Below are 144179 nucleotides of genomic sequence, written 5' to 3' on the forward strand. Positions count from 1 at the left end.
TTGCGGGGTAATGCTGCCACCCTGCCTGATTTTTTAAAATATCGCTCCTGCGCCCTGCTGTGCTCCCCCTGTAGTTTTCGCTCTCAGTATGCTAATACTGAGCATCGGTACAGGGGGGAGGAGACGCCAGGGTTTCTCATTTGGCGTCTCCTTCTCTCTGGCTGTGCCGTGATCCAATCACAGTGGAGAGCGTCACAGCCAGGGGAAAAAAACTCACCTTCTCCCTGGCTGTGACGCTCTCCGCTGTGATTGGATCACATTTTGTGGACCCATTGAAATGAATTTTTCCACAAAAAAAACGGAATGAAAATACGTTCATGTGCACATGAGCTCTAACACTGATCAGATTAGTTTGAAAGTAACAGTACTCAGAATCTGTTAGAAATCTTCAATTTACACACAATAGATGTTAAACTTTCAGGCCCATAGTTTCTGGGCTCACTTTTTAATTATCAGCACCACATATTCTATAGGTCAGTCCTTTGGATCAGATCCTGTTATTATACAGTCCTTCTACCCCGGAGATTTTTTTAGCCTTTGCGTCTTAGTTTTGCACTCCCCGCCTTCCCAGAGCCATAACTTTTTCTTTTTCCGTTCACATAGCCGTATGAGGGCTTGCTTTTTGCGGGACAAGTTGTACTTTTCAACGCCACCATTTAATATAGCATAGAATGTAGTAGGAAAAAAATTCCAAAGGTGGTAGGATTGTAAAAAAAAAACTAAATTTTGCCACAGTTTTATGTTTTTTTTTCTCCTTTACGGCGTTCACTATGCTGAGAGACTTGTGATCTTCATTCTCCAGGTCAGTATGAATCCCATGATACTACATATGTATAGTTTTTCTTGCGTTTTGATACTGAAAAAAATCTTTTTTGTAGTTATGTGCAGTGATGGCCAGTTCGCCGTGTTCGCCCGCGAACTCATGCGGGCTGCCATCTTAAATCACAAGTCCGGCGAGGCACAGGTAAGCCCTTACCTGTGCCTGCGCCGCGAGCCGGTCAGAAATCGAGGCCTTCATCGGGCTGTTCTCGGAACTGCCAGCTCCCGGTGACCGCATTTGTTTCAGACCGGCTCGCGGCGCAGGCACAGGTAAGGCTTACCTGTGCCTCGCCGGACTTGTGATTTAAGAAGGCAGCCCGCATGTGTTTGTGGGCGAACACGGCGAACTGGCCATCACTGGTTATGTGTGCGGAGCTGTATGAGAGCTGTTTTTTGCGGGGCAATCTGTACTTTTCATTGATACCATTCTGAGCTATGTACAACTTTTGGATCACTTTTTATAGAATTTTTGGTGGGAGGAGAAGCGACCAAAAATGGCGAATCGGCCATTTTGACACTTTTTTTTGGTTTGGTCTTTTTCTGTATGGGATTAATACGGTACTTTTATATTTTGATAGTATGGGCTATTTTCACATGTGGGGATACCCATGATGTGTACTTTTTATATTTTTTATTCTTATTTTGGGGAAAGGGGGGTGATTTGAATTTTTAAAAACTTTTTTTTTAGCACTGGAGTTTATGATGATTTTACTAGTTTTCTATGGAGTCCTGCTACAGACAGGGGCTCCATAGGAAACACTGTGCAGCAGCCTCCTGTCATTCACTACCTTAGGCCTCCGGCACACGAACGCGTGCGCCCCGTGGTAGTGCTGCGGCCCGCAAAAAGATAGGACATGTTCTATCTTTTTGCGGAATGGAAGTACGGGCCGAATCCCCACGGAAGCACTCCGTAGTGCTCCTGTAGGGTTCCGTTCCGCATCTCCGGATTTGCGGACCCATTGATGTGAATAGGTCCGCATCCTTGATGTGGAATGCACACGGAACGGTGCCCGTGTATTGCGGATCCGTTCGTGTGCGGGAGGCAGGCTCGGACTCGCCCACAGGGATACAGGTGAATCCCCCGGTGGGCCCCTAGTCTCCCACCCCCTGCACAAGTGGCACATAACACAGTAGACTTACATATATTCAATGTACAGCGCCTCAACCAGCCTATGTTCATATACAAAACTTGATAGATTATTAAAGAAACTCCCCAGTTCCTTATTATAGACACGATCAGAGCTGAGATGACTTCTAGGTATAGAGGAAAGCTGCCAATGTCCTCTTTTCCCCAGGACCTACCTTCTCAGAGTTGCTGCAGGGACCCCCATATTCTGAATCTGGTTGCATCTTGCTGCTGTGTGAGCAGGTAATATTTGAATGTATCTATACGGTGGGCCCTAACAACACCAGTCCGACACTGGCAGGAGGCCTAAGGGTACAGAGGGGTGTTAGCCAGTTGGGGTGTGTCCCTGCACAGTCTGACTCTATCCAGTCGATGCTGCCATTGTCAGACTGTGCAGGTACACCCCCCCACCCGGTTACCTCCCCTCTGTAGCCTTACTGCAGACTGCTAGCAATTATTCATAGCTTCTAGTAGAAATAATAAAGGCACAACCTACAGACATAAGAATTGTTATTACAGGGGGAAAGGTCCTTTTCAAGTGTGAACTTGACCTTAGAAACATATTATCATATCCTATATGATGTCTGATTTTCATTTTTTACATTAATCATAGTATAACCTATCAAGAAAGTCTTATTTTTGAATGAATTTGATTTGCCCAGCTGTAACGTTATTATGTCATTTATATTGCGCAGTAAACACCGTAAAAAGCTAATATTTTTTCATTCCACCTATTCCAGAAATATTTTGTAAGGTTTTTGAATACATATAGAACATTAACAGGTCCCATTAAAAATACAACTCGTCCTGCAACAAAAACATGGCCTCAAATGTCAAAGGAAAGATTAAAAAGTTGGGAATGGAAATACAAATGGCTGCGATGGGAAGAACTGAGTCACAGCATGGTGGCCTCCACAATAACACTATGGTTATTAATTTCCCACCATATATGTGGCGTCTAGAAATAAGTTGGCTACAGAGCCTCGTGCTGATGAGCGCCCCCTGCCAGTGTTCCTGTTCTTTACCTCACCTGTTGTGCGGACCATTCTTTTCAATAAAGTTTTATATTCCTTTAAAAAAAAAAAAGAAGGGGGAAAAACGGTGACGTGTACACAGAGGCGTGGTTACGCGCAGTGAGGGCGTGGTTACAGGTGGGCAGTGAAACTTCGAACTACGTGCTGACGTCACGTGCTCCCTGTCACTACCGGCGCTGACGTGCACTGTGCAACCATTGTGCGGTTGCCGCAACTGTGTTGAGTCAGCGGTGACCTGGAGCTCAGGGGGGTGGAGCAGTGAGCACCGACCCTGCTGCCTTTACAGCCCAGCGGGCCCCCTCCCTCGTCGTCTCACTTACCCACCCGGCCTGGTGGCGTTTTCTGCCGGGGCCCGCTCCATTACCTCAGACCGAGGGCCTTTTCCCGCATCTCCTCTCCTGTGCCCCAGCTGTGAGGTGCATGTGTGCCGCCGGAGGGGCCAACATGTCCAAGCACGAACAGATCCTGGTCCTCGACCCGCCACACGAGCTCAAATTCAAAGGTGAGGCTGTCCTGAGGCGTGATTGTATGTGGGGGGCACTGCAGAGGCAGCCGGCTGCTGTGTGGGAATGCTGGGGCAGCCTGGAGCTCTGCCCCGTCCTGACAGGAGTGCCCAGCATGGCACACAGCACTGGGCTGCAGGGAAACTTTCCATAGACTGACCCCGAATTGTGTGTGCCCATGTCAAGACGCGCTGGAGATTGGCACCTCCTGGGTATCTGTAGCGGTGCTGGTGCTCTGGGGCGCCCACAGTAAAAGATGTGCCAGGTGCAGTGACCCTGTGCCCATCACTGTATACAGCGGCACATGGTACTGTGGCCCAGAAACCTTACGTAGGACCTGTGGTGCCATGACTTGTGGCGGTGACATTTGACACAACTGAACAGATCTCAGGCTCCTACGTATTGGTGTCCAGCCAGGGAATACAAACCGCTCACTGGCCCATAAAGGGGACAGTACGGTGCCCATCGCTGTATGAGCAGCTTGGTATTGCTGGACCTCCTTCACCACCCGTGATCCAGCGGAACCTCCAAGGTATACTCCCCGGGTGTGCTGACGCTTAGTAATATGTATCGCTGAGTGTTTGTAGCCCCAAGGCTACTGGAATATTGCTGCCGCTGTGTATTTCACCCAGTGCCTCCTACTGCGCCTCCAGGTATACGGCTTCTTTGTTATTTATTTAGGATATTGATACTGACAGACGAAATCTCTTTTGAATTAAACACCAAGTATAGAAATCTATGCCTACCGTACCTACCTGCTCCCGTCTAGACATCTATGCCTACCTACCTGCTCCCGTCTAGACATCTATGCCTACCTACCTGCTCTGTGGCTCCTTGGCTGTCCTCCCTGCACCTCCATTGCACAGATGGTCACATGCGCTGCTGCAGCCAGTGACTGGCCTCAGCGATGACGTGTCCCCAAGAGGCATGTCACTGCCGGGTCCTGTGTCGCTTTGGCCCATGGCACTGTTGTGCTGACGCACATCACCCCATCCATACAGTAGTTGACAATCAGGGACCGGAAGTCCAGTGAAGACCGCCCAGGGACCACGGAGCCAGAACGGAGCGGCCAGGGAAAAGCAAGTATAGGACAGGTACTACTAGGTGGGGAGCATAAACACAAATCCCAAACAACCCCTTTAATCAGTCAGTTCTTAAATGGAATGAATTCCTGTGGCTTATATGGTGGCGCCCTGCCCTCAGTCCCATCGGGTTATTTGTATATAGTATACCAGTGCAAGATCAGGGTAAGTTCACACACGCCAGATATGCTGCTGATTTTGCAAGTGGAAATCGGAATCAAATCTGGAAATTGGTGTACTGCATAGGCTGAAATATATGGCAAATCTGCAGGTAGGTTTCGCCTCAAATCTGTTGATGTTTTAACTCACATCCCATAAAATCCAAGTCAACGTTGCCCTTTTTTTAAATTTGAACCCTGGACCCCATGATGACCAAGAAGGTGCCACGGAAGCAAACTACTAGAACATTAAAGGGGTTTTCCAAAATGTTTTTTATTGATGACCTCAGGAAGGGTCATCGAAATCAGATCGGTGGGGGTCCGAAACCCAGGACCCCCAGTGATCAACTGGTTGAAGAAATGGCTGCACTCCGAGTGAGCGCAGCCATCCCATCATTAGTTACTTGCGATGTCGGGAGTGGATCGACAGAGCTGGAACCCGGAGGCTCCAACAAAGTGAGTAGTGTTTTTTGTTCAGACACGCCTAACATTATTAGATCTCGGACAAACCCTTGAAAGCAACGCTCCAGTTCAGGAAGACATACATGGTGACCTGCTTTTTATCTGCTCTGACTATCTGATGCTTACTGTGCATTTGGTAGCCCAAGACGTTTCCTGCTCGCCAGTCCAAGAGTAAGACTGGACAAGTAAGAAGTGTCTTGGGCAACTCGCGCATCAGGCAGGCTGAGAAGCAGTGCGGCCATCTTGGACGGCAGAAGAAGAGCCCAAGAATTAGCAGATCTGTAACGAAAAAGATGAAACGGAGGCCCACATGTCAGTGATTTGTTTTTCCCCCAATTAATGGGAATTTTTTTTTTTTTCTTAAACCTGATGGTCCTTTTAAAGGGATTGTTCTCCCTGGGCACCCTTTTGGGCTTACCCCTCCATGCCTCATGGCACCTGACCTGCTCCCTGCCACTGGATTCCGGCTGCTCTGCTGCCCGAGCCTCCCATCCGATTCTGCACATTAACCTCCTGTTTCATGTGGATCACTTAGCCACGGAGGAGACGTGTCCCCCATGTGTCACGTCACAACGGATGAGCTGCTGGGGATGTGGCTCCAGGATCTGTATCTAATCATTCTATGGATTCCCTCATATCTGACACCAATCCTGGACAGAATAGCTCAGCCTCTTGAACCGCCCCATTATTATCATTGGGGTCCATTGAGTGCCATTGGTATCCTTCATGCTGGGGATTTGATGCTTGCCTTATTTTATTCTGCGCCTATACCAGTGCAGGAGGGGAACAGGTGAGAGCAAGACATGCACACTATGGAAGCCACAGTCAGTGATTGAGGCTACACAGATATAAGGTATGATGGGAAGATCTGTTCTCTGTTTTTTACCCGCACCTCGTTAGACCCCCAATCACTGATGGAAATTACTGACCAAGTCACTGAAGTGTGAGTGTGGTATCAAAATCCGCCTGTATTCCGGCTCCCAAATACCCACTGGTTGTGGATAACATACCATCCATGCTGTCATCAGTCTTGTTTCAGTAATTAATTTGGCCTTATTAGGGCTGCATGATATGGGAATTTTGTGCGATTGCGATTAGGGCCCTAAAAATTGCGATAACGATATGCGATGCAATATTTTAAGGGAATTGTGCTAGAGGTCTATTTGCTTGGATTTTCCCATATGAGCCGCTGACGCGGCTGGGTATGACATAGTTGTGGGGGACCTGTGGAGGGCGCTGTTATGTGGGGGACCTGTGGAGGGCGCTGTTATGTGGGGGACCTGTGGAGGGCGCTGTTATGTGGGGGACCTGTGGAGGGCGCTGTTATGTGGGGGACCTGTGGAGGGCGCTGTTATGTGGGGGACCTGTGGAGGGCGCTGTTATGTGGGGGACCTGTGCTATGACACATATAGCATCTTATGCTGGTCCCCCTCATGGCCCTATGTGTCCCCTCATGTGTCCTAAACTGCGCGCATAACTCTCCTATTGATAAAATGGCCAGCCTCTGTACTTTTACTATGAATGCACTGCAGCGAGCTGGCCGGCTGGCGCGTGACTGACGTCACTGTCACGCTCCTCCCACTTAATTCAGGAATCAGGAGTGTGACTAAGTGACGTCAGTCACGCGCCGGCCGCCTCGCTCGCTGCAGTGCATTCATCGTGAAAGTAAGTACAGAGGCTGGTCATTTTATCAATAGGAGAGAGGACATTTTATCAATAGGGGCCCCTTCATATATAATCGCTGCATTTTCGGGTCGGCCGAATCGCCATATCGCATTTGGCGATTAACGCGATTCGATTATTTTTGCGATATATCGTGCAGCCCTACCTTATATGCATATTCCTTCCTTTCTGCATTTTTGATGCGCCCATGTGAAATGCCCTATTCATTAACATCAGCAGCGGATTCCGGTACATAAAATCCAACCTATATATGGAGTGCAAATACGCCTCAGCCAGGGTTATGTGGGATGGACGGTTTGTAACGGTAAAGTTAGTAGCATCCGAGCTGTGTCTTGCTTGTAGAAGAGGTAGAACTTCCATTTACAAGGCTACCTGCAGTAGTCTGGAAAACTGCAGTGTAATACAGTACCAGCGAAGAGTACGAGATCACACACCAGGTGTACAAATTCACCTGTAGTCAATAGTTTTTACCTTTTTTTTTTTTTGTGTGTGCAGATTTCACCCTTTTCAATGGAAGCATGAGATCTGTGGAAAATCGGCATCAAAAAAGCACAAAAAAAGTGAGGATTTGTGTGTAGTCACCATAATACTTTTTTCTTCAGTTCAGTAAATGGGGTTTTAGCTTAACAGACCGTTCTTCTTTGCAGCAGAAGCCACCACTCCTGGTACGGACGGGGTGTAGCAGAATGGTTCCTGGGCACCAGGGAGGAGGTCAGTTTAAGGGCTCATTCAGACGGCCGTTTGCTGTCCGCAAAAGTGCAGATCTGTTTTTTTGCGGCTTAAATGCTGTCCCATTCACTTCTATGGGGCCCTTTTCTTCCATTGCACGGCTCGGCAAAAAAATGAACCATGTCCTATACTTGTCCGTGAAAATCAGGACATGGCCCTATTGGAGCCTACGGCAACAAAATGCAATCCTTTTTTTTTTTTTCGGACATGCTCAACTGTCCGCAAAAAAACGGATCCAAATTTCTGCGGACAGCATACGGCCATCTGCCCTAACATGGGCAGGTAGGTGGAGTATTGCTAGAGGGGGGCCTTTACTACAGAGCATTCTGCTAATGGCTTCATATTAAAATGTAGCCACAGCTTTGGAACCAGTCTTCACATGACTTTATCTGCGGGCGCAATTTGGTGCATGTTCGGTTTCTACACTTTTTCCAGACTTTTTTTTTTATAAGGCGAGCGGCCTAAAATGTGCCATTTGCACCAAAATTGTGCCACAATTCTGTGATTCACCATGGTAAAAGATCATGTGACGTAGCATGTGATGACCGGAGTGACGTCATCAAAGGTCCTTGACCTATAATTAATGCTCACCACAGGTCCTATTCAGTAAAGGGGACAGAAGCAGATGCCGGGCTACGCGATCAAGTGGATTAAGGTGAGTTAAATGATTTTTTAATTTTTATTTTAACCCCTCCAGCACTGTTTTACTATGCATTCTGTATTCAGAATGCTATTATTTTCCCTTATAACCATGTTATAAGGGAAAATAATACAATCTACAGAACACCGATCCCAAGCCCGAACTTCTGTGAAGAAGTTCGGGTACCAAACATGTGCGATTTTTCTCGCGCGAGTGCAAAACGCATTACAATGTTTTGCACTTGCGCGGAAAAATCGCGAGTGTTCCCGCAATGCACCCGCACATTTTCCCGCAACGCCCGTGTGAAAGAGGCCTAATGGTTTGTAATGTGCTCTTCACAAGCCTCATCCTCTTCATATGCTGCCGTCTTGGCGTGTTCTCTGCTGCTTCCTTCTACCACAACTTCTAGGAATCGGTCAACCTGCCTTCTCTAACCCTTTCCAGTCACGTAGTTCTCAACAGTGAATACCACCGCATTTAGCTTATACAGGGACATTTCAGAGCGAGGGGTTCTCCAAAACAGTCTGCTCCTTTAGGCTAGGGCTACACTACATTTGTTGCAACATATTTTATAATGCGAGTCTATGGTGCGCTACGACCAAGATGGATTTTTGCGCGACTGTTGAGTTGTGGTTGTTGCATGTTGCAGTGTGACACCTTAGGGCTCTTTCACACTTGCGTTCTTTTCTTCCGGCATAGAGTTCCGTCGTCGGGGCTCTATGCCGGAAGAATCCTGATCAGGATTATCCCCATGCAATCTGAATGGAGAGAAATCCGTTCAGGATGTCTTCAGTTCTGGAACGGAACGTTTTTTGGTCGGAGAAAATACCGCAGCATGCTGCGCTTTTTGCTCCGGCCAAAAATCCTGAACACTTGCCGCAAGGCCGTATCCGGAATTAATGCCCATTGAAAGGCATTAATCCGGATCCGGCCTTAAGCTAAACGTCGTTTCGGCGCGTTGCTGGATCCAACGTTCAGCTTTTTCTGAATGGTTACCATGGCTGCCGGGACGCTAAAGTCCTGTCAGCCATGGTAAAGTGTAGTGGGGAGCGGGGGAGCAGTATACTTACCGTCCGTGCGGCTCCCGGGGCGCTTCAGAGTGACGTCATGGCGCCCCACGCGCATGGATGACGTGATCGCATGGACTTGTCATCCATGCGCATGGGGCGCTCTGACGTCATTCTGGAGCGCCCCGGGAGCCGCACGGACTGTAAGTATACTGCTCCCCCGCTCCCCACTACTACTATGGCAGCCAGGACTTTAATAGCGTCCTGGGTGCCATAGTAACACTGAACGCATTTTGAAGACGGATCCGTCTTCAAATGCTTTCAGTTCACTTGCGTTTTTCCGGATCCGGCGTGTAATTCCGGCAAATGGAGTACACGCCGGATCTGGACAACGCAAGTGTGAAAGAGGCCTTAGACTAGCATTGTAAAATATGTTGCACGACATGTGCTACAGTGTAGTTGTACCCTATATGTTGTTGCCGTGTAGCCCCCTAGCCTTAATAAAGCTGTGCTCCTGTGTGAGACATCTTGGAAACTGGCGTGGTATCCCGGAGTACATTAGAATAAGCTCAGACGTTTTCACTATACGACATAATGAAAAATGGCTTGGGCATACAGAAACAGATCTGCGTTCAAGGTTTATATCGGGCAATTTTTTAAAACCTAAAAATCACACAAGCCTGACTGTTAACACATCCTTAGTTGTAATTACTGTAATTCCCAATTTGCTTTTTCTTTTGTGCCTCGTTTTACCCTTTAGTTTGAATGAAGATGTCACAGGATGGATTTTGAGTCCTATGTCTGTCTATCCTTATTAGTGGTTTTAATTATTCTGGAACGCTTTAATTGAAGTAATTACAATATGTCATGAGTTACTGTATTTGCTAAGCTGGCTTCGGTCCTGTAGAAGCTCTGCAATAGCAAGTGCATCTCAGCTTTACACATAGCCCTGCTGCAAACTGAGAAGGGGGCCTCGGGGCTAAAATTAGTTTCCCGCACAGAGCTTTCTTACACTTAGTTTGTGGCCAAAATTGGCCAAGAGATTCGCCTCCCTGTGTGTGTGTGGGGTTGCACTCCTTTTATGAGATGGGGATCTGGTGCAGTGCTTGGTCAGGGTTACATCACAGCCTGTATATGGTTCCCATCCATCCACGGCTTAAAGAGGGATGTGGTACTTCAATTTTTATTTTTTTATTTTTTACCTTGTATTGGAATTGTTAATACATTTTGGGCTACTTTCACACTCGCGTTTGGTGCAGATCCGTCATGGAAAATGGATCCGTCCCCATTGACTTACATTGTGTGTCAGGACGGATCCGTTTGGCTCAGTTTCGTCAGACGTACACCAAAACGCTGCAAGCAGTGTTTTGGGGTCCGCCTCCAAATCGGAATGGAGACTAAACGGGGGCAAACTGATGCATTCTGAGCGGATCCTTTTCCATTCAGAATGAATTAGGGCAAAACCGATATGTTTTGGACCGCTTGTGAGAGCCCTGAACGGATCTCACAAACGGAAAGCCAAAACGCCAGTGTGAAAGTAGACTTATCAAAAAAGTATAGTGATCAAGCATTTTGTTGGATAGTGTAGATGCAGGTTCAATGATAACCTTGTAGGCTGTTTTTTCTTCTCTGTGAAAAGGGGTTGTCCTTTTTCAAGAGGAACCTGGATGATCCATGGGATCCGCCTGAAGTAAAGATACTTACCTGACAGATCCCTCTGCAGGTTCCCTGTCGTCCTAACCAGCAGCACAAGTAGGGGATTCCTCCCCTGTGAAGCCGGTCAGGACAGGCAGAATTTTTGTTGAAAAGAAAATTACTGCCAAGTATCATCAATTAACTAATTAAACCGACCCCTATATAGGATTCCCTGCCAAAAACTATTGACTACAGAAGTCCACACTGCAGGTGAATTTCCGCACCTAACAAAAAAGGAAAGTGTACACCTGGTGTGTGATCTCGTACTCTTCGCTGGTACTGTATTACACTGCAGTTTTCCAGACTAAATCAACGTGGGGAAAAACGTGCGTAATTCGCACCGTGTGCAGGTAGCCTTGTAAATGGAAGTTCTACCTCTTCTAAAACCAAGACACAGCTTGGATGCTACTAACTTTACCGTTACAAACCGTCCATCCCACATAACCCTGGCTGAGGCGTATTTGCACTCCATATATAGGTTGGATTTTATGTACCGGAATCCGCTGCTGATGTTAATGAATAGGGCTATTCACATGGGCGCATCAAAAATGCAGAAAGGAAGGAATATGCATATAAGGCCAAATTAATTACTGAAACAAGACTGATGACAGCATGGATGGTATGTTATCCACAACCAGTGGGTATTTGGGAGCCGGAATACAGACGGATTTTGATACCACACTCGCACTTCAGTGACTTGGTCAGTAATTTCCATCAGTGATTGGGGGTCTAACGAGGTGCGGGTATAAAACACAGAACAGATCTTCCCATCATACCTTATATCTGTGTAGCCTCAATCACTGACCAATCACTGACTGTGGCTTCCATAGTGTGCAGGTCTTGCTCTCACCTGTTCCCCTCCTGCACTGGTATAGGCGCAGAACAACAAAATAAGGCAAGCATCAAATCCCCAGCATGAAGGATACCAATGGCACTCAATGGATCCCAATGATAATAATGGGGCGGTTCATGAGGCTGAGCTATTCTGTCCAGGATTGGTGTCAGATATGAGGGAATCCATAGAATGATTAGATACAGATCCTGGAGCCACATCCCCAGCAGCTCATCTGTTGTGACGTGACACATGGGGGACACGTCTCCTCCATGGCAAAGTGATCCACATGAAACAGGAGGTTAATGTGCAGAATCGGATGGGAGGCTCGGGCAGCAGAGCAGCCGGAATCCAGTGGCAGGGAGCAGGTCAGGTGACATGGGGGGGCGGGGGGGTTGTAAGCCCAAAAGGGTCCCCAGGGAGAACAATCCCTTTTAAAAGGTCCATCGGGTTCTTTATCAAGCAAAAGCGCTTCCGGATGGAGACCATATGCTCAGTAATCAATATTCTGAATCCCGGAGACATTATGGTCACCATAGATCTGAAAGACGTGTACCTTCATGTTCCTGTCCATCCTGCGCACAAGAAGTATCTGAGAGTTGCTGTATCCATTAAAGGTGTTGTGAGGCACTACCAGTTTGCTGTACTGCCTTTTGGCATCTCCGCCCCCCACACCTTCACCAAGGTTGTGGCTCCGGTTGTCGCCCAGCTTAAGCTACAGGGACTAGAGATCGTCCCATACTTAGACTGGCTTTTAAGTCGCCACTCTAGACGTCTTGCAATCTCATCTTCAGCTGGCTCTTTAAACTCTTCAACGCCTAGGTTGGCTTATAAATTGGGACAAGTCAGAAATTCTTCCTTCCACCACAAGGAAATTTCTGGGGTTTGTGATCAATTCCGATCACATGACTCATTCTCTTTCTCCGGAAAGGAAAGATTGTGTAATAAGAGCAGCAGAGTTCTGCTGGTACCCAGGCGAGTTTCCATCAGAACTGTTATGAAGATGTTGGGCCACATGTCAGCATCTGCAGAGGCAGTTCCTTGGGCCTTGTGGCATCTACGTCCCCTCCAAGAGGAAGTCTTAGCGGTTTGGAATCGCAATTCCAGGGGTTTGAACAAGAAGCACTCCCTGTCCACCGAAGTCCGTTCTTCACTCAGGTGGTGGAAGAACCTATCAGATGGGAGGTCCTTGATTCAACCTCGTTGGATCACGTTGACCACGGACGCCTCCCTTCTAGGTTGGGGAGCCCATTTGGAGGAGAATCCAGTACTAGGTACTTGGAGTCCTCAAGAGAAACTTCTTCTTATCCAATATGAGAGAGTTGAGAGCAATCCATCTAGCTCTCAATCACTTTGCTCCTCTTATCCGCAACAGGGCGGTGAGAGTTCGTACCGACAATATGACAGTAGTCGCCTACATCAACAGACAGGGAGGCACAAGATCCCAACTACTCCTCAGAGAAGTGAGTTTAATTCTTTCCTGGGCAGAGACCAACCTATCCCACCTAACGGCGGTTCATTCGTAGGAGATCTCAACATAGTTGCAGATCGCCTGAGTCCAGGCCTTCCTGTTCCAGGCGAGTGGTCGCTGAACAAGGACATCTTCACCAGGATAACCCAGCGCTGGGAAAGTCCAGAGATCGATTTGATGGTAACTCGACTAAACGCCAAGGTGAACAGGTTCTGCTCCCTTTACAAGAAAAACAATCCTGTAGCGATAGATGCTTTGTCCATAACATGGAGGTTCAGGCTGGCTTACGTATTCCCTCCAATTTCCATGATACCAAGGGTATTGTTGAAAATCAAGCAAGACCAGACCTCAGTGATTGCCATCATTCCATTCTGGCCAAAGAGGTCTTGGTTCACCCAGCTCATGCAGATGAGTCGCGGTGTATATTGGAGACTTCCCCTAATGCAGGGCCTAGTGTATCAGGACACAGGTTCCTGCCTAGATCTGAGGAGACTCAGTCTGACAGCCTGGAGATTGGCAGGTCCCTACTAGAATCTAGAGGGCTTTCAGCGGAGGTCTTGAGAACAATTTCACACTCCAGAGAAGAGTCTACAAATAAGTATTCCAGAATAAACAAGATCTTCCTTAAATGGTGTTCTGATAAAGAGGTAGTAACCTCAGTTCCTCCTCTTTCAGCTATTTTGCAGTTTCTTCAAGATCTGGACAAGGGTCTAAGCCCATCTACACTGAGTCCATATCTCTGCTTTATCTGCCTATCTTGGCAGATCTTTCTCAAGACCCCCTAATCAGGAAGTTCCTTAAAGGAGCTAAGAGACTTAAACCTAGCATCCTGAGACCAATCCCTGAGGATTTATCTGTTGTTCTAAAGGGGTTATGTTCTTCCCCATTTGAACCTTTGGAAAGTGTTGACCTTAGGTTTTTGTCCCTAAAGGTCACCTTTTTGTTGGCAGTTACCTCGGCCAAAAGGATTGGAGAACTCCAAGCCCTGGGGACCTCTGTGCCATATATATTGTTTCTACAGGACAAGGTCCTGCTAAGATTCCTTCCGACCTTTGTACCAAAAGTTCCATCTTTCAGGAGTACCAATCAGACAATATCCTTACCAGTTTTCTGTCCTTCCTCATCTCCAGAAGAAGAAATGTTGCATACCTTGGACATCCCTAGAGTCCTAAGAATTTATCTGGACAGAACTGTGGGCTTCAGAAGGTCCGAAAATCTCCTGTTATCATATACCGGTAAAAACAAAGGTCTGAAAGCCTCTAAACCTTCCTTGAGCAGGTGGACAAAAGAGGCTATCCGGGTAGCTTTCCTATCTCAGAATTTGGCTCCTGCATCCTTTTGTGACTGCTTATTCCACCAGGGCAGTCTCCACTTCCTATGCCGAAAAGAAGCTGATTCCACAAGACCAGATCTGTGCTGCCGCTTCCTGGAGCTCCAAGAGCACCTTTATTAGACATTATCGCCTAGATCAGGGGTGGCCAACCTGTGGCTCTTGAGCCGCATGCGGCTCTTTGCTTCTTCAAGTGCGGCTCTAGCTGTGGAGCCGGGAAGTAGTCAGGCGGCTCACTCTCCACCCCATGCTCAGATTTCTTTGCCTGTTCGGGCACTGTTGCTACTTTGCAGCTCCAGCTCACTCTCCACTACGTCCTGATGCACACAGTGTGAGAACGTAGTACTTGGAGACACGGTCTATGACCTGACCTTGTGCTCATCAGGTCACAGTGGAGAGAGTGTCAGACCTGCAGAGAACTGAGGTTCTGATCTGAGCATGGGGGGGAGGGGGGTCCTGATTTGAGCAGGGGGGGTTCAGATTTGAGCAGGGGGGGTTCAGATTTGAGCAGGGGGGGTTCAGATTTGAGCATGGGGGGTTCAGATTTGAGCATTGGGGGGTTCAGATTTGAGCATTGGGGGGTTCAGATTTGAGCATTGGGGGGTTCAGATTTGAGCATGGGGGGGTTCAGATTTGAGCATGGGGGGGTTCAGATTTGAGCATGGGGGGGTTCAGATTTGAGCATGGGGGGGTTCAGATTTGAGCATGGGGGGGTTCAGATTTGAGCATGGGGGGTTCAGATTTGAGCATGGGGGGGGGGGTCAGATATGAGAAGGGGGAGATCTGAGCATTGGAGGGGGGGGGGATCTGAGCACTGAGGGTCTAACACTGGGAGTCTGATTTGTGTTGTCTGATCTGAGCATTGGGGGTATGATTTGGAGGTCTGATGAGGCTTGGGGATCTTATTTTAGGTCCGATGAGGATTGGGGATCTGATTTAGGAGTCTGATCTGAGGTCTAATGAAAAATATATATTTTTTCTTTTTTTTTCTCTGCTAATGAAAAATCAGAAAAATATTTTTAGCAGACCTCCGATGAGATGAAAAATATATTTTTTCTCTTATTTTTCTTTTTTAAAACCTATGTGCATCTTGTAGGGCGAAAAATATGGTGACTCGTGTGTAAATGTATAGCTTGCGGCTCCTGGCAATCATATGTGGTTTTTTTTTTTGGCTCTTTGTGTTTGTAAGGTTGGCCACCCCTGGCCTAGATTCTAGGCGTTCTGGGGGAGTGGCCTTTGGACAGTCTATTCTAAGTGCCGTTGTCTCTTTAAAAAAAAAAAAAAAAGATAAAGGGGGTCCCTCCCAATTTGTGTTGTATTCCTTGCTAGGTCCCCACTTGTGCTGCTGGTTACGACGACAGGGAAACGTTTAATTTTTAATGTAAATTTGTTTTCCCTTAGTCCTAACAGCAGCACACAAATTTCCCACCCCATCTCGGTTATTTCTACTTGCTAAAAAGCACCTCCTGCCAGGGCGGGGAATCCTATCACCGGGATTTTGTGTATAGAGCGGAGGACATGGGTTGCTAGATGGCCGCTAGCACATCTGCGCAATACCCAGTCCCCATAGCTCTGTGTGCTTTTATTGTGTAAAAAAAACCTATTTGATAGATATGCAAATTAACCTGAGATATGTCCTGGCCCTGACTCATCTCACGGACAGGACTCGTCTCAGGTTAATTTGCATATGTATCCAATCGTTTTTTTTACACAATATAAGCACACGGATCTATGGGGACTAGGTATTGCGGATGTGCTAGCGTCCATCTAGTAACCCATGTCCTCAGCTCTATACACAAAATCCCCGTGACAGGTTCCCTTTAACCACCTCAGCCCCTATGGCTTAAACACCCTGAAAGACCAGGCCACTTTTTACACTTCTGACCTACACTACTTTCACCGTTTATTGCTCGGTCATGCAACTTACCACCCAAATGAATTTTTCCTCCTTTTCTTCTCACTAATAGAGCTTTCATTTGGTGGTATTTCATTGCTGCTGACATTTTTACTTTTTTTGTTATTAATCGAAATTTAACGATTTTTTAGCAAAAAAATGCCATTTTTCACTTTTAGTTGTAAAATTTTGCAAAAAAAACGAGATCCATATATAAATTTTGCTCTAAATTTATTGTTCTACATGTCTTTGATAAAAAAAAAATGTTTGGGTAAAAAAAATAAAATGGTTTGGGTAAAAGTTATAGCGTTTACAAACTATGGTACAAAAATGTGAATTTCCGCTTTTTGAAGCAGCTCTGACTTTCTGAGCACCTGTCATGTTTCCCGAGGTTCTACAATGGCCAGACAGTACAAACACCCCACAAATGACCCCATTTCGGAAAGTAGACACCCTAAGGTATTCACTGATGGGCATAGTGAGTTCATAGAACTTTTTGTTTTTTGTCACAAGTTAGCGGAAAATGATGATTTTTTTTTATTTTTTTCTTGCAAAGTCTCATATTCCACTAACTTGTGACAAAAAATAAAAAGTTCTATGAACTCACTATGCCCATCAGCGAATACCTTTGGGTGTCTTCTTTCCAAAATGGGGTCACTTGTGGGGTAGTTATACTGCCCTGGCATTCTAGGGGCCCAAATGTGTGGTAAGGAGTTTGAAATCAAATTCTGTAAAAAATGGCCAGTGAAATCCGAAAGGTGCTCGTTGGAATGTGGGCCCCTTTGCCCACCTAGGCTGCAAAAAAGTGTCACACATGTGGTATCTCCGTATTCAGGAGAAGTTGGGGAATGTGTTTTGGGTTGTCATTTTACATATACCCATGCTGGGTGAGAGAAATATCTTGGCAAAAGACAACTTTTCCTATTTTTTTTTTTATACAAAGTTGACATTTGACCAAGATATTTCTCTCACCCAGCATGGGTATATGTAAAATGACACCCCAAAACACATTCCCCAACTTCTCCTGAATACGGAGATACCACATGTGTGACACTTTTTTTTGCAGCCTAGGTGGGCAAAGGGCAAAGGGGCCCAAATTCCTTTTAGGAGGGCATCTTTAGACATTTGGATACCAGACTTCTTCTCACGCTTTGGGGCCCCTAAAATGCCAGGGCAGTATAAATACCCCACATGTGACCCCATTTTTTAAAGACACCCCAAGGTATTCAATGAGGGGCATGGCGAGTTCATAGAAAAAAAAAAAATATTTGGCACAAGTTAGCGGAAATAGATTTTTTTTATTTTTTTTATTTTTTTTTTTCTCACAAAGTCTCCTTTTCCGCTAACTTGGGACAAAAATTTTAATCTTTCATGGACTCAATATGCCCCTCAGCGAATACCTTGGGGTGTCTTCTTTCCAAAATGGTGTTATTTGTGGGGTGTTTGTACTGCCCGGGCATTTGAGGGTCTCCGCAATCATTACATGTATGCCCAGCATTAGGAGTTTCTGCTATTCTCCTTATATTGAGCATACGGGTAATGAGATTTTTTTTTTTCCGTTCAGCCTCTGGGCTGAAAGGAAAAAAATGAACGCCACAGATTTCTTCATTCGCATCGATCAATGTGGATGAAAAAATCTCTGCCAAAAAAAGAAAAAGGAGAGGAAAGGGCGTCTGCCAGGACATAGGAGCTCCGCCCAACATCCATACCCACTTAGCTCGTATGCCCTGGCAAACCAGATTTCTCCATTCACATCAATCGATGTGGATGAATAAATCATTGCCGGGATTTTTTTTATTTTTATATATATACAAAGTGTTTGCCAAAGTATATAAAAACCGCCACCTCCTCAGCTCATATACCTCGGCAAACGTATCTTTTACTGCAGAGGAGAAATCTCGTCTTGCAGCGCCGCATATACCGACTTGCGTGTAATCTGACAGCAGCGCAATGCTTCTGTCAGAATGCACATCAGTGCTGCAGCTAGTCGATCGGTTGGTCCACCTGGAAGGTAAAAAAAAACAAAACAAAAAAGAAAAAACCAGGCCGCAACGCAATAAATTTATTAACTTTAGAACAGAACATATTAACTTTTTTTAACTTTAACTTTTTTACTTACCGGTAATTTTTTTTTTTTTTTGTTTAGTTTTTTTTACCTTTATAGAACAAACCTCTCCTTCCCCATGGGACAATGTGCAAAGCGCAAATCGCCCAAAGATGTGGCGAAGTACGTTATGCACTTTATCCCAGGTGAAAGGAGAGGTTTGCAGCAGCTGTGAGTGAATGGGCCCTAATAGCCCTGTGTGCCTGTCCTGGTGAGATGTGATCCCTATGCTAGGTGTACCTGTGTGTGGTACTTCCGGAAACACTCTCCTAAGCATAGGGCAGGGTGGTCAGGACAGTCAGGACAGAAATAGCGGGTGTCACGCCTTATTCCACTCCTGCTACAGACACAAAAATTTTTTCGGGGTGGCAGTTGGGTTGAGGTACCAGCAACGACACTGGGGAAATGTCGCTCGTGTAGACGGCTAACTACACTGGTGGATGGGGCCACGGAACCTTCTGGATACAGGAGGTTCTCGATGATCTCTTCCTGGAATTTGAGGAAGGATCGTGTTCTCCCAGCCTTACTGTAGAGAACAACACTATTATACAGCGCCAATTGAATTAAATATACAGACACCTTCTTATACCAGCGTCTGGTTCTGCGGGAAACTAAATAGGGAGCCAACATCTGGTCATTGAAGTCCACCCCTCCCATGAGCGCATTATAGTCGTGGACTGAGAGGGGCTTTTCAATGACACGGGTTGCCCTTTCAATTTGGATTGTCGTGTCTGCGTGAATGGAGGAGAGCATGTAAACGTCACGCTTGTCTCTCCATTTCACCGCGAGCAGTTCTTCATTACACAAGGCAGCCCTCTCCCCCCTTGCAAGACGGGTGGTAACGAGCCGTTGGGGGAAGCCCACGCGACTAGTTCGCGCGGTGCCACAGGCGCAAATCCGTTCTAGAAACAAATGCCTAAAGAGGGCCACACTTGTGTAAAAATTGTCCACATAAAGGTGGTACCCCTTGCCGAATAAGGGTGACACCAAGTCCCAGACTGTCTTCCCACTGCTCCCCAGGTAGTCAGGGCAACCGACCGGCTCCAGGGTCTGATCTTTTCCCTCATAGATCCGAAATTTGTGGGTATAGCCTGTGGCCCTTTCACAGAGCTTATACAATTTGACCCCATACCGGGCACGCTTGCTTGGGATGTATTGTTTGAAGCCAAGGCGCCCGGTAAAATGTATTAGGGACTCGTCTACGCAGATGTTTTGCTCTGGGGTATTCAAATCTGCAAATTTCTGGTTGAAATGGTCTATGAGGGGCCGAATTTTGTGGAGCCGGTCAAAAGCAGGGTGGCCTCTGGGACGGGAGGTGGTGTTGTCGCTAAAATGCAGAAAACGCAGGATGGTCTCAAATCGTGTCCTGGACATAGCAGCAGAGAACATGGGCATGTGATGAATTGGGTTCGTGGACCAATATGACCGCAATTCATGCTTTTTAGTTAGACCCATGTTGAGGAGAAGGCCCAGAAAAATTTTAAGTTCGGAAACTTGGACTGGTTTCCACCGGAAAGGCTGGGCATAATAGCTTCCCGGGTTTGCGGTTATAAATTGTGTGGCATACCGGTTTGTCTCTGCCACGACTAAGTCCAAGAGCTCCGCAGTCAAGAACAGCTCAAAAAATCCCAGGGCCGAACCGATCTGAGCTGTCTCAACCCGAACTCCAGACTGGGCGGTGAAAGGGGGAACTACTGGTGCGGCTGAAGTTGGTGACTGCCAATCAGGGTTTGCCAGCACCTCAGGGATTCTAGGGGTTCTACGGGCCTGTCTGTGCGGTGGTTGCGACGGGTTAACTACTGCACGTGCCACCGTACGAGCTTCAACTGCCCTTCTGGTGCTCGCCACTTCACCATGTTGTACGGCAGTGCTGGTACTAGGTCCAGGAAGGGCTGCGCTGCTGGTGTATGCCTCACCACGTGATCCGGCAGCGACAGCCCTACTCTGCTGCTCTTGAAACGGATCCTGCGTAACCTGTGGTCTAGCGACACGGCGCCGGGTACGCCTGGTTCTATCAGGGACCTCCACCTCCTCGTCCGAACTTTGGGTCAGAGAGCCACTGCTTTCCACAGGTTCATATTCTGACCCGCTAGATTCGTCAGATGAGGGTTCCCATTCCTCATCCGACTGGGTCAGAATCCTGTAGGCCTCTTCAGAAGAATACTCCCTGTTTGACATTTTGGACTACTAAATTTAGGGGTATTCCCTGAGACTACCCAAGAAAAAAAGCAAGCCTGTCTTACAAAGGGGAGGCTAGCGAAGTACCGGAGGCCGCTGCGGTTGATAAAAAATATCAAAACTGATTTTTTTTATCGCCGCAGTGCGTGTAAAGTGAATGTGCAGTGATCAAAAAATAATAATTTTTTGTCACTGCAGTGGGGCGTGGGTGAACGCACGTGTGGGCGACCGATCAGGCCTGATCGGGCAAACACTGCGTTTTGGGTGGAGGGCGAGCTAAGGTGACACTAATACAATTATAGATCTGACCGTGATCAGTTTTGATCACTTACAGATACTATAAAAGTACAAATGCTGATTAGCGATACGCTAATCAGCGAATAAAAGTGACTGCGGTGCGGTGGGCTGGGCGCTAACTGACGCTAACTACCTAACCAAGGGGCCTAAACTATCCCTAAAACCTAACAGCCAATACTAGTGAAAAAAAAAGATACAGTTTACACTGATCACTTTTTGTCTTTCACTAGTGATTGACAGGGGCGATCAAAGGGGTGGTCAAAGGGTTAATTGGGGTGCAGGGGGGTGATCTGGGGCTACAGTGAAGTGTTTGGTGCTACTCACAGTTCAGTCTGCTTCTCTGCTGGATCCAACCGACAAAAAGGACCAGCAGAGAAGCAGAGAAGCCATATAACAGATCATATTTACTAATATGATCTGTTATATGGCTTGTGATTCGATTTTTTTAAAAATCAGCAACCTGGCAGCGACTATCATTGGCTGGCAGGTTGCTGATGCAATTCTCCTCGAACTTTTGCCGGCCCGCGATGCGCATGCGCGGGCCGGCTGTGACCGAAATCTAGCGCCTCGCGAGAGGACGCGCCATGAAACAACCACCGCCAGGACGCGTCGCTGCGTTCGGCGGTCCGGAGGTGGTTAATTAGTTAATTGATGATCCTTGGCAGTAATTTTCTTTTCAACAAAAACTCTGCCTGTCCTGATCGGCTTCACAGGGGAGGAATCCCCCACTTGTGCTGCTGTTAGGACTAGGGGAAAACAAATTTATGTTAAAAATTAATGTTTACCTAACAGATCCTGCTGAAGCCAATGACTAATTGGCCCCCCTCCCGACGAGACCAGAGCGAGGGCTTACAATCTGCAAGGGAAGGAGACAGTAGGCGAGGATCAGACCTGTAGCCGCTGACATGAATTTCTACGCATTTCCTACAAAAGATTACGCCTGGATACAAAATATCAGTTTTTCCCTAATATACTCGCACTATATCTTAGCCATTACTGTGTGTCAGTGTACCGTACATTTAAACTGTTCATTATAGCGAGCACCAGTTTTAGGTTGTCCTTGCTAAGGCTATCTGGTCCTGGGGTTCAAAACAGAATGGTTTTTCATGCATATTTCTGGGCGTTTACACGTTACATCTGCACCAAAAGCCGCATGTCTTACTTGCAGTTTTTGGTGCGGATTTGATGCGGAGCAGGTCTCCTTTTTCGGTGAAAAGGGTGAAATCCACAGCTAAAACTGCAAATATAATTGACATGCTGTAGATTTGGAAATCCGAAATGCAGGTCAATTTCCGCACGGTCACTCTGGGGGGTCTCATTCTGGCGATAGTTGTGGGTCGCAGGTATGCTACCAATGACTCAGGTGAGACAACCCGTTTAAAGGGTTTAGAGAGCTAGGAGTGGAATATTGATAACCTATGATAGATAATCAATATCTGATTGGTGGGGTCTCCCAGCTCTGACGCTGTTTGAAGAGGACTTGGCACTCCTCACAATTGGAACAGAACTCTGGTTTTTCACTGTAATATTCAATTACCGAAGTTATTCAACGAAGTCTTGCGCAGCTTTGTGAATAACTTACTTTGGCTCATCAGAGCACATACATTCTAATTCCGTGCATTATTTTAACAATTTTTTTAGCGAAGCCACTTTGGATGTAGCATCCGAAGTCTCTTCGCTCATCTGTACTCACAACACACTAAGCACAGCACCATACATTGGATAGTGGCTGTGCTTGGTATCACAGCTCAGCCCTACTTGAATGGGACTGAGTGGCACATAGCCCATGTGACCGATAAATGTCACGTCACTGGCCTAGGAAGAGGCCGAGCACTCACTGGAAGGCCATGGCCTCTGCAAACCTCAGATAGGTGGACCCCCACCCAGAATCCTATCCTGACAAAAGATCCTCAATATTCTACCCCCAGCAAACCTTTTTAATTCTATTAAAGAAGCATACTTGTAGTAATTTACATTTTTCTCTTTAAACCTGAATTCATTACGGTGGCCACCACAGACTTGTATTCGGCCTCTCTACTGATTTTGTTGCCAAGAAGCACGTTGTCGTCTTCTGTGTTACATTTGAGACGATGTGAAAAATGTACTTCGTTTCCTTTTGAGAACGTTCGAGGAACTACCTGCTGAGATTGTAACTGAACCTTTGTACAACCCTTTTTTTATTTTTTTATTTTTTTTATATCTGTGGTGTTTTGTTTTTTTAAAGGGAGTCTGTTATGTCATTTTCACCAATATTACTAACATACCGGTGTATACTTTGTCTATATTCCATATTCAAAAAAGGAAGCGGAACGGACACGGAAACAAACAACATTCGTGTGCATGTAGCCTTAGGCGTAATGCACACGACCGTTCCGTTTTTTTGGCGGTCTGCAAACCGCAGATCCTCAAAAAACGGAAGCCGTCCGTGTGCCTTCCGCAATTTGCGGAACGGGCGGCCATCAATATAAATGCCTATTCTTGTCCGCAAAGCGCGGACAAGAATAGGACAGGCTATATTTTTTTAGTGGGGCCGCGGAACGGAGCAACGGATGCGGACAGCACTCCGTGTGCTGTCCGCATCTTTTGCGGCCCCATTGAAGTGAATGGGATGCGGATCCAAACAACGGCCGTGTGCATGTAGCCTTAATCTGAGCTTTCTGGTAAAGGGTATAAATCCTCTTACTGCATACCACTGCACTAATATAACTATATTCGCAGACAATGAAAAAGTTATGCGGTCTCCTATTTTTCAGATCGGGTGCAGTGGATGTGATTGTAGACGCATGAACACGCCTGATATTAGGGTCTTGTACTTACCAGTATAAATGCTGCACAATCATGGAGTATCACCTTATCTCTTGCATTATATTAATACCGTTGTATTAGCTTCTAAATCGAAACCTGACTTTGCCTCCAAACAGTTCACATAGGCAACATTAGGCTGTGTTCACATGTTGCATTAATAATGTATATTTTTTTTCTTCTTTTTCCGCCTTGCTATCAGTGAAAGCCATGATATGAGTGCGACACAGGGAAGCTCTAGTACATTCTCTACCTTATTATTCTGAAAAGACACCTTAAACTACATATACACTTTACATTTCCAGAACTGATATGGCAGAGGGGGCTGATGCTTCTGAATGTACTGAAATGGGATGGTCTGTAGCTTGTACAAACAGTTCATCAAGTCACTTTTTCATGTTAATTCTCCTTTTGCTATACAGGGTTAGGTTTTTCATTCAGAATTCCTGTGCAATAACCCAGATCAGATCGCTGGGAGAAAAGTACTGCTCTATTCTTACTCACACAAGCATACCAAACAGGTATATATTTTTTTCCCACTGATTCGATTAAGGCCTCCTGCACAGGAACGTGTGCGAACCATGGTCATATTGCAGACCGCATTTGCGGGCGCCGTTCCGTGGGCATTCCGCATCACTGATGCGGACCCATTCACTTCAATGGGTCCACAAATCCGGAGATGCGGAACGGAAGCACGGAACGAAAACCCACAAAAGCACTACAGAGTGCTTCCGTGGGGTTTCGTCCCGTACTTCCATTCCACAAAAAGGTAGGACATGTTCTATCTTTTTGCGGAAAGGGCCGATCGCGGACCCATTAAAGTGAATGGGTCTGTGATCCGCTGCGGCTGCCCCACGGGCGGTGTTCGTGCATTGCGGCCCGCAATTTGCAGGCTGCAGCACGGCCACGGGGCGCACACGTTCGTGTGCAAGAGGCCTAACTGTGATAAGTGTCATGCGCTAGCCTATTTTTGCTCTACTTTTACTCTCCTACAATGGCCATGCAATTGTTTCTCTATGGAGAGTCATGTTAGCACTCCCCCCACCTCCACCATCACACACACACACACACACACACACAAAAATAGTATTTTGTGAACAAGGGTGTCCTCTGTACCGATTTAACCACTGTGCTCTTATACTTTTAGGTCCATTTACAGATGTTGTCACCACAAACCTCAAACTGCGGAATCCGTCTGACAAGAAAGTATGTTTCAAAGTTAAAACTACAGCACCACGACGCTATTGTGTAAGGCCAAACAGTGGCATCATTGATCCAGGAGCCACAGTAACAGTTTCAGGTATGTATTGTAATGTGGGTATAGATATGCACCGATCAGCCATAGCATTAAGACTGATGAAGTGAATGTCTTGGACTAACTTCTTACAATGGTGCGTGTTAAAGGAGGAAGATATATTAGGAGGAGGCTAAAGAACAGTGACTTCTTAGTTGGATGAAGATAAAACAGGCAAGAGTAAGGGTCTGTGTATCTATGACGAGGAACAATTTGTGATGTCTAGACAAACAGGTCATGCGGGGTGTTCCCGGTGTGCGGCATTAGTGCCTACCGAATGTTTCCAAAGAGGGATAACTGGTGATCCAACGTTAGGGTCATAGACACTCATAAGTCATTAATGTGCATGGGGAGCAAAGGTTAGCCCATCTGGTCTGATTTCAAAGAGGAGCTGCTGGGAAAGTGAATGCTACGTTTGAGAGGAAGGTGCGAGAATGCACAGAGTGTCGCCACTTATTGCATAGCCGCAGACCAGACTGCCCATGCTAACCACTGTCCACTGCTGTAAACTACATAAATGGCAGATGAGCCAAAGCTGAAGTCATATGGACGTCCCTTGTTCAGCCAGAATGGAGAGCTGACGTCCATCTCCCATTCTGGTGAACCAAAGCAGTCCTTGATATACATGGGCTCCTAGGAGTATATACATGGGAAAAAAATCTGACAGGTTGCGACTTCCACTGGCAAATTCTTGGCCCTGGGTTGTTGACAGCAGGCAGTAAAATGTGGTCTACATGATTTTGCAGATAGACGAATACTCTATGCCCATGTCACTTAGGCTGCGTTCACATCTTCGTAAAGATGTTGCGGTTGCCTCATCCAGCACAAATGCCAGCTGTTGACCGGAAAGCTAGCAATTATGCCAGAAAGCCTCCAGATCCCATTATAGTGAATGGGGAGCCAGCGGTGACCTGTTGAATCTGGCAATGCCGAATGAACTCCAGCAGGTTCTTTGCTGGAACCACCTGCCTGAAATGTTCATCGGAGATGTGAACATGACCTTAGGGTGCGGATATGAAGCTCGTCCCGTAGGCAGATTAATGTGCCTCTGAAGCAACATGTATATTTCCTGTAGACTAGCATCTGCTCGATGTTCTCGCTCAGTCCTTTCTGATGACAGATTGCCTTTAAGGGTACATGCACACGTCGAGGATTCATGTCCGCACTGAAATCCGCAGGTGTTCTCTGGCAAATCTGTGCGGTCAATCCGCATCAATTGGTGCAGGTTTCGTAAAGATTTGGTGCGGATTTTCCACACGTGGATTTTACTAAGTGAATGACGAAAATCCAGTCAGGAAAAAAATGGACATGCTGCGGATTTTAAAATCCTCGCGGAAAAAAAATTCTCATAGAATACAATGTACGTGACCATTCCGCACACACATCTGTGCGGAAAATCCGCAAGCAATCCTGATCGTGTGCATTTAGCCTAATGCTTTTTTTTAATTTCCAGACATTGTTTATTTGCTGTTTTTAAGTGTAATTCGTGGAGTCACATGAAACTCATGAGGAAGGAAGCGTAATTTATGCCATGAAATAAAATAACAGGCTGCTCTAATTTAAAGAGTGTCACGAGGACAGCTAATCTTATAATCAAATCCTTCTTTGGAGAACAGTTTTCACCTTGTGTTTAAATGAACGGACGGAATCCTTGCATCTGTATTAGGTTTTTTGTTTTCTTTCTTCATTGAGACTGCCTACAATGTGAGGCCAGAGTAATGCCCCCTTTGGTAGCTAGACAAAAAAATCAAAATTTTTCTAGTCATAGAGAGACAAAAAGATGTTTATAAGGAGTGAATTCACACATACACGGCTCTGTTTGTTTCACAGTTGGTTCCATGGGGTTAGCCTAGGCAGAATCTCATAACCAAAACTATTATTGCAGTGGAAATCTTGCAACATTCTGGCGGCTTTGTCTACTCTTAGGGCAGGCAAAGATATTCCAGGATTAGATTGCTCATGTTATCTGCAGCTGCAAAGGCACAAATTTTCTCTGACAACTTCTAATAAACAAAAAAAGAAAAAAAAAAAAAGCTTGGAAGAAACTTTTTTTTTTAGGCTTGGTTACTTCTGACTTCCACTAGTTGTTGCTCCCTGTTGTTATTCAGGAACCTGAGAAGGTAGCAGCCCAGTTCCTTTATGATGGATCTTTCCAGAGACTGCTGTCCAGACTTAGCCTCAAAGTCCAAAGCATGTCAAAGAAACAACAAAAGTAAAAAAAAATCTAAATCGGAGGTCCTTTTCATTAACAAAAGTTGCTCATTTTGTCTAGTGGTTTATCTATTCTAGTTTAATTATAATTACCACCATCCCGTTCCGGTCAGAAAGCCGTCCTAGATTATTAGGTTTAGCACTGAGGCAGATTGTGTGAGTGTTGAACTAGGGTTGTACCGGGTATCGAACTATCAATACTTTTTTGATACCTTTTTACATCCCGGGATTGTCATTTTTCAAATACTCGCCATTCTCCCATAAGCGACCACACAGTGGAGAAGGAAGGCGAGCACCACTGCCGGCTGCTGCCACCTATGATATAACAGTGGCCTGATGGGGGAGTGTTAGGAAAAATAGGAGGGCAGGAGGGAGTTAAACTTATTGTGGAGCTGGATGCTCATAGGTTAAAGGACCTTTGATGATGTAATCGCCATGTGACCAGTAACATCCACTTGGCAATGACATCATCGCAATTCCTTTATCCTTCAACATCCAGAAGGATCTTGCTGCAGGAGAAGATTCCTGTTTTCACACATGTGCTTCATGCTGTATGCCTGTATTAATGTGCCTCACATTCATGGTAACAGTGATCCCATTATGGACCTCATATAATGGGCAACTTGGGGTTAATTATGTCACTTACTATAAGGGCTCATTCAGACGGCCGTATGCTGTCCGCAAAAATACTGAATGCTATCCGTTTTTTTGCGGATCCGCAAAAAAACGGATCTGCAAAAAAACGGATAGCATTCAGTATTTTTGCGGACCCATAGACTTCAATGGGGCCATGTCCTGATTTTCACGGACAAGTATAGGACATGTTTCATTTTTTTTGCGGATCCGCAAAAAAAACGGATAGCATTCAGTATTTTTGCGGACAGCATACGGCCGTCTGAATGAGCCCTTAATATGAGGCACATGGAGGTTCAAAATTAATAACTCCTTTTGCCTCACATTAAAGGGGTATTCCGGTTAATTGTTGGGGTCCTAGATCAGTTGGGGTCCTACCGCTGGGACCCCCCACCAATCACAAGAACCGGTGCCCCGTACCCCCTGCAACACCTGAAATAGAACATGTGATATTGTGCGTTTTGCAGAGGACAGGCATTGTTACAATGGATCTGCAAAAAATGAAAAAATGGATGCAGCACAGATGTCATCCATTTTTTTTATTTATTTTGCGGATCAGTGTTTTTCAGGCCGCAAATACATACGGTCATGTGTATGAGCCCTTAATGCGAGGCACATGGAGATACAAACTGAGAAAACCATGTGCCTCACATTAAGGGCTTGTGCACATGACTGGCTGTTTTGTGCATTCCTCAGTTTGTTGAAAGGAACGTCCGGTCCCTAATAGAACAGTCCTATCCTTGTCCGTAATGCGGACAAGCATAGGACATGTTTTATAATTTTGCGGATGGCATGGACTGGACGTCAGGATGCGGACATCATGCTGTCTGCATCTTTTGTGGCCCCATTGAAGTAAATGGGTCTGCACCTGACCCACAAAAAAAGCAGATTGGATGTGTCCCAAAAATATGTTAGTGTGCATGAGCCCTAATATTAAGTAATCCCATCATGTACCTACTCGCGTAATGGACAACATAGGGTTAATGTGAGGTACATGATGGGGTTACTTACTTTTAAGTTGAGGCACATAGACATCCAAATTGATAAATCCATGCATGTGCCTCAGCTTAAGTCCTCTTGCACACGAACGTGCCGTGTTTTGCGGATCCGCAAAACACAGATGCCGCCCGTGTGCCTTCCGCAATTTGCGCAAAACGGACAAGAGTAGTACATGATCTATAATTTTTGCGGGGCCACGGAACGGAGCAACGGATGCTGACAGCACACCGTGTGCTGTCCGCATCTTTTGATGCCCCATTGAAGTGAATGTGGCTCGGATGCGGAACCAAACCACGGTCGTGTGCAAGAGGCCTAACTGTAAGTAACCCAATCATTTACCTCACATTTAACCCTATATTGTCCATTGTGTGATGATGTAGTTGACGGACTTGCTATAAACTTGAGGCATGTGGTTTTATCAATTTAGAGTTCCATGTGCCTCACATTATTAGTAAGTGGCCTCATATAATGGGCAATCGATACTTTGCAAAATAAAGAAATACTCGCACATTAGGCTACTTTCACACTGGCGTTTCTGGGTCCGCCTGTGAGCTCAGTTTCAGGGCTCTCACAAGCGGCCCCAAACGGATCAGTTTAGCCCCAATTCATTCTGAAAGGATAAGGATACGTTCAGAATGCATCAGTTTGGCTCCGTTCCGCCTCCATTCTGCTCTTGCAGCGTTTTGGTGTCCGCCTGGCGGTGCGGAGCCAAACGGATCCGTCCTGACTTACAATGTAAGTCAATGGGGATGGATCCGTTTACATTGACACAATATTGGTGCAATTGTAAACGGATCCGTCCCCCATTGACTTTCAATGTAAGTCAGGACGGATCCGTTTGACTTACACATAGACTTTTTTTTTTGACTTGGTTATGCAGACTGAACGGATACCAGCGTTTGCATTTATAGATGCGGATCAGTCTGTGCAGATACCAGACGGATCCGCACCTAACGCAGGTGTGAAAGTAGCCTTAACCTTATGTTGCTTTTTTTTCTTTTTTCTCTGTTTTCTGCTTTGTTGTCGAATGGAATTGAGTATCACAATACTTATTCTTGTGTCAAAAACCAATCAAATTTCTGGTATCTTGACAACACAACTTTAAACTCGGCCTGACAGGAGAGTTATAAAGGCTGTAAACCTATGACTGCCGATATGCTAGATCAGCGGGACAGCGGGCACCCAAACAGGTGAAGCTGTAAGAAGGAACATGACATCGGCTCTTGGGGATATAGTTTTATAACTGCTCACATACCAGTGCCCATACTAGTCTTTGAGCTGGTCGACCAGCCAGACTCTTGTACAGTCTCCTCATTTGTTTATTTTCCGAAGAACCCCTTTAACATCTGGTGCCCTTAATAATTTGATTACTGATAATTGCTTTGAGCTGGTTAATATGCTTTGCTGTTTATCTTAATTAGGGCGGAAACGATTAATCGATTAACCAACACACAAAAATCCTCAATGCAAATTTTTTGCATCGATGATTCGTTTGTGGCAAGTGACCAGAGTGAGTGAAGAGCTTGCTATTACTCGTGCTCCGTGGTCACCCGCCTGCCTGCACAGCGCTGCACTGGATCCTGATGTACACACATCGTCAGGACACAGTGCACATAAGAACGCACTATGACATGATGCTGTGTGACGTCAGGCCCCAGTGCAGCGCGTGAAGAAGAGGATGGAAGATCTCTGGAGTGTCAGCAGCACCCCTACAGGAAAGGTAAGTATTTTAGTTCACTGGCGCTGCGGCTGGGCACGGATGGCTAGGAGTGGCACTGGGAGGAGCTGGTGGCATTGGAGGGGGAACTGCTGGGGAGCAACTGATGGCACTGGAGGGGGAACTGATGGCAGCGGGGCTGACTAGTTTTTATAGAAAACGGTTAATTAGTTTTTTCTTATTAGAGTACTCGATTAATCGGTATTATACTTGATTAGTAAAATAATCAATAGCTGCAGCCCTAATCTTAATTCATTGATTTGTTTGATGGGCCCTTTACACTGGGCAAGAATACCGCACATGATCGCTAATGAGCGTTCATAAAAACACTTGTTAGCAATTATCTGGTGGTGTAAATGTGCCGCTGATTGCCCAATGAACCAGCCAAACGCTCGTTCATTGGGTAATAGATCATTTGTGCGGTCACAAAATTTATCTTGGCCGCAGCGGAGTGTGTTTACACAGCACGATCATTGCCGGCAAATAATGATTCTGTAAGGGGACGAGTGATGACATTGGTGATCACTCCCCATACGGTGGAGGAGATTGCTGCATGTAATAGCAGTGGTCTTCTCCACTGACCAGCAGGCAGTTGTTAGGAAGGAACGCTTCCTTCCTAACAATCTGCTGCTGTATTGTCCTTTGTAAAGGTGAATGACTCTTCATATTACACCCTGTACCTTCAGCGATTTTCCTATAGGAAAAGCAGAGCACTGGCAAAAAGCTTAGGTTTTTGAATTTGCTGATTTACAGGATTCTCTCTGTCCACCAAAAGCTGGCAAAAGAGGTATTCTCGTCCCGGACATTAGTGGTATATTGCTAAGATATGCCACCAATATCGGATAGGTGCATGTTCCCACCTCTGAGACCCACTACTATCTCCAGAACGGGTCCCCCTAAAGTGAAGGAGAGCACACCATGCATGCACGGCCAAATAGCCAAGCTGGCAGTCCCATAGAGGTGAATGGAGAGGTGGCCATGAAGCTGTGGTGCACTTTTTATTCACTTCTATGGCACTTCCAAAAATAGCCTAGCACAGTCATTCAGTTATTTTTGGAACTTCTGTACAGGAGAATGGTGCGCATGTGCGGTACACTCTTATTTAGTTTGGTGGGCACCTATCTGATGTTGGTGGCATATCGCTAGAATATGTACAAGATGGCTAGAACCCTTTAAGAATGTGCAGTCCATTATGTTTTGTCCTATAACACTTTCTACAGTTCACCAAAAATGTTGTGGAAATCAAGTCTATGGAACTGCAAAAACACTTTTGAGAAATGAAGTAGAATGGTCAGACTGGTTCAAGTTGATAATTTGGAGACCCTAATTCAAAGAACCATTCAGTGTGGATAAAATCAAGGCATCCCTGAAGGCACAGCACCTTGAAGTTTATAGGATAGATGGGTTCCACTCCTGTATAGCCAAGAACATTTCACTGAGTTTACACTGAGCTTTAAAATTGGAGCGTTGTAAATCCATAACTGTAGAAGTAGTCACAAGCAGAGGTCGCGCTACATTTTTCCCGGAGTATTTTTAGCCGAGGAGGAGTACAAAAGTTGAAGTAATTTTAAATACATAATACGTAGCCTGCACTTGTTCACATCTGCGTTTGGAGCCTCCGTCACAGATTTTTGTTAGACTGGACAAAAAAATCCTTACATGCAGGACTTATTTGTCTGGTAAAAAGAGAGCAGAAAATCATCGGATCCCATCATAGTAAATTGGAGTATGTTCAGCTCTGTTCCTGTCTGGGCTGGGTTGACATCATGTTTCGGTCATACGTACGTGAAAGAACTTATAATGGACGCCTTAGGCAGATGCCATACTGTGGCATCTGTCACCATAGAGTTCCATTGTACAAAAAATGTATATATTTTATTTTTTTTCTCTGGACTTTGCAGGATGGGAAGATGTGGTACACTAAGATTTCCCATCCTGCAAAAAAACACACAAAAAAAAATGTATATATTGGCTTTTTTATTTTTTACAATGGAACTCTATGGTGATGGATACCACAGTATGGCATCTGTCTGAGGCATCCGTTAACATACATTTTTTTTTGTATATGTTAAACATATGACAAAAAAACAATACTTCCATAATTTTCATTGTTCTGCTCATCTAACGGAGCGGAACAGAAATAAATAGTGGTGGTGTGAACGGGGCCTAAGAGGTGGGTATGCAGGGAACCATTACTGGTCTAAATAACATGAAGCAATTATGGCGAAGTGATAAAGTCCAGTTCAATATGGCGGATCTTCCCTGTACTTGGCTATAATAGCCCGCTGTGCATTTACTACACACTGCAACACATACATCACAGACCCTGCACTACATACATCAGAGTGCGGTGTATGGAGTGCACATCGATACATTGCTGCACTTTCACCTTGTGGTGCAGGTCAGACTGGATGTCCGGGCTCCTCTACAGTTGTCCAGCACTCCATTCCTCTTCATCTCCACGCCATGTTTGCCGGCGCATCGCTGCCCCTGCTCTCTTCATACATCGGTACTTGGGAGCCGGCCCCTCCTCCTTTCATCTCCCGCCAGCTTCCCCTTCTGCAGGGCGGTGTATCGCTCCGGCGCCCGCCCAAACCAATAGCAAAGCTCCTTACTGTATGGAGCTTTGCTATTGGTTATTTCAGGCACAGGCAGCATTGCTGCGCTTCCTATGCCGTTCCCTGTGCTGCTGAATATAGGGGATAAGTCTAAGGCGTATTGGTACGCCTTAGACTTTTTTCAGAGTGGAAAACAGCCTGAACAGGCTTGTGACGCTTGTACAGGCATTATTGCGACCTCTGCTCACAAGACAGTCCGAACAAGGCTGAAGTGTTTCGGGCACACTCATTGCAGTTACTGCTATAAATATGGACTTGGTAACATGTAAGCGTTGATTGGACATTGTGTCTAAAACACTTAAGCGTTGGTTGGACTGTCTTGGTTACTTGTGTATGGTTATTGATTTATATCTGAATATAACCCCAATTTTAGGATCCCAAGATGCTGGACATTACTTGTATAGTGTGGTTCATTCTCAAGCGGATTCTGAGCAGCAGGGATCCTATGGTTACAGTGGGCGCCTGGCTCACAATCACTGGAAAAAGTCTGATCTGTGTAGTTGCCCAATCTCATTCCACTGTTGTGGTGAAATGGGTGATTTGCTGTATGAAAGTGGAGTCCGCTAAACTTTTGAACTACATGTCCCCAGGTTGACATGGACAAGCAGTAAAGCTGGCCATGCACATTTAATAGCCGTTGGCTGGATGATCTTTTGGCCGACAGCTATCTTTTCTGTCTCCATCCCAGGTTTCTCATACAGATTCAGCTCAGCCGTACATGTCTATATGTGCTATGGAGTGAGCTGCGAGACACGTCTCCCTGGAGAACAAAAGGATCCGGCGAAAATATTTATTTCGCATGATCCTTATCTATCCTGACATCTGTCGGGGGAGAGTCGGAAGCTCCCCACACACAGTGTGTCGTCCGGTGGGTTCAGCCTACGCAAGTATAATGTGTATGGCCAGCTTAAGAGTTCATGTGCAACTAGAAATGTGGTCACAGTGAAAAGTGTCAACCTTTTCTATTTAGTGTATTGTGAATTTAGTTTGCCTTTTCACCTTGTTTTGCTTCGCTGTAGTTATGAGGTTTGTTTGCCGAATACAATAGACACTATTGATTAGAATGTAACTTGATCTTGAGGCTCTTGGGTTTGTCAAGCTGGTTGCTGTGCAGCTATCTGCCCTGCTGGATTGACTAAACTATTCTTAAATGGATCTTGTAGGAACTGGTTAAGTTACCAGAACTGGTAGCTCTTCATATGTAGAGGCTAAGGGTTGTATTACACCAATAGATTACCAATTTCTGTCCAATCAGACCAATACATGCAAAAGATCTGTATGTGTAATCGGCCATCTGACCAATGATTGGTCAGAAAATCTGTCAGATAATCTGTTGGGGTAATACAGCCCTAAGGCCCCTTTCACACGGGCGAGTATTCCGCGCGGATGCGATGCGTGAGGTGAACGCATTGCACCCGCACTGAATACCGACCCATTCATTTCTATGGGGCTGTTCGCATGAGCAGTGATTTTCACGCATCACTTGTGCGTTGCGTGAAAATCGCAGCATGCTCTATATTCTGCGTTTTTCACGCAACGCAGGACCCATAGAAGTGAATGGGGTTGCGTGAAAATCACAAGCATCCGCAAGCAAGTGCGGATGCGGTGTGATTTTCACGCACTGTTGCTAGGAGACGATCGGGATGGAGACCCGATCATTATTATTTTCCCTTATAACATGGTTATAAGGGAAAATAATAGCATTCTGAATACAGAATGCATAGTAAACTAGCGCTGGAGGGGTTAAAAAAAAATCAAAATAATAATTTAACTCGCCTTAGTCCACTTGATCGCGTAGCCCGGCATCTCCTTCTGTCTCCTTTGCTGGACAGGACCTGTGGTGAGCATTAAATTACAGGTAAAGGACCTTTGGTGACGTCACTCCGGTCATCACATGATCCATCACATGATCTTTTACCATGGTGATGGACCATGTGATGACCGGAGTGACGTCACCAAAGGTCCTTTACCTGTAATTTAATGCTTACCACAGGTCCTGTTCAGCAAAGGAGACAGAAGGAGATGCCGGGCTACGCGATCAAGTGGACTAAGGTGAGTTAAATTATTTTTTTTATTTTTTTATTTTAACCCCTCCAGCGCTAGTTTACTATGCAGTCTGTATTCAGAATGCTATTATTTTCCCTTATAACCATGTTATAAGGGGAAATAATACAATCTACAGAACACCGATCCCAAGCCCGAACTTCTGTGAAGAAGTTCGGGTTTGGGTACCAAACATGCGCGATTTTTCTCACGCGAGTGCAAAACGCAATACAATGTTTTGCACTCGCGCGGAAAAATCGTGGGTGTTCCCGCAACGCACCCGCACATTTTCCCGCAACGCCCGTGTGAAAGAGGCCTAAGGGTCACCACCACATCTGCTTTGGGCTGCAGTGACTGGTTAGAAGCAGCTTTCCCCTTCATTGATGATTATTCTTTTCTTTGTGATAGTTTGTAGTAGAAAGTTTATCTGATGGATTTTACATAGGTAACATGATTTTTATTTTTATTTTTTTTCTGGTGCTTTTCTTTTTCTTTTTTTTTTGGGTTTCTTAATTTTTTTTTTCTTTGACATAGTAGAAATTTTATCTGATGGAATTGCTATAGGTAACTTGTGCTTTGTTACTTTTTCTAAACAGTTATGCTGCAGCCATTTGACTATGATCCAAATGAGAAGAGTAAGCACAAGTTCATGGTGCAGACCATTTTTGCCCCATCAAACATAACAGACATGGAAACAGTGGTAAGTTGAAAGAAAACACTTTGGATATTAGAAATCAAAAAGTCCAGGAACGATTCTGGAAAAATGCCTGTGAGCGCTGCATGCTTCCAAGAAATCCTTTAGGGTTGTTCCTACCACTGACCTGGTGTCTTTGGCTTTTTTTTTTTTTTACATTGTTTAAACCCTGATAATTCGCAATCATAGTATAACATAGTGACAGGTCTGGATTTAGAACATTATAACCTGATGTTCCTTTCAGATTGTCCTTATTTTGAGTGTATGAACAGCAAACACAGAGCCTTGGAGGTGTGAAGTGTTTGAGAATGTGTGTAAGGTTGGCCTTACACTTAAATATTGCAGTGTCTTTTCTCCTAACCCTGTGTTCTGCCATCCTGAATATTTACAAATAAATGGAATACTATTTCCCTTGTCAAAACATGTATCCCTACAGAGTCATCCCTGATTAATCAGGGTCAGTTGTTAATTTATTCATACGTTTCCATCAGGAACAATGTAGAATGGAACAGCGCAGAATTTTAAGGAAAGATGCCCCAGAATTGTAATTTCATGAAGAAAATAAGTATTAACTAAAATAGATATGTCTGGAGGGTTGTCGGATTCTCTTTAAGAAGCCTGTAAGCCAACGGCAATCTTTAAAGCGGTTGTCTCATATTGCTGTTACTAAGACGAGATGAGACACAGTCCTGACCACCAGCTGGCTGGGAAACGGCAGAGCGCTCCGGTGCTCACTGTCAGTATTTCTCATTGCCGTGCATGTGAGCTACGGAAACGGTGTAACACAGCAAGCTGTGCTGTCTGAGTTAGTTAGGGAAACAGTATCACTTGCTGTGCTACGCTGTTTCCGTAGCTCTCATGCACAAGAACGGGAGCTACTAAAACAACAAGCCCCGAAGAGCTCTGATGTTTCCCAGCCGGGAGGTGAGATGAGACAACCCCTTTTAAAGGGAACCTGTCACCAGTTTTTAACCATAAGAATCATCTGCATCCTGAGATAGTTCTCCCCCACCCTAATCATCCTATTTTTTATTATTTTTTTTTAACACCTCCAAGTACTTCTTTTAGGCCTCTTTCACACGGGCGTCATGTTTTTGGGCCGGATAAGGTGCGGGTGCGTCGTGGGAAAATGCACAATTTTTCCGCGCGAGTGCAAAACATTGTAATTCATTTTGCACGCGCGTGAGAAAAATGGGCATGTTTGGTACCCAGACCCGAACCTGGACTTCTTCACAGAAGTTCAGGTTTGGGTTAGGTGTTGTGTAGATAGTATTATTTTCCATTATAACATGGTTATAAGGGAAAATAATAGCATTCTTAATACAGAATGCATAGTACAATAGGGCTGGAGGTGTTAAAAAAAGATTTAAACAATAATTTAACTCTCCTTAAAGCGAACCTTTCACCTGCATTTCACTTAATAAACTATCAAAAGTACCTTATAGATCATCCTCATTGTGTTATCATACAGTCTTGTCCCGCTTTTCTGCCATGTATATGCATGAAAAAATCGCCTTATAAAGTCCTCGTCTCCAGCTCCACAAGTCACGTTAGAAGTCAAGGGGGTAGCCCTTCCCTCACTCCAGGCTGTAACTCCCCTGCCCTAACCCCGCCTCTATGCAGTCTAATTGACACCCGGCTCAGTCGCCGGGACCACGCTTGTACAGGTGGCGCTTGCGCTGTCTGACTCAAGCGCGATCCTGTAACTGAATCGCTCATGTGCACAGCCCCATAGAAATTAATGGGTTCGGATTCAGTGCGGCTGCAATGCGTTCACCTCACGCATTGCACCCGCGCGGAAAACTCGCCCGTGTGAAAGGAGCCTTACAGTCCACTTTCGCTTTTTTCAAGTTTATGTAAATTAAATGCTTACCTCATCACTTCCCATTCCTAACCCCACCTCCCGTTACATGAGTGACAGAATCTAAAGATCCTACCCTCCTCCCGAACTCGTGTCCCAAATCGCACGCATGTGCAGAACCAGTCACCTCACTCACTGATGAAAGAAAATCTAGAATATTTGCGATTACGAAGAAATGGCACTATATTCTAGATCTTCGCAAATTCTTGAAGTGCCGATATTCTCGATAAAAATCAACACTACTACTGATCATATAATGCAGGGCTCCAGATGGCGACCAAAATGGTCGCCAATGCGACTTAGAATTGCCAAATTGCGACAAGACTTTGTAGTCTTGTCGCCATTTGCGCCTAGACCTTCCGCTGCCCTTTCATCAAACATTGCGCTTCACACATCGAATCTCCATCGCCAGCCCGGCCAGAATAGCAACAAACCTGATCCTCCAATCAGGTGTCCGGTCACATGCAGGTGAAAGACTTTGGATTCAGCTCACTGATTGGCTAATCTGGCACTCCTGCATTGTGATAGGCTGTTGCCGATGGGTGGGCGGGGCTTAGGACGGCAGGCGTTTTGATGGACAGCGCAAATAGGCTGCAGTATCCAGTCACTATCAGGGCGCCTGTGTGAAGGTGAGGGAGCTGGGGCGATCACAGTTCCTGGGCTCTCAGTGCCTGGAGTGGGCGGGTTTGGACAGAGCACAGTGCTTGATCGCATGCTGGATGGCAGCCAGTGGCTGGTGCAGGTACAGGTAGTGTTCTCCTGGGCAATGCCCTGTGCAGGGGGTGGGCAGCAAGCCTGTAGTGGCAGCACATGTCTGCCCAGTCACCATGGCAGGGGTCACAAAGGCATTCACCTGGCACTTTCATGGCATGCTGGGGGAAGGATCTTTAATTCTATTATATCTGTGTGACCAGGCTCTGAGGCTGCTGCAGTGGGCAGTCCTCTGCCTCAGTGTGACTTGTGGAGGAAGAGTACTGGACAAGCAGGCGGGAAGGAAAGCTCAGTGACATCATCTGCAAGTCACATTGCCCTGGCCTTGTGTGGAGAGCCTCCACTCCGAAGTATGTCATTGCCCTTCTTGTCCATCACACGCCCAGCTCCATGTCTGTACAGATGTGCTTTTACTAACTATACCTTATTATAGAGAAGCCATGGGGTTAATGTGCCTAGTAGAGGGGCTCCTGCCAGACCGCCTGGCACTGACCTCCCCCCACTTGTGCCGTTCCTTTCACCATAGTTATGCCCCAGGTCATTAAAGGAGTGGTGAAGATAGCTTCATGTATAGACTACTAGGTGTCTGGGAACCCCTCCAATAATGAAAAAGTGGCCCCATACCCTATGGCAAGGAAGCCCAGCCTGCGGCCCTCCAGCTATTGTAAAACTACAATTCCCACCATGCCCTGCTGTAGGCTGATGGCTGTAGACTGTCTGGGCATGCTGGGAGTTGTAGTTTTGCAACAGCTGGAGAGCCTCAGGTTGGCCATCCCTGCCCTATGGAGCTCCCTGAAATAAATGCAGCAGCAGGTAGTGTATGCACCTGCCACCCCATTTATTCTCTATTGGACTGCTGGGGATAGCTGAGGACAGTGCTTGGCTATTTCTGGCGGTCGCATAGAGAATAAATGTAGCACCAAGGCGCACGCTTCACCAGCCTCTCCATTCATTTCATGGTATGGGGCAGTCCTTGTGGTCAGAAATATAAAACTATCGTGGATTATCAGATTAACAGAATACCCTTTTAAAGGGGTTGGCCCATCTCGCACTTTGGTGGCATAGGATAGGTACGGCCCCCAAAGTGAACGAGGGCGCACCATGTATTGACTTTTATGGGAGTGCCGAAACTTCCATAGAGGTGATCATGCTTGCGTAGTTCACTGTCCATTCACTTCTATGGAAGTTCTGGAAATAGCCGAGGGCGCCTGCCGCACATTCAGGGGGGTGTCTTCTTAATTTTGGGGGCCCTGTTCTACTTGGTAAACTGAGTGGGCTGTAGCTTAGAAAACCCCATGCTCCTTAGCATCCCAGCTATATTATATGTATTTTAAATTTGGCGACTAAAAATTTCATTTGGCTCCTAAATTTTTCAGGTTAGGAGCCAAAGGCTCCTTGAGATTTTTTTTAGTCTGGAGCCCTGTAATGTATACTGCGCAGCTGTGAGACTTGGAAGACAAGGGGTGGAGATGAGCAATGTAGAGGGTGTGTCTTATGTTTGTGGGCGTGGTTGCACTCCAAGAGTCAGAGAAAGCTGGACTCCTCTCTGAAGCATGGAGGAGACGAGACTTATCCAAGGGGCATTTACATATATGGCGGGAACATTTATTTTACGTTTTTCTCTGTACTGATAGTTCGTTTAGAGTTGATTTTAATATCATTATTAGGGCTCATTCAGACGGCCGTATGCTGTCCGCAAAAATACTGAATGCTATCCGTTTTTTTGCAGATCCGCAAAAAAAATGAAACATGTCCTATACTTGTCCGTGAAAATCAGGACATGGCCCCATTGAAGTCTATGGGTCCGCAAAAATACTGAATGCTATCCGTTTTTTGCAGATCCGTTTTTTTGCGGATCCGCAAAAAAACGGATAGCATTCAGTATTTTTGCGGACAGCATACGGCCGTCTGAATGAGCCCTTAATGTATTAAAAAGAATTTTAGAAAAGTGAGTGGATAAATAGGCTTAGAAAGTGATGACCGGTTTCCATTAAGTTTGTGACCACCAGCCTTAACATTATTAACCACCATGTATATTTTAATGGGGATGAAGGGAATAAGCCACTGATACACCCCTGCCCAAGACTTATCACCTGCGGGAACAAAGGACATGTTAAAAGCTAATTTGCCCAGTACAGTACCTTTTTTTTTTTTTCCCTCCGACGTCTGTCATCAGGAAGAGCCAGGAGACCCCCAAACACACTTGATTCCTTTCTGAGATCGATGGGTTCATCTGACCTTTATCTAATGTTTCGGCCAATCTTTACATAGTAACATAGTACATAAGGCCGAAAAAAGACATTTGTCCATCCAGTTCGGCCTGTCATCCTGCAAGTTGATCCAGAGGAAGGCAAAAAACCCTGTGAGGTAGAAGCCAATTTTCTCCACTTTAGGGGAATAAAAAATTCCTTCCCGACTCCAATCAGGCAATCAGAATAACTCCCTGGATCAACTACCCCTCTCTAGTAGCTATAGCCTGTAATATTATTACGCTCTAGAAATACATCCAGGCCCTTTTGAACTCTTTTATTGTACTCACCATCACCACCTCCTCAGGCAGAGAGTTCCATAGTCTCACTGCTCTTACCGTAAAGAATCCTCTTCTATGTTTGTGTACAAACCTTCTTTCCTCCAGATGCAGAGGATGTCCCCTCGTCACAGTCACAGTCCTGGGGATAAATAGCTGATGGGATAGATCTCTGTACTGACCCCTGATATATTTATACATATTAATTAGATCTCCCCTCAGTCGTCTTTTTTCTAAAGTGAATAACCCTAATTTTGATAATCTTTCAGGGTACTGTAGTTGCCCCATTCCAGTTATTACTTTAGTTGCCCTCCTCTGGACCCTCTCCAGCTCTGCTATGTCTGCCTTGTTTACAGGAGCCCAGAACTGTACACAGTACTCCATGTGTGGTCTGACTAGTGATTTGTAAAGTGGTAGGACTGTGTTCTCATCACGGGCATCTATACCCCTTTTGATGCAACCCATTATCTTACTGGCTTTGGCAGCAGCTGCCTGACACTGGTTTTTACTGCTTAGTTTGCTGTTTATTAAAATTCCTAGATCCTTTTCCATGTCAGTGTTACCGAGTGTTTTACCATTTAGTATGTACGGGTGACTTGCATTATTCCTTCCCATGTGCATAACTTTACATTTATCAGTGTTAAACCTCATCTGCCACTTATCTGCCCAAGCCTCCAATCTATCCAGATCCATCTGTAGTAGTATACTGTCCTCATCAGTGTAAATTACTTTACACAGTTTAGTGTCATCTGCGAAAATTGATACTTTACTATGCAAGCCTTCTACAAGATCATTAATAAATATATTGAAGAGAATAGGGCCCAATACTGACCCCTGAGGTACTCCGCTAGTGACAGTGACCCAATCTGAGTGTGTACCGTTACAGGGTGGATTCACACGACCGTATAAACGGGTCGGCATCCATTCCGCAATTTTTGCGAAAAGGGTGCATACCCATTCATTTCTGTGGGGCCGCAAAATATGTCCACATACGCTATAGCATATAGCGCCGGCCAAGTGCGGTCTACAAAATGCGGAACGCACACGGCTGGTATCCGTGTTTTGCGGATCTGCAAAACACTTACGGTCTTGTGAATGCTCTGTTCATGCTGCTGTTGGGATCCTTCCTGTCAGGTTTCCATTGCGATTTTTTTTTTTTTTTTTTTTTTTTTGTCTATTGTGAGCTTTTATTCTTTCTTGTAAAGAAACCTGACAGACTCTTAAGTTATCGCTTCATAGCTTTGATAATCATGGAAACCATGACACTAGTGTGCACAGAGCCTTGTAGGGAATGTAGCTGGTTTAACTGACAACTGATTGCACATTGCTAGATCATGCCATCCCTCTCTGGTAGGAGTCCAACCTCCTGGACCTCTAGTGTTCACTTGAATGTAGGGACTGAGCTCCATTCCATTGATGGCAGTGGCAACTTGCAAAGAAAACGCAGAAAGGACCAGAGTTTCAGCTACTGCACAGCACCAGGGCAGGGGTACCTTAATGCAGAACAAAAGAAATCTGGAGGTGGCGACTTTAGCACTGCCTGCCCTTTGTTCTAGAGATTGGCATGGTCTAAGTGGGTGCTTTGCCACAGATCAGCTGGCATATGCTAGTCATGCATTTTTGAGGAGAGGGCTGACCTGCATGGTCCGTTCAAGGTACAAGTTAGAGATATTCAAGTAACAACAATAGGGGAATAACTGTGAGATGATTGGGGTCTTACTGCTGGGGCACCCCATATGAATGGCTTCTGCGCTGTCACTCAATTCATCTCTGTTGGACTACTGGATATAGGAGAAGGCAGTATTCACCTGTCTACAGTAGTCCCATATAGAGTTGTTGCGATACCAAATTTTTGATTCTATTTCGATACCATAAAAAAGTATTGCGATGCTCGATACCGCGCAAAAAAAAAAAAAAAAGCCACGTGCATTCCGCATTTTTTAAAAATGGCGCATTTTATTTTTATTTTTTTTCCTGTTCCGGCGTTCACCGCATAGTTTTTTTTTTTTTTTTCTATTTTAATAGTTTGGACTTTTTTCGGACGTGGCGATATGTGATATGTTTATTTATTGTTTATATATTTTATATGTAATTTATACTTAATATTTTGGTGGGGTTTTATTAATTTTTTTTTTTTTTACTTTTTATTTAATAACCATTTCCCCCCTTAGAAGCTAGAACCTGGGATTTTTTTCATCCCTTGTCCTATTCACCTTGATAGAGCTCTATTAGGGTGAATAGGACTTCACACTCTCCCTGCTGCCCTGTGCATAGTACACACAGCAGCAGGGAGCTGACTATGGCAGCCAGGGCTTCAGTAGCGTCCTGGCTGCCATGGTAACCGATCGGAGCCCCAGGATTACACTGCTGGGGCTCTGATCAGAAGCTGCCACTGCCACCAAGCTGATGTCTCCTCCCCATCGCTCCGATAGTAGTAATTAGAATACGGAGCAGGAGACTGTAACTGGGGCACAGTGGGCAAACGGAGCGGCGCCCAGGAATAATGGTAGGTGCAGGGAGATCCCTGGGGGCTGCTCTACATGTCCTGCTAACTTAACTAAGTCCGAACCCATAAAAAAGGTCCTCCTATCATTGGTGGTGCAGTGCGCCCGCCCCTCCTTCGCCCCTTTCTCCTCATTGGCAGCGTGGCACAGGGGGGGAGGGAGAGACTGCTTCCTTCTCCCCTGTGCTGCTGAGGGAACATGAGCGCGCTGACAGCAGCGCGCTCATGTTCAGAGATACTAGACTGCGCAGCAACCCTAGTCCCGCAACAACCCTAGTCCCATAGTTTGATTGGAGTGGTAGTTCTCCATTCAAGCAGAACACCAGGCCCTTTTTTGTACTCAACCGTTAACTTATTGTAACTAAAATATCCCTTTAAATTTATTTTGGAAACCATGTGACAATTTCTGATACACGCAAGGTAATTTTTTAAATATTTGAAGTCTGTACAGTTGGATATTGTCAATTCTATAGTAAATTAGAGCGGTAGAAAATTACATGTAGTTATTGTTTTTTCCATGTGTAGGAAAGTATTCCTTGATGTTTTTTCTAATCTTTTTTGTATTTTGTCAATGCAGTGGAAAGAAGCTAAACCTGATGATCTAATGGATTCTAAATTAAAATGTGTGTTTGATATGCCACATGAACATGAGAAGTCGGTAAGTAAGCGTTTAATTACCTATTCCGTTGTCTCTTCTGAATGATCTTCTAAAATGATTTATGACCAAATCAAAGTTTGCTCAGGAGAGGAGTGAGAGGGACTGGTGAAAAAGCCATCAGGCAGCTAGTCTGATGGATTTGCTCGTGCACGCCATTTGTAGCCTATGAAAAAACTATAAGCAGAATTATTTTTAGCCCAGAATACAAAACCTTACATAACGAAAGTTATCTAGGTGCTCATGGCCTTTAAAGGGGTTCTCTAGTTTTATAATGCCCAAAGTACCCCAAACACTGCATATTTTTGCACCATAGACCTGTTTTTCATGTTGACACTTCCCTTCCCCCTGTTTTCTGCATCTTTTCACCTGGGCGGGATGTTGACAGGCAGAACTTCCTGTTTTCAACAGCTTCCTGCTGAGTTTTCTAACCAGTCCCATCATGCTTTGCTCTAACGTTTCTCATGGCTTTTTCTACTAACTAACACTGAGGTGTATGGGTGTGATTACTGCCGAGGGAACAGTGTGGCAGGCAGAGTAAGTCCTGTGAAACTTTACAGAGCAAAGCATGCTGGGTTTGTTTAGAAAACCCAACAGGAAGTAGATGAAAACAGGAAGTTCAGCTTGTAAACATCCTGCCAGGATGCAGTAAAGCTGAGTAAAGGGAAGAAAATTGCTGATCTGAAACACTGTTATTGTATGTGGCAAAGAATGAGGTGTTTGGGTTACTCTGGACAGATGACATAAACGATTTATGAAATTGAAGTACCTCTTTAAGTAAATGACAGAGTTTGAAAAAGTAACCTAACTTTTATTTATTTTTGTTCTCTTTGGATCCAATTGACAGCATTTATTACACACCGGCTGAGCCCTTTATGGATTATTTCCACTGCAAAGATTTATGGCATAGCGAACGCCATATAATCGGAGGAGATGCGCTTGGCTCTCTTCATTGTAGTTTATAGGAGCTACAGAAACAGCGAGCATAGTTGCTTATGTGGATATCCAGTAAGATGGAGGAATAAAGGTTTCTAATATATGCATTTACCCCACTGTTTGTATTGTACTTGTATCACTGTACTGTATCACATTGTACAGTGATCTAGAAATCATAATTTTCTTTGTATCCATTATAGACCCATGAATCTACAAAACTGTTTACTTGTCTGCCTGCGAAAGGTAGTGCTTCAATGGATGACACTGAGACACGGAAGCTCATGGAGGAGTGCAAGAGACTTCAGTCTGATATGATCAAGCTGTCAGATGAAAATCAGCTGCTGAAAGTGAGAAACGGTTTTGATTTTTCAAATATAAATTTGTTAGCGATTTGACATTTTATAAGAATACTGTTAATGTACAACTGATTGTCATTTATGTGTTTGCGTCGTTCTGCCTGTGTTTCATTATAGGGATGCTCACAGATTTTGAGTTTCTCTGGTCACTGGGTTAATACAAGCTAGTTCTTTTTTCGTATTTTAAAGGGGTTGTCCATCTTGCCATTTCAAAGGGGAGATGGGACTAAGCACAGGCCCCTGCTGGCTGGGCTTATGGAAACCGCTGAGTGGGCTGGCTATCCTCTATTTCCGTAACACCAGTTGCAGTGAACACACAAACATGGTAGCAGAACAAGTTATGGTGACTTCTCCACCTTTTGCTGCTCTAGTTTTGAAAAATCTCTTCTAATCTCCCTGCGACAATACCGAACTGCAAGAAGACACAAATGGAAGTGCTTAGAGGCATTGCTTAGTACAACAATCATCCATGTTGTGGCAGCATCTTTTATATGTTAATTGTTTACACCACACTATCACGGTTAGGGTGTTATAGGGAAAGGAGGGAAGGTACGCGGACAGGGAACCCCACCATCAGGGGCGACCCCTGGGCAAAGGTTAGAACGAGTGTATTAGGGAAAGATTTCCTACACCAATTCACACTATACACTGTGTAAGTCTGTATTGTCTGTATGTCATAACTGTGGCAGATGCTATCCTACAATAAGAGTAGCCGGCCAGAGGCTTGTACTCTATGTATGATATCAAGCCACCACTAAGGGGCATTTATTTTAACTATTAATAATAAAAAGTATATTTTAAAAGGGTCTGTAAATTAACTTTAGAGAGAAAAAAAAGGAAGTGCTTTTACCCATGCAAAGTAGTTTTATGGATTACAAATCTCAGAATCTTCTCCCAGGGGTGTACTATTACAGCACTGGCATAGCTGTATCCACTCTATGTGGGGAGAGTCAGTCTCTTTTGGACAGTCCCTTTTTGTTAAAGGGGTTATCCGGGAACTTAATATTGATGACGTGTCCTCAGAATAGGTTATCAGTATCAGATTGGCGGAGGTCCGACTCCCGGTACCACTGCCGATCAGCTATTCAAAGAGGATTCAGTGTTCCATAAGGACTTGGACTTCCTCTAGGCCAGTGATGTCACCGTTCATTGGTCAGGTGGCCTAGGGGCAGCTCAGTCTTATTCAAGTGAATAGAGCTGAGCTGCAATACCAAGCACTGCCACCATACAATAAGCCGTGACTAGACTGCAGCACTCACTGGAGCTCTGAGCGAATTTCCCTTTTTAAACAGCTGATCGACAGGGGTCCCGAGAGCTGACCCCTCACCAGTCTAATACTGATGACCTTTCCTGGGAATAGAGCATCAATGTCAAATTCCTGGCTAACCCCTTTAAAGGGCTTCTGTCACCCCACTAAACCATTTTTTTTTTATTTTTATTTTTTTGTGTACTTATAATCCCTATACTGCTATTTATCCATACATAATGTGATTAATCATTTTGGTTCAGTAGATTCTGCTAAAAACGTACTTTTATAATATGTAAATTACCTGTCTACCAGCAAGTAGGGCGGCTACTTGCTGGTAGCAGCCGCATCCTCCTATCCTAAAGACGCTCCCTCCACATGTTGATTGACAGGGCCAGTGAACGAGATCTTTCTCTGCTGGCCCTGTTTGCATTCAAAATCTGGCGCCTGCGCCGTACCCGTCTTCAGTCGGCGCAGGCGCACTGAGAGGAGGACGCTCGCTCGGCCGCTCCATCCTCAATGCACCTGCGCCGATGACGTCACATCTACACCCAACGCAGGCAAATTGAGGATGGAGCGGCCGAACGAGTGTCCTCCTCTCAGTGTGCCTGCGCCGACTGAAGACAGGTACGGCGCAGGCGCCAGATTTTGAATGCAAACAGGGCCAGCAGAGAAAGATCCCGTTCACTGGCCCTGTCAATCAACATGCGGAGGGGGCGTCATTATGATAGGAGGATGCGGCTGCTACCAGCAAGTAGCCGCCCTACTTGCTGGTAGACAGGTAATTTACATATTATAAAAGTACGTTTTTAGCAGAATCTACTGAACCAAAATGATTAATCACATTATGTATGGATAAATCGCAGTATAGGGATTATAAGTACACAAAAAAAAAAAAACAGTTTAGTGGGGTGACAGAAGCCCTTTAAGAGTCCCCTGACTCGCTGATTATGATTTGTCCTACTGCTTTGAACCCCAGCGATTAGCTGTAATCTGTGGTGGCACCTAGCAGTAAGTTTTTACAGCAGTGACTCCACAGGGGGAATAAGGTATTGCATGGGGACCATAGAAATCAGTTTATGGACAGTCAGGGTCCACCAGAGAGAAAGATGCACTTATTGTAGCTGCTCCCCATTCTTTGCTAATTGAAGGAAGTTTTAAAGAATAGTTATGCTGCATTTCTATCATAAAATCTCAGTGCTAAAAAAAATACCTAGTAGCCATTGGTTCCTGAATTGAAAAATTTAGGCGACAAATAAAATTTTTAGTCACCAAATCAAAACCGAATAAAAATGTTGGTATCGTCACAACGCTACGCTGATCAGATCGGCGTAGGGTTGTATCGCACTGCGCCACCAATGTTTATTATGTTGTGGTGGTGGTGGGGGGGGGGGGGGGGGGGGCACATTTCGCCACCAATGAAGATAACTGACCTGTTAATACAAATACAGGAGGCGGGTGCCGGAATCAAATAGCCGGCACCCGACCTCTATGACGGGGAGCTGCGATACGCTGCAGTTAACCCAGTTTTTTTCATTGGCTAATAACAGAGCGACGTGAGCAAGGTCTGTGGGGACAGAACACTGACTACGGGATATCAGGATTACAGAATCTTCTGAAATGGATTCAGTGCACCAGATGGCGACCAAAATGGTCGCCAATGCGACTTAGAATTTACAAATGGCGACGAGACTTTTTGGTCTTGTCGCTATTTGCGACTAGACACGCCGCAGCAGCTCTGCCGTTGAATACAGCGGGGGGTGCCGCACCTGAGGGGTTAACTGCCGCTGATTGCGGCTCCCTGTCAGAGGTCGGGTCCCGGCTATGTGATTCCGGCACCCGCCTCCTGTATGTATTAACAGGTCAGTTATCTTCATTGGTGGCGCAGTGGCCACAGCCCCTCCCCTCCTCCTCCCCCCGTCCCTCTTTTTATTGACGGCGGCAGCAGCACAGGGGGGAGGGAGAGACTCCTTCTCCACTTCGCTGCTGAGAAGAACATCGGCGGCGGGGAAGAGAACTATCATCTCCGCTGCCCCGCCGCTGTATTAAACTGCAGAGCTGCATTTTGGTCGCAATCTATTTCAGAAGATTCTGTAATCCTGATATCCCGTAGTCAGTGTTCTGTCCCCACAGACCTTGCTCACGTCACTCTGTTATTAGCCAATGGAAAAAAAACTAAGTCATGTACAACAATAATTCCAAAATGGAAGCAAAGATAAGCACAAGGATATATTCTGATTCCGAATGGTTAGTATGATTTATAATGTTTTATTTGGTCTTTATCTCATTCATGTATGTTTTCTTCCTGATCACATTGTGTGTGGCTGTTGCCATTAGATCAGTCAAAAGTAAAAGTAGTTGTTCCTAAGCCCTCTTGGCACAGGGAATCCCTTTGACATTATTACTGACATCATTGAGGTTCCTTAGCAAATGCCAATATGTCAAAGGAACACTTCTGTGTTCAGGATCACTGCACACAATATGCTGTGTTTTGTGTGTTTTTTTTTGGCAACACAGAACTGGTTATTTCAGTTCCTTATCATAGGATCATCACGTTGACATCCAGTCTGATCCTGACAATAACATTACATGCAGGAGCCCAAGGACAGGGACTAGTCTATTAGCCCATTAATTGCATATGTGAATGGGAAGGAGTTAAAGGGTTAAGACTATTAAAGAAAATCTGTCCGCAGATTTGTGCCTATGAAACTGACTGACCTGTTGCATGTTCGTTTGGCAACTGAAGGCATCTGTGTTGGTTACCTGTTCATGTGTGCCTGCATTGCTGAGAATGTATGCAGATGAGCTTTTATAGGCAATGGGGGCTTTACCGTTACTCATAGAGACTCTGCTCTCTCTGCAAGGCCGGGCAGTGTAAATGTGATGATGATTGACCCGACTTCTCCTAAAGTCAGTGTAGAGAGCAGAACCTCTAGGTGTAATGGCAACGCCCCCGTTGCTCCTAGATGCTCATTTGCATATATAAAAAAAAAAATTCTCAGCAATGCAGGCACATATGAACATGGGACTAACACAGATGCCTTCAGCTGCCAAGTGCCTATGTAACAGGTCAGCCAGTTTCAGCTGACAGGTAACCTTTTAAAGCAACGCTCCCATTCAAGAAAAAATAATTGTATCATTTAGGGAACGATCAGAACACTTACATGTCGACCATCTTTTTGATTGCAGATCCCCTATTTCTCGGTCTCCTCCTATCCAGGATGGCTGCACTGCTTCTCGTGCACACTATACATCAGAAGCCCAATGCATGTATGAGAAACAGTGCGGCCATCTTGGATGGTAGAAGAGGAGCTCAGGAATGTTCTGTTCGTTCTCTAGTTTAATGTGATTATTTTTATTTTATTTTTTTCCTTGAACCTGAGTGTTGCTTTAAACTTCCATCTGTGCTGTAGCTCTACTACTGCCGGGAGCTGCTTTCCACAGTCAGTAATGAACTTCAGGTATCTTAGGATCTCTTTGTATGTGCTATACAATACCTTGGAATGTTAGGTTCTTATATTACATCTATATTGAAATATGCCTTGCTTTACTGATGAGGTATAATTGTAAGGTTTGAAGGACTCCATTGGAACTTGTCAGTTTTCACCTCCTCACACGGTGAAGAAGTGAAAGCCTTATAACCACAGCTTTCCAGCGTGATACATACTTGTTCTTTTCAGGCAGCTTGTCAGTATTTCATGCTGACCTAATGGGAGTCTAGGTTGTGCTCATACCACCGCAGATTTGAAATCCACATCATGAAGTGAGATTAAATAATAGTATTCTGCGTGCGGGCCTGTGGCACGTCAAGTTGCAGATCTGCCGTAGAAATGGTCATCTTCAGATTTCTGCTCCAGATTCCCTGATAGATATTTTCTACACAATACATAGTTGTGTGAATTTCTCTAAAGCCTCATTCACACGTCAGGGTTTTGGTCAGTGATTTCCATCGGTGATTGTGAGCCAAAACCAGGATTGGAGCCTCCATGGAGATGAGGTATAAGGGGAAGGTCTACTCCTCTTCTGTGTTTAGAGCCGCACCTGGTTTTGGCTCAAAAGCGCCGATGGAGAACAGACTGTGTGAATAAGGCATAAGGGTACATTCACATTGCGGATTTTGATGCCACTGTTTTTGCTTCGGTTGTTCACTTTGTATGTCAGACATGTTTGCGGATTAGCTCCGCTGAATACAGCTAAACTGCGAGCAGACACCCATTGCGGTTCCCAGCGCTGTCCGGACACTGCCCAAGAAGGGACAGGTCTCTTCTTTGTTCGTTCGTGGCTTTAAACTGCCTGAGTCTGTGCCAAAACTCCATGTTTGAATGGGCCCCAAGGGTGGTGAGGAATTGATACACATTTACTTGAAAGTTGCGGACATTATTTTGTTGTTGTTCTGTCATTTGGCAGAAAGTGCCTGCACTCGCTGGACCATGTTGACTTTTGAAGGTCCGTTGGATTTTGGTTATGGCGTCTTTATGCTCTGTTCACATTGATGTTAAATTAAAAGAATAAATAGTGGAATAGTGCTGGGCCCATTATAAGTCTCTGCATTGGGAACTCATCACTTTCTTTCTTTTTCAGGAGGAGAGGAGGAAGGGCAGAGGAACGCTGAAAGAACAAGGCAACCCCATCCCATCACTTCTTGTCGTTATTGCAGCAATTTTCATTGGTTTCTTTTTAGGAAAATTCATCTTGTAAATTGAGGCATTGAGTGCTTTCCTATTTTTCTTCTCTTCTTTTTCTCCCTTCCCAGCAGAAGGTTGTTTAGCTGCCGTGTCAGTTTATGTGCAGCAGCGTATGGGCATCACCTGTCTCGCAGTTCAGATGAAAAAAAAATTAATAAAAAAAACCCAAACTGTTTGGCGATGGGACTAAAGTGTGTGTTCATATGTCAGCATCAAGACTCTTGGCACACATTCAGTCCGGTGTGGGGAAGAAAACTGTAATCAATCTTTTTGTGGTTTTAAAAAGTTTTTGTATGTTCTTTTAATTGTTTTAAATTTTATCTGTTCACAATATGGTTTCCTTCGATTGCAAATCTCATTCAGGTATAAAATTGAGGTATCCTGGGATGATGTCGTCTTAATGTAAATGCTCAGTCCTTTATTTTGCAGTGTGTATTTCATGGCAGTGCAGATTCTGTCTGTGGGGCAGATTTCTCCATGTCTCCATTTTTCCCGTCTTATTCAGAACTTGAATGGAATAAAAAAGAATAATAATAATTAGAAAAGTTCCTTTCCTTGCTGGAGAGCACCAACATGTCAGTGCATCCTTAAAGTTCAGTGTATTGCTCTGGTTTTGGTACTTGTAACCACTGGTTTTCTTTGTGTCTCTGGCAGTCACTTCTGTAGGTGCAATGAAAGCTTGTGAAGGGCCGATCAGTATTAAATATGGTACGCTGCTCTCACCCCTTCTTTCAATATGTACAGTAATATATTCTCCATTGGGTGCCCCTTGTAATGGATATATGCATGACCATAAGCATTATCAGTAGAGTTGAGCAAATCTGGTTCGGATTGCTGTATTCAAACCCGATTATTTTAAAAACTTTGTTAAGAATATTGGCTCTGTCCTACTGTAAAATGTATTGCCTCCGTGGAGGTCTTTTCGAAGTTTCAGCAAATACTCCGAGACTTACTTCGTCTCGCCTCTGTCACATGTCACTTTTTTATTTGTAGCGTTGAGCTAATCGAGCTTCGGATCCTAGAGCCGAAGTCTATTTGCTCCAAACTTAATTTTAATATTGTACGGAGATTGGTCTCTGTACAGCATTAAATTGTATGGGCTCTGGCGAGGCAAAGTGAGTTATTCGCAATGGGCAGAAGAACGGTGAAAGAACAAGGCAACCCCATCCCATCCCACCACTTCTTGGTACCAGTCTGTACCGAAGTCGGCTTTGGTACAGACTGGTACCTGGGTACTGAAGCTGACTTTGGATCCATGTTTTAAAGTTGAAAAATAAAACCCCAAAGTTATTCACCGAAGTCCTGAGAGAGAAGTCACTTCGCCTGCCTCACCAGAGCCCATACATTTAAATGCTGTCTGGAGACTAATCTCCGTACAGCATTCAAATGCAGTTTTGACCAAAGCGACTTTGGATCTATGATCCGACTCTCACTTTGCTCAGAACGATTTATTCGCATAAATTACTGCATCAAAATACGAAGCTGAGCTCTGCTTCGTTAATAAGGCATAAAGCCAAGTTCGGCTTCGTATTTTGATATATTAATTTATGAGAGTAAACAAAGTGATACAGGCGAGACAAAGGAAATTTCACGATTTTTGCTGAAACTTCGGAAAGACCTCTGCGGAGGCAATACATTTTACAGTAGGATGGAGCCGATCTTCTTAATGAAGTTTTTTAAAAAATCGGGTTCGGACACAGCAATCCTAACCCGATTCGCTCAACCCTATTTCTAAGGCACCAGCCACCATGACAGACTTATTGTTTGTTTAAAAAAAATAAATAAAAAAAAAATAGTTTATAACATATGGATAGAATATCGCTTCATATAATGTGCACTTGGTCATAAAAGGTATATGCTGTCCAGTTAGTTAGACACAGACACAACCCAGTTCAAGCCCACACTGCTTGCAATGTCCACAAGTTGGCAAAAAGGCACAAGTCAGTATCTGTTTTTGCGGTTCACAAAAAAAAGATAACTGCTGTATGCATCCTGCATTTTCCTTTCCGCAGGTCTCGCAGTACGTTGCAAATGCCACAAAATGGACAATAAGGCATGTTCTATTTCCTTTTTTTTTATATATGGGGCGGGGTCGTGGAATGCACACATGGATGTGGAATGCACACATGGATGTGGAATGCACACATGGATGTGGAATGCACACATGGATGTGGAATGCACACATGGATGTGGAATGCACACATGGATGTGGAATGCACACATGGATGTGGAATGCACACATGGATGTGGAATGCACACATGGATGTGGAATGCACACATGGATGTGGAATGCACACATGGATGTGGAATGCACACATGGATGTGGGCTGCACATGGATGTGGGCTGCACATGGATGTGGGCTGCACATGGATGTGGGCTGCACATGGATGTGGTTCTACGCCACAATCTTCTTTTATTAAAGAGCTATCCACAATACTTGTAGCATTTCTTTTGGATCAATCCATTTATTTTCATCCATTTACAAATGACATCAGTCAGTATATACACGGAGGTGCCTCATAGCAGGCTACCCCACCATGCTATGTTTTGGAAGCCCCCCCCCCCCCCCACCCCTTTCCTCATGCTCTTTAGTAAGAGAAAACTGTGGTTTTAAATGCCTTTTTGCTAACGTATGGATAGGATATGTCAGGGTCCTGATCTGGAAGGGACATATACAAATCCCAAGTACAGGGCGTCTCATCCTCATGTTTGCAGATTAGTGGCTGCACAGGCAATCTTCATTATTCTCAGCATGTTTAGTTGTTTCTGTAGCTCTGTACAATATAATAGGCATTGGCCATTCATGCAGAGCCACCTTTCAACTGCAACTGGGAAATGCAGGACACCTGTTTTTTTTTTTGGGGGGGGGGGGGGGGGGGGTCCCAGTGGTTACACTCTGTGTTTAAGTATGTTTGATCTATCCTGTCAATATGCCATGTTTATGTATAAGACCCTCATAAATCTATACACACTAGACCCCCTCTCTGTGTCAGCCATCCTTAAGCACAGGGAGGGCTCATATATGACTGATCTACAGAAGGACATGTTTCGGAATGTGAAAGGGGAAGTGCATACTGTAGTTCTGACTGAGCAGTAACACACAATATTAAGAATTTTTGAAGCACCCATTGGCACTTGGTAGGCTTTCTATTGAAGGGTGTCTGTCCTTGCGATACACTATGTAGTCATCCTATCAGATATACTGAAAGCAAAGTTGTATAATGTTTCTTTAACGTGCTATATTTTTTCTGTATTCTGAAAATGGCTGCAATATTTCTTGTACAGTGGGTGGGTTCTGTTCTTACTGACATTGTACGTTCATCAGTGCACATATGAATTGAAGAAAGTGTAATGATACCACATTAGAATGTTAGAAACACTACAGCTAGTTCTTACCTCAATGCATTTTCTTTATAACTATACATGCTGCTTATTATTAAGTCACCTGGCCTAATTATGACTATTCTTATTGTGTGGATTATGTGCCTTTTTTTTTTTTTTTTACACATTTTGTCTGGCTGTTTATTTCACCTTGTGTATTCAGAAATATTTGTGTAGTAAAATTGCCTGCTGTGGAATGCATGAGTCATTCAAAAATGGGAACATGAACACTTTTTTTTTTTTTTCCCCTTACACGTACATATATATTTTATTTTTTTCCTGTGGATAATCACATTTCGGTAAATGGTGTTTCCAGCCATTTTCACCTGGCTGTGCAGTTGTTCAAGCTAAAGATATAGATGTCTCCTGCATTAGTTATTGCTAAACCTACAGTTGTACAGCAGAGTTAAAATCTTTTTGCAGCTAACTATGCTATAAAAGTCTGATACAGAATGTCACTGTTAAAGCCCTTCACATTTGTGGGTCTCTGCCTTCTGGATATCTTTGACTGTTATAAGTGCCAACAGACTAAGCTGTATGTGCTCCCTGCTGACCATTGTCTGCCCTGTGCCACCCCTTCCCCTTCTGACTCTTAGGGCAGCCACACACAAGCGAGTTCAGTGTGAGAAACTTGCTGCATGTGGCCGTGAGTTCCCATTCTCAACTCTGCTCCTCTGACAGGATGGCACAGCATTATTATGATTTATAATGCTGTGTGCTCCTTGCAGTCTTTTGAATTACACTGACAGCATTATGTCAGTGTAAGGTCGAATGCACACGGCTGTGTTCCACGGCCGTGAGCGGTCTGTGGTAACTCGGCCTGGCATCCTGCTGAGAGCAGGAGCGCACGGTGTCATTGGTTGCTATGACGCTGTGCCCTTCATGCCGCCGCTGCAATACAGTAATATACTCGTATGATCTATACGAGTGTATTACTGTAGTGCAGCGGCGGCATGAAGCGCACAGCGTCATAGCAACCAATGACGCCGTGCACTCCTGCTCTTAGCAGGATGCCAGGCTGAGTTACCACAGACCGCTCACGGCCGTGTGCATTCGGCCTAATTCAGTAGATTCCATGACACTCAGGGTTACACATCAGAACAGGAACTCTATGGACGTGTGAATGGACCCTTATAGGAATGAATAGAGAAACTGACTTCTTCTGTGTCAGCTGGAGATCAGAGTGTTGGTATCATGACAGATCTCATCTTCACTACAGTTTACATCATGTACCTTTCTAACGGGGTCAGAGAATAAAAGTTTTTGTTGGAGTGTTAAGCTGGCCATACACATGAAATAAGTATCGTCTGGAAAGCAGCAGATCATGGTCTGACGAACTATTCCACCAGCAACATGGCCAAGTAAACCAGCTAATTGGAGGTCATGATTCACATTGTAGGCAGGCAATAGTGGGCTGTTGCAAATGATTCATGTTTTTCATACAATGGCTGGAGGAAATGGCCAAAATGGCTTTTATGTTGTGTGTATGGCTAGCTTTACACTTCTATATATGTATGCCACAGTACAGCTGACTGCTTATGTAGAGCCCAGCTCAACAGTTGGTCCCCATGATTGGGACCTTCATTGTAATGTGTAGTGCTTATATGGCGTACAGGTGCCCAAGGCCCCACTACTGTTATAGGTTGACCACTACGCTCTGTGAGGCATTGAGATGACTATTTGATGGGAATAATTTTTACACATTGAGAACTTACTGTGTTGTTTTTCCACCACTCCATATAGATGGTTGAGTGTAATAATCTTAGGATATCTCAATACGTATAATCTGCTGTCTTTCATGGCAAACATGCCCATATCATAGTCTTCCGAATAAGTAGTTAGTTAGTTGATCTTTTGTTAGAAAGCTTTATTTTTATTTTAATCTCCATCAAACGTCCAGAGATTTTTTTTATTTTTTATTTTAAATTGCCTTACCTCCTAAAGCTCAGGAGATAATTCAGTAATCTATATTAAAGTTGCCTGTTTACGCACAATTAGATGGGATTTTTCCCCCCCTTTTACTAAAGCTTATTAAACTGACCCTTTACCCTTCTTTCTACTTTATCTTGAGCGTTCATGTCTGGAAGGAAAAAATTGATCAAGGAGGTGGTTGAATGACTGCTATCTTACGTATGTGGCCAGCAACTAATAAAGATGTCTTTTGATAGTGTAGACATAAAGATATTATAAGAACTTATTTCATCTTCTAAAATAAACGTAATCCTGTTTAGTGTAAAATAAGATCCATCTATTCTTATTTTTGGAAAATCTCCTTTTACCCACCTACTCCTGTCAGAAGTCTTATACTCAATTGCAGATAGCTTTAAAGGGGTTGTCCCAAGACCGAACTTTTATCCCCTAGCCACAGGATAGGGAATAACTGTCAAATCGATGGAGAGCCTACTCTGGGACCCTGCGTTGCCCCCATTTGGAGTGGACGTCAATCATGCCCGCCACCGGTCTATTCAACTCTAAGTCATACGTTTTGTTAATTTGGGTGATCTTGTGGCTACCGAGATGTAAAGCGCCTTCCCTTTTTTTGCAGAGTATATCACTTCAGTTGTCAATGCAAATGCATTCAGATAGCAAAGATGAATTGTCTGTTAGTTGACCGTTTTAATTTAGCATATAACCGTCCACGCTGCATCGTACCAAGTTCACATGTGTGCCGCAAAAGGAAGCGTTGCTGCTAGAACTCGGACTGTTTTATCCATGTGGCTTTTTTCCTTTTTTAAATAAATTGGCAGCACTACAGTACCGAAGACTGGAATATCTGGTCTTACTATATTATACCCTAAAGGAGAGTCCGTGACTCCGAGTAACGGAAGAATTTGCCTTCTATAAATATGTATTGTAATGATTTATGTATTTCAGTTTCTTAGCCGTTTCAGGAATACTATCATATGCACAGTTTGGTTTAATTTGTTATCATCCCTAGGGTCCCATGTGGAGATTTTGCTTAAATTTAGTGCAAAATTGCATCAGTCTTTCATGGGGTGCTGTAAAATTTTGGACTGTTCCTTGATTCATAGTGATCCTCTTTAATGTTGTATATAAAATGTAATGCTCAGAATATTTTGCTATCAGCAGTGGAAGAAGTCGACCGTACTAAATTATGTAATATGAATTAAACTGTCTTTGTTCCTTCAATGTCTTCCTTTCTGTCTGATTGCTTGTGTTACTAATGTAATATTGCAGTATGACATGGAGTAAAGTATGAGGTCTCCTTGGCTTCTGTTAATTTGTCATTGTAGTGGCCTTTTTTCTGATACTCTTAACAAGTCCTCTTATACACACAACACATGTTTTCCAAATTTTCCTAATATTGTGCGATGATACAAAATGGAATTTGGAAAGTCTTCAGACCCTTTCACTTTGTTCACATTATGTTGCGCTAAAATAAAATCTAGTTTTTCCCCCCTCATTCTGCACTCAATACCCCATAATGACCAAGTGTAAACAGAATGTTTGAAGTAATTGCTAATGTATTGAAAAGAAACTTTTTCCATTGACATAAGTATTCAGACCCTTTACTCAGGGCTTAGTTGAAGCACTTGCAGCCTCCAGTCTTGGGTATGATGCCACAAGGTTTGCAAACCTGTTTTTCTGCCATTCTTCACTGCAGATCCTCTGAAGCTCTTTCAGGTTAGATGGGGACAGTCTGTGGACAGCCATTTTCAGGTCTCTCCAGAATCGTTCGGTTGGTTTCAAGTTAGGGCTCTGGCTGGGCCATTCAAAGACACTTCTGTGTTGTCTCGGCTGTGTGCTTAGGGCCTTTGTCCTGTTGTACCTTCGGCCCAGTCTGAGGTCCACAGCACTGTGTTTAAATCAAGAATATTTTTATTCTGGGCAGGTGATGAGCAGTTTCTCCAGACATGATGCTTAGAATTGAGGCCACAAAGTTCAATCTTTGTTTCATCAGACCAGAGAATCTTGTTTCTCAAAGTCTAAGATTCCTTTAAGTGTTTTTTTTTTTTTTGCAAACTCCAGACAGGCTTTCCTGTGTATATTACCAAGGAGAGGCTTTGTTCTGGCAATTGCCATAAAGTCCAGATTGCAAGAATGCTGCAATGATGGTTGACCTTCTGGCAGTTTCTCCCATCTGCACACGGGATCTTTGGTGTTCAGTAGTGTTGAGCGAACTTGTGTTTTAAGTTCGGCGTCCAAAGTTCGGGTTATGGAAGAATCGCGTTATGGATTCCGCTACCGCGGACCATAACGGAATTTCGAATCCATAACTCGATTCTTCGGTAACCCGAACTTTAGACGCCGCACTTAAAACACAAGTTCGCTCAGCACTAGTGTTCCGCTCTCTTACCAAAGTGCCTGTCCCCAAATTACTTTGGTGGGGCAGCCAGCTCTAGAAAGAGTCCTGGTTGTTCCATACTTCTTCCATTTTAAGAATTATGGACACCACTGTGCTCTTGGCAGTGCTCAGTGTGGCAGAATTTTTTTTTTTTTTTGTACCCTTCCCCAGATCTATGCCTCTACAAAATCCTGTATAAGGAACCCTGCAGCATGTCCTCCATATGGTAAGTATTCCTTTAATCACCATGCAATAATAGTATAGTGATGTTTTGAATATCACTGATTCTTTCTCAAGCATAGTAGATCGGTGTGTATGTATGTATATATTTATATATACCTACACACATACCTATTAGATGTAATGAAATCAATAAATCACCATAATTGAAAACCATTCAAATAAATCTAATACTTTTAATTAAATATCAAAAACTTACATATTTAATCCTCATGTACAGGAGCATAAATCTAGTTCCAACAGTAATATTGTGGCCTCAATGTCATGTCCTCCATGATGCGCATGTGCCAATTGCTGGCGTGTATTGTTCACGTACTGGTATGCTGACGTCAGGCCCACATGACCGATCACATGACTTAGCGTTGTAGTTGCAATCCTGCTTTTGTCAGATCCACAGGAACGGTCACATGGCTCAGTGTCGCTGTTGCCCAGCAGCCACAACGTTCCACGATACTAAGATCACAAGCGCTGTAAAGGTTAAAAAAAACTGTGTATGTGGCCAAAAGGCCTCTCTAAGGAAAATATCCAATATCCATACAGCCAAAGGCTTATCAAAACTAACCACATTATTTACATCACTCAACCACATCAGGCACATAAAAGGGCTACAACATACAACCTGCCTGATTCAACGTACAAAGCACACCTCAGGTATTCGAGGGATTACTTAACGCAGTTCCCTAATTCTGGACAATACTAATCATCCAAATCACCAGAAGACATGCATAAGTATGAATCAACCTTAGCATAATATTAAAAATGAGTCCAACTCACACCCATCTGGTGCCCAAAGGAGAATACACAGCCAACTCCCTGTATACACTGGGGGTCATTAAAAAAAAAGCTAATTCCACATTCACACTGCACACACATTAACATACCAAAATCGGGTTATAAAGCCATAGCATGCTGTAATATCTTAAGATGTTCAAGGCTGTCATGAAGAAATATACCAACAGCAGGTTATGTAATCATAGCATGCTACAATGTTCTAGGTACTAATGGAGAAGCAAGACATATCTGTGGTCCACACGTCATTCTATCAGATCCCTGTGTTCATGGTCTATCACTGAAAATACAATGAAAGCCCTAACTCAACAAAAGTTGGGTACAATCTTACTAATCAACAGAAATTTCTGCAGTGCTCGGGGAAGAGGGGGGATGTAGGCTTTGTTTGAGTTTTAAACTGTGCTTGTTCATTGCCATATGACCTATGTCCAAATATCTTACAATGTTATGCTTGCATGGATGTATAACATTTAAACAAACTTTATTGGGTTTTCAAACAGAAAAACATTTATATACATACAAGTGCATGAGATTGTATACACGCATGCCAGAGAAGAAAATCTAACCAAATTCTCTACTTTAAATTCCTTGTTTAAACTCTTCGGGTACATTGTGTCTAATTCATAAATCCACCATAATTCTTGTCTTTTAGGCTACATGCACACGACCGTATGCCATCTGTTTTTTTTTGTGTGGATCTATTGTAACAATGCCTAAAATGGACAAGAATAGGACATGTTATATTTTTTTGCGGAGCTACGGAACAGACATACGGATACGGATACCGGACCCATTGAAATGAATAGATCTGCATCCTCTCCGCAAAAAAATGGAACGGACCCGGAAACAAAATACGTTCGTGTGCATGAGGCCTTAACTGGACTTCCCTATCGCCACCTCTCCTAAGTTTCTGAACACCATAAAAATTTCTAAATTGATGGGTCATCATGCAGGATGAGGCGCAGAGGCCGCAATATTCCTGCTGGAACTGGATTTATGCTCCTGTACGTGCATGAGGATTGAATATGTAAGTTTTTGATGATATTTATAGGCATTAGATTTATTTATTTGAATGGTTTTAAATAAATGATGGTGATTTCTTGTGTGTGTGTGTGTATATATATATATATATATATATATATATATATATACACACATGCTTCACATTTTTGAAAATATTTTATTATCTTTTCATGGGACAACACTGAATATATGACACTTTGATACAATGTAAAGCAGTCAGTGTACAGCTTGTATAACCGTGTAAATTTTGTGTGACCTCAAAATAACTCAACACAAAGCCATTAATGCCTAAACCGCTGGCAACAAAAGTGAGTACACCCCTAAGTGTAAATGGGCAAATTGTGCCCAAAGTGTCAATATTTTGTTGGCCACCATTTTTTTTTTTTTTCCAGCGCTGCCTTAACTCTCCTGGGCATGGAGTTCACTAGAGCTTCACAGGTTGCCACTGGAATCCTCTTCCACTCCTCCATGACCACATCACAGAGCTGGTGGATGTTAGAGACCTTGCGCTCCTCCACCTTCCATTTGGGGGTGCCCCACAGACAGGGCCGGCGTCATAACCCGCCAAACCCGGGCCCCACTGAGCTGCTATGAGCACTTCCATCAATACAGATGGAAGCTCTCATTGCTGTCATTTCACTTACGCAGTACCCCTTTGATGGGCCCTCTGAGTCACATGAGGCCGGCTGCTGCAGAAACTCGGACACACCCCTTCTACACAGGACATGCTGCCTGAGGAGAGAGCCTGGCAGGGCTGAAGCAGAAGTGTGAACACAGGTTGTTAGTGAGTCTGCACTGTGAAGGGCTGGAGCAGAAGTGTGAACACAGGTTGTCAGTGAGTCTGCACTGTGACTGTCTCTTCTCTGTGGGACAGGAAGGGGGGGGGGGGGATACTCTTCGATCTGCTGCTGGTTTCTGCTTCATTCTATTTAGTTGTTTGCCTCCATGACACCTGCCCTATCTCATCCTCATGGAGCCCCTGCTGTCTCCTTTCCTCCCTCATGTATCCAGAGCTCCTGTCCCACCCTCCTATCTCCTATTTCTGCCCTGCACAGACCTCCTGCCACTACTTAATGTATAAAATCCCCCTCAGAGCCCCTTCCACCTACTTGCTCTGTCCACCCCTCCTGTCCATCCAGGGCCCCTGTCTCACTCCTCTGCCTCTCATGTGAACTGCATTCACCATAAGGACCTTCGAATATCACAGGGTCATGTGACTGTGCCCCCCACCCAGTACTGGCTCCTTTATACCCTGCATTGTGCCCTCTTACCACACCCTGTACAGTGCCCCTAGTCATTCCCTGTACTGTCCCCTTTTATCCGGTCACTGTATGGTGGTTTTATCATTGTATGGCGGTGTTATCACTGTATGTCCATAACTGTATCCCTTTCCCTGCCCACGCCACTTTTTTAAAACCTGGCACGAGTGAGAAAATATACAGATTGCGGGGCTAAGGACCTTCGCGCCACATCTGTGTCAGAAATACGCCTAACATAGACGTATTTCTATATAATAAATGATCCCCTAATTGTATTATTATTCGGGGGTAGGGCTAATATCTTTATAGTATATAGATGCTAGTGTATTATACTGTGTCCTGTATTTCCCAGTAGAAAATGATCCTTGAGAAACAGTCCTCATCCCTGACCACCAGGACCAGGTAGCGCTCTGTCAGTACATGGCAATCTCCCCTCTCCGCCACGCTGCTCCGATGTGTACTGGTGCTTATTCTGACACTAGGGCTGGGTTCACATCCCATTTGTGCCATCCATTTAATGTATACCAAAAGTGTATGCATTAACAGATGCCTCAGACTGATGCCGTACAGTGGCGTCCGTTCACCATACAGTTCCATCGTAAAAAAACATACGTTAACGTATGCATTTTTTACTGGACTCTGCAGGATACAAAAACGTGGAGTGCACATTTGTATACATCAAACCGATAGGAAAAATGTGATGTGAACCCACTGGGGGGGGACATACTAAAATTTGCTGTGGGGCCCAGTCAGTTCTAGCTACATCACTGCACATCTCCTTCTCTCCTCCAGGCCCGACACAGGGGTGACGTCATGACGTGTGTCTCCCTGCTGCAGCGGGCCTGAGGTGAGAAGGAGCGTAGGGAGCTGCGGTTAGTGAATGACAGCAACAGGACCTCCGGCTCCCGTTGCTGTCGAGCAATGATAGGTATGTGAGGGGGCCACTGGGAGGCCATTACACTGTAAGGGCCCCTTACACAATATAATGACCCCCCAGTGCCCCCCATTTAGTATAATGATCCCCATTGACCCTCCATTTAGTATAATGACCACCAGAGCCCCCATTCAATATAATGACCCCCAGTGCCCCCTCCATACAGTATAACCCCCAGTGTGGGGGCAATTGGGGGTCATTATTCCGAATGGAGGGCCACTGTGGGGTCATTATACTGTGAGGTCCCTTTACATAGTATAATGACCCCCAGTGTCCCCCATTTAGTATAATTATCCCCAATGATCGTCCATTCAGTATAATGACCCCCCCAGTGACCACCATACAGTATAATGATGCCAGTGCCCCCTCCATACAGTATTCCCCCATTGTGGGGGCTACTGGGGGTCATTATTCTGAATGGGGGTGACTGGGGGTTATTATTCTGAATAGAGGGCCGCTGTGGGGTCATTATACTGTGTGTGGGGCCACTGGGGGTCATTATTCAGTGTGGGGGGGGGGCATTGGGGGGTCATTATACTGTGTGAAGGGCCACTAGTGGTCATTATACTATGTGTGGGGCCACTGGGGGTCATTATACGGGGGGGGGGGGGGGCATTGGGGGGGTCATTATTTTGTGTGAAGGGCCACTAGTGGTCATTATACTGTATAGGGGCCACTGGGGGTCATTATACCGTGTGGGAGCCACAGGGGGACATGTAAATGTAAAAAAATGCCTCAAGGGGGCCCACTGGGATTTATCGCCCAAGGGCCCACATGAACCTGGAGCCGGCCCTGCCCACAGATGTTCAATAGGGTTTAAGGTCTGCAGACATGCTTAGCCAGTCCAGCACCTTTACCCCTCAGTTTCTTTAGCAATGCAGTGGTCGTCTTGGAGGTGTGTTTGGGGTCGTTATCATGTTGGAATACAGCCCTGTGGCCCAGTTTGTAGCATTACAACATGGAATTAAAATGGATTTTTGGAAGGTTAATACCATTTGATTTACATAACATAACTACCACTTTCAAAGTGCATTTATTTTTTTACTCTGATAGAAACAATAATTAAGACAAAAAAAGAAATTGAATGTGCATTAAAACTTAAGGGCCATACCTTGTGGAGCCACCTTTTGCTGTAATTACAGATGCAACTCTCTTGGGATATGTCTCTATTAGCTTAGCACATTTAGACAGGTTTTTTTTTTGCCCATTCTTCCAGACAAAACAGCTACAACTCCTTCAGGTTAGATGGGTAGTGTTGGTGAATAGCAGTCTACAGGTCATGTCACAGATTCTCAATTAGACTGAGGTTCGGACTTTAGACATTAGGGGGGATATTTATTAAAGGGGTTGTCCGGGTTCAGAGCTGAACTCTGTGTTAGTCCAGCGGGCCATGCTGGCGCTGCTGCCCCTACCTGGGGGCACGGACCCGGCCTCCCTCTTTCCCTCCTGCTGCCATATGCCGTGCTGATAAGGTAGGTTAACTGTTGTATCTGTGCTCCATGCCAGAGTTTACTTCCTGCTTGAGTCCTGTACTAATGTTAGGGCTTGAATGGGTGGGTCTCTCTTCCCTTGTGAGGCAGCACGTACACGCCCTCCGTATTTAAAGGCGCTTCCTGCCCCAGGAAGATGCCTGAGCAACTCATGGTCACAAGCTTGTCTAGTTCCTAGTGTAAAGGTCTTTCTGGAGTTTCTGCTTTTTGATTTAAAGAATTTTGCTTGTTTGCTGCCTGCCTCTGACCTTGGACTTCGTTTACGGACTTTGTTTTATTGCTGCCTGCCCTGACTTCGGACTTCCTGACCACGTACTTCTCCTCGGTGCTTTCACCGGTATCTCTGACCCCCTGGTCAGCTGCCACTGACTTGGGGGCTGCTGTGGAGTGGCACCTGGCAACGGCCCAAGCCAGCATAAATGAGTGGAGCATTGGTGACGTACCCAGGCTTTTCATGGCTATGCTAAAACAGGCTAGGGCAGAGCTATAGCCAGATGACGTCACCGGGAATCACCTAGAAGTGTGATCATGTAAACAAATTGTAAATTAATACTGAATGAGTGAAGAAGTGGTTATGTCTGGGTTCAGTTTTCAACGCCAGTCTCAAGATCTTCTGCACTGCAGGAAGCGTCAAATTTATGTAGAGCTGCAAGTTTGGCACTTCGTCCGGCAGGCCATGGGACAGGCTTAACTCTACGCCAGTCCTCTTGCTGCCATAGATTTAAGCCATTTTCCACATCAAAAACCAGCATGGAAAATGATAAATGAGCTGGGCCTGCTTCCACCTTGGAAAAATGGCATGACGGGAAAAGTCACAAATTTTACCGCACAAATGGCATATGACAAATTTGAGAACTATTTATGCCACAAAATACTACACTGTGGAAATTGTGTTCTTGGGAAGTTTTGAGTCCCTCTGCTGTTTAGGTACAACGCTTTAGGTACAATTCTAGAGTTATTCCCTTCCATATCCTAATCCCGCTATCATCTACAGAATGACAGTTTTTTGGGTCTTATACGGCAGGTAACCCATCCTCTGTCTGCATGGTAAGATCACATTTTCTGAGGTTGTGTTTTTCAGTCATATGTTGGAGTTGTAGCTGCTTGCTGGGCCTGTTATTATTATTCAGTGCTAGCTGATCTGATTTCATATGCACAATTGTTGATTGGGTGCGAACTCGTTCACTTCAATGGGGCCACAATAGATGCGGACAACACGGCGTGTGCAGTCCGCAACTGTATGTCCATTCCGCGGCACCCGAAAAAACAAAAAACAGAACATGTCCTATACTTGTCCATATTACAGAGAAGGATAGAACTGTTCTATTATAGGCCGGACATTCCATTCCGCAAAATGCAGAAGGCACACAGCACAGGGCAGGCATCTGTGTTTTGCAGATCTGAAAAAGCATTCTACGGCCATGTGCATGAGCCCTTAGAAAAGGCATGGAAATTAACTCTTTAAAAATAAAAAAAAGTTGATTAATGGCATATAAAAAGTTAGGATGCAGTTTTTTATTGTAGCTAGCTGAAATTAATGAAATCCTTCCCACTATGCAGAACACCAGGGTTTAACGAGGCTGCTAAACTGGCTAAATTGAAAACTGAATACTGAATGAATGTCAGAACTGCACCGTGTGCCAGCACCCTAAGGGCTCATGCACATGGCTGTTGCCTGGCTGTGCCCGTATTGCAGCCCACAAAACTTGAATGGATCCACAATCCGGAAGGTGCAGTGCGGAACAGAGGCACGGAACCACACAGAAGCACTAAGGTACCATGGAATGCCAACATGTACTGTGACATACTGAAGCAGAGCATGACCAGAGACATAACCACTTCTTCACTCATTCAGTATTAATTTACAATTTGTTTACATGATCACACTTCTAGGTGATTCCCGGTGACGTCATCTGGCTATAGCTCTGCCCTAGCCTGTTTTAGCATAGCCATGAAAAGCCTGGGTACGTCACCAATGCTCCACTCATTTATGCTGGCTTGGGCCGTTGCCAGGTGCCACTCCACAGCAGCCCCCAAGTCAGTGGCAGCTGACCAGGGGGTCAGAGATACCGGTGAAAGCACCGAGGAGAAGTACGTGGTCAGGAAGTCCGAAGTCAGGGCAGGCAGCAATAAAACAAAGTCCGTAAACGAAGTCCAAGGTCAGAGGCAGGCAGCAAACAAGCAAAATTCTTTAAATCAAAAAGCAGAAATTCCAGAAAGACCTTTACACTAGGAACTAGACAAGCTTGTGACCATGAGTTGCTCAGGCATCTTCCTGGGGCAGGAAGCGCCTTTAAATACGGAGGGCGTGTACGTGCTGCCTCACAAGGGAAGAGAGACCCACCCATTCAAGCCCTAACATTAGTACAGGACTCAAGCAGGAAGTAAACTCTGGCATGGAGCACAGATACAACAGTTAACCTACCTTATCAGCACGGCATATGGCAGCAGGAGGGAAAGAGGGAGGCCGGGTCCGTGCCCCCAGGTAGGGGCAGCAGCGCCAGCATGGCCCGCTGGACTAACACAGAGTTCAGCTCTGAACCCGGACAACCCCTTTAATAAATATCCCCCCTAATGTCTAAAGTCCGAACCTCAGTCTAATTGAGAATCTGTGACATGACCTGTAGACTGCTATTCACCAACACTACCCATCTAACCTGAAGGAGTTGTAGCTGTTTTGTCTGGAAGAATGAGCAAAAAAAAAACCTGTCTAAATGTGCTAAGCTAATAGAGACATATCCCAAGAGAGTTGCATCTGTAATTACAGCAAAAGGTGGCTCCACAAGGTATGGCCTTTAGGGTTTTAATGCACATTCAATTTCTTTTTTTGTCTTAATTATTGTTTCTATCAGAGTAAAAAAAAAATATGCACTTTGAAAGTGGTAGTTATGTTATGTAAATCAAATGGTATTAACCTTCCAAAAATCCATTTTAATTCCATGTTGTAATGCTACAACACAAGGGGGGAAAGGACCAAGGGGTTGAATGCTTTGCAAGGTGCTGTATTTCTTTAGACAAAAAAGGCTGATGAATCAGTTAAGCCACATGAGGGCAGTATTGTCCTATGTTTGCTTGCATCATTTTGTGAAATTTTGAGATTTATGACAAATAAGTAGTTTCTAAAAGATTACATATTTGTTCTTTAAAGGCATTGTCCAACACTTAAAAAAAAAAAAAAAAGTAAACGTGATCCCCAACCTTTCAGGTCCATGTCATGACTGCTGAGCTAATCACTGGCTGTATGATTTGTATTCTTTTAAATCTGACCCCTTAAAGGGGTAGTCCCATCTTGGACATTGGGGGCATACCGCTAGGGAGTGGCAAAAATAGCCCAGCAAAATGAATGGGAAGCGCACCGTGCAACCGCGGCCACCACTCCATTCACTTTTATGGGGCTTACGGAGATAGCCGAGCCAGCTCTAGAAATGAATGGAGAGCGGCCGCACATGTGTGGTGCACCCTCCATCAGTTTGCAGGGTCCGTTCTGAGGATAGGTGCAGGTCCCAGAGGTGCAACCTGCACTTATCAGACATTGGTGGCATATCCAAGATATGTCCCAGGATGTGGCTATTTTATCACCGAATAACAGGTAGTCCAGATACCAATCATCTCCGTATCCAACAAATCACTTAACACTGTATCTGTAATAAAGCATAACCTTTATTCAATAATTAGTTAAAAATTGCCACATGAAATGAACAAAATAGAAAACACAATAGAGTCCCTGGTATAACATGTATCGATTGGAGAACACACCTAATGGATACACAGATATGGTGATCTAGGACAGTAGGGTGGGGAAACTGATACCCTAATAAAACAGAGCACCCATCCTGACCAGAGCAACTCTGACCTGAAACTAAATGTGTATCGTTTTTTTTCTACTTTTGCACAGTAAAAGTTTTACTTTTGAAAATAATTTGCTCGTTCATCGGCTGATCCTGTTGCTTGTGCAGGCACCACCGATCATGGCTTCTGAACAGCAGTTGTGCTGTCTAAACAGTGATCTGCTGCTCAGAAGCCATGGTTCTGTATGAAGACGAGGGATCGCTATAGCCATCCCTCGTCTTCATACTGTGAAGGAGATCGCTACATGTAAATGCACGGTCTCTGTCACTGAACGAACAGCCGACTGCCGGAAAAGATGTGTTCCTTCCCGACAATCGGCCCCTCAGACGGCCAGTCTAAATCCACCTTTAGGATTAGCCCAAAGTCAAATCAGTTGGTTTAAACAGTGGTTCCACACCCCTGCTGTAACAGAAAAGAGACATTCCCCTGCTTACCGCCGCGGTCCCGGGCGCCATGTTCAGCGGTGATCTGCGGCCAGGGTTTCATTTCAGCTCTGGCCACAGCATGCTTGCTGCTTGTTCCCTGCAGCATTTCCTTAACCACTTGCCGCTACGCTAACGCCGAAAGGCGTCATTGCTGCGGCGCTCCCAGGCTACACTAACGCCGATTGGCGTCATCTCGCGCGAGCCGAGATTTCCTGTGAACGCGCGCACACAGGATCGGAAGGTAAGTGAGTGGATCTCCAGCCTGCCAGCGGCGATCGTTCGCTGGCAGGCTGGAGAAGCGATTTTTTTAACCCCTAACAGGTATATTAGACGCTGTTTTGATAACAGCGTCTAATATACCTGCTACCTGGTCCTCTGGTGGTCCCTTTTGTTTGGATCGACCACCAGAGGACACAGGCAGCTCAGTAATAAGTAGCACCAAACACCACTACACTACACCCCCCCTGTCACTTATTAACCCCTTATTAACCCCTGATCACCCCTGATCACCCTATATAGACTCCCTGATCACCCCCCTGTCATTGATCACCCCCTTGTAAGGCTCCATTCAGACGTCCGTATGATTTTTACGGATCCACGGATACATGGATCGGATCCGCAAAACACATACGGATGTCTGAATGGAGCCTTACAGGGGGGTGATCAATGACCTGGGTGATCACCCCATATAGACTCCCTGATCACCCCCCTGTCATTGATCACCCCCCTGTCATTGATCACCCCCCTGTAAGGCTCCATTCAGACGTCCTTATGATTTTTACGGATCCACGGATACATGGATCGGATCCTCAAAACACATACAGACTTCTGAATGGAGCCTTACAGGGGGGTGATCACCCCATATAGACTCCCTGATCACCCCCCTGTCATTGATCACCCCCCTGTAAGGCTCCATTCAAACATCCGTATGTTTTTTACGGATCCACGGATACATGGATCGGATCCGCAAAACACATACGGACGTCTGAATGGAGCCTTACAGGGGGGTGATCAATGACGGGGATGATCACCCCATATAGACTCCCTGATCACCCCCCTGTCATTGATCACCCCCCTGTAAGGCTCCATTCAGACGTCCGTATGATTTTTACGGATCCACGGATACATGGATCGGATCCGCAAAACACATACAGACTTCTGAATGGAGCCTTACAGGGGGGTGATCACCCCATATAGACTCCCTGATCACCCCCCTGTCATTGATCACCCCCCTGTAAGGCTCCATTCAAACGTCCGTATGTTTTTTACGGATCCACGGATACATGGATCGGATCCGCAAAACACATACGGACATCTGAATGGAGCCTTACAGGGGGGTGATCAATGACAGGGGGGTGATCACCCCATATAGACTCCCTGATCACCCCCCTGTCATTGATCACCCCCTGTCATTGATCACCCCCCTGTAAGGCTCCATTCAGACGTCCTTATGATTTTTACGGATCCACGGATACATGGATCGGATCCGCAAAACACATACAGACTTCTGAATGGAGCCTTACAGGGGGGTGATCACCCCATATAGACTCCCTGATCACCCCCCTGTCATTGATCCCCCCCCTGTAAGGCTCCATTCAAACGTCCGTATGTTTTTTACGGATCCACTGATGCATGGATCTGATCCGCAAAACACATACGGACATCTGAATGGAGCCTTACAGGGGGGTGATCAATGACAGGGGGGTGATCACCCCATATAGACTCCCTGATCACCCCCCTGTCATTGATCACCCCCCTGTCATTGATCACCCCCCTGTCATTGATCACCCCCCTGTAAGGCTCCATTCAAACGTCCGTATGTTTTTTACGGATCCACGGATACATGGATCGGATCCGCAAAACACATACAGACATCTGAATGGAGCCTTATAGGGGGGTGATCAATGACAGGGGGGTGATCACCCCATATAGACTCCCTGATAACCTTCCTGTCATTGATCACCCCCTGTCATTGATTACCCCCCTGTCATTGATCACCCCCCTGTCATTGATCACCCCCCTGTAAGGCTCCATTCAGACATTTTTTGGGCCCAAGTTAGCGGAATTTTATTTATTTTTTCTTACAAAGTCTCATATTCCACTAACTTGTGTCAAAAAATAAAATCTCACATGAACTCACCATACCCCTCACGGAATCCAACTGCGTAAAATTATTTAGACATTTATATTCCAGACTTCTTCTCACACTTTAGGGCCCCTAAAATGCCAGGGCAGTATAAATACCCCACATGTGACCCCATGCTGGGTGAGATAAATATCTTGGTCAAATGCCAACTTTGTATAAAAAAATGGGAAAAGTTGTCTTTTGCCAAGATATTTCTCTCACCCAGCATAGGTATATGTAAAATGACACCCCAAAAAACATTGCCCAACTTCTCCTGAGTACGGCAATACCACATGTGTGACACTTTTTTGCAGCCTAGGTGGGCAAATGGGACCACATTCCAAAGAGCACCTTTTGGATTTCACCGGCCATTTTTTGCATATTTTGATTTCAAACTACTTCGCACACATTTGGGCCCCTAAAATGCCAGGGCAGTATAACTAGCCCACAAGTGACCCCATTTTGGAAAGAAGACACCCCAAGGTATTTCGTGATGGGCATAGTGAGTTCATGGAAGTTTTTATTTTTTGTCACAAGTTAGTGGAATATGAGACTTTGTAAGAAAAAAATAAAATAAAAAAAATCATCATTTTCCGCTAACTTGTGACAAAAAATAAAAAGTTCTATGAACTCACTATGCCCATCAGCAAATACCTTAAGGTGTCTACTTTCCGAAATGGGGTTATTTGTGGGGTTTTTCTACTGTCTGGCCATTGTAGAACCTCAGGAAACATGACAGGTGCTCAGAAAGTCAGAGCTGCTTCAAAAAGCGGAAATTCACATTTTTGTACCATAGTTTGTAAACGCTATAACTTTTACCCAAACCATTTTTTTTTTTATCAAAGACAAGTAGAACAATAAATTTAGAGAAAAATTTATATATGGATGTCGTTTTTTTTGCAAAATTTTACAACTGAAAGTGAAAAATGACATTTTTTTGCAAAAAAATCGGTAAATTTCGATTAATAACAAAAAAAGTAAAAATGTCAGCAGCAATGAAATACCACCAAATGAAAGCTCTATTAGTGAGAAGAAAAGGAGGTAAAATTCATCTGGGTGGTAAGTTGCATGACCAAGCAATAAACCGCTAAAGTTGTGGAGTGCCGATTTGTAAAAAAGGTCCTGGTCTTTAGGGGGGTATAAACCTGTGGTCCTTAAGTGGTTAAGGGCCGGCGCGCCTCACTTCCTGTGTTTCATGGGTTGGGTTATGTGACCTCGCCAACCAATCCTAGCCCTCCTGCACATATATAAGTGGCTCAGCCCCCTTCCCAGATGCCTCAGTGTCAAGGTCTTTGTGTCCTGCTAAGGTTCCTGATATCCGCTTGTGTTCCTGACTCGTACTTGTGTTCCTGGACTCTGCTACCTGTCTGATCCCTACCTGCTTGCCTTGACTCTCCTGTTGCCGATCCGGATTGCCTGACCTGTACCTGTGCTGCCTGTCCTGACCTATTACCTGTCTGACTTTGCCTCTGCCTCATTCTTCGGTCCTGCACTGTTGCTCCTGGTAACGACTCAGCCTGCTGACGACGCCTGTACCTCTGGTACCTTTCTCAGGTACCTCCTGGTTCACCTGGACCAGCTGCCTCGCGTGCCTATCCTCCTCAAGAGGTAGCGACCTGGTGTTCCCCTCAGAAAAGTCTATCCCCACCATCAGAGGTACTGTGAAGATCGAGGGGTTCACTTAGACAACGCCCTTCGAGGAGGTAGGACACGTGGCACAGTGGGTTCACACCCGCTGGTTCATGAGAATCTATAGAGGGACAAATACAATTTTACAGCACTATACAGTCCATGAATCTTTAGTTGTTCACAATATAAACTGGATGTAATTTGTATCATCAGATACATTGACATCAGTGTAACTTATGTTTCCCAAATGAGATCTGGTAGCATAGTACAGTGAGAACAAGTAATACTGTGGAATGCATTTCTGATGGAGTGTTTTACTGATAAACATCTGGAATGTTAAATCATTACCATCCATTGCTGATGATTTGAAGGAATGAAGTCATGTAAAGTACGGGGTGAGACTATAGACAGGCTGCAATACTAGTGTCCACCAGCTAGAACACTAGTGAGTTATGATCCAACTATTTTGTAACTGCAAAGAGCAAAAAGTTATGTCGTCTGTGAAGTTAGGAGGTTTTGCTAGAAATAATCTTAGAATAAATACATCTACTTATACAGTTGCAGGATAAAGGAAGGGAACCCTTTGGAATTATCTGGGTTTATGCATAAAAACAATATAACTAAAGTAATAACACAAACACCTGTACCGTTCATGTCTTTTATTAAGCCCATTGAGTAAATCTCCACAGTGCAGAGAGAAAAAAAGTAAAGGCCCAGTTCGGCCCGTTATCCTGCAAGTTGATCCAGAGCAAGGCAAAAAAAAACTGTGAGGTAGAAGCCAATTTTCCCCACTTAAGCCTCCTGCAGACGTCCGTGGAACACGGTCCGTGAGATACCGGACTGGCATTGCAGGAGTGCACGGCGTCATTGGTTGCTATGACGCTGGGTACTCCTGCAATGCCAGTCCGGTATCTCACGGACCATGTTCCACGGACATCTGCATGAGGCTTTAAGGGAAAAAAAAATCCTTCCCGACTCCAATCAGGCAATCAGAATAACTCCCTGGATCAACGACCCCTCTCTAGTAGCTATAGCCTGTAATATTATTACACTCCAGAAACACATCCAGGCCCCTCTTGAATTCCTTTAGTGAACTCACCATCACCACCTCCTCAGGCAGAAAGTTCCATAGTCTCACTGCTCTTACCGTAAAGAATCCTCTTCTATGTTTGTGTACAAACCTTCTTTCCTCCAGACGCAGAGGGTGTCCCCTCGTCACAGTCGTGGGGATAAATAGATGATGGGATAGATCTCTGTACTGACCCCTGATATATTTATACATAGTAATTAGATCTCCCCTCAGTCGTCTTTTTTCTAAAGTGAATAAACCTAATGTTGATAATCTTTCAGGGTACTGTAGTCCACCCATTCCAGTTATTACTTTAGTTGCCCTCCTCTGGACCCTCTCCAGCTCTGCGATGTCTGCCTTGTTCACACGAGCCCAGAACTGTACACAGTACTCCATGATTGAAGCAATTATCAGTTAGAAGCATTCCCTGGAATGCTTGTTCCTGATAATTGCCCTGTCTAAAGGTGCTGCTGGTCAGCAAGTGCTTGTTCCTCTAGTGAAAGCAACACAGATGTGGTCACAAACAAATTTGTTTCAGGGCTGCAGTTCCTGCTGGGTCCTGCCCCCCTGTTTGAAGGGAATGGCTGTCCAGTATGTGCTCTGCCTTTTCATTTAAAGTCTATGGGCCTGACAGAGATAGCCAATATTTGATTATGACCCCTGTATGTGCCACTATCCAATTCCTGCTCTTGTATGTAAGTGCGCTATGAGTATTCCAATCAACATCAGGCACGTTGAAGTCACGGATAAGTACAACCACTCTTCTGCCATTTTAGTAATTTCATCAACCAACAGGTTTTTATAATCTGCAGTTTGCCCCTTTATACAACACCAGGCCTATAGATAACAAGAGTTTTAATCAAAGATCCCTCTTTAGTTTGCAAACAAAGCCAGGGAGTTTCTATTGTGCTGCGGGACCAAATATAAAAGTGTAGCACAATATACTGCCCCTCTATGGTATTGCTGACCCCATCTGCATGTGTTACCCCGACTTACTTGAGTTGACCCTACTTGTGTTTGCAGCGCAGCGCTTTCTGTCAGTGTGGGCCTGCCTACAACATGAGGCCACTTTAAATTCCCAGTTTGCCCCTATGTCCACCCCTCTCTTCAGTGGTGTCTCACAAAAACCTCTACCCCTTCTACTACTCCCTTCATCCTAGCCCTGATAGGACGTTTTGAAACTTTGTGCCTAGGCCCGCACCAGCTATAAATAGAGCCCTGGCCCTAACACAGCTCCACCAATGGAAAAAAAACAAACAATGGGTCTTAGGCTACTTTCACACCTGCGCTCGGTGCGGATCCGTCTTGTATCTGCACAGACGGATCCGCACCGATAATGCAAACGCTTGTATCCGTTCAGAACGGATCAGTTTGCATTATTCTTTAAAAAAAGTCTAAGTCAAAACATATAGTAACATAGTACATAAGGCCGAAAAAAGACATTTGTCCATCCAGTTCGGCCTGTCATCCTGCAAGTTGATCCATTTTCAATTGCACCATACTGTGTCAGTGAAAACGGATCCGTCCCCATTGACTTACATTGTCAGGCGGACAAGCAGCGTTTTGGTGTCCGCCTCCAGAGCGGAGTGGAGGCGTAACGGAGGCAAATTGATGCATTCTGAACGGGTCCTTATCCATTCAGAATGCATTGGGGCTGAACTGATCAGTGTTGGGCCGCTTGTGGGAGCGCTTAAACGGATCTCACAGGCGGACCCAGAAACGCCAGTGTGAAAGTAGCCTTAGAATATGGCCACACAAAAACAAATGATTTTTTATAAAAAAAATGAATGTGATTGTGCAAAAGTAGTAATAAAACACTATATGAATTTGGTATCACCGTAATTGGACTGACCTGAAGAATAAAGTCATTTATATGCTGCACGGTGTAGGGATCGACCGATATTGATTTTTTAGGGCCGATACCGATACCGATAATTTGTGAACTTTCAGGCCGATAGCCGATAATTTATACCGATATTCTGGGAATTTTCATTTTTGAGAAAAAAAAAAATTCCTACACAAATCTGCTGAAAATTAATATGTTTATTGTTAATGTGTATTTTTTTTGTTTATTGTTAATGTGTATTTTTTTTTTTTTATAAATCTTTTTCATTTATACTTAATATTTTTTTTTTTTTTACTAACTTTTAGCCCCCTTAGGGACTAGAACCCTTGTCCTATTCCCCCTGATAGATCTCTATCAGGGTGAATAGGATCTCACACTGTCCCTGCTGCTCTGTGCTTTGTGCACACAGCAGCAAGGTTACTGACTATGGCAGCCAGGGCTTCAATAGCGTCCTGGCTGCCATGGTAACCGATCGGAGCCCCAGGCTTACACAGCTGGGGCTCCGATCGGAGGAGCAGGAGAGAGGGGATCCTGTGGCCACTGCCACCAATGATTAATACTGGGTGGGGGGGGGGGGGGGGCGCACTGCGCCACCAATGTTTTTACTATTGGCCGGGATTGGGATGGGGGTGGGGGGCGCACTGCGCCACCAATGATTAATACTGGGGGACTTGGGGGGGCGCACTGCGCCACCAATGAAGATAAGTCTCTCGATCATTCATATACAGGAGGCGGGAGCTGGCTGCAGAATCACATAGCCGGCTCCCGACCTCTATCAGCAGTAGCTGCGATCCGCGGCACCTGAGGAGTTAACTACCGCGGACCGCAGCTATTGCTCATAGAGGTCGGGAGCCGGCTATGTGATTCTGCAGCCAGCTCCCGCCTCCTGTATATGAATGAATGAAAGGCTTATCTTCATTGGTGGCGCAGCGGCCACAGCCCCTCCCCTCCTCTTATGTTCTATCCCCTCATTGGCGGCAGCGGCAGCAGCAGCACAGGGGGAGGAGACACTGCTTCCTTCTCCCCTGTGCTGCGGAGGGAACACAGAGAGCGCTGAGAGCAGCGCGATCCTTGTTCCCCATACGTTATCGGTATATCGGCAAAATAGATGCCGATACCGATAACGTTCAAAATCCTCAATATCGGCCGATAATATCGGCCAAACCGATAATCGGTCGATCCCTAGCACGGTGAACGCTTTTAAAGTGGAACTCAAAAAGTAAACCTCCAAAAATGTTGAATTGTTATTTTATTCAATCCCCCAGAAAAAAATAATAAAAGTTTTTTTAATACATTATAAGTACCCCAAAGTCCCCATAAGTCTATGTTGGTAGAAAATGAAAGTTATGGCTCTCGGGAGGTGGTGATGAGAAAACGGAAAAACAAAACAGTGTTTTGAGTGCCAAAATAGAGTCCTTAAGGGGTTAATAGAGTTGTTATACAAATATTCCACATTAGAAAATAAATTTGCATTGCACTAATAAAGTAAGGCTACATGCACACGAACGTTGTTTGTTTCCGTGTCCGTTCCGTTTTTTTTTGCGGATAGGATGTCCGCATCAGTATGCCCGTTCCGTAGCCCCGCAAAAAAAATAGAACATGTCCTATTCTTCTCTGTTTTAGGCATTGTTACAATGAATCCGCAAAAAAAAAAACGGATTGCATCGGTTTTTATTTGCGGATCCGCAATTTGCGGACCACAAAACACATACGGTCGTGTGCATGTAGCCTAATTGTGAGAAATGTCATAAACCACGATAAGAAATTAATTTGAAAAAACAACAACCGGGTCCCTTTAAGTCTAGAGATTACAAAAATGTTGTTTTCCAAAACCACTTTCTAACCAGGTTAGGTTCAGGTAGCTCACTTTATTGGATTAAAGGAAGAATAATAGCGAGCTGTTTCACTGCAAGAGCTTCCAGACCTAGAAAAACACTCCTCTCTTTAGATGTGCTTATCTCTCTCACATCTGGACTCGAGACCTCTTGAGCTTTGCAAGCTCAAACACAAGAATACTTACACAGTGTTTCATGTTGGTTCAATAAAAGATCACACGCTGAAGAAAAATTTCTGTTTGGCACTAAAACAAATCCCCCAAGCGGAGCATATTACAGTGGGTTAATGGACTCCCTAAGTAGAGGCAAATTAGTGACTAGAGATCAAACTTCTGCACACACCAGAGTAGAGTGCACACTTTGGAGCGTGCAGAAGTTTTCTCTATAGTCTGTTCGGGGTTGGGAACTTACTACCTGTGTACGGCCACGTTCACATCTCTGGCAGCAACGGAGAACAGCCTGCCAGATTTTGCTGGATCTGGCGTTGCCGGATTCTGTTCCATTCAACGGTTTTTGGTCCAACCGACAACAAGCATTTGTGCCGGATCAACTTGCCGGAGATGTGAATGTGGCCTTATGCCTCATTCACACAGTCAGTGTTCAGTCAGTGATTTCCATCAGTGATTGTGAGCCAAAACCAGGAGCGGCTCTAAACACAGAACAGGTGCAGATCTCTTCCCTATACCTTATGTCTGTGGAAGCTCCAATCCTGGTTTTAGCTGACCAAAACACTGACGTGTGAATGATCCTTGCCCCCCTCATCTGGCGTATTAGGCTGCTGCAACAACCTGGCGTGTTTTGATGATGTCATCCAGCTGGGGTGCCTGATTAAACTGTAGTACTTCGTTATTCTGCCCGATTCAACTCTGTTACATCAGCCCTACAGCTCTCCTACACCGGTGCCACCTATCAGTGCGGCTTCCAGATCTGCTCTTCCCAGATAAGCAGCTTAGGCCTGTTTCACACCGACGTTACTCGTTCCGGAAGTGCTTTTTTCCTGGCCGCCTCTCGGCATATCTGCCGTGCTGCAGTCGGATCTCCGCTGGTCCCCATTGGAGTGAAAGGGGCCGTGTGGACTTCAGGCAGCGCATGGCTGTACACGGTAGTTACAGATCCGACAGGCTGTTTCTCTGCTGGAACAGCCTGCCAGAACGAGTAACACCAATGTAAAACAGGACTTAGAGGGTAAGCCTTTAACTCCCGAACATAACAGCGAGTGCTGTGATTGAGAGTATACATTGGTGACTATGATCACTAGGAAGAAATATACCTATACTGTAGGTCATGTTATAAGATCCTAAATCACTTATTCCTAGAAAGACAGCACAGTGTTAGGCATTTATGAGATGCTCCATAAAAAAAGAATCTTATTTCTGTAATTGATCCAGAGCAAAAATCAATGTCTAAAATTTTTTTAAGTTTTAGCAATGCTCCCAAATTCTGTAAAATAAAAAAATGAGTAGATACAGTGCCTTGCAAAAGTATTCACCCCCTTGACTTTTTTCGTATTTTGTTACATTACAGCCTTAAGTTCAATGTTTTGTTAATCTGAATTTTATGTGATGGATCAGAACACAATAGGCTAAGTTGAAGTGAAATGAGAAAAATATATAAATAAATCTATTGTTTAGAAATAGAAAACAGAAAATTGGCATGTGCGTATGTATTCACCCCCTTTGTTAGGAAGCCCATAAAAAGCTCTGGTGCAACCAATTACCTTCAGAAGTCACATAATTAGTGAAATGATGTCCACCTGTGTACAATCTAAGTGTCACATGACCTGTCATTACATATACACACCTTTTTTCAAAGGCCCCAGAGGCTGCAACACGTAAGCAAGAGGCATCACTAACCAAACACTGTCATGAAGACAAAGGAACTCTCCAAACAAGTAAGAGACAATGTTGTTGAGAAGTACAAGTCAGGGTTAGGTTATAAAAAAATATCCAAATCTTTGATGATCCCCAGGAGCACCATCAAATCTATCATAACCAAATGGAAAGAACATGGCCCAACAGCAAACCTGCCAAGAGACGGCCGCCCACCAAAACTCACGGACCGGGCAAGGAGGGCATTAATCCGAGAGGCAGCACAGAGACCTAAGGTAACCCTGGAGGAGCTGCAGAGACTGGAGTATCTGTACATAGGACGACAATAAGCCGTACGCTCCATAGATTTGGGCTTTATGGCAGAGTGGCCAGAAGAAAGCCATTACTTTCAGCTAAAACAAAAAAGGCACATTGTGAGTTTGCGGAAAGGCATGTGGGAGACTCCCAAAATGTATGGAGGAAGGTGCTCTGGTCTGATGAGACTAAAATTTAACTTTTCGCCCATCAAAGAAAACGCTATGTCTGGCGCAAACCCAACACATCACATCACCCAAAGAACACCATCCCCACAGTAAAACATGGTGGTGGCAGCATCATGCTGTGGGGATATGCACAAGCCGCAGCATGCTGTATACTGGCACATCACCGCTGCAGTCTAACCTCACACATCTTACTGCCTCAACCCATGTTTGAATATTAGGACAAAAAAGCCATCTTCTATCACCTCTTGTCTTGCAGCCCCCTTGGAGGATTCAGTGGCGCAGAACTGCTATTCTGTAGGCCCCCATAGCCTGATGATGAAACATCTTTTCTCACAGTATCGGACTCGGGATCCAAGGGCCCACCAGTAGAAGTGACTCTAGGGGCCCACCCTATAGTTTCATGCAAATATTGACACTTAAAGGGCTTTTACGGTTTGCATCAACATCCTTTAAAATAATACTTTATAAAGGTCACTGTAATTTTGTAATGTATTTCTTTAACCCTTATCACTCCTATCTTTTGTTGTGGGCTGTGGTCTCATGACCATGTCCATGCAGCTTTTTCTTATTTCCTGTGATGTCATGTCCATGGGCAGACCAGAGATAGGGGAGTGTCTATGTCATTAGCCAGGGCTTTTTTAATTTCCCATTGGTGTAGCTGTATGAGGGCTTTTTTTTAATGGCACCATTTGGGGATTCATATCATTTATTGCTTCACAATTATTTATTTTGGGGATGAGAAAATGGAATTATACATTGAAAATGTTTATTAACTTTTTTTTTCTGAAAGCAAAATAACAAAATATGAATAGTTAATTTCATATATTACTAATTTTGTACTGTAAAGCATATGCTATGGTAAATTTTTATGTCAACGATTCCAGGAGCCATATGTGACATCCGGCGCTGGCAGACGTGCTCCTCTGCAGCACTGCTGGTGTATGGTTGTCAGGGGGTTTGTCGGGTCTCCCTGCGAGGTAGCACCGGACAATTAGGAACTGCGCTTCCACGTTCGGCACGCTGACGTCACTTGTCATGTGATGCTGGGCACGTCAAGTGACCAGGAAGCGTGGCCTATTTAAACAAGCAACCTGCTGGCCACAGGTTGCTTGTTAACTGTGTTACTTATCTCACCAGCATGTTCCTTATTGATTTTCTAGACCTCGACTTCTGACCTTGGCTATTCCTCTGACCCTGATTTTGGACTCTGATTTGGCTTACTGTGTTCCCTGGTTTGACTTCGGCTTGGTTTTTTGATCTGCTCCTGCTTGACGTATTTGGACCCTGATTGGACTGCCTGTGTTTGACCTCAGCTTGGCATCGTATTGTACTCTATATTTCAATTTGGCACTGTTTGCATTTTCCTGGTTTTGACCTGGTCCGTCTGACTTTGAGACTTCTTATTCTATTTTCATTGTTGTTCTCGTGTGCCAGCCTGTCACTTTGTTGTCTTATCCTTGGTTGTGTCCCTTGTACTCCCTGACACTTAATTAAGGAAGGACAGTCGACCAGGCTTAGGCTACTTTCACACTAGCGTTCGGGGCTCCGCTTGTGAGCTCCGTTTGAAGGGGCTCACAAGCGGCCCTGAACGCATCCGTACTGCCCTAATGCATTCTTAGTGGACGCGGATCCGCTCAGAATGCATCAGTCTGGCGGCGTTCAGCCTCCACTTCGCTCAGCAGGCGGACACCTGAACGCTGCTTGCAGCGTTCGGGTGTCCGCCTGGCCGTGCGGAGGCAAGCGGATCCGTCCAGACTTACAATGTAAGTCAATGGGGACGGATCTGTTTGAAGATGACACTATATGGCTCAATCTTCAAATGGATCCGTCCCCCGTTGACTTTCAATGTAAAGTCTGGACGGATCCGTTCAGACAACTTTCACACTTAGAAATTTTTCTAAGTTATAATGCAGACGGATCCGTTCTGAACGGATGCAAACGTCTGCATTATAGGAGCGGATCCGTCTGATGAAACATCAGACGGACCCGCTCCGAACGCTAGTGTGAAAGTAGCCTTAAGAGCAAAACAAACCTTAATATTTATTACCCTGATTCTGCAGTTTACATAAATACCCCTGTAGGGGATCGTCTCTTTTCAGGGGGTCGCCATCACAGATTACTTCACCAGACAAGGGTAAAATGTCCAAACTCGTGTTTTATTCCGGACGTTTCAGCAAAACAGGTTATGAAGTCGCAGCTTCAACTTATCACATGTGACAGCCACACAAAATAACAAACCCTTGCCCGGCTAGGCTCTAACTAAACACATAAGCGTATCCCTGACTCACCTAGAGAGCCCTGTTCACACATGGAACACAAATGCGGCTTTCCACAGCCATTCAGTCCAGCAACCTCCAGGCTGTGACACTTCAATACCTTTTGGGGGATTGTGGCCCAGTAGTCCTCCTGACTCTGGCCTCGTGATCCTTGTTTCACAGGCGTCACCGCGTCCCCTAAAGTTCAGGCTATCGCCTAGCCTCGTGGCCCCTCAGCCCACCTGGCTGAGACCACTCACACAGAGCCTCACCAGGACTCTGCTTCACCAAACACTCAGAGTGAGACCCACCCAAGATCCAGTAGCAGGATTAAATAGGATCCCTGGACATGAGCATGCCCTAAGTCCCGGACTGGAACCTGGGGAAACAACACCTCAATGTTCACATTGTCACACCCCATATGTGGGCACACAGCAATGTTCAGAAGGTAAGGAGAGCCATATGGTTTTTGGAGGGCAGATTTTGCTGGAATGGTCTTTGGGCGACATATTGCATTTGAAGAGACCCACCCAAGGAATTTTTAAGGGGTGTAGTAAGCACTTTGACCCAACAGGCATTTCATAGAATTTATAACAGTTGGATGTGAAAATGAGAAATTACATTTCTTTCTTGCAAGAAAATGGTGCTTTAGGCCCAAACTTTCTTTTTCACAAGAAAAATATCACCCTGCAATTTGCTACCCATTTTCTCCTGAATACAATAACATCCCATTTGTGGTCATAAACTGCTGTTTGGGGATACGTCAGGGATCAGAAGGGAAGAAGCAGAATCTGGATTTCCTAACATGGGATCTGCTGAAATGGTTTTTAAGAGCTATAACTTAACTTTTTGTTGACTTTGCTGTGTAAGGGCTTATTTTTTGCAGGACAAGCTGTAGTTTTTATTGGCACCATTTGGCTTACGTTTGGCATTCTGATTGCTTTTTATCTCATTTTTTGGGAGGTGAAGTGGGCAAAAAAACTATGATAACTTCTATTATTCTGCAGGTTGATACGATTATGGTGATACCAAATGTATATAGTTTTTTTCATGTTTTACTACGTTTGCGTAATAAAATCACTTTTTATAAAAAATCGGTAATATTTTGCATTGCCATATATTAACATCTATAACATTTTTATTTTTCTGCCAATGTAGATGTCTGAGGTCTTGCCCTTTGCAGGACAGGCTTTTTATCAGTACCATTTTGGGTTACATAAGACTTCTTGATGAATTAATATAATGTTTTTTGGGAGGCGAGGTGACAAAAAAAGCTTTTTTGGCATAATTTATTATCATTATTTTTTTTTTTTACGACATTCCCCATGTGCTATTTTTATAGAGCCAGTTGTTACAGATGTGGTGATCCGAAATGTGTCTATTTTTTATATATTTTTCAAAACTTTTATGCAATAAGAGCATTTTTTTTAATTGTTTTTGTGTTGCCATTTTCTTAGAGCCATATTATAATTTTTTTATGGTCTTCTTATGTGGGGGCTAATTTTTTGTGAGATGAGGTGATGTTTTCATAGGTAACATTTTGGGGTACATGCAAATTTTTGGTTGCTTGATATTATGTTTTTTGGGAGGTGAGGTGACTAAAAATTTGCTATTTTGGCATCATTTATTTTACAGCGTTCACCTGATGGGGTAGATCATGTGATATTTTTATAGAGCCAGTTGTTGCGGACGCAGCAATACCAAACATGTCCATGTTTTTAATTCTTTTTCTATTTTTAACTTTCAAATTACTTAATTGGGAAACAGTGTTTTTTTACATCTGAAACTTTTATTTGTTTATTTTTTATAATACACTTTTTTTTTCTTTTTTTTTTTACTTTTATTTTACACTTTGTGTCTCCCATAAGGTCATACAAGGCCTCTGGGGGACATTTAACATCACATTTTTTTTCTACCTATTTATTTCTCCCATAACTAGGGCTGACATAGAAGCCCCCGCTACAGGGGAAATACACCCCCCCAGAGAGGCCGCTGTACAGCATAATACTGCTCTGTACAGCCGTCAGTGCAGGGCTGATAGAGGTCTAAAGAAGACCTGGCAGCTCCTGCACTCTCCCGGCCCCAGCGGTCACATGATCGCTGAAGCTGGAACAGGAAGTGGCATATCGCTTCCTCAACTGTGTACACAGCGCTCCTTCATCACTGTGTATACCGCAATCCAGAAGACAGGGACACAGACTATATCCCTGCCTTCTCTATGGGGAGCCCTGCTGTCACTGACAGCGGATCCCAGGACACATTGTGTCTGTCCTAGAGGCCAGTGTGAAAACTAGAATATCTTAAGATGTTATTAAAGCGACAGTAACGAAAAAAAAATGAAGATAAAAACACAGCATGGCCTGACAGCCTGTGGCTATCAGTCCTGGCAGCGCACAGTTTTAGGACAGGATGTAGTGTGCGTAGGAGCGCACTGTGACCTGACGCTGTGCAACGTCAGGTCACAGTCTAGTGCAAGGAGGAGGAGAAGAGAGGTGACTTTTTTATTACTTTTTGGTCTGGTCTCACGTCTGCATTAAGGGGACACAGGGGTGGGGAGTGGCACATCAACAATTTGTTGTGGGGCCCAGTTAGTTCTAGTTATGCCACTGGTTACTGTGGCGCAAGTATGATACAAGATTGTATACAAAATATAAGAAACTTACTTCTTGGCCTCCAAGCAGTTGATTGAGTATTCACATTAGAACCCAAATAGTAAAAGTAATGAGGGGGGAGTTGCAGAAAGCGATGAGGAGAAAGCAAAGCTATATAATTTTTTTTATCCACTGTATTAACTGAGAAATAAACTGTCAGATGAGATGCAGAATGTAAAAGTAAATTCCCCATTAAAAGTGTCCTGTCTGACCCAGAAAGAAGTACAGCGGCGTCTTAAAAAGATTAAAATAGACAAATCGCAGGGGACCAGGTGACATACACCCCCGTATCCTAAGAGAATTAAGTAATGTCATAGCCAGACCCTTCTGATATTTAAGGACTCTATACTGACAGGGAATGTTCCACAGGATTGGCGCTTAGCAAATGTGGTGCCAATATTCAAAAAGGGTCCAAAAAACAGAGCCCGGAAACTATAGGCCGGTAAGTTTAACATCTGTTGTGGGTAAACTGTTTGAAGGTTTTCTAAGAGATGCTACCTCAATGAAAATAAGAAAATAACGCCATATCAGCATGGCTTCATGAGGGATCGGTCATGTCAAACTAATTTAATCAATTTCTATGAGGAGGTAAGTTCTAGACTTGACGAGAGTGAGTCAATGGATGTCGTGTATCTGGACTTCTCCAAAGCATTTGACACTGTACCACATAAATGGTTAGTATATAAAATGAGAATGCTCGGACTGGGAGAAAACGTCTGTAAGTGGGTAAGTAACTGGCTCAGTGATAGACAACAGAGGGTGGTTATTAACGGTACACACTCAGATTGGGTCACTGTCACTAGTGGAGAACCTCAGGGGTCAGTATTGGGCCCTATTCTCTTCAATATATTTATTAATGATCTTGTAGAAGGCTTGCATAGTAAAATATCAATTTTTGCAGATGACACTAAACTGTGTAAAGTAATTACCACGGAAGAGGACAGTATACTGTTACAGATGTACCTGGATAGATTGGAGTCTTGGGCAGAAAAGTGGCAGATGAGGTTTAACACTGACAAATGTAAGGTTATGCACATGGGAAGGAATAATGCAAGTCACCCGTACATACTAAATGGTAAAACACTTGGTAACACTGACATGTAAAAGGACTTAGGAATTTTAGTGAACAGATATACTGATCACCTATCCGGAGGTTAGGTAATCAGTAAAAAAAAAAGAAATAAAACTCGGAAAACCTTTAACAATGACAAATGTAAGGTTATGTACATATGGGAGGGAATAATCTCACAAGTACATACTAAATGGGTAACACTGGGAACAGCAAACTAAGCTGTAGAGACCAGTATCAGGCAGCTGCTGCCAAGGCCAATAAGATAATGGGATGCATCAAAAGGGGCATAGATGCCCGTGATAAGAACATAGTCCTACCACTTTACAAATCACTAGTCAGGCCACACATGGAGTACTGTGTACAGTTCTGGGCTCCAGTGAACAAGGCAGACAGAGCAGAGCTGGAGAAGGTTCAGAGGAGGGCAACTAAAGTAATAACTGCAATGGGGCAACTACAGTACCCTGAAAGATTATCAAAATTAGGGTTAATCACTTTAGAAAAAATGACAACTGAGAGGAGATCTAATAACTATGTATAAATATATCAGGGATCAGTACAGAGATCTCTCCCATCATCTATTTATCCCCAGGACTGTGACTGTGACGAGGGGACATCCTCTGCGTCTGGAGGAAAGAAGGTTTGTACACAAACATAGAAAAGGATTCTTTACGGTAAGAGCAGTGAGACTATGGAACTCTCTGCCTGAGGAGGTGGTGATGGTGAGTACAATAAAGGAATTCAAGAGGGGCCTGGATGTATTTCTGGAGTGTAATAATATTACAGGCTATGGCTACTAGAGAGGGGTCGTTGATCCAGGGAGTTATTCTGATTGCCTGATTGGAGTCGGGAAGGAATTTTTTATTCCCCTAAAGTGAGGAAAATTGGCTTCTACCTCACTTTTTTTTTTTTTGCCTTCCTCTGGATTAACTTGCAGGATAACAGGCCGAACTGGATGGACAGATGTCTTTTTTCAGCCTTATGTACTATGTTACTATGTTATTATGTATATGTACTAAACTTGAAATCATGATATCCTTATGTGACATTTTCTCAGGTTTGATGTCTTCTCCTCACTCATTCTGTATCTCCTTCGGCATTTTATATCTGATATTCCTTAAGCGAGTTACAAATGTGTATATTAGTTCTGGTGATTAATGTGCTGTCATATTACTGGTTTTCTATCGCTATGATACATACGCTCTGCTGTTAAGAGGTGGTAGACCTGAAACCCTTTCAGTGTGATGAAGACAGAAAGTGTCTCTGTCAGTTACTTTATAAAGGAGGCTGTTGTGTGAGTGAAAGACTGGCAGCCTCATGTGAATGACTACATTAAGAAGGAAAGATGGGAGCTTACTGTATTGGAGGACCTCCACTTATCTACGCTTTCCAGGTGTGTCCCTACATTATTTCAGAGTATATATCATACATTATTACTACCCCACATTCTTTTAGTACAACAGCAGTTCTCAGCCCAGTAGATAAATCCTTCTCAAAGATGTTCATCATGAAGACAGATGTGGGAATGTCTCATGTATTTCATTCACAGAAGAGAAGTAACTGGTTTGTTTCAGCTGAAACAAGTAGACATCTATTGACATAAAAAAGTCTTAGATTATAACAATCTCCAGGAAGTGATGGAGACTTCCCGAGAGACCAGGGAGTGACAGGGGAACACCTATAGAGCATGTGTGTATATATAATGTAGGCGCCCAAGAATCTTCAATGTGATCTGCAGATTGCAGGAACTGGGGGAGATTTATCAAGACTGGTGTTTTCTACTCCAGTCTTAACGAGGATGTTTCACTGGTTCTGACATTACAAATCTAAGTACCTGGCACTGTAGGGCATGTTGAGGAGATGTCCTCTCCTCTGTACAGGGAGGAGGAGACTGCTGTGTTTCTCAGGGGGTGTATTCTTCTCCATGGATATGAGCTGTCCAACCGCCACGGACCACGTCACAGCCAGAGGAACTGAGAAACACGGCCATCTCCTCCTCCCTGTACTGATGGTATGGATTAGCGAACAGGACGGGAAACTAGAAAGGGGAACACAGCTGGGGAACGGAGCAGCCCATGAAATAAAAAAATATGCTCCCCAACATGCTCTACAGTGCCAGGTACTTATATTGTAATGTCAGGATTGGTGAAAGGTCCTCTTTAAGCTTCTGTGCTTCTGTGATGCGCCTAATTTATTAGGAGGTACGTGCCTTTAAATAAATTAGGAGCATCTTTGGCCTTCCAAGTTCCAGGTACTCAGATGGTGGAGACTTGAGTTACAATTTACGTTTCTGGCATAAATTATTGTAAATCCAGAGGACCGCAGGAGGCACTCCCCCTCCCGCTAAGGCCTGACCCCTTTTCTTGATACTTCAGAAAGATGGCGATAAGAAAAAAAAGGTTGGCAACAATGGCACAAATAATTTGCGACTTTGTAACGCCCTTTTTGTGGCATAAGAGCTTTTATAAATCTGCCACATTGTGTGTGTTCTAGAGTCCAGTGTGAAAATTAGAATATCTTAAGATATTATTATAGAGACAGTAACAAAAAAAAAGAAGATAAAAACACAATTTAATAATAAATGTGTTTATAATAAAAACCTAACTTAACTAAAATATAATTTTCCAATGATACATACCTTTAAAAGGCAACCTGTACCTCCACTATGCTGCCCACATGACGGGCAGGCTTCTTTCATGTTATGCATAGGAAAGAAACCTGCCAGTAATAGGTATGAGGTGGGGAGGGCCGGTTCATGAGTCTCACAGGACTGATTATGCTTGCAGCGGTACTTTTAGAGCACTGACACTGTGTGTGTCACAATGGGCCAGCATTCTTCAGGGATAATGAATGGAACACTGCGTGTGTCACAATGGTCCTTCATCTTTGAAGAGCAGTGGATGAATCACTGCTCGTGTCACAATGGACCATAATACTCCAGGGCCAATGGATGGAACGCTGTGTGTCACAATGGACCAGCCTCATCCAGGAATAACGGATTGAAAACTGCCCGTGTCACAATGGGCCAGCATCCTTCAGAGAAAATGGACAGAACACTGCCCGTGTCACAATGGACCAGCATCCTCCTGTGACAAAGAACAGAACACTGCGTGTGTGTCACAATAGGTCAGCATCCTCTGAGGATAATGGATGGAACACTGTGTGTGTCACAATAGGTCAGCATCATCCAAGCATAATGGATGGAACACTGTGCATGTCACAGTGGGTCAGCATTCTTCAGGGACAAAAGGACAGAACACTGCGCTTGTCACAATGGTTCAGTATCTTTGAAGGACAACTGCTGGAACACTGAGCGTGTCACAATGGACCAGCATTCTTCTGTGACAATGAATGGAACACTGAATATGTAACAATGGGCCAACATCCTCCTGTGACAATGGGCCGAACACTGTGTGTATCACAATGGGCCAGCATCCTCCAGGGATAACGGAGGGAACACAAAACGTGTCACAATAGGCGAGCATCCTCCAGGTATAACAGATGGAGCACTGCATGTGTCACTATGGGCCAGCCTTCTTCAGGGACAATGGTCGGAACACTGTGCATCACAATGGTCCAGCGTCTTTCAAGGACACCAGATGGAACACTGTGATTGTCACAATGGTCCAGCGTCTTTCAAGGGCAACTGATGGAACACTGTGTGTGTCACAATGGGTCAGCATCCTCCTGTGACAATAGACGGAACACTGTATATTTCATAATGGACCAGCATCCTCCAGGGACAATGGACCGAACACTGTGCTCATTACAATGGTCTGGCATCTTCTAAGGACAATGGATGGAACACTGTCCTTCTTTTTGACCAAAGTCCCTCTGTCCCTCTTTTTACCTGGGAAATAAATGTACATTAAAAGATTTACTAAATTGTTCCTTAATAAACTATCTGTATGGTTTCTACTTGTATATTCATTATTTAGTGCAATTTGCAAAGTGTAACTGTCATTCTTTTTTTGTAATGTACAGGGGCAGTGATGCTGACCATTTTTGTAATATACTTTAAATGTTGAAATTGTACATTTCTATTAGAAAAATAGCTCTAAACTAGCCCAATTTGTGCCTTAGGCTACTTTCACACCTGTGTTAGGTGCGGATCCGTCTTGTATCTGCACAGACGGATCCGCACCTATAATGCAAACGCTTGTATCTGTTCAGAACTGATCCGTTTGCATTACCATGAACAAAATGATAATGCAAACTGATCCGTTTTGACTTACACTGAAAGTTAATGGGAGGCGGATCCGTTTTCAATTGCATCATATTGTACTTGTATAATTGCACTTACATTGTAAGTCAGGACGGATCCGTTTGGCTCCGCATCGTCAGGCGGACATCAAAACGCTGCAAGCAGCGTTTTGGTGTCCGCCTCCAGAGCGGAATGGAGGCTGAACGGAGGCAAACTGATGAATTCTGAACGGATCTGGATCCATTCAGAATGCATTGGGGCTAAACTGATCCGTTTTGGGCCGCTTGTGAGAGCCCTGAAACGGATCTCTCAAGCGGACCCAGAAACGCCAGTGTGAAAGTAGCCTTAGCAACGCTCCTCTCACTTCTGTTTACTTAACTGTGGAGACACGCTCAACACTCACTGCTTCTGCTCTCTCTCTCTCTCTCTCTATATATATATGTATATATATATGTATATATATATATATATATATATATATACAGTGGATATAAAAAGTCTTCACACCCTGGTTAAAATGTCAGGTTTCTGTGCTGTAAAAAAATGAGACAAAGATAAATCATTTCAGAACTTTTTCCACCTTTAATGTGACCTATAAACTGTACAACTCAATTGAAAAACAAACTGAAATCTTTTAGGTAGAGGAAAGAAAAAATATAAAAATAAAATAATATTGTTGCATAAGTGTGCACACCCTTAAACGAATACTTTGTTGAAGCACCTTTATTTTATTACAGCACTCAGCTACATTTTGACTTGGCAAGATTTGCCCACTCTTCTTTGCAAAATACCTGTGCACAGCCCTCTTCAGATCACCCAATAGATTTTCAATAGAATTCAGGTCTGGGCTCTGGCTGGGCCATTCCAAAAGTTTAATCTTCTTCTGGTGAAGCCATTGCTTTGTTGATTTGGATGTATGCTTTCGGTCGTTGTCATGCTGAAAGATGAAGTTCCTCTTCATGTTCAGCTTTCTAGCAGAAGCCTGAAGGTTTTGTGCCAATATTGATTGGTATTTGGAACTGTTCATAATTCCCTCTAGCTTAACTAAGGCCCCAGTTCCAGCTGAAGAAAAACAGCCCCTTGGCATGATGCTGCCACCACGCTTCACTGTGGGTATGGTGTTCATTTGGTGATGTGCAGTCTTGTTTTTGCGCCAAACATATCTTTTGGAATTATAGCCAAAAAGTTCAACCTTGCTTTCATCAGACCATAACACCTTTTCCCAAATGATTTTGGGAGACTTCAGATGTGTTTTTTCAAAATGTAGCCTGGCTTGGATGTTTTTCTTCGGAAGAAAAGGCTTTCGTCTTGCCACTCTACCCCATAGCCCAGACATATGAAGAATACGGGAGATTGTTGTCACATGTACTATACAGCCGGTACTTGCCAGATATTCCTGCAGCTCCTTTAATGTTGCTGTAGGCCTCTTGGTAGCCTCCCAGACCAGTTTTCTTCTCATAATTTTGGAGGGACGTCCAGTTCTTGGTAATGTCACTGTTGTGCCATATTTTCTCCACTTGATGATGACTGTCTTCACTGTGTTCCATGGCATATCTAATGCCTTGGAAATTCTTTTGTACCCTTCTCCTGACTGATACCTTTTTTTTGTATAATTGTATTTTTATTAAAGTAATTATAAAAGTAGAAGAAACATACACAGTTTCATAGAAAATTCGCCTGTCATCAGGCGAGCAGTAAATAAACAGGCTTTGACAATTCGAGTAAGCCACATAAATGCAGAACAAGCAATTCAAGTTTCCCCAATTACAATTCGTGTAGTGATATATCTGAGCAAAAACTGCCTACTTCTGAGCAGTCACAATGTAAAAAAACAGTATCAATATCATAAACATAGGACAGGACAAGACACAAAAGGGTAGACAAAAGGTTGGGGGAGGGGGGGGGGGGGGGGGAGAAAGGAAACTAGTCATCAGTCTCTGTGAGCATGTCCCAAGACTGCCATACCTTATGAAATTTATCCATAGAATTATTGATAAGCGCAGATAAATATTCCATACGTCTAACCTCCATAACACTGGAGAACAGATCAGACCTAGTCGGTACGTCACGTCTCTTCCAGTATTTAGCTATAAGGCGTCTAGTAGCCGACAATATGTGAAATACTAAGCAAAGCATGTATTTCTTTAGTATTACTGGGGGCATGTTCAGTAAGAACATATACGGATCCAGTGAGAATTTTATATTGGTAAGTTGCAATAGAAGTTGTTGAGTCTCTCTCCATAAAGGAAAGATAACATGGCAATCCCAAAAGATGTGTAATAAAGACCCTCGGCCTGAGTCACATCGCCAGCAAGTATCAGAGATAGTAGGATTCAAGTGTTTGAGCATCTGAGGCGTATGATACCAAAACATCAAAAGCTTATAAGCATTTTCTCTGTAGGTCACACAGGTAGATGACATTGCTGCTCTACGCCATTTAAGCTGCCAATCGCTCGGCGGTATTTCCTTCTCTAGGCATCTTTCCCATTTAGACATATATGCATGTCGCATAACCTGTGGGGGTTCCGGGGTCGAAAGAAGAACATAAGACCCCTGGTGGAAGTGGAAAGTTTACAAAGTCGTTCAAACATTGTCGGAGTAGATACCTTCTTATCATAAACAAGTGTTGGATTTGTATATGCTGCCACCTAGAGGACTCCGGTAGGTTATATCTATTCTTGAGCGATTCAAACGGTATAATTTCAATGGTTCTATACTCTACTATATCAGCAAATCTGAATAATTTGTTGGAGAACCACGGCTTAAAGGATGTGTACTGCAGTCCTAACGGGAATATCGGATTAAATAAAAATGAGATCATGGAGGACTTATCAGATATTAATGGAAATTTCTGTCTGCAATGTTTCCAAACATTATATGTTAAGGACATAGGGCCCAACAATTGTGCAGTATAAGTAGTCGGTAATGGTGACCATAAGAGGGCATCGGGGTGAACAGGAGCTAACCACAGCTTCTCAATTTCCATCCATTTAGAAAATGCCAAGAGGGAAGACCATGCGGGTATACAACGTAAATGCGTCGCCCAATAATATTTGGTTACATCAGGGAGCCCCAAACCACCTTGTGATTTAAGGGCGTTAAGAGTATTGCAAGAAATTCTGTGTCTTTTCCCATTCCAAACAAACCTAAGGATGGAAGATTGCAAAGCTTTCAGGTCTTTTTTAGGTATGGGAACCGGAATAGTTTCCATTACATATAATAACTTAGGCAGTATGGTCATCTTGACCGCTGAAATATGTCCCATTAGGGAAATTGGCAGGGGCATCCACTTAGCCATAAGCGAATTGAGTTCCTGGAAGAGAGGGACAAAGTTATGAGCATAAAGGTTATGATATGTTTTTGTTAGCTGAACTCCCAAATATTTGAGGGTGGTATCCTGACTGATACCTTTTAACAATGAGATCCCTCTGATGTTTGGAAGCTCTCTCTGTGGAACATGGCTTTTGCTGTGGGATGCGACTAAGAAAATTTCAGGAAAGACTAACTAGAGCAGCTGAACTTTATTTGGGGTTAATCAGAGGCACTTTAAATGATGGCCGATGTATGCTGACTCCTATTTAACATGATTTTGAATGTGATTGCTTAATTCTGAACATATCCCCAGTTATAAGAGGGTGTGCTCACATTATTTTCGTTTTTTTTGTTTTCTTCCCTCCATCTAAAAGATTTCAGTTTGTTTTCATTTTTTTACATTACAGAAACCTGACATTTTAACAGGGGTGTGCAGACTTTTTATATCCACTGTATATATACACACACACACACACACACACATATTGCTGCTCAGTCAATCACCAGCTGCAGCAATGACCCGCCTCAGCCAGAGATTGGGTCTTTCACAAAATGAGGTGCAAATGTCCCTCCTTGATCATCCAAAAAGTTGGATGGTACGTTCTAGTTCCTTCAAGGTCAGAATACAGTGGCCCCCACCAATCTTGACAATGAAAGGAGCACTGGTTTAGCGCTCTTGTTCCTTCAAGTTATTGTCTGCACACTATCACTCCAGAACTGCAGCGCAGTCCCATTCGCTTATATGAGGTTGTAAAGCAGTTACCTGTACGACTGGTGGCAGGCAGGGAAAATGGAAATTATAATACTTTATAATTCATGAACACAGCAAAATATATATTTTATAAGGTCTTTGAAGCACCCACGGCTACTATTTTTATTTAGAATTTGTCAAGACTTTATTCTTTGGTGTAAATGTGTAATATGTTAATATAAATCAAAGTATCTTTCATATACATATATGTACAGTATGCAGATATATACAACAAATTTCAAACTCCGAGGGGTACTTAAAGGGAACCTGTCACCGGGATTTTGTGTATAGAGATGAGGACATGGGCTGCTAGATAGCCGCTAGCACATCCGCAATACCCAGTCCCCATAGCTCTGTGTGCTTTTATTGTGTAAAAAAAACTGATTTGATACATATGCAAATTAACCTGAGATGAGTCCTGTATGTGAGATGAGTCAGGGACAGGACTCATCTCATGTTAATTTGCATATGTATCAAATCGTTTTTTTTACACAATAAAAGCACAGAGAGCTATGGGGACTGGGTATTGTGTATGTGCTAGCGGCCATCTAGCAACCCATGTCCTCAGCTCTATACCCCAAATCCTGGTGACAGGTTCCCTTTAAGCCCCTCCACCCCAAACAGTAAAGGAGTGAAAGTATAAAGGGAGCAGTCTATCGGTCAGCGGCACAATACTGCATAAAGTATATCCTGATTTCTCAACACTGTTAAAAAAATGACACAACATTTTGGAACGCGGTAAGGTCACAACAGTAATATGGCACAGACAAGATTGAGACAGTGGTGCACAAAATAGTTTTGTCTGTAGAATATACAGTTTTAATACGAAATGACGTAAAGTGCGATTACTGTTGTGCAGTCATATAAGGCAGGGTGAGACTGGGTGAAGTCCAGAGATCAAGTATTAGAAGGATGTGGATTTACAGAATGGGGTGCCGTAGACTTTAGAGGGAAGGATAGTTATCAGGGCATCAGTTCTCAGGCATCCAAGTGCGTCAAGTAAACAAATGTCTTCAAACAACAACAGGTCCTTGGTCCCATGGTATAAAATACAAAGGATATTTCTTCAAATCTCATTTCATCTAGTCAAAATGTATATTAATGCAAGCAGGCACCAATAAGGCATAGGAATATTCATAAACAAAGATACTGAATTTATGGACGTTCCAGAACTCATTTTCTGGCTCCCCTCCATTGAACCTTCAGGTCTTAAGATTGAGGAGGAACATTTGACCAGCGGCACTTGGTATGACGTTGCTCTTTTTTCAGGCCTATCTGGGCTTGAGCCATCACTGGGTCTTTGGCCATTATAAAGCAAATATCTTCCTTGTGAATCTTGTTCCATCCTGAAGAGCTCATATTCAGTGTGAGGAAGCCTTATTCCTAAAGCTATGCAACCATTGGTGTGTGTGACATCTTGCTCCACCCCAACTTTCCATGATTTCTCTGTTCCACACTCATTTCCATTGAAAACATTTAGTAGAGAAGCTGTAGCATAGTCCATTGGAGTCACCTTCATGTGATTTACTGTGAAATAAAAAAAAAAAAGGAATCAAATTACAAAAACTTTATATGCTTCCTATAAATAATATGCTTACATATACTATACATTGAGTTACATAATAGGAAATAAGAATAACTCCAGCCATAGCAACTGGTATGGGGCCCCTAGGCAAAAAGAACCCACTAAGGTGCAACAATGCTGTCCCTTTCTGTGGGGAAATACACCGAGCTAGCTTTCTAATGTCTACCTCTCCTATGTACGTCCTTCTTTGTGAAGATCTACAGAAGTATTTGATTGTACTATATATTCTTTAGTAAGGGAATGTGTCATATATTAATTTGAGTTGCATTGGCTAGATTAAAGGGAACCTGTGACCAGGATTTTGGGAATAGAGCTGAGGACATGGGCTGCTAGATGGCCGCTAGCACATCCGCAATACCCAGTCCCCATAGCTCTGTGTGCTTTTATTATGTCAAAAAATGATTTGATAGATATGCAAATTAATCTTAGATGAGTCCTGTCTCTGAGATGAGTCCAGCGTGAAGGAGCCCAGCACCGCCCTGCATCCTCAGAATCTCCTCCTTGCTCCCCGACGTCACAAAGCTAGAGTGCCGTAATCTTGCGACCTATCCTTAGCATTGGTCATCAATATCAGATCGGCGGTGGTCTAATCCTCTGCACCTCCGCTGATCAGTTGTTTGAAGGGGTTGTGGCACTGTGCAAGCGCTGCACTGTTTACTTGCACACCGTCTCCCTTGTAGCAGCAGTGCAGTGTATTCCCACCAGTGTGTTTAGTCTTTTGTAGCCATTTATTTTATATGTATAAAACTTCCCCTGGGGGCGCCCATATTGGAGAAGCACTTCGGGGGTCATTTATTAAGACCGGTATTTTAGACGCCGGTATTAATAACCCCTATATCTAGCAGTGGATCCACCAAAGTTATGAAGAGGCGCATAACTTCAGCACATCCAGCGCCAGTCTAAATGTAAGTCAGCTTCCTTGCTGGCTTACATTTAGACCATTTTCTATGCCTAAAATTTGGACCATTGTCTACGCCACACCCACTTTTTAGACTTGGCGTGAGCAGAGAAAAGTTGCAGATTGCAGCACAACTAACCGCTGCGTCGCAATCTGCACTAAAAATACGCCTAATATAGGCGTATTTCTGGATCATAAATGACCCCTTGGTTCCTGTATTCTCTGTTACGACAAGGCAGCAGGGTTTGTTTGCTTTATGGCAGCTGACACAAATGGGAGATAATTGACAGAAATATCATAGATTCTGGCAATCTTCAGGAAGCAATGGAGTACACTGTAGGTCTCTCCCCCAGAGAAAAGGGAGTAACACGGCATCTGCATACAAAGCCTTACCTGTCCTTATAGTGGTGCTACCCAGCCTTATCTAGGCCTCCAGCAGTACTAAAGAGCTTTAATTAAAGGGGGGGATGGGTGCAGTGGCAAATTATTGATGACCTATCCTTAGCATTGGTCATCAATATCAGATCGGCGGTGGTCTAATTCTCGGCACCTCTGCTGATCAGTTGTTTGAAGGGGTTGTGGCACTGTGCAAGCGCTGCACTGTTTACCTGCACACCGTCTACCTTGTAGCAGCAGTGCAGTGAAGTTCCAACTGCTCATATCACTGAAGCGGTTCAGAGTAGTAGTTGTAGTTACACTGCACCACCATTACAGTGGAGAATGATCGGGAATAAACATTAGTCATTTCCAATCATTGCCCCTTATAAAAGCATCCATAATGACTAGAGGAATATTTCAATTTTTTTGGTCAAGATAGTAATATAAAGAATAAAAAAGAATAAAAAAGCATGTAAGAATATGGTGCAGATTTATGAAACCTGTTTAAAAGAAAAACCTTCTTTGTTGCTCATAGAAATCAATCACAATGCAGCATTCATTTTTCAAGAGCACTATGAAGAATGAAAGTTATACTGTATTTGACTGCTGTGGACAACAAGGACTACCTTTATGTGCTTTTATAGATATGAAGGATCTCTACTTTTCATCACTTTGTTAGAGGCCCTATGAACTCCTTATGTCCTGCTCCGTGTTTCTTTTTCTGTTTTCTCATATAATAAAAACTATAAATATAAACCTATAAAAACAACGATGTCGATGGTTTACTTACCTTTGAAGACAAATTCGGTTCCTCCCATGATCTTAGTTGAATGCATGCCTCTGCTGTAGCGGCCCTTGGCATAGATAGTGAATGTAGGATGCTTGCATATTGGGTCTGAGTAGTGATAGTAATAACCTTCCCATGTATGATTTTTGTCATGAAATTTAAAGTGTCTGGTGAGAAATAAGACTTCTGGACGCACTTCACAGCGCTGGCTCACCCATTCTCCATTAAGCCCAATAGTCAGGTCTGCCTTGGGAGGTAATATTGGAGGATGATGCTCATCCGACCGGAAGATGATTCTACAGGCAATGCAGGACTGGTCATGGTTCTGAAACATAAGCAGGAATAGATGATGTTAGATACTATCCAATGCTTCATCTTCTTTAAGAAAATTCCTGGTGGGATCAAATTTTTTCAATATAAAGGGCAGAACAGGTTCTAATAATAACCATTAATGTCCATTTACATAGGGCAATTTCAGTCCCAATGAGCGTCAATTAATTAATGCCACTTGACATATGAGAGTTTGCTTGTTTATTAGGTGATCAGTGGCATATTTACATGGGCTAGTTATGAAAATGAGCGTTCATACAAACCTTAGCCCTATCATCTTTAGACATAAAATGACCCTTACTCACATGACCAATCCACCACCATTGGCGTTCCGATGCTTCCAGAGTTCCCACTGGTTTCCAGTTCTTGGTCCCAGCTCTACATGCAGGAAATGTCTGGAGATGCCTAGTCAGTCAATCACTGTCTGTAGCGGGTCACTGCTGTGGTCAGTGATTGACTAAGTAGGCATCTACTGCCATTTCTCCTGTGTCATGTCGGGTCCAGTAAGTGAAGACTAGTGGAGACCCGTTAGATTGGCAGAGGTGGAGGATTGGTGAAGTAATGCTTATTTTTTTTATCTTTACCCCATTCTGACTATATATATATATATATATTTTTTTTTATTTTTTTTTTTATCCATCTGGACAACCCCTTTAACAATCAAAATACTGTTTGTATAAAAAATTGTAGAAACTACTGGTTATCAGTTTAAGGACACTAACTAATCCTTCCCATGTCATAACTACATATATACTGTAGATACAAGATAATGAAACAAAATTTCTCTACATAGCGATATTTTTCTGGAGCTCAATAATGTGGCTACGTCGATGGGAATTTACATAGTTATTTAACTGATAGGGTTCAAAAAAGACAGAGGTCCATCAAGTCCAACCTATAATCTTACAGTTTAGATCCAGAGGAAGGCAAGAAAAAAAGCCTGTGAGGTGTTGACCTCATATTAATGGCGAAAATTCCTTCCAGACTCCAAAGATGGCACTCAGAATTAATCTCTGGATAAACATGCCATCTCCTGAAATCTAGGCCTTGAGGAGAGATTCCATTACTTACTAGTTTATTTGTAATTTCTCTTACAGGATTAGATTGCTTTCTCATTATACTAAGGATTCTAGAAGACAAATGCATGCAGAGTCCCTGAATGGTGCCACACAGAGTCCATATGGGCACTGGGGTAGCATGGGTTGTCAACACCCATGGCAAGCCAAGTATTGTTCCCCACTAACCTGGAACATGTAATCGCTGGGTCCATTAACTTTCTCCATTCACCGCATAGCACTCAATGAGTGCTATGCAGCGAGAAATGGAAAAGGCAGAAGCAGTAATAAACCTCTACTGTGTTGTCTCTGACAGCCTGTGACCCAACCTGCTAGATTGCAGGAGCTTTAATCCTTTGCTTTACTTGGCCATGCCTCTATGTAAACCATCAATACAAGAAAGGAAATAAAGGTGGAAGACAAACATTTTTAATCACTTGGTCAGTGACATACATTACCCTTCCCAACAGAAATCCATGCCACAATAAAGCACAAAATACCTCCCAGCGACATCCTATATGACTGTGTAGCATATAACACCCAGCAGTGCCAAATAAACACTACAATGCAGCATAAACTCCCACCCAACAGCACCAAATAAACACATCATTAAGTACAAAATATCCAGCATTATTGTCTCCTGACCAGCCATGCACCTTGGCAGCAGTATTGTTCTCTGACAATCCCTCTCTCAGTGGTTTCAGTATTGTCCCCTGATAGCCCCTCCAACACTGGCGGCAGTATGGTCCCCTGACTACCCATCCCCAAGGCACCAGTATTGTTTTCTGATAATCCCTGCCCCATTGGCAGCAGTATTCTCCAGATATGTCTAACATCTCTTGGGGACTTGCAGGAAAGGAGCGGTGAGGTTGGAGGGAGAGCGTTTCTCCTGCAGTTTTTATATATACAGGGGATGAAGAACCTTTGATAATGTCATCACAGGTCCTACACCTGCACCCTCCTAACCTTGGAACTACACTTTTGTGAGTGCAGTTCCTTTACTCCTAGAGGGTTCAAGACCTGTGAAGATGTCATCACAGATCCTTTAGCTTGCTAAGCCTCCGAACTGCACTAGTAATGCAGGGTTCCCATAATCAGTTCAGTTTTTGTTCAGTAATGTCAGGCAGACCCCTCACACCGGGAATCTGCCCCAGATTCCTAGTCTGGGCCTGGGTATTGTCTTGACAGTGCCCTGGTGGCTGGGCAACCCCAGCAGTTTTGCACTTGGGGCAACCGTCCCTCTTCGCCCCCTATGCTATGCCACTGCATATGCAGTATGGACCCCTAGACATTCCTTGAGGCACCATGTCCTTTCTAGAAGCATTGCTTCTGTGTCAGAGCATGCCATCATTTTTTTCTCACCTATTCTGTATGATTCCATGAGAAAAATTTGATATTTCTGGGCTTCTGTACTATGAAGATTTCATAAAGGAAAGATCTGTATTTTTATAATTCTTAAAAATTTAAAGTTACAACTATTATGTAAATCAATAAAGCAAAATTTTAATATAACATCACATTCTGTAGTCATATTCTAAAGAAAAAACGCAACAGCATGGTTAAGCTTTGTGTTGCCAGATACTGCAGCTTGGCATGTGCTTGCCAGGGCACTTCAGTGCTGAGGAGGTTAAGATTAAGGAAAAGACTGTGTTTGATGTTATATCAAAGCCCTCTTTGATCTTGATTAGAATATTGTGCTGCTTTCCATAAAGGAAATGTTTGTCTGCAAGATCTGTATCACCCTAAGTTGTCACACGTAGCGTTTTTCTAGTCCTTTGTGAATGGCAAGAGACAAAAATGTTTAAAAATGCATTACATATGTATTAGTCACAAATACAGTATTACTACTAATATTACAAATAATTACTATAACTCATGATAAACATTGCTCAATTACTTAACCTGCACAGAGCTAATTATTTAAGATATAACTAATGAATAGTATTGGTGATAAACACTTTCTGAAGTTACATACGTCCTATTTATGAACATTATTAAGGGATAAGTTATCATTAGATCATAACAGAGCTTTTATTGTTAAACTATGTGGCAAACTAGATCAATGCGAGATTTCTCCGACATCTAAAGGTTGGAAAACATTTCTTGCCATTTTGTGTATTCGGTTGTGATGCAGTCCCTATATGATTGCAAACTACAAACAAAATCAGTGTGTGATTTGAATCTACACCATGAACACACATGATCCTGCAGAGCAGCTGTATACAAAAGCAATAGCATATTTTAAATCAACATTCCATTTTGTTTAATTATTTTATTTTTTATCATTACACAAATTTGGCTCAAAAGTGGACGTAGCTTTTATTTAAGAAAATGTATCTAATTTCCTTTATGGAATTTGCTTCTGGACCAAATATGTGTGAAAATATCAATGTTTACCAATATCAAAATTTCTCTTACCCTATTTTTCATCTTCTCTAGACCCTCTCTAACCCAATATGGGCCAAATACACTGCCTGTCCAAAAAAATAAGTTGCCACCTGGATTTAACTAAGCAAATAGTTATGAGCCTCCTATTGGATAATTACTGCATGGGCGATTATCTTTCAGCTGGCAATAAGTTATTTAACCCCAACTGGTGCAATGAGTTGCTTCTCATTTCTTAAACAACCATGTCGAAAGACACATCTATTGGTCGTGGAAAAGATGTTAATCTGTTTGAGAAAGGTCAAATCATTGGCATGCATCAAGCAGAGAAAACATCTAAGGAGATTGCAGAAACTACTAAAATTGGATTAAGAACTGTCCAACGTATTATTAAAAACTGGAAGGATAGTGGGGACCCATCATATTTCAGGAAGAAATGTGGTGGGGAAAAAAATCCTGAACTCAGGGCTATGTTTAATAGTGAAAGTAAGAGCATTTCCACACGCAGAATGCGAAGGGAACTTCAATGTAGCCGTAAGAAAACAACTAATTAGTGAGGCAAACCAGAAAAAAATACTTCAATTTGCTAGGGAGCATAAGGATTGGACTCTTTAGCAATGGAAGAAGGTCATGTGGTCTGTGATGAGTCCAGATTTACCCTGTTCCAGAGTGATGGGCACATCAGGGTAAGAAGAGAGGCAGATGAAGTGATGCACCCATCATGCCTAGTGCCTACTGTACAAGCCTGTGGGGGCAGTGCTATGATCTGGGGTTGCTGCAGTTGGTCAGGTCTAGGTTCAGCAACAGTATGTGCTCCAAGAATGAGGTCAGCTGACTACCTGAACATACTGAATGACCAGGTTATTCCATCGATGGAATTTTTCTTCCCTGATGGCACGGGCATAGTCCAAGATGACAATGCCAGGATTCATCGGGCTCAAATTGTGAAGGAGTGGTTCAGGGAGCATGAGACATCATTTTCACATGGATTGGCCACCACAGAGTCCAGACCTTAACCCCATTGAGATTCTTTGGGATGTGCTGGAGAAGGCTTTGCGTAGCAGTCAGACTCTACCATCATCAATGCAAGATCTTGGTGAAAAATTAATGCAACACTGGATGGAAATAAATCTTGTGACATTTCAGAAGCTTATCGAAATCAAAGCTAAAGGCGGTTTAACTAAATATTAGAGTGTGTGACCTTTTTTTTTTTTTGGGTGGCGACTTTTTTTTGGGACAGGCAGTGTATTTACATCAGAGAGAGACGTGTCTTATTCCTACATAAATACCTGCGAATACTTCCTAGTATATGATCAGAGGTTGTCGTCATATGACAACCCGTTCAAGCAATACCCAAGTTATAATACCTATCTAAATGAATGGAAACAGAATGAGGCAGCCAGGTTATGACCACACTACCCTATGTGCAGCACTGCTTGACTGAAGATGTTTGCTCTGGACAAAACGTGATATAAATTGTTGCACAGTAATCCAGTTAAACGGTCAGCTCTGTATCTGTTTGCTTGGTTTGCTTCTAGCAGTTCAAAAATGTCTTTGTATGGCTAGTGGAAAATGGCATAGCTTCGGCAAAAGCGGATAATATAAATACAATTTAAATAAAGATGTGCCAATATTAGGGCTTTTGATGTTGGGTAATGAGAATAGTATCTCAGAGGATATCCTGTATCCTTCAAAAACAGTTGGAGGAAGACAATTGTTTTGACACATTGGTGGGCCCTGTGCAAACGGTTCATGATTGCGACCCCATCTGGCCAGTATACTGTATTTCAATATACCTAAAAAAAACAACTATGAAATAGTGTATTGAATACCAGCTCCTGTAAATACATACATGTAGATCACATGTTGCAGGGAAATGTATGGAGCAGGCTCAGGAACAGATTGGGATCAAGTGTCAAATCTGTAATCCATTTTTGAATAAAAATAAAAAAAGTAAAATCTCAGTCCCTCTCCTTTTTCCCATTTATCACATTAATAAAAATCTAAACAATAATAAGAAAAACGACATAATTGGTATCTTTGCATCCATAAAGGTCCAAACAATTTAAATACCACATTGCTTATTCACAATGGTGTAAAAAAACAACTAAGAAACAATTAGATAATTGCAGCTTTTTGGACCATCTTACCTCCCAAAAGTGGAATTAAAAGTAAACAAAAACTTGTATATACCCCAAAATGCTACCAATATAAACTATAGGTTGCCCAATAAATATCAAGCCCCCGCACAGCTCTATCGATGGGAAAAAAAAGCTATGGGTGTCAGAATATGCCAAACCCCAAATTAATTTTTTATTTTTTTATTTTATAAAAGTAATACAACATCAGCTATATAACTTTTGTATTGCTGTAATTGTACTAACCTGCAGAATAATAGTAATTTGTACTGAGTGAGTGCCATAAAAAATTGTAAAAGTATACAGAATTGCAGACCCCTGAATACATTGCAGACCCCCCAAATCAGCCCCTCTAAACAAATATAGACACCAACTAGCCCAACTAAATACATAAATACCCTCTAAATAAATAGAGACTTCCTAAAACAAATACAAAACCCTAGATCACACCCCTGACACTTACACAGTGGCTCACCCTCTCCTTTTCTGTGGGGCTTTGCAACTCTGCACAGATCTGGTCATGTGACCTTATCTAGCAGTTCCTTCAAAAGTAATGAAACCTAGGTCCTCGCCCTAGCCAGAGTAGGGGGAAAAGCAGCGCAAGCGCAGAAGTGTTCTATGCGCGCTTGCGCTATTCATGCTGAAGTTTGGCCCTCCCACCGCTTGTCACGTCACGACTTGTGTCCACTGCCTCGGAGAGAGGCATGCCGGGATAACTAGTCGTGACGTCAGCACGAGAAATGCTTCCTGGATGAGGAAGATCACGTGACCACTATCTGAAACGGTGGCCAGAGATAAGATCGGCACAGCAAGTAAATTGGTAAGTAGCAGGGCATGGCTGGGAGAGTGAATGGAACATAAAATAGTGAAAGTGTAGAACCCCTTTAATATTGTGCCAAGTGTCATATTTCGCTCCATAATATATAATGCCACATTTTAACTTTCTTATTCATGAATATTGCTGAAGAAATTTCTAAATCTAATTCACGAATATGGCTTTTCTGTTTATGATCCAGAATCTGATAGCAGAAAATATACTTCATAAAAGGAAAAAAACAAGTTTAATGTTTCTTTTTTTGCTTTGAAAGGGGCACTTCAATGCAACATACAAGTTATCTTGGCCTGAAAGGTTCCTGTTGTAACGAGCAAGGACTGTACATTCATTAAAAAGTGAAGAGCTGTGAACCCAACTGACTTCCACATTGCTAAGAGCACAGAGATGAAACAGAACTATTTATATCCTGAACATAAAAGAAGGCCTCTACTATTATAGGGATTTCAGTCAATTTATAAAAAAAAATGAGAGGGGGAAAAAAACGAGTGGGAAGTAAAGAGGTAAAGTATGCTTAGGTCATAAGGACTGTACAGAATGCATGCAAAATCCCAACTGAGTTCAGAAAATGAACAGGTTATGATTATTTTTCACTCCAATTGCTCCATAATGCACACAGTGAAGTCATAGTACAGGGGTATTGTGCACAGTGATGTCACAGAACAGGGAAAAATCCTACAGTGATGTCCCAGTATAAGGAAAATCCTCTCAGCAAAGCTACAGATCATGTATCATGTAAACAGGGAGATTTTAGTAGTGTATTAATACACATAGTAATATCAGGAATAATGTAGCCAGCCAATTCACACAGTGATGTCACAGCACAAAGATAATGAAAACAGTGATGTCATGGTAGAGGGATTAACCCCTCAACAAAGTTACCAGGACCGGAATTATGCAAACAGTGATGTCACACAGTACAGGGATGATGCACACAGTCATAACAGAATGTAGGACTAGTACCGGAATAATGTCCTGCCCTGACTTTCATTGACTTACATTCACTGTTTCATACTCCATTTCATCCATAAATGCATTCCACCTGAGTGGAGGTGGCCCACGCCTGACTTGCTGGGTCACATATAGTTACACCAGATCAGTTATCCATGGTTCTGCATAAGCTGACTTAACTTGAAGAAATAATCTGGCCAAGTCTAATGATCCCCCCCCCCCCCCAACTAGAGTGCGCTTGTGCAAGACCAGGAGGATGTTGAGAGCAGATGGCAGACAAATAGAGAAATGGTGGGTGGCAGTAACCTATGGCTGACGTCTGCAGGGGCGTATTGGCCATAGACCCTACAGGGAAATTTCCCGGTGGGTTGATGCCCAGAGGGCCAACTAAACCCTCATCTTGGCCAAAAGTCAGGTACATAAAGATCTTCTAATTAATTAATTTAGGCAGTATTTTGGGCTGCACTGTGGTATCTGGTTCTGCTGAGGCAGTATTTTGTGCTCCACTGTAATATCTAGGGCCACTTTTAGGTTTTTTCCAGGGCCACTTTAAGTTCCCAGTCCACCCCTGGATGTCTGGGTTGTAGTTGTTTTTTTTTTTTTAGGTACATAGGAGGTAAAATGGATGACAATGTCAAGGACCTTGCATATATTGAAGGTTAACACTTAAAGGGGTGGGCCACTCTATACACCCTTGTATTTCCACCTTCCTCTGCAATACCCTCCCTCTCCTTGATTAACAGGGTCTGTATGTGTAAATGCAAACATTCCCAGTATCTGTCCCGGACTTTACCTAGACTTTTTCTCTCCAGAGCCCTAGTACTAAATCTTGGCTTTGTCTGAATGGGTGCATGTGTGAAAACAGCAGTAAATGTCCCACAAAATCACAGTGGCCCATGCCTAAAATTCCCGCCCCTTGCCTAGGGACCAGGAACTTTTCCTCTGTAGTGAGAACGCACCCAAGATGGAACATCTCCGGGGTGATAGCTACATGTGTGAAAGACCAACTCTGGTAAATCTCCAGACCCTGATATTTCTGAAAGATTCCGGAGTTTAGGTGTGAAAATATGCAAATGTGCAGGCTCTTAGGGAAACCAGGAGGCTCCAAAATGTCTTAGCAAGCAGAGGTGTGGAAATTAGCAGGCACTTTGGATAGTTAAAGTAACTCCATGGGTCAACCATAACAGTCAGTGTTGAGGTTGATTTATATTTAGTAATTATAAAAAGACAAGAAATAAAATAATACAGCTTGAGAAGTGAATTTATCACCTAGAAGTCAGAACAGGACGGCAGAAATCTGGAGTGTGGCCAGTTTTCCTGAAGGCTGATTTTGTGGTTATGGCAGGGTTCCAGATAATGGCAGACCTGGACCTTTCATTATCTGAAGCCACAAGTGAAGCCACAAGCAAGTGTAGTATTAGATACCTCTGATCATTCCCTGGTGCAGCAATCTAAATGTTTAGTCTTTTTGAGTGCTTGTTTTTTTTATTTCCTCCACTGATTATTTTTTCCACATATAATATTAGTATTTTAGAAAGGCAAACTGTGCACCTCTCTTTGTATTACTCCATATCATGTTCAAATTATACTAGGCGGAACTTAAAGGGGTATTACCAACACACAGTTATGGCATATCCACACAATATGCCATAAATGTCTGATAGATACAGATCGCACCTTAGGGTGCCACACCTATCTCCAAGTCGAGGATCCCCGACCCCCATCAGATGGCCTCTGTGATTCACAGATATCTACATAGTTAATACGGTTGAAGGTTAATACGGTTGAAAAAAGACATAATTCCATCAAGTTCAACCAAGATCTTCAATCTATCTATTCATTCCTAAGGGAATTCCAAAAACAGATGAACAAGCCTGTGAATATGCCATGAAATATCCAAGAGGAAAAATCCAAACCTTTCAAGAGCTTAAAGGGGTTGCCTGGACCACAATAAGTAGGGTTAATTAAAGACAAGACAGGGTGCCACACCTATCTCTAGGTAGAGGATCCTCGACCCCCATCAGATGGCCTCTGTGATTCACAGATACTGTATCTCTCCATTCATTTCTATGGGAATTCCAAAAACAGATGAACAAGCCTGTGAATATGCCATAAATATCTAAGATGAGAAATGAAAACCCTTTGAGAGCTTAAAGGGGTTGCCTTGGACCACAATAAGTAGGGTTAATTCATTTTAATTTGTATAGCCCTTTCAGTTTTTAATATAGTTTATTTACCTTCGTGGTCTGTTTTTGATCACATGACCTATAGACAAAACAAAAGAATCCATCTACCGACGTCACATCTACTGCTCTCCTGTATTGCAGCCTGGCGCTCCTTGACTGGGGGAAGGACACGAGCGCTAAAAACAGACTGCCAATGCACATTAGTAAGATGGTGATGTACTGGAAAACTCTCCGGACCAAAAGACAGAAGAGAACAGCAGTGGACATGATGTCAGCAGGAGGACCATCTTGTTGAGTGGACAAAATCATGTGACTGGATTTCCTATCTACAGATACAGACCACAAAGATAAATAAAGTATATTGGAAACTGAAAGGGATATATAAGTTAAAATGAATGAAGCCAACTTATTGTGGCCTGGACAAACCCTTTAAGGAAAAATGAATGTATCTGAATATCCCTACTAATATTAGTGTCCTGGTATTAAATTTGGTCCATGAAGAGCAACAATTAGATTAAATTAAAGAAGATCACTGGTAGAGAAGGCTATGTCTTATCTGTCATCTTGTGCTGTCTTGTCTTTAAATTGGTTGTCTCACGATAACCCTGACTGTATGTCCTATTGGGGCAAATGGCTGCCATAGAATGGGAATCCTTTGTTTTCTCATTCTATTATATGTGGACTATCCATGCAAAAATTATATTTCTTGAGCATTAAAGAAGTCAGACCTGTGGTGATCAGCAAATTGCAAGGCACAAGAAAGTAACTTACAGTTCATGGGTGTTAATGCTAAATTTGTAACAGTGTCCCCATCTACCGTACCATGTACCAGTGTCCCTATTTACAATATACCATACCAGTATCTTCTTTAAAGGTAAAAGGTCCTTTGAGGCCCAGATGTGACTATGACCACATATAGCTACAACCACGACCAAACTGTATTTTTAAGTCATAAGCACCATGTTTGCAACTTTTAAAATACCACTGGTGACATATGTTGTTACCAGTGGCGTTTTTACGCTCTTCTCGGCACTTTCCATAAAAGGGTCATGGTGAGGGTGAGGCCAGCGGTTCCGACACATTTATCTTCATTTCTGGCACAAATGAAGACAAAAATTGAAGGAACCTGCGAGTTGGCACATTGACTGCTGTAGGATGAGCAGGAGACTGCTACAGGAGATGGTGCACGGACTGCCGGATTTATTGGGAGGTTTTGAAGACCAGCATTTGATAAATCATCCCCTATAGGCTCTAGAACCAGTTACCAGTTGGGGATGTGTCCCTGCACAGTCTGACACTGGCAGCGCTGATTGGATAGTGTCAGACTGAGCAGGGACCCCCCCCCCCCCCCCCAAAGTGATAACACCCATCTGGACCTTTATTACAAACGGCTATCAATTCAGAATTAACTTCTAGCAGGAATAATAAAGGAATGGTACAACATAGAGTCATAGGAATAGATGCTCCAGAATTGTTATTACAAGGGGATACTAGCAGGCATGTCAGAAGTGGTTACATGTCCTCTTCAAAGGAAGTCAAAATTATAGGAGGCCATATACTTTTTATTTAGGCCTGTATTACACCAACAGATTATCTGACAGATTTTCTGACCAATCAGATGGCCAACTCCACACACAGATCTTTTGTTATACACACCAACTATTGGTCTGATTGGACAGCTATTGGTCAGATAATCTGTTGGTCTAATACAGGCCTAAGGGAGGACAAACCTGATGATTTCAGCAGGACTAACTATCTAATGTGTATCTGATGTTCTGCTAATGTTTGTTCAGCCTATGTTAGGCTTAAAAAGAATGAAGCTTGTTGAATTTCAGCCTGTCCAATGCTTTGTACTCAAGGACAATAAGCGGCTACCTTGGTGTCTGGCAGTGACTAAAGGCTGTATTACACAGTGGCAGCCGATTGCTGGGAGGGAAGAGTTCCCTCCCAGCAACCGCCTGCTCGCCGTGCAGCAATCTCCTCCACAGCATGGGGAGGAGCGATCACTAGGCCATCGCTAGTCCCCATGCTGTATAGTGGTTTGCCGGCGGCAGATCTTTATTAGACACCACAACCTGCTGTCTGCAAATGATAATTTTTTAACATGTGAAAAGATTTGGTTTGCTCGTTCCTCGGGGAATCAGCAGCAGTATTACACTGCCAGATGATCGCTAACGAGCGTTCATGTAAACGCTCGTTAGCGACTATCTGCCAAAAAATCAGGCAGTGTAATACAGGATTTACTCCTGATTCCCTGTTCAGAACACATGCATGCTCAGCCAAAACAGACATTGAATGTGCATGGCCACCTTGTCTCATCTCAGACGATGGAAGCATATCGCTAGGATATGTCCCTATTGTCTTATAGGTGCGGGTCCCACAGCTGGCTCGGCTATTTCCGTCTGCCCCATAGAAATTAAGAAGAGCGAACCACATCTATTAGACAATGGGGGCATATCCTAGCGCTATTCCCCCATAGTCTGAGATGGGAATACCCCTTTAAGTAACAAAAGGTCTGTAGTTCCCAATATAAATGGGTGATATATTCTATATAAGTGAATGGGAGCAGTGGCCGGTCATGCGTGGTGCGCTCCGATTCACTTCTATGAGGAGAGTGCTTGGTGGTGGCCGGACCGGAGTCCTCCAGCCGCCACTTTGCGGGGTTCCGTTGTAGGTGCGGGTACCACCTAGTGATATGCCCCCATTGTCTGAGATGAGATAACCCCTGTAAGCGTTTTTCATATAAGGATTAATTACCTTGGAATTTTGCAGAGCTGGCTGATAGCTGGATGGTCTGTAATACATTCTATGGGTGATGTCCGTGTGAACATCTCCAAGGAATAGTTCCTCCACTAGGTGATCCAGGTTATGATGTAAGTACTGCTTTTCCACACGGATAAGTTGAAGTTCATGCATTGCAAAATTGAGAGCCTCTAAACATTTGAAACTATTGTCTTCTTTCCATAGATCATAACTAACATCCGTTTTCCAGGGCTTGTCTGCAGGTATGATGCCAGGACATGTTTGGTTCACCAACCATGTTAGGTTCTCAGCCACGCTTTCACTGTGAGGTATTATTTGCACATGATGAAGTTGGTAATCGGCCTCGGTCCCACCACGGACAATCCATGATGCCTGGCGAAGACGGATCTTTCCACGAATAACCATAGTGTAGGTGGGATTTGTACAGTGGTTGCCTCCATAATAGAACTGATATGCTTTGAATGTATTATTGTTATAAAACTTGTAGGATCTTGTGATGAATTCAGGTCCGGATCGAACTTCACATCTAAAAAGTGTTGAAACAATTTATAGTTAATAGTTTTTTTATTCACTTTTTAAAAGAGGACCTAAACTTTTGCTAAAGCCACAGAGGTGCAGCATCTCTTCTCATAGCACTCTGCACCTTCGGGTTTTATGAGCTCTGCTTGGCTTTTCCAGTGTGTAGAATACAAATCCTGTATACTTTCTATGGATCTGTACTGTGCAGGCTGAAAGAAGGGACAATAAAAACCCAAAGATGCAGAGAGTTCTGAGAAGCGCTGCTGCACCCTCATGGTTTCAGCAAAGGTTTACAAGTAGGTCCCCTTTAAATGTATCTTTATAATTCATATAAATGGATAAATGGTATGATTACATTTTTCTCTAATATTAGTCAAAGTTGCAAATGTGTCCCATAGACATAGCCACCAGATGTACATTTGACAGACTATATAATAGATGAAAATTATGAATAATAAAGCTGTCCAAAACAAGCAATTACTGCTAGACAAAAAGTGGTTCAGCCAGTTCTTACTAAGCAGATCCACCAATTTCACGGCTGAACATGCACCAGGTTTCTGCGGACTGAGGAAGGGTGAACAGAATGTTGGCTCATCATTAGGATGGACAATAGTAGACAACTGGATACCAGTTTCCAACACGGCTCATCCAACCCTCAATAACACATACTCAAATGGATCTCTCAGTACATTGTTTGCAGTTGGCGTTGAAAAGTTGCACGTGTACGATGAGCATATACGTATGGAACATAGATTTGTTCAGCATTTACCTTAATAAACTGAAATTAGGTTTGGTAACAGCTTAACATCTAACACATGTTTTCAAAGCAAAGTTACAATTTAAAATTTTCACAATAATACAATACAATCTGCTAATAATTCTTCTAATTCTCAAAAAAACACACAAAAAAAACAAAAAAAAAACAGGCCTACAAACCCTTTAAAGGAGTTGTGTCATCTCAGACAATGGGGGCATATTGCTAGGATATGTCCCCATTGCCTGATAGGTGCGGGTCCCACCTCTCGTAAATGGAGCCTTGAAAGTCACAGGAGCCCTCCATTCATTTCTATGGGGCTGCTGAAAAATAGCAGAGAGCTGGCTCGGCTATTTCCGTCAGCCCGATAGAAATTATTGGGAGCAGGCCGCATTATCAGACAATGGGGGCATATCCTAGTGATATTCCCCTATTGTCTGAGATGGGAATACCCCTTTAAGTAGCAAAAGCTCTGTAGTTCCCAATATAAATGGGGGATATATTCCATTGCACAATGCAATTACACTGGTTGCCTCCACTTGCAGGGCTGCCTAGGGGGTGAGGGGCAAGTGCTCACTACACTGCTCTACAATAGATAGTAATGATGGGATCCTGCCTATGATATGCCATTGTGGCTGAGCAGCCTGACAGGAAAGCTCACCAATATGTAGTGTATACAAGTGCCAGAGCGTAGTGTAATGAGATCCCACCCCTCATCCCCCAATGCAGCTCTGCAAGTAGAGGCTACCAGTCCTGCTCACATTCTAGGACTGGTTGCTGGTGGCCATTTTAAATCATTCCTGGAGTACCACTTTAATATGAAAACTGAATAGAGCTGAACTGCAATATCAGAAAAATCCCATAGACATAAATAGTGCTGTTTCTGGGAAAAAAGCGACCCCTTTTTTTCCCTAATACTGCTAAACCTCTTCAAGTAACCAATTATTAACAATTTTTCTCTTCCCTGTAATCCAGCAGCGGTGGCCGTTCTTGTACAATATAGGAAAAAACACTGGCCTCTCTGGTGGCCGGGACAGCGGGAGTGCTCACCAGCCGATCCTTTTTCCTACAGTGTGTAAGTACAGCCACTGCTGCTGGATTGTAGGGTGGTCGTGGAAACCATGGAAACAAGCAGTGTATAATGTGATGAAAAAATGAATCAAGCCGGCAAACGAGGCAATATGGAGAATCCCAATACATTAGTAAGTGCCTTGTATTAACTTGCTCTACATGATAAATGCCATTTGCTGAAGTGAGAAAACCCCTTTAGTTCACCTTCTGAGAGGTCCTAAAAAGAGAAACCTTGTATTTTACTGTGAGTCTCTGTCTGGGCTTTGAAGTTTCCCTATTGTTATATTTTGTCTTGCTGAACCCAAGCTTTTTTTCCCCCCTCAAACATGAACACAATCCCATATTCTTCTATGGAACCACAACATCCAAGTGTTTCTCTAATCCGCTCTGAATGGTATGTCAATTGTGGGGAATGCAGATTTTAATGAAAGCTCAGATGCATTAATAGCCACAAAGTATAATAGGGTGCGTTCTGCATTCCAAGGCTCTCCAAGAACCCCCCTCTGACAACAAAATTAAAACATGTGAGTTACAGCCTCATAAGGAATGAATGTACTTGAATCTAAATATAAATGTAAAAAGCCAGCAATGGTTTGCCAAGTACTTTTAGGGCCAGACAGCAAGGAAACTCTCTATAGACAGGTTTCCCCTAGTGCGTCCTATGCCAGACCACAAGGAAACAGAAGACAGCTTGTTGTGGCTGAAAGCTCCACCACTTCATGAGTGGACACAGGAATCTTCAAACCAGAGCAAGTGCTGAGGCGGTGTAATGTTTTTAATTTGGTGGTTGAACTGCAGACAAGGCAGGTTAACATTTTGACAGTGACGGTCTACAGGGTTCCTTGTTTTCGGGTGGTGATGTCATGTGTCTAAACAGGTTAAATGTTACAAACCACCGAGCAACTTCACAGAATGTTTTAGAGGAGCAGTAATACATGAACAGAAATGTGATCATGAAAACTCATCGACAATTTACACATGGAGGACGTTTTTAGGATTTTTTTTTCTACGGCTGTGCTACGCATGGTGCTTGGAAGTATCCATGTCTCAAAACATCCCCACATGTGAATATCCACTAATAATCGCAACTTTTGTGAATTCTGATATGTTTTTTTAAATGCATCGGGATTTTGAGGGGCACTTACAGAAATCAGCAGAGAGGGCCTTGGCCAGTAGCTGATGGTAAGCTACATGAAGTATGTGAGGCCGCATGACAGTCCAACCAGAGATCATCAGAACCTACTAAATTGTGCATTTTTAGAGGACTGACAGGAGTGGAGCTTGTAATATTCATAAGGAATTATTTTAATTTATAATACATTTTATTTAAGAGGAATATAATGCCCTATAGTGCTAAATGTATCAATAAATATCATTCTATAACCAATGCATTTTAAGAAGCCCTCTCTTATAAAGATAGACTCATTGACATAAAAAAATAATGCTCCCAGATATAAAAATCTGTGTCATGGCAGGGCTTCCAACTGGCATTTTTCAGCAGGATATTGCTTGCCCACGCACACCAAGGGTTGCGTACTTCCTTGGCCTGCCTGATCACCAGATTTATCTCATATCTAGCTTCGGCAACCTATCTGTATGCAGGTTCTACAAGCCCAGCTGGGACATCTGTGGGAAAATGTGCTGCCTGAGGCAAAAACTGAAACGGCACCCTCCATGCCAAATTCTTGACCTAATCCCTTCCCTTCAGCCAGAGGTGTAATTTGACCAGCAAGCACTTTTTATAATACCGGTGTCTTCTTATGTGGCACAAGGGTCTTTGGGCCCCCTGAGGCTCCTGGGCCCGGTAGCGACTGCTACCTCTGCACCCCCTATAGCTACACCTCTGTCTTGTATCCAGGCTAGAGGTGACCCAACAGGATACTAGAGCCTCCTGTCAATTGTACAGAACTGTACAATAAATTTAGGTGAATTTCACAGTAACGTTAAAACCATTCGCAAAGCTGTTCCAGCAGAGGAACAGCCTGCTGGAGTTCATCATATCGCCGAAAATGGCCAGAGCAGTGCCAGCCCCCTTTGACTGGAATGGAAAACAGCAAGGATCCACCCTGTTTCCGGTATTAGTGTCGGGATTCAGCTGGACAAAAACTGGTGCTTGCACTATTTTCTGTCCGGCCGAATCCTGGCATTCATGCCGGAAACAGGTTGGATCCCCACCGGGTCTCATTATAGTCAATGGGGCCTGGTAGTGCTCAGGCCATTTCTGGATATGCTGGATATGATGAAGTCCGTCAGGCTGTTCCTCTGCTGGAACAGGTTGGCGGATGGTTTTAACGCTGGTATGAAACTAGCCTTATTCTTTCACTCTATTTTTGTAATCAAATTAAATATATCATCATTACATTCACATATAGAAAGTTTTATTTCCTGCCTTATTTATGTAGATTGAAAATTAAGAATGCAAAGCACAGGAAAACATGTTCAAAACTATTTTTTCATAAAAAAGAAAAAAACATAAAAAAACTGATAAAACATAGACCCCAGTGGCCATTTCTTGGGTGACCTGAGGAGAGGGAAGAGATTATTATTATTTTTTTTTAAAGACTCACACAGAATGCTCTGGGAATTGTGTTTTTTCTGGTATTTTTCTCATAGACCTCTGTATAGGACTTTAAAAACTGCAGAAAAAACTGTAAACATGTTAAACATGTCACAAAAATGTTTACAACTATTTAAACACTGAAAAATAGTGTGTGTGAAGGTGTCCTAAGTTAACCAGAATTTTTGGTTCCAAAAAATGCAAGAGTTTTCATGTGCTGATCATAGCAATCTATGACTACTATGAGTAATAGCTGTATACCATGTTGGGAGTATTACTATAGATTGACCAAGACCTGAGAGGTTTTATCTTATCTGATCTATTTTGTAATGGACAAAAAAAAAAAGGTCAATGAGATTAATGTCTTTACCCTGTAGAAACCCATTGTCCCTCGATGTGTGGAGGCATCTGCACTGTGACTCGGGCTCCATTGTGCAAGTGTTTCAGCATATGGTGACACTGTGACTCTTTGTAAGTCCTCCATGCCGTTTTCTCCAGGGATCTGGGATGCAACCTACTGTCACTTAATAGTATATTGGAGCCGTCACCTGAGAAAATACAAGGGAGATGGTTTCAGTGAATCATGCAATAAATATCCATTTCTGTAAAGTTACATTTCCACAAGCAGTTCTTCAAACTATTGCATCAACCCATTGGAATGATGCATAATTAATAAGCAAAATCTGTGTCAGGACATGTGGGAATATGTCTAATGTAAGTAGCTGCTATAATGTGATGGTGATTGAAGTGAAGATAAAATCGAATAAACTTTGGGGGAGACTTATCAGGACTGGCGTTTCTAAAGCCAGTCTTGATCTTGAGTGCGACAGCATAAGATGTGCCAAAATTATTAAGAGGGGCTTGTGACGTAGCTCGGCTGCTCTCTGTGCCAGAACCTTAAAGCTATGCTAGTTAGTAGCTGGTGTTGGTTTCAGGCACCAGAAAAGTCGCACAAGTAATGGTAGATGTGTCAGGCAACTTAGGCCCAACCCCTTCCTGCCCATGCCCCGCCCACTCTTAACAAAAGTAGTGAGTGTGGTGAAGAAGGGGCAGAAATTCATAAACTTTTGCATAAAACTGAGCTTGCATAAAATTTTGCAGCTGCTGCAGGGCATATAATAAATCTTGCCCATTGGTTAAGTCATAAATTCTGATATCTATAAAGAATTATTATCTATTACTTTTTAACCATTGGAACTAGTTTCTTGGGTTTGTTTAAGGATGGCCTTATACATATAAGATATTGACCAAATACTCTGTCCCACCCCTGCCAAGTATGCGTGTGTCCAGAACCAGAAGAGGGGAGCTGGTTGGCCTGCAGGAATGGGAGAGAGGGGTAAGGATCAGGTAGATGGATTTCAACTACTCAGTCCTATTGCCAGAGGTGTCTGGCAGTGGCTTCCTCCTCTCTCTCCATTCTGGACACATCCATGCTCGGCTGTCCTAACCATGCATGTGTATGGAATGGTCATCACGATAAATAGCTGTCAACTGAAAGAGCCAACAGCTATCTAATGTGTATGGCCAACTTCAATATTCAATAATCTGTCATGGCTTGATGTTCGACAGCCCATTCACAATAATTTGTCTGTGATCAAAGGAATAAATATCATTTATAATAGAACAGACATATAAAATGAACAACAGATCCATCAACAGCAGCTTGATGACAGATTCTAGGAAGCAATGGGGAGGTGGAACTTCACTTCATATACTAAACCTAAAGCGGTATAATCCATTATTGAATGTAAGGCAATTTATTGATGAAAGAAATCAGCAAATGTGGTGGCATTTTCGGCCTCATGTGATGTTTCCTTCATGTCTACAGTACTGAATACAGCCTGACCATGTCCATGAACGAGCAGACATAATTTGTAGCTTCAAATAAGACTGCGCTAACCTGTATTCATGCAAACAAGCAACAGTCTTTTAATGCCATAAAATGAAAAGGTCCATTGTTTTCAAGAGGAAACCATCCCAAGAAAACAAACATGAAAGTGGCAGCTAGGAAATCAGTTTCATGTGGTTCAAAGCTGCACCATTTCACATTACACAAGAATGTGCCCTAATTACCAGACACACATTTCCAACGTAGCCACTTGTATTGAGGAATTGGAGCTCAGCACTGTAATTAGGATCAGTCTATAAAAGTAGATGACCACCACTGGCGTGTTATTGAAGTATTGAAAGGCTTTAATGGGTTTTTCTCAGGGTAGGTCATCAATATCCGATCAGTACAGCACCCAACACCCCCAATGATCAGCTGTTTGAAGAAGCCGTGGCACCCTGTTGAGAGCTGTGGCCTCCTCGCAACTTAACAAGCACTACGGCTGTCCTTGGTATCGCAGCTTAGCCCTATTCACTGGAATGGGACTGAGCTGTTCCTAGGCCACAGGATGCATGAATGTAATGTCACAGGCCAAGGATGAGGCCCCGGTGCTCACTGGAGTGTGATGGCCTCTTCAAACAGCTGATTGGCAAGGGTGCCTGGAGTCGGACCCCCCACTGATGAGATACTGATTACCTATCCTGAGAATATATCATCAGTATTAAACACTCAGAAAACCCCTTTAGGGTGCCATAAACATGAGCTAAAATTTCTCAACCATCGTTAACATGGACAATCTTAATTGGCCAGGTTGAAAAATTTTGCCCATGGTCAGCGGAAACTGCATGTGTATAGCTTGATCGGCTTAATTTGTCTGATCACTTTCTATTTTTAACCAGCTTGTTTAGTCTCCCCGGTTGCTGGTGGGATAGTGTGCATGAACGAACCCGATGGGCAACTTGGCTGGCTTAATGACTTCAACAAATGGCATTTATCATGTAGACAAAGTTAATACTAATGTACTGTGATTGTCCATATTGCTTTCTTTGCTGGCTTGATTCATTTTTCCATCACATTATACACTGCTTGTATACAGGGGTTATGATCAACCTGTAATCCAGCAGCGGTGGCTGTGCTTGCACACTACAGGAAAAAGCACTGTCCTCTCCAGCCACCTCGTGTCTCTCTTGCAGCGGTGGTCCTAACCCCTGGAAAAGAGCAGTATACTGTATCATGCCATGGAAAAATAAATCCAGCCAGCAAAGGAAGCAATATGAGTAATCACATCAGTACATTAGTAATTGCCTTATATAAACTTTCTCTACATGATAAATACCATTTGCTGAAGTGAGACAAATTATCCTGGAAAAGGTAATAATGACATGGAATATGCTATGCGGTCTGTTAGACCAAAAATCCCTTTAGGGGTCTCCAACTAATAATAAAATTATTATGTCTTTATTTAGTCCATTTAAAATATACACTCAATAAGGAAACTCTTAGGCTACTTTCACACTAGTGTTGTTTAAATCCGGCGTTCAATTCCGACACCGGAACTGCCCGCCGGATCCGAAAAACGTGTGAAAACGGATTACATTTGAATCCTGATCACTTTTTTCGGGTTTAACATGCAAAACCCGGATCCGGTTTGACTGAACACACGGCGCCGGATACGGCGTTAATGCAAATCAATGGGAAAAAGACCGGATCCGGCGTTCAGTCAAAGTGTTCAGGATTTTTGGCCGGAGGTAAAAATACAACATGCTACGGTTTTCTGAAAAGCCTGATCAGTCAAAAAGACTGAACTGAAGACATCCTGATGCATCCTGAACGGATTACTCTCCATTCAGAATGCATTAGGATAAAACTGATCAGTTCTTTTCCGGATTTGAGCCCCTAGGACGGAACTCAGCGCCGGAAAAGAAAAACGCTAGTGTGAAAGTACCCTTAATATTAAAATTATCACGGTACAGTGAGATATCAAATTTAACTCTTGTCTGCTGATGGTTGCTAATAGCAACTCACGGAACTTATCCAATACAGCCCTTATTTGATGTATTTGTACCTATCATGGGTGTGCTTATCTCCTACTGGCTCCTGCTGACTCTGTCCTCTATGAGGATTGATATTAACTCAATATTGGATAAGCTGACTACTTGTCCTCCATCATGCTCACTGTCTTAACCTGATCGTAGCCGCTCCTAATACTCCTAAGTATCTCTCACTGACCACTGTCTAAAACATAGGCGCTAGACTAATACACCCCTCCCGACATGTTTCGGCACTTGCGTGGCTTCGTCAGGGGAAGTGGGGTATAGGCGTGCGCGCGCTCTTTGTGACCTCTATTTGTATGCCACTAGTTCCCGCCCATCTCACGTCTGTGCCCTATGAGTGCTCTGCTGCCCTTTACTCACATACTTCTTACCCTATCAAATACGAGCGCGTCATCTTACGCATATACTCTGCACTCGTTGCTGTTTGACCCGTCGCAGGTAGGTCAGGTGTTGTTGTTTCCTCCCATCCACATGACGTGAACTGTCATTCATTCACCGCCAGTCATCTAGTTCATCCCATACACTCTGCCGTTCATCTGGTGTACATCGTAATATTGAATCGCTAACAGTAAAATCTACGGTCAGTCACCAGGTTCCACAGTACTTTTTTTTTTTATTATGAGTAATACTTTAATAACTCTCATCAAGATATATTAATCCATCCTACTGCCAATCCCATGTTACTATGCAGAGATTACTGTAGATTCTATTATCATTTTAATCACAGAGATATATACATTACAATCTTTCAGCGATTCACCTAATCCTATATTGCTTTTTGTTGCCATTGGGTCAGCAATTCTGTGGCAAGTAAAATATTAGCCAGATCAGCATTGGGCTGATTGACTTTTTGGAAGGGTGGCTAGTAATTTCCCAAACACTGCTACCTGCGTGCTACTTATAGGGCCCATTCTACTTAATAGGGCATGGGTTATGAAGTCTGTGAGATTTAGAAACAAAATTGCACAGAAATTATATATGCACTATTATTAGGCTGATAATGTGCCGGATGGGGGGTACTTTCCTCGCAGATATAAGAAGGTCTACTATCATCCCTTATTGTCTAGTCTTGTAACAATAGTGATTTTCTTTCGTTAATTATGCTTATTTTATGTTAAATGAAGGCCGTATAGGAGAAGCCTTCATTGAGGCCTTTTGGACTCAGGGTCTGTAATCTATGTATCCATTTAGCTTCTTCCTGCAGTAGCTTCTGATCTAAATTGCCACTCCTTGGTCCCAAATTAATCTTGGTCAGTCCCCAAAATTTTAGGACTTTAAAATTACCACAGTGGGCATACGTAATATGCCTATAAAGTGACGTGTCTTTTTCTGTGTTGATAGCGCTGATATGGCCTGATATCCTCCGTCTTAATTCCTGTGTGGTTTTGCCCACATATTATTGCTGCGGCAATTAAAAAATTCCCTTATCATGTATTCATGTCCATCTATTGGATTTTTGAATTTCTTCACTCTAGGTACATATTTGCACAATGTGAAATTGCCACACGGAAAGGAACCCAAAATGATGGATTTTAACCAATTTTTACTTGTTTCTCTTTTGGGAAGAAAACTATGGACAAGCTTATCCCTAAGACTTTGTCCCCTTCTATATGTAACACTCGGGTATGTCGACAGGACCGTGCTCAGTTCTTCATCGCTGGTAAGTATCTTCCAATGTTTTTTTAGAATTGTCATTATCTGTTGGTTGTTACAATCATAGGTACCAATGCATCTTATCCTTTTCACATCCTGTATCGGGTCTTTTCTGTACTTTTTAGATATTAAATCCTCTCTATTCGCGTTTTTGGCGCGGTTGAACGCTCTTTTTAGACATTTTCGCGGGTAACCTCTTGCTTTAAATCGTTTAAATAGCTCATCCGCCTCCTTTTTAAAGGTCTCTTCTGTAGTACAGTTTCTCCTTGCTCTTAAATACTGTCCCACCGGTATTCCTTTCTTCAATGCTGTTGGGTGTCAACTCGTCCAGTGGAGGAGACTGTTCGTCGAGGTTGGCTTACGATAAATCTCCGTTAATATCTGACTGTCCTCTCCCTTCTGGATCAGTAGATCCAGAAAACAGATTTTACTTGGGTGGATTTCGAAGGTAAAATGCATCCCTATCTGATTTTGATTCAATGTATTAACAAAATCAATAAAATCCTGTTTTTCACCCTCCCAAAATAACAAAACATCATCAATAAATCTACCCCAAAATAAAATGTGACTAGTGAAATGTGCAAGTGTATCCGAAAAAACAATAGTGTCCTCCCACCACCCCAAAAGTAAATTTGCAAAAGTCGGTGCACAAGGAGTCCCCATAGCGGTACCTTTCATCTGCTGATAAAAGGTACCGTTACATAGGAAATAATTGTGAGTGAGAATGAGTCTCTCTCAGAGTAGCAAAGTGGGGAACAAACCTCATGTAATAGCCCACCATTCCCAGGAATGACTTTATTTGCCTAGTGGTGACAGGTCGGGGCCAATTCCGTATTGCCTCTATTTTGTTCACTTGGGGTTTGATGACTCCGCGCCCAATGACATACCCCAGGTACTTAGTCTCTTCTAACCCTATCGCACATTTTTTGGGGTTGGCGATTAGGCTAGCTTTCCGAAGGGAGTCCACTACATCCTGCACTTTGGGTAGGTAACTTTCCCAGTCGGTACTGTGGATGACAATATAGTCCATGTCGATTAGTCGCTGAAAAGTGGCGGGGGCGCCATGCAGACCAAAGGGTAAGACCTTATATTGATACAGCCCCTCAGGCGTGATAAAGGCAGTTTTTTCTTTGGCAGCCTCCGCTAAGGGCAGCTGCCAATACCCTTTCATAAAGGTCCAAAACAGAAAAAACCGGGCTTGTTCTAACCTCTCGATGAGCTTATCCACCTGGGGCATGGGATAACTATCGAATTTGGAAACCTCGTTAAGTTTTCGAAAGTCGTTACAAAACCGCAACGTCCCGTTCTGCTCTGGTATCAATACAATAGGACTGGCCCACTCACTTTTTGACTCCTCAATGACGTCTAGCTGCAACATTAGCTGCACCTCCTCTGATATGGCTTGTCGCTGAGCCTCGGGTACCCGGTATGGTTTTAATCAGATTTTTGCCTGATGCTCAGTGACAATGTCATGCTGGATTATGGAAGTGCGTGCAGGGAGTTCCGAGAACACATCTGTGTTCCAAATAATTAACTCCCTGGCCTTCTGAGTCTGTTTAGAGGCTGTCAGCAATTTTTACTGTGGCAGCCGCTTCTCTTGCATCAGACAGAGGAGTCGGTACCTGTTCTCCCAGAAAACCCTGCTGTGGGCTGTCTTCTGTACAGGTTTCACTATCTTTCCATGGTTTGAGTAAATTCACATGGTAAACCTGCTCCGGCTTTCGCAGCTCTGGCTGGTGTACCTTGTAGTTTACATCTCCAATTTTCTCGAGTACCTCGTTGGCCCCCTGCCACCTAGCCAGGAACTTACTGTCCACAGTCGGAACCAGAACCAAAACCCGATCACCCGGGTTAAAGATCTGGACCTGAGCCTGCCGATTATAGACCAGACTCTAGGCTCGCTGAGCGGCCTCCATATGCTCCCTAACAAGAGGCAACACTGTCTCTATCCGATCTTGCATCTGGGTAACGTACTCAATGACACTTTTATGTGGAGTGGGTTGTTGTTCCCACGCCTCTTTGCCCACGTGCAAGAGACCGCGAGGGTGTCTGCCATATAGCAGTTCGAAGGACGAGAACCAAGTAGAGGCCTGGGGTACCTCTCGCACTGTGAACATGAGATAGGGCAGAAGGAGGTCCCAGTCCTTCCCATCTTTAGCCACCACCCTTTTCAACATATTTTTTAATGTTTGGTTAAAACTTTCTACCAGACCGTTCATTTGCTGATGGTAAACGGACGTCCGTAGCTGTTTTATGTGCAGCAACTTACAGAGTTCCCTCATCACCCTGGACATAAAAGGGGTCCCTTGGTCAGTCAGAACCTCTTTAGGTAGTCCTACTTGGGAAAACATCTCCATTAACTCCTTAGCTATGAGTTTGGCCGAGGTATGTCGCAGTGGCAACGCCTCCGGGTACCGAGTGGCATAGTCTAGAATGACTAAGATGTGTTGATGCCCTTCGGTACTGAACCTATGAGGTCCATAGCTATTTGGTCAAACGGTACTTCGATAATCGGGAGAGGTACTAGGGGACTACGGAAATGTGGCTGGGGGCTAGTTATCTGGCAAGTCGGGCAAGACTTACAAAACTCTTCCACTTCTTTGAATGTGCTGGGCCAGTAAAACCGCTGTAGAATACGATCCTGAGTTTTCTGCAGCCCCAGGTAACCCCCGAGAATGTGTTGGTGGGCTAGATCTAACACAAGCTTGCGATGATCCTTGGGGACCACCAACTGTGCAATAGACTCACCCCATAGTTTACCCGATACAACATATCCTGATGTACCACAAAACGGGGAAACACTGACTCTGCCCCAGGTTTTTGTGGTTCACCATCTACTATTAACACATTTTCCCAGGCTCGAGATAGGGTTGGGTCCCGACGTTGGGCAGTACCAAAATTTTCCCTGGAGACATTGGGGTCTGCCAATTCAGGACCCTGCAGCAAGTTCTCCACGTCTCCCACCATCACACTTAGTGGGTGTCACGACCATGGTCGTGACTCAGGATCCGCATGCTGTTGCCTGCAGTTTGGTTTTATTTTCAGCCACAGGTGAGGGCCGCTAGTATGTTGCCTCACTTGTGGTTGCCGCTGGCAACATGTGGTTGTATTGCAGTTTGGCAGCCTGAGCTGGTGCTGGGCAGCTTGCTGCAATGTGCATGTGGTTGCATTTACCTGCCATTGCCAGTTTAGACTCCTGTTTCTCCGCATCCAGGAGGAACAGGTGGTCTATCCAGCTCCTAGTTCAGGGATCGGCGGAGGGTGAGTAGGGATCCGAGGTTCCTGAGCATGAGCCCTCCTACCTTCAAGGTCGGCTCATGCAGCTAGGAGTTAGGGTCAGATTAGGGATGCATTAGGAGGTGACCTGCTCCCTTATTCTGTTGTCCTGGCCGAGCAGCCACTAACATCTCGTGGCATTGCACGGCTGAGGGTTTTCCCCATCCTCAGCCGTGACAGTGGGGTTGTCTCCCGCTCTTCCACCGAAGTGGGGGTCACCCCTACCGCTGGCCCTTCGGTCTCAGGTTACCAATGTTCTGGTCTCCCCCCTGAGCCGGGCCACTCTTCTAGGGTTACCCCTGTCTCATGGGTATCAGTCACTCTCATAGCAGGTCACAGTGCGGGGAAGCCCGGGAGGTCTCTCCCTATTGAGTTCATAATGTAAATTTGGCCACCGTAGTTAGAGACACCAGCGCGGTGGGGTAGTCTTTTAAGTCTCCGTGGATGCACATCACCCCAACTTTCCGGCCAGTATACTCAGTGGACCGCACCAGGGTAGCCCTTACTAGGGTCACCAGACTCCCTGAGTCCAGCAGAGCCTCCGCTGGAGTGTCTCCCACTACCACCTGGCACAAGTGATCTAGAGACTCTGGGGTACCTGTTGCACACAGCCTCCTGGTATATAGCGACTGACGGTAGCCATAGTTAGTTTCCATGGGCTCAACCTGATGGGGACAGTCAGCCCATACATGGCCAGGATACTGACACCACCAGCAAACTATCGGAGCCAGGTCTGCCATGGGTACATCCCGGGTGGGTTTTATCGGCTCAAATCTCCGAGCCTGGGGTGGAGATTTCCAGGGTTTGCCAACCCCCCTCCCACAGAACCCTCCTTTAGATTCCTGGTAGTTTCATAGCGTTCCACCAAGTCCACCATCTCAAGGGCATTTCCATGAGACACCTGACCGATCCAGTGCTGGAAAGGGTATGGCAAAAGCCCTCCAGAACATATCGGCTAACAGATGATCCAGCATAGCAGTGGGACTCAGCACATCAGGCTGTAGCCATTTTTGCAAGAGGTGAAGTAAGTTATAATACTGGGGTCTTGCAGGCTTAGCCGGGTTGAACCCCCACTGATGCACCCGCTGGGCCCGGACCAACACATTCACCCCCAGTCTTGCCAGAATCTCACCCTTGACTTTCTAGTAGTCGGCCGCTTGATCGTCCGGCAAGTCGAAATACACCCGCTGGGAATTCGATGCCAGGAATGGAGCGACGACCTCAGCCCACTGGTCACGGGGTAGCTTTTCCCTGATGGCCACTTTCTAGTACATCACCAGGTAGGTTTCGATGTCGTCTGCGGGGGTCATCTTAGGAATCGCGGCACGGACTGCTTTCCAGGCATCGTGGATGCTCGGGGTCTGCTGTGTTGTAGCAGCAACTGGTTAGTCTCCTGCTGCTGCTTATTAGCCTTGCGTTGCTGCAGGTTTGTCTCTCGCTGCTGCAGATTAGCCTCCATTAGCCTTCACAACAGCCTCTATTTTGTCGTGGGGCACTGGTTGTAATACAGCTGGTTTAATGTACGACATACAACCATGCCTAAAAAATGCAGAAACCAAAAATATCGGCGTTCTCGCCAGCCTCACTGCTTTTGCCTGCATTTTGACTCACTCTTATTCTCTTTTGAAGCTGATCAACAGATTTGAAATATTACACAGTTCATTGTAATTTATAATATTACTCCAGATAGTGTCAGCTCCTAACAGTAAATCAGCAGAACCTTCACACACTACTTCATTATAACATTTGGTGCTTATAAGTGAAGGAGTTCTACAGATTTATTCTTTAGGCACCTGTATACCTCCAGGCAATGAATAAAACATCACGGTGCTCCTGAATCCTTTGTGTAGTAACTGCGTGCAGTCTCTCTTCTGTAAGCCCAGCCATTTGTTCTCCAGACGTCTTCTGCCTCGGGTTTCTGAGACAAGAAGAAGCTACTTCCTGTCAGTTAGATTACTTCCAAGTACTCTACTAATATAAGTTCCAAATACACAGCCTACAAGCTATAGGCTGTGCAGAAACATGTCTGACTGACTGTGCCTAGAGCTCTGACCTAATCACGACAGAGGTCAGACCATGCACCTTTACAATTTCTCTGTGTGTGGCAATGTAAGATACCATAAATAGGAATGTATATGGTATGTCTGAAAAGTCTAGGGACGTAGCTATAAGGGGTGCAAAAGAAGTAATTACAACAGGGCCGTGGTGCCTGAGACAGCTCAATGGTCCTTCTTCCACATAATAAGAAACCAGTATTAAAATGGCATATGGTAGGTAGGAGCCCTATAACAGGCAATAACGTCCTCCCTTCACATTAACCACTAGAATATGCAGCCCAGTGTAGTACTACTAGGGGAATAGGGGATTTAAAAAAAGAAAAGAAAAAAAAAATAGTAGGAAATTTTATTATAGACCCTATGACATAGGTCCAGATGTTTTTTTTTGTTTTTTTTATCAAGTTCACCAAAAATCTACAGTTCAATTTATTGTCTGAAATTAGAATATGGCTTATTTCACATGCAATTTTTGGGGGCAAATATGTGGGCTTTGTAAAAAAAATGCCAGGAAATTCACATGTTTTTTTTTACAAAGTTGTATTTTCTGTGGCCTTTTTGTTTATTTTAGGTAATTTTTTTTCCTATCGAAATGTCTATAGGAAAATGCCTGATAAAAATAGCATACCTGGAGCATGTGGCATTTTCAAGAAATAAGCCCTGGACCAAAGACCAGTGAGAAATAAGTGGCACAATAAAAAAAAACTGAAAGAAAGAAATTGCAAAAATAAGAGCACTATGAGGGGAAATGTATGAGTCTTACTAAAGATGTACAGTATACGCTAATATATGATGCGGCCAAATTATTAACAGGCCTGTAAATAATTTTGACACGTTCTAGGGAGGTCGGTGGAGCAGAAAACGATATCTATGCTAGCAAGGAGCTGGTATACATTATTGGTGTAATGTGTGACAGTTTTCTGGCAGACATATTGTTCAATGTGTTGTGCCTTGGAGTTCCCCCATGGCCAGCCCTCTACTGCCACTTTTTACAAAACTGGAGAGGGTGTCAGAAAAAGTTAAGAAAAGTCACAAATGTTGCACAAAATGGGACCTGCACAGACATTTGCAACTTTTCTTCTGGCACAGAACTTTATTTCATGCTGCCCTACAGTATGTGTGATACCACCTCAGGTTAGGTTCACATCTGCAGAGGAGGTTCTGGCAGGAGCCTGTGCTGCATATTCTGGCAATATGCATATGCTTTTGCCCGGTATTCATGCTGGAAACATGACAGAGTTTATCATAGTGAATGGGATTCATCGGGTGCTGGTAGTGTCTGCCATATGCCAGATGCAGAAAATCCAGTATGCTGGAACCGAATACGGAATTTGACTGCAGATATGAACTAGCTTTAAAGGGGTATTCCTGTTATAACAGTTTAGTGGGGGTCCTACCTCTGGGACCCCCCACGATCAGGGGAACGGGGCCTCATACCCTGTGGAAATGGATAGACCGGCTGGTCAGAAATGTGTGCTGCAGCTCAATTCATTTCGATAGGAGCACTAGAGATAGTCGAGTACAGTGCTCCGTACAAGCTAGTTCATCCTGTGGGTAGGGAATAATTTGTTATAACTGGAATGCCCCTTTAACCTCCTTTAGCGGTAATCCTGAGTGTGGCTCGGGGTGGCATTGCACTGCAGGCAGCGGTAACCCCGAGCCACACTCGGGATTAACATGAGTTAATTTGAACGGCGCAGGGATGGATGTGGACAGCACACAGTGTTCTGTCTGCATCCGCATTTCCGGAGCGCAGCGCGAACTTCCGGCTGCAGCTCCGGAAGATTGTACCGCTCAAGGTACAAAATTAATGAAGACATTGTACCGCCAGGGAGGTTAAGGGTCTGCTTTTCCAAAAGCATAGGTCATACTTGTTTATGGGATGTATATAGAACTCAAGCTTAGCCCCACTCCTTTAGGTTTATGATGATTGATTTTAGCCTTTCCTGACATGTTTCTGCTAGATCTTATCTTCGCCTTATGCAGTGTTATATAAAGTCGTCCTCCTATTTTCTGCCTGTGTCCAGACACAGATTTGCTATGATGATAAGTGGATGACATAATGCACACTTGCTTGCCAACACTATCAGCGATGACTTTACGTTGAGATGATCTCACTTTGGATGGTGTCTTGTTATCACACAACTTATCAGTAGACATTTGCTGGGGATACAATATCATCCAAAGCATTGCGCTGTCTATGGTGATGGGAGGTTTTGCGCTTTGTCTCGGGGAAGGAGCTGCTTACTTGTTTATTATAAGATCTGGTGCTTCTTGAAGATGACAAGAAGTGAAAGATGAAAGGCACATTTCCATCTCAAGTTCTCTCTAAAAGTAGATCACTGCTGATACAAAGAACAAAGGCATGTTTTGTCTGGAAGAAACCTACATGTAGCTCATCACTTGTGATAGAGGAGACATCTTAAGAGAAGGGTTTATGAACTAACAAGCATTTGTATGCTCGTCCCGAAGTCAAGATACAGTAGCACTTAGTCATATTCTATATCCCCTTGGATATGTCAGTGTGATGACTGGAGGCCAGGCTTGCTCATGTTATCAATGCAGATATTCTAGCTAAGGGTGTGGATTAACAGCTTCAAAGCACAGAACGTCTATTCCTTGAGAAGTCATACTTCCTTTCAGTCTTAGTTTTCCAATCACGTCTGCTTCTAAATTTACTACTTAAAAGAGACATTCGATGGAAAGCTTGTTCAGTGTTTAAAGGTTATGAAAATATTGCAGATGCCATTTAAATCCATTAGGAGGTATGTATCAATGGTGTCTGCTGTAAGAAATCACCACTTACATTGTCAGTTTATGGGCTGTAATGTTACATATAGGACTTGTAAGGAATTGTGCCTTTGCCTGCCTCCACCTCAAGTGACTGGTAAAGAAGGACTATAGCAGGGGTAAACTTAAAGGGAAACTGTCAGCAGTGACCTCTCTATCAAACTGTTTGCATAGACACATAGCTGTGATTCACCCGATCAGAATGCTCTTTTTCTTTTCTTGATCCGAGGCTCTGATCCTCAGTTATGATATTTCCTAATATGCAAATTAGGCGTTTGGTGGAAGGACGGTGTCACCATTGCTCTTGTTGCCCCCAAGCGCTGCTCCTTTCTGGCTGCTTTGATTGACAGGGCCAAGCAGTAAGGGAGGGGCTAGCCATAGAAAGGAGTGGAGAGCAATGGTGACACCCTCACTGCACCAAAGACCTAATTTGCATATTTTAAAAAATATATATACAGATGTAGCAGGGTTAGCACTCAAGCTCTTAACGCAAATTTCTTAACTCATCGCGTTATCTTGAGACAAAAGCCATTGAAAAGCAATTGAAGGTGTTTGTTTAACGCATTTAGTTTAGATAACACGTCTCATAAAGCATGAGTGTTAACTCTACTACATCTGTAACTTGGGAATGGAGCCTCAGATCAACAAAAGAAAAACTGAATATTAATGCAAGCAGCTGGATAGGAAGGTCACTGGTGACAGATTCCCTTTCAAATAACATGCAGCATTCTGAGCTTCTTATCAGTGGCTCTGTTATGGGGACTGCTATGGAGGCACTTGGCCTAGGCATCATATTGGCTGCTGTAGCTAACTCTGTTAAGGGGATACTTTGGCATCTGAAAATGGGGCATTGTAAAAAAAAAAGTTGGTGCAACACACCAGGTATGACGGCTCCCAAAGATTGGGAGTTGTGGTGATAGCACGACTGCTCCATGTGATGTCATTTGGTTTTGTATGAAATTTTTCAATAAAAAAAAACTTGCCTTCAAAAAGGACTATGCTTGGGACACAGATATTGCCGCTGACACCTGCTTCTTCTATTCAACGGCTGTTTCACTTAGCACCTTGGTCCCAGAAGATTTGCTAACTGCGAGCACATGTTTGAAGCCACATTCGAGAGCTGTTTAATTGTTTTGTCTTGCACTGACCCGCATGACATGCAGCGGAGAACTTCAAGGACAAGTGCCATCCAGAAATGCTTTCAAGCAGAAACCACTTATTTAGTGATACTTGCTATGTGGGGCTGGTAGACACCTGCAATGTCTTCTACCTGGCTGATATGGTATACATTCATGTTATGGCTCTGACACCTACCGGACCAGTAGAAATGGCAATTATATAATGTTATTGTATTATATTTATATGGTAAGTAGTCATTTACAGTATTGTATTAGTATATTTTATTTTGAAAATAGATAATGGGTAGAATAGAATTACCTTCAGCAAAGATGAGAGAACCTATATAGATATATTATATAGCCAGATATTAAATGTTAATGGCATTTTCCTGGATTCCCATACTGATGACCTATCCTCAGGGTAGGTCATCAATGTCTAATATCTGATTGGTGGGGTTCCGACTTCTAACACCCCCACAGATCAGCTCTAGTGAGCCTTACGGCCTCATCCTAGGCCAGTGACGTCACGTTCATCAGTTACATAGGTTAGTAGTCCCATACAAATGATGATATACAATGTATAGTGTTGTACTTAGCTATAAGGAGACTGCAGCGTTCACTGGAGCACCACAGCCTCCTCAAACAGCTGATGGACGCGGGTGCTGGGAGTTAGACCCCTACCAATCAGATATTGATGACCTATCCTGAGGATAGGTCATCAATATATGAATCCTGGAAAAACCGTTTAAAGGGAACCTGTCACCTGGATTTTGGGTATAGAGCTGAGGAAATGGGCTGCTAGATCGCCGCTAGCACATCCGCAATATCCAGTCCCCATAGCTCTGTGTGCTTTTATTGTGTCAAAAAAACGCTTATATATATATATATATATATATATGTAAATTAGGCAAGTAAGAAGCCCAAGGAGCTGTTACTAACGTTTCCGGAGCCCAGCACTGCCCACTGTGAAGGAGCCCAGCACCGCCCCACATCTTCTGAATCTCCTCCTTGCTCCCCGACGTCACAAAGCTAGAGCGCCGTAATCTCGCGATGCGCGAGATAGCGCATGCGCAGTGTCGGCATAGTGTTCCTTCCCTGTGCTGGCATCAGCCTCAGGGAACAAACTGTGCATGCGCTAGCTCGCGCATCACGAGATTACGACGCTCTAGCTTTGTGACGTCGGGGAGCAAGGAGGAGATTCGGAAGATTCGGGCGGTGCTGGGCTCCTTCACAGTGGGGGTGGCTGGGCTCAGAGTCAGAGAACGCTTGACTCATCTCTCAAGCATGGAGGAGACAGGACTCATCTAAGGTTCATTTACATATCTATAAAATAGTTTTTGACACAATAAAAGCACACAGAGCTATGGGGACTGGGTATTGCGGATGTGCTAGCGGCCATCTAGCAACCCATGTCCTCAGCTCTATACCTAAAATTCAGGTGACAGGTTTCCTTTAAATTCAGCATATTGAATAATGACGAGATGCAGACTTCATCTATGCCTCCCAAGTGCTCTCTGTTGGAAGGACAGTCCCTATGTTTAGTCCAAATTTGTCATTTGAGCTTTGAAGTTTTACCCTTAAAACAAACGTAAAGAAAGCATGATAGAGTTTGAATGTGAAAGTAGTCTTACAAAGCATATACAAAAATGCCCAAGCAACAAAACAGCATAAATGATTTTCATGGTTGACCTTTGAGATAGAATTTCACATAAGCAATGTAAATGGGTGATAATAGACACGTTGCAGCTGAAATTCTCTGACATGATGCAGGGTCTACAATATTTTTACTTGGAACATTTCCCCAAAGGAGACCTTGTTCAACATTAAGGGACTGTCTGCATTATTGTACGGAGGTTTGCTTTTTATAAAAGGCAGGTTTTTGAAGCGAGGAGAGCTGCTTCCAATCAAGTGTTCTTGGTCTACATTTCGTACTATGAATACTAAAGTTTACTTAGTTAAATAAAGAAATGGCCTGAAGATGTCTAAATTTCAAAGTACTGAACTATTCCTGTTGGCATGATGATAGCACACAAAGGGTCAGGAAAAGTTATCAGTCATTTGCTTCTCCTGCCAATTTTGTGGGTGGGCTCAGTGAAAGGATCTGCAGCGAGCTCCTGAGGAGCTGGTGAAGAGGATGGGAGTGGTAGTGGCCCTGATGAGATGTTGTGTCACGGTGTACTCCCTAAGGACGTCGCTCCCTGGGGTTCTCTGCAGTAAAAGTGTAGTTTGAAGAATCAGGCCAGAAGTAAACGTATAAAAGTCTCATGCTGCAAAATATAACTTGTGGCACATCCAGCATCAATAAATACAAAGTGCAGTTTCTCTGGCACCAGATGAGGAGGTATAGTGGCACTAGTAAGCACTTGTGGATCTAGCTGTCCACTGTAATACAGGCTTAATGTTTGGCCTACCGACAGTTTAAGGCTACTTTCACATCTGCGTCTTTGCTGGATCTGGCAAGGGATCAGCAAAAATGCATCCAGTCAATAATACAACCGTCTGCATCTGGTCAATAATACAACCGTCTGCATCCGGTCAATAATACAACCGTCTGCATCTGGTCAATAATACAACCGTCTGCATCTGGTCAATAATACAACCGTCTGCATCCGGTCAATAATACAACCGTCTGCATCTGGTCAATAATACAACCGTCTGCATCCGTTCAGAAGTATGACCAGCCTACTCCTTCAAAGAAGGGAGGAACAGGGTGGTTAGCAACCATTACCAACCAAGACCTCCTCTGCTGGAATAAATTATATAAACATGAAAATACAATACATGACATATAAAATATGAAACAATTGCAGATACCTCCAGGTCTGGGGTACTGCAGGTGTATTAGGTAATTGCATAATTCATAGTTCTTTAATATAATGGTGCCACCTCACAAGGTCGCTGGCTGCCTAGTGGATCCATCAGCAAACATACTGTCTGCATTAGTCTACAAAGGGTATCTGTCAGCATGATCAACCCTACCAGGCAGTATGCTGGTTGATTATGCTTCTGACCCATTGGAAATTCTGTGATAGTTGCAAGCATCTTTTTTCTTCATACAATTTTTTTTTATATTTTTTAGCCTAGCCTTTTTAGGATAGAATATATATATATATATATATATATATATATACACACACTCACCTAAAGAATTATTAGGAACACCTGTTCTATTTCTCATTAATGCAATTATCTAGTCAACCAATCACATGGCAGTTGCTTCAATGCATTCAGGGGTGTGGTCCTGGTCAAGACAATCTTCTGAACTCCAAACTGAATGTCAGAATGGGAAAGAAAGGTGATTTAAGCAATTTTGAGCGTGGCATGGTTGTTGGTGCCAGACGGGCCGGTCTGAGTATTTCACAATCTGCTCAGTTACTGGGATTTTCATGCACAACTATTTCTAGGGTTTACAAAGAATGGTGTGAAAAGGGAAAAACATCCAGTATGTGGCAGTCCTGTGGGCAAAAATACCTTGTGGATGCTAGAGGTCAAAGGAGAATGGGCCGACTGATTCAAGCTGATAGAAGAGCAACGTTGACTGAAATAACCACTCGTTACAACCGAGGTATGCAGCAAAGCATTTGTGAAGCCACAACACGCACAACCTTGAGGCGGATGGGCTACAACAGCAGAAGACCCCACCGGGTACCACTCATCTCAAATAGGAAAAAGAGGCTACAATTTGCACGAGCTCACCAAAATTGGATTGTTGAAGACTGGAAAAATGTTGCCTGGTCTGATGAGTCTCGATTTCTGTTGAGACATTCAAATGGTAGAGTCCGAATTTGGCGTAAACAGAATGAGAACATGTATCCATCCTCTGATGGCTACTTCCAGCAGGATAATGCACCATGTCACAAAGCGCAAATCATTTCAAATTGGTTTCTTGAACATGAAAATGAGTTCACTGTACTAAAATGGCCCCCACAGTCACCAGATCTCAACCCAATAGAGCATCTTTGGGATGTGGTGGAATGGGAGCTTCGTGCCCTGGATGTGCATCCCTCAAATCTCCATCAACTGCAAGATGCTATCCTATCAATATGGGCCAACATTTCTAAAGAATGCTATCAGCACCTTGTTGAATCAATGCCACGTAGAATTAAGGCAGTTCTGAAGGCAAAAGGGGGTCCAACACCGTATTAGTATGGTGTTCCTAATAATTCTTTAGGTGAGTGTATATATATATATATATATTTCTTATATTATTATATATTTATTATATATTATATTATTATATATAGATATATTTTTTAGCCAAGCCTTTTTAGGGGAGAAAGAAGAGTCTACATTCACATGTCTGGTGGAGCTACACAAGGTTATACATCCACTAACCATGGCAGAGAATTGCAGGTGTTACATAAAACACTCCCCTGGAGAAACGTCCCAGAGCTTGCTAAACACTATAGGTCTATTACATTAAAATATCCCAATTCCCAAAGGTGGAACTGGTCTTTTGCTGAGGTTTAATGGGAAACAAAAACATACAACAAGTCACTGAGCAAATATACTTCTGAGTTAAGACCATATTCACAAAGAAAATGTTTAGCTGGAGGTGAACTGGCTGCAGATGTTCCAGAGATGTGAACTGCGGGCAGTATAAAAGTGCTGCACATGGACCAGCTTGATGACATTAAATGTCTAGCATCAAATGAAATATGAATTCTATCCTATTTACATCACTGTATAATCTACTGTGGTGGAACATGAAACTACATGACATACCCCGGCAGAACTGAACGCCAAGATCCATATTTAGTAATATCGGTTGTATACATTGTCTACCTGCATTGTAAGACCTCTGGTTTCTGCATATTTACTTGTGAGGCTTATTGCACACGACCGTATGGCTTTTTCAATCTTGCAGTCCGTTTTTCACGGAACCGTTGTTCTGTTTTTTGTTTCCGTTGTGTTTCCGTTTCTGTTCCGTTTTTCCGTATGCCACATACAGTATACAGTAATTACATAGAAAAAATTGGGCTGGGCATAACATTTTCAATAGATGGTTCTGCAAAAACGGTACGGATACGGATGCATTTCCGTATGTGTTCCATTTTTTTTGCTGACCCATTGACTTGAATGGAGCCACGGAACGTGATTTGCGGGCAATAATAGGACATGTTCTATCTTTCAACGGAATGGAAAAATGGAAATACGAAAACGGAATGCATACGGAGTACATTCCGTTTTTTTTTGCGGAACCATTGAAATGAATGGTTCCGTATAGGGAACGCAAAAAGCGGCCCATAAACGGAAGAAAGAAAACGTTCGTGTGCATGAGGCCTAAGGCTGTGTTCACATCACGTTTTTGTCCCACTTTTAATGTATAGTACATATGTTGAACAGATGCCTCAGTCAGATGCCATGCAGTGGCATCTGTCACCATAGGTTTTTAAAAAACACAAAAAAAAACAACACATCTGTTAAAGTATACGTTTCTTTGCTGTACTCTGGGGGATAGAAGAGTGTAGTGTATACTATGCTTTCACATCCTTTTTTTCCCCTATCGTATGTCAAAGGGGTTGTCTCCGTTCGGCAAATGGCAAGGCACTTACTAATGTATTGTGATTGTCCATGTTGCCTCCTTTGCTGGCTTGATTCATTTTTTCCATCACATTATATATTGCTCGTATCCAGGGGTTAAGACCACCCTGCAATCCAGCAGCAGTGGCCGTGCTTGCACACTATAGGAAAAAGCGGTGGCCTCTTTGATGGCCAGGACTGTTGGAGGACGCATAGGCCACCATTTTTCCTATAGTGTGCAAGCACGACCACCACTGCTGGATTGGAGAGTGGTTGTAACCCCTGGATAATATGATGGAAAAATGAATCCAGCCAGCAAAGGAGGCAATATGGACAATCACAATACATTAGTAAGTCTGTACATGATAAATGCCATTTTCTGAGGTGAGACAACCCCTTTAAATGTGGCATAAAAACGTGATGTGAACAACTGCTAAGACGTGAGGCACTATCCCAGAGAAGACAGCCATGTCTCAGATAAGTGTAAACCTTTGGAGTTCATATTTTAGCTGAACACAATGGTTTCCCCATTTCATCGATTTGGCAGCTGTTGCTTTGATCTATCTGTGGGTTCTGAATTGTCTCAAGGTTATGCTGGGGATTAAAACTTCTCTGTAATTCTAAACAGATGGGTAACAGAGCAGCCCTATAATTATTCACCCTACCCTCTCGCCACAGGCTCTTCATCTGGAATCCCAGTTGGGTGATCTCAGAGGCACCTAGGCATCTTGAAAGTCTAGTAAGGACAGTTTTCATTGGAGTGACATATGTCAGAGGAGAGGCCACTATGTCCAAATGGGAGATGGCATACATGATTCATTACTACAGGTATAACCCATGGTGCTGAGTACTATGACAGTACAAACCTTTCCTGTACATGATATACACACAGGTAAGGTAGGTGTGAAGGAATCATAATCTCCTGTCATTAACTGTTTGCTGACACAATATTGAGTATGTTGAGTTATCATATCCCCAATATCATATTCAGACGCTTATAAATGGTTTGGAAATAACATGGCAGCATTGTATAGATCCATTAAATTCCCCTTAAATAAAAGGTACGCTGAGGTGCATTCCATAGACGTATCGGTGTCCAGTGCACTCACACTGACTGGCTGTGAGGATCATGTCATCCACCATGGGACTCCACAGGAAGTGTCAATTTAGCTTTTCAGGTACCTTAAAATTTGGGAACCTGATCATTTTTAATAGTTCTGTGTCTAGATATTACGTTTACATACTTGATATGGTTTCCTCAGTGTTCCTCTCAGAACGTCCTTCTAATGCATACTTGCCAACATTTTGAAGTTGGCTTGCAGGAGAATGTGGTGCCCATTGTGAACATACCCCTTTGAAGGAGCCTCACCCATTTTATACATCACCTCACCTTCTTTGTAGAACACTCAGGGGTGCGCCGCCAATGAGGCGAGGTGAGGCAGCACCAGGTAGGGACAAGAGGGGGGCAGCGGAAAGACCTTGGGCAATGAGTGCTTTCATTATGGAAGCGTTCATCTCTGCATATTCAACTGTATCGCTATATTAAAGAGGACCTTTCACTAGAATAGAAAATCTAAACTAAGAATACAGACATGGAGAGCGGCGCCCAGGGATCTCCCTGCACTTACTGTTATACCTGGGCGCCGCTCCGTTCTCCCGGTATAGCCTCCGGTATCTTCATATGTTCGGCTCCACCCAGTTGAGCCTGCCGGCGTCTTTCTCCCATGCTGTAGCGCTGGCCAATCGCAGCACTCAGCTCATAGCCAGAGAGAAAAAAAACCTCTCAGGCTATGAGCTGAGCGCTGCGATTGGCCAGCGCTACAGCATGGGCGAAGGAGACGCTGGCAGGCTCAACTGGGTGGAGCCGAACATATGAAGATACCGGAGGCTATACCGGGAGAACGGAGCGGCGCCCAGGTATAACAGTAAGTGCAGGGAGATCCCTGGGCGCCGCTCTCCATGTCTGTATACTTAGTTTAGATTTTCTATTCTAGTGAAAGTTCCTCTTTAACCAGTAGGTTTGTAGCACTATACATAATGTTTTCCAAGTATGCCTTTAACAGTAAGGCTGGAGAGAAGAAAAGGTTAGGTTTAGAACTCGGCATTAGGGGGGGGGAGTCATTTCAGTTTTCGCCTCAGTCAGCAGAAAGGATAGGTGCACCACTGAGAACACTCCACCCATTTTGTGAATTGCTACACCCCCCTTGTATAATGCCCTCCCCAGTTTCTCAATTCAGGGTGCATTCACACGACTGTACGTATTTTGCGGCCCGCAAATAACAAAGACTTCAGTGTGACGTCCTTGTTGCATTTGCTTTTTATTGTGGACCCATTGTAATAATGCCTATTCTTGTCTTCAAAACGGACAAGAATAAGACATATTCGATCTTTTTTGTGGGACTGCAGAACAGACATACGGATGTGGATAGCACACGGTGTGCAGTCCGCATTTTTTGCAGACCCATTGAAATTAATGGGTCTGCATCCAATCCGTAAAAAAATGCGGATCAGATGTGGACCTTCTGGGGCCTTAGGCTGCTGTAAGAATGAATGCAGAATGCGACTGACTTCCTGTCCACAAATAAGATGCTGGTCACATGACACAGATGAGGACCAGAAAGGAGTGGATAACTCACAATACAGCCACTGGTAAGAAGATTACCCTCACTACAATTTAAAAAGTGTACCTTTCTAATAGGCCAGAAAAAAAAAAAGTGGAAATACTTCTTTAACCCCTTTCAGGACCCTGAGATTTTCCTTTTTTGCGTTTTCGTTTTTCACTCCCCGTCTTCCCATAGTCCTAACTTTTTTATTCACATAGCCTTATGAGGGCTTATATTTTGTGGGACAAGTTGTACTTTCTAATGGCACCATTTACGGTTGCATACCATGTAGTAGGAAACGGAAGATAATCCCAAATGGGGTAGAATTGGGAAAAAACGCAATTCTGATAAAGGTTTTTTTTGTTTTTTTTTTACACTGTACACTATGCGGTAAAATTGACCTGTTATCGTAATTCTCCAGGTCAGTACAGTTACAACGATACCACACTTGTATAATTTTTTTTGCGTTTAATGCTGAAAAAAAATTAAAACCTTTGAGGTAAAAAAAAGTTTTTATACCCATATTCTGACCCCTATAACTTTTTTTGTAGTTATGTGTACGGGGCTGTGTGAGGGCTAATTTTTTGTGGGACGATCTGTTCTCTTCAGTGATGCTAATTTGTAGTGTGTGTAGTGGCAGTAATTTCGCACACAGCGATGCCCATGATGTTTATTTTTTTATTGGTTAAGTATTTTTATTTTAAGGAAAGGGGGGTGATTTGAACTTTTATGTTTTTTATTTTTTTTTATATCTGTAAAAACTTTTTTTTACTTTTTTTTTTTTAAACTTTTTTTTAAGTCACCTTGGGTGACAATAACTGGCAATCATTAGATTGTCCATTGTGTTCATTGATGGCTATATGGCCATAATTGAACACTTCATTTGCAATATAACAATACAATGCTAGTGGCCTGTATTGGTATAGTCCTGAAATAGGCTCCGAAGCCTGCTTGAGGCTTCGGGCTATTTCAGCAATGTAACAGGTTCCCCGACCTCAGCCGGGGAATGATGTTACCGGAACAGAAGCGCGCAACTTCCGCTTCCGGACTGATCAGATGACGTGGTCACATTTGACCACGGCATCTTAAGGGGAAAATGTATGCAATCAGCCTTATGGCTGATCGCATACATGTGCCGCGGGTCTTTGCTATTTAAAATGCACGTGCTAGCGGATGCCATGTTTAGGGACCGGACCTCCTCTGTACATATACGGCGGAGGTCCTTAAGGGGTTAAGGACATCTGATCCATCATAGTGATCACATTCTCTAAAAAAAAAAAATTATATATCAAAAAGCAACTATTTTGACTGCACAAATAGAGGTTTATGTATTGTCTTTTTTAACCTCTCTTTCACTCTGCACATTACATTCTGCTCAGGCAATGTGTCACCTTTTCACGGCATGACCCACTTGCAGCTTCCTACAATTCTGCATGATGCCACTCCCTACACTCAATGACTCCTCCTCTCAGATCCGGTGCTCACCCCACCTGCATTTGTGTAGGTATGACAGGGGGGTCTTGGAATGTGTAAGCGTGGAGGGTAAGGTTGGTATTACACCAGCAGTTGCAGCTGAAGATTGTCGGGAATGAAGTGTTCCTTTCCGGCAATCGCCTGCTGGTCAGCAGAGGAGACTGCTGCATTTATATGCAGTAATCACCTCTACAGTATGGGGAGGAGTGATCGCTAATGCCATCGCTCATCCCCATACAAAATCATTATTTGCCGATCATTGGTCAATCCAAATCTTTTGACATCTGAAAAAATTATTGTTTGCAGACAGCAGATCATGGTGTCTACTAACGATCTACTGCCGACAAACCACTATACAGCATGGGGACGAGTGATGGCATATCGATCACTCCCCCTCATGCTGCGGAGGAGATTGCTGCATGTAATAGCAGTGGTCTCCTCCGCTAGCGAACAGGCGATTGCAGGAAGGGAACGCTTTCCTTCTGACAATTATCTGCCCCAATTTCCCAGAACACACAGCTTGCTGACAAATCAGAGTGTCCATGCTGATCCCTATCTACTGCTGAAAGCACCTACAATAGACATGTGAGCTTCAGTACTGGAACATGAAGCAATGGAAGAAGGTGGCCTGGTCTAATGAATCATGTTTTCTTTTAAGTCATGTGGGAGGCTGGGTGCTTGCGTATTCTGGTGGAATGATAACGCCAGGACTCACTGCATCATTTGTATGGGAATAGTTTGAAGACTAAAGGTTCAAGGTGTTGACATGGTCTCCAAACCCCCCCAGATTGCAATCTAATCAAGAATATGTGGTTTGCTGGAAAAATCAAGTGCAAACTGCGGAGGCTTTACCTCACAACTTTAAGATCTGCTACTGAAGTCTTAGTGACAGAAACTACAGGACACCTGTGATTCTGCAGTCTGTATGCTTTTCTAGTCACACTGTGAAGAGTATTGGATTATGTAATGTAGTGTTTTTTGTGCTTTTAAGTACTTTTCATGCTGCCCCCTAATGTTCTTTTTGTTCCCTTCTAGTGTGCTACTAAGATGCTTCCAAGATGACAGTGTGTTCTATATGTAGACACAGGTGCATTGTTAAAATTATTTCAATTGAAAAAAAAAGTTATGCTTTGTATGATCCAACCAAGGCATTTCATATGAAATCCTGGGACAATACCTTTAATCTCCATTAAATTTTTGAGTGGTTGAATAGATTAATAAGGTCATCTATGGTGGTTATAATATCTCTATGTTCTAATAGAGGTAAGTTAGTAAATTGATGTGCACCCACTAAATACCACCAAAAATATCCACTGGTTAGGACTCAACTGGCAAAACTAGTCATTTAAGGGGTTGTCTCATCATAGACAATGGGGGCATATCGCTAGGATATGCCCCCATAGTCTTATAGGTGTGGGTCCCAGGGGACCTATATAGAGAACGAAGCCCCGAAAGTGAAGGAGGGAGCACTGCGCATGCGCAGCCGCCCTCTATTCATTTTCTATGGGTCTGTCGAGCCCATAGAAGTGAATGGGAGTGGGGCCGTTCATGCGCGGTGCGCTACCATTCACTTCTATAGGGAGCCGGCTTGGTGGTGGCCAGACTGGAGTCCTCCAGCCACCACCTTGCGGGGCTCCGTTCCCAATATAGGTTTACAGGTGGGACCCGCACCTATAAAACAATGGGGGCATATCCCATTCTCTATGATGAGACCAGTGGTGTACCTCCAATAGAGGCAGACCACGCAGCTGCTATGGGGCCCGTGGGGGAAGGGGGCCCGGCGTGGAAGATAGACCCCTCCCCTAATTACAATACAATGGCTCTCCCCTGTCCTGAGTCCTCAGGCCCTGCCTTCCAGTTGCACACTCATGGCTTCCCTAGCCCCTTGTGCTTCAGTGGGCTCTTCTCTCCCCTCCCCCTTACCCAGAGTATCAGTGGCTGTGGCTCCATTCATGCCCGAGCGCTCTGTTTCTCTGCAGGGAGCTGGTCTGACCAATCAGCATAAGTAGTCCTATCAGAGCCTGCTGCTGATTGGCTGGCCAAGCACCCAGAAGAGAAACCTTACTAAGTCATGATGGAGGACTTCAGTCATGCCGGGCTGACCCTACCAGGAAGCGCTGTCTGTGACTGTGGGACAGCAGCATCAAGAGTTGGAGTTACTTCAGTCTCCAGCGCTGCTTGAACATTCCACAGTGACAATCAGTGATGGTCAGTTCGCAGCCCGATGAAGGCCCCCAATGGCTGTTCTCGGAACTGCCTCTCCCGGTGACTGCATTTGATTTCAGACCAGCTCTCGGTGCAGGCACAGGTGAGGGCTTACCTGTGTATCGCCGGACGGGTGAGTCTACCTTACTAAGGATGGCAGCCCGCATGGGTTCGCTGGCGAACACTGCGAACTGACCATCACTGGTGACAATGAGCACCTAGAAAAGTAAGTCAAGCAGAAGACAAAAGCTTGAGAAAAAAAGTTAATGTATGAGGGAAGTCTGGAAGCCTGGGGCTCAGGAGGGGGAGGGTGGCACACTATGTAGAAAAAATAACAGCCGCACAAGTAGAAGGGACAGTTCATGGGGGCATTGGGGGGAAGGGGTATGGCAGTGATGCACTATATTATATGCAGTAGCAGGCACAATATTGGGGTGGTGGGTATGGTATTGCCGCAGTATATAATAAGCAGTAGCAGGCAGCAGTACCAGACACAGTTCAAGGTGAAGGAGGGGATATGGCAGTGATGACTATATTATAGGCGTAGCAGGCACAGTACGGGGGAGGGGGGGTAGTATGGCATTGGTGCAGTATATAATAAGCAGTACCAGACAGCAGTAGCACAAATCCTGGGGGGGGGGATTATGGCAGTGGCGCTCTATATCAAAGGCTGAGCAGGCACATTTTACAGGGGTATGGCACTATATAATATAATAATAAAATATAATAAGTGGCAGCAGTGGCAGACACAGTTCATGGGGGGGTATGATAGTGGTGCACTATATAACAGGCAGCAGTAGAGGGCACAGTTCATCGGGTAAGACTAGTTACACACTTACAATAAGATTGTGGTATTCTGTTCCAGCATAGGAGCAGTATTACTAGAATCGCCGTCAGATCCGGCACATGCTGAACACCGCTGGCAGGTAGTCGGAAGGGCCATGGGTGGTAGTGGAAGGGGCTAAAAATAGGGCATGGGGGCCCAATTCAGATTCTTGCTATGGGGCCCAGTGATTTCCATGTACACCCCTGGAATGGACAACCCCTTTAAGTAATAATTTAGAAAAATGGAGTGGCTCACGTCTGTTAGCGGATGGTACGGTGCTGCAAACTAAAATTGAGGACACCCGACCTCAATGTATAAGATATATAAAAAAGTGATGGAAGTGAGCACTCACTCTATGGCAATTACTCAGATTTTAATGATTCAAAATTAATTAAATACAATCCAATTGGTATATTCAATAATACACAATTCATAAAAGGACAATATATAAAATATAAAATATAATTGGTCGACCATATAAATGACACTGTGAGAATGCTATACACATCAAGTCTGGAGGATTCGGTCACTGAGTACAAATAGTACTCCAATGGTGGCTTTGTGAACCAAGGATAATGAAAGATAAAGTGCACAATCTAATACAAAGTGACTAGTGATGAAACACATATATAATCACTAAAAATATAACTCATATAATCCGTGTATTAGGGAATTGTGATAAAAATGTCCGTATAGTGAAAAAAGGAAAAAAATGTGAATGGTGAAAAAAAGGGGTAAAAGGACACCAATTGGAGCCCTGCACCGACGTGTCCGTAGATGTATTGATACTCCTTCCTATGGCAAAAGTCCAAAGCGATGTGTTAATTAGTATATTCAAACCGCATCAAAGCACTATAACCACTGGTTATATCCGACTGTCAATAGTCGTTATATGTATGACAGACGTCCAAATCGGTATAATGGTTCATATAATAAAGCCGCATCAAGCGCTGTGGCCGTAGATTAAGTTTTGACTGTCAAATCGTTCACTCATATAAACAGTCTGTAGTGTAAATCCGGCTGTTAATTCTGAAGAAATAGGTGGTCTTACCTCCTTTAGTTTTCTATCGGAATAGTTGATTTCCTAGTGCGCTGCAGGACATGTGTTAGAGACGCCGCTCCGTCCGCACAGGGAACTTTATAAAAAATATATGCAATACTATTAAAATTACAATAAAAATGCAATATAAAAATACAATATAGAAAATCAATATAAAAAATATTTTCTGCTGTGACATAACAACAGGTGCAAATAAATATATATACATCTATAATATATAGGTCCAATGTAGTCTATC

General features: G+C 43.7%; 2 protein-coding genes and 1 long non-coding RNA gene across 4 annotated transcripts in view; 2 read left to right on the forward strand and 1 right to left on the reverse strand.

Moving 5' to 3' along the window:
- Window positions 1-3114: 3114 nt before the first annotated feature.
- Window positions 3115-52072, forward strand: VAPA (VAMP associated protein A). The gene is made up of 6 exons (XM_040432207.1): window positions 3115-3481; window positions 24994-25146; window positions 35958-36061; window positions 44235-44315; window positions 45449-45595; window positions 51432-52072. Exons 1-6 carry the CDS (start codon window positions 3400-3402, stop codon window positions 51546-51548), a joined length of 684 nt encoding a protein of 227 aa, XP_040288141.1. The 5' UTR covers window positions 3115-3399; the 3' UTR covers window positions 51549-52072.
- Window positions 52073-94896: 42824 nt separating this feature from the next.
- The window catches only part of APCDD1 (APC down-regulated 1), a 142093-nt gene continuing 92810 nt past the window's right edge, over window positions 94897-144179 (reverse strand). For both annotated transcript variants that reach the window (XM_040432205.1, XM_040432204.1), the window contains exons 2-5: window positions 115849-116026; window positions 110572-111103; window positions 97941-98262; window positions 94897-95816 (exon numbers count right to left, since the gene is read on the reverse strand). In XM_040432205.1, coding sequence (XP_040288139.1) covers window positions 95368-95816; window positions 97941-98262; window positions 110572-111103; window positions 115849-115928 — 1383 coding nt within the window. In that variant the 5' untranslated portion in view covers window positions 115929-116026 and the 3' untranslated portion in view covers window positions 94897-95367. The remainder of the gene's footprint in view (window positions 95817-97940; window positions 98263-110571; window positions 111104-115848; window positions 116027-144179) is intronic.
- On the forward strand, window positions 104504-110896 carry LOC121001237. Its single transcript, XR_005779010.1, has 3 exons — window positions 104504-104665; window positions 110587-110687; window positions 110782-110896. It is a non-coding gene; the product is annotated as an uncharacterized LOC121001237 (long non-coding RNA).

Source organism: Bufo bufo, chromosome 5 (assembly GCF_905171765.1).
Source record: "Bufo bufo chromosome 5, aBufBuf1.1, whole genome shotgun sequence".
Taxonomy (NCBI): domain Eukaryota; kingdom Metazoa; phylum Chordata; class Amphibia; order Anura; family Bufonidae; genus Bufo; species Bufo bufo.

What these genes read in the sequence shown, in the direction of transcription:
- VAPA (XM_040432207.1), top strand. Translation starts at nt 3,400, where the DNA reads ATGTGTGCCGCCGGAGGGGCCAACATGTCCAAGCACGAACAGATCCTG. An exon ending in ACACGAGCTCAAATTCAAAG is followed by an intron (nt 3,482 to 24,993) that starts GTGAGGCTGTCC and finishes TTATACTTTTAG; the next exon opens with GTCCATTTACAGATGTTGTC. An exon ending in TAACAGACATGGAAACAGTG is followed by an intron (nt 36,062 to 44,234) that starts GTAAGTTGAAAG and finishes TTGTCAATGCAG; the next exon opens with TGGAAAGAAGCTAAACCTGA.